Here is a 141,887-nt window from a genome sequence, read left to right on the forward strand (position 1 = left end):
GCTCCCAGGTGCCCAGGCCCTGGCTTTTCACTTGCTAGCTATGTGGGCTTGGCCATGTCACTTAAGCTCTCTGAGCCTTAGTCTGTACAATGGAGACAACCTCCCTAAGGATGCTCTGATTAAATTATGAGACCATACACTGTAACACATCAGGCAAATAAAATTTTATTTTGAAGTCATCAATTCCATCTTATCTCCCTTGGGTTCACTCATGTGCAGTGTTCCCAGAGCCAGTCCTCTTAGTTCCTGACCCTGCCTCTTGATTCAGGGTAAAAGAGCACACCGCTCTCACCCAGGCCTTCCCGAGTGAGTGTCAAGCACTCCGAGTATATGACCTCACTGAATCTTCAGAACAATCCTGTGAGATAGGTACTGTGTGGATTTGAATCCAGGCAGTCTGACAAAGTCTGCATACTTGAATCATACTGATTTGAGGTAGCTTTCGGGCAGCCATCAATACATGTCATTCTTGCTGCCATGAAGGAAAGCATTTCTGACAGAGGTTTTCTTTCAGGATGATGGGAACTCAGCCAAAAGGCCCTGGCAAATCCAGGGGGAGTCCTGTAAACCTCAGGAATGGTGGCCTTCTGCATCATGGGAAGTATTCCCAGGAAGGTGTTGGCTTGCCACAGCGTGGTAGCTCAGTGTAGTACCTCTCAGGGCCACTTGGGAGATTTTAGGCTAGGAGGGCTCACAGACAGCGCCATCGCAACACCACAAAGCTCTGAAACCAGTAAGGGCTCCACAGGCTGCACTCTACAGTCCGTCCAGGCATCACACTGAGTATCTCCAGATGGGCCTGTATCTAAGCTTCCTTTCCTAGCTGGGCAAGGGGAAGGCTTGGGGAGATCTAAGAGAACAAGAGGCCCCACAGTAAAGAAAGCTGGACAGGAAGTCTCCTAGCACAGAGGAGGCCAGCAGCAGCAAGAGGATAGCACCACCCCCACCAGCACTCAACGTTCTACGAAGTGCAAAGATTGTGTCAGCATTTCCATTTTAAACCCTTAATTTCATAGGCTTACAGCTCAAGTCATAAAAATTCACTCTGGGTTGAAGTTTGGCATCTACTCTCTTAGCTGTTCTTAAGCTGTGTGCCCAAAAATAGAGACGTTTCTAGTTTTAGACATTTGGGGGATGTCTATAAACACCCCCCCAAAACTTCATTAGGTAAAAAATATGCTTCTAAGCTGTTGGTCCACAATGCCTCAAAAGCTTGCCTCTGTAAATATGCAGGAAAACATGTTTTGAAAAAGCAGTGTTTTTCCACCAGAAATACGGATTCTCTATACACAGAACTAGGGCAGTGGAGTGATGGAATCTAATGTTATTGCATATTCAGAGTAACAGGCCATGTGACCTTCACTGTCCCTCACCACACTGGCTGGAGCTGTCCTTGCCTTAAGAGGTTTGGAGTCAGTGACTGATTCAGATTTTTACAGGTTATTGGATTTTGACAAATATGTATTTAAATCTCGGTTATACTTTCCTTATAAGTTTGGTACCAACAGAAAAGATAATACATGCCAATACGGCCTGACATATAATAGACTGACCTTTATTGGTAGCAAATAATTGGTCTTTTAGATCTGTGAAGTTTACCTACAGTAGTCATCAGTGAAAAGTCCTTTAACTTCTTCATTTTATTTTTTTATTTTTTATTTTGAGAGAGATAGAGAGCAAGCGAGGGAGGGGCAGAGAGAGAGGGAGACAGAAACCCAAGCAGGCTCTGCACCGTCAGTGCAGAGCGGGATGTGGGGCTCGAATTCACGAACCATGAAATAATGACCTGAGCAGAAATCAAGAGTCTGATGCGTAACTGCCTAAGCTGCACAGGTGCACCTAACCTCTTCATTGAAAAAAATTTCACCCATTCTGTTCTTCTTCTAATACCTTTCACTGGCCACTGAAGCTATTAGACACTCAAAGTATCAGACAAAGTGAAAAATAGATTCCCAAAAGAAAGCTCCCAAAGTTTTAGGAGTCAGACAAGTGACAAGGAGCTAATAATGCTACCTGTATGGCAGGGGTGCCTAAGAGCTGTGAGAAATCAGTCAGATGACTTAGCTCTGGTAAGTAATACTCTGACAACTCAGCTCATTAGAACAGCCCGATGTGAGGGAAGTTTGAAGAGTCTGGTCTCCTGAAGTGTTAGAACTTTGGCAGCTAACAAAGAGGAGCTGAAGGAAAAGCAGAGCGGGAGCAGGGAAGCCACCATATGGGACCTCCCATCCCTGAGCAGGAGGTTGCCCTCTGGTCTCCAGTCTGAGAGACTTGGAGAGTCAAGGCTTATCTCAGGGGAGAAAGGGAATGTCTGGCTGTGGCGCCTGGTTTGGGAGCCAGGAGGGGAATCAGTGGCTCTGAGCCCTAATCCCAAACTACCCATATGATATCTATCTCTTGAAACAAAGTGTCTATCAACAGAGGGATTTTCAAAAACATCTTCTTCATTAATGGAGGAACTACTGAAATGTCCATGGAGCATTTAGGGGTCATTCACACCTGAAGTTTACCTTGTACTTTTTAAATGTCAAAAGCAAACTGCAGATCTACCAACAGTTAGCAATTTTACCTACCGCTGTCTAATCCTTTTATCCACTGCAAATTCCATTCCAAAGAGAATCATTAAGGCAAAGTAAAAGTGATGAATACTAACTGATTAGGGAGGGGAAATTAGTGAGGTCCTATTAAAACTAATGCATTTCTAAGCCCTTAATGCTATTTCTTTCTTCATTTTTTTTAAGTTATGCATTCAAAGGAATGCATATAAAATATATATCAGGCAGAAGAATAATAAGATAAGCACTCTTGTACCCAAAACACAGGCTAAGAAAAAGGACACCATTCATACCACTGAAGACATCTGTGTGCTTCTGCCCCATCTCAAATCCTGCTCCCTCTTCCCTGGAGGTTACCCTATCCTGAATGTCATGTTTATGACTCCTTGACTCTTCTTTATTATGTAGCTCACTTATGGAAGTAAATATTCCTAAACTGTGATGCTCAGTTTTTTTGTTTTGAGCTTCATAAAAATGTTGTCATACTGTGTGTATTCTTCTGCAACTTACTTCTTTCATTCAACATGCTTGCAATATTCACTCATGTTGATATACATGGCAAAGCTTTGTGTTCACTGCAGTATAATACTCCACTGTTTGACTATACTGAAATTTATTTAACCTTTGTCCTCTTGAGAGATATTTGGGCTGATTACAATGTTTAGCTATTGCAAACAATTCTGCTTTGAACATTACTGTACCTGCCCTCTGGGGAACATGGCAAAAATTTCTCTAGGGATTTATTTCTGTTGAGTCATAGAGTTTTCACATCTTTAACATCCCAAATAATGCCAAACTGTTTTCCAAATTGTTGTACACAACCACCAGCAGTGTATATTTGCTCCAGTTGCTTTATATCCTATTTCTTGGTTTTATTTGACATTTCAAGCTTTGGCTGTCTAATGAATGTGAAATGTTTTCCCTTTCTGATGCTACTTTGCATTTTCTTGATTTCCAGTGAGGCTATGCATCTGTTCATATGTTTATCAGTCGATCATATTTATTCTTGATGAAGTGTGTGTTCAAGTCTTTCTGTCAGTTTTCTATGGAATTGTTTGCCTTTTTCTTATTAATTTGTAGAAATTCTTTATATACACTAAATCTTTGTCACTTGATATGTTAAAAATACATTTCTGACTTGTTCTTTTCACTTATTTATGCTGACCTTTGATAAGCAGAATTTTAAATACAGTCTGTTATTGCTATCTTTGTTCTTCTTTTTACCTAATTGTTTCTCACAAGAGGAAAAATAAGCTGGAATTTGGTTCATCCTTAGTGAATGGCTTCCCTAGTCCCACTTGGATAGTATTGGTTGGGATGAATCTGGAGTTGATTCAGTTTATTTTACACATATTTTTTTTTCCCCCAAAAGCAGGAGTCTGTCCCAAGAGGCCCTCAAAACGTATGGGCTTTTGTTGATAACTTTCACCTGTTTCTGGGGGATTTCTGCTTAGTGTCAAACAGCCATCAGAGTCTCACAGAGATTTTTTGTTCCTGAGAGTCAGTAAGAAGTTGTAAAAAAGAATCTTCATCCTTACTTAGGGTTCATGGTGGTGTGGCCATATGGAGCCGACAAACCTGGTATCTCAACCAAGTTCCAATCTTTACCCACTGTGTAAGCTCTCAGACCCTTCTTGTTTGTTAAAGGAAGATCATTGCACTTACTTTACTCCCTTGTGAGAATCAATAAGAGGATACGTCCACGTGCCCACATGACACATAGCTCTCAACAAATGTCTGTGCCCTTCGCCTTAGGAAGGGGGACCCCTTAGCAGTTAGTCTGTTCAGTCCATCTCTAATCTTTGGTCAAAAACCTTTCTTCCACCACTCTCCCCAAATTTGCGTCTGCACCTTTGGCATGTATGGAGACCACAGTGGACAAATAATTGTTGGCCAGGGCTTCTGATTGTTTCTTTTCTTCAAATACTCAGAAATATCAGAACCGTGTGCTTAACCATTCCAAGCAACTCAGTTACCATGTTCCTTGTATTTGTCAAATGAAAATCCAGTATTATTTTTACAATCACAAAATCTAGGGAGGAATACTCACGGCAAATACAATTGGACAATCTGATTCTCATTTTGTCAATCACAATGTTTCACTCACAGATTACACATAGACTATGAAAGTCTATATGAATGAATATGAATGAATCATATTCTCTCTCTCTCTCACACACACACACGCACACACGCATGCACGTGCACATGCACGGACACACAAACACGCTCTTTCCTGCTTCTTATACTAGTATTTCTTAGTTGCCATAAGGTACTCAGAGTAGCCAGTTATGATCAGAATGAATCAGGAGCAGTTGCAGCAAGGTTTTGCCTCCAATTCCATCTTTACTGCTCCTTATAACAGAATTTAAGAAGCTTTCTAAACCCTTTGTCCTTGATCAGTCTTCATCAATTGACCTCACCCTGGCTAGCACCAGGGTTTGTGATCTTGGCAAAGTAAGGAGATATCCTAGCATCTATGCTGTTCATTCTCAAATTTATTTTTTAGCCAATGTATCAACTCAAGATCTCAGACACTCTTTGTAAGCCATCCATTCCTTTATTTTACAATTTTTCCTGCTTGATTAGTTGCACTGATTCATTTATCACTCTCCCATTCTGAATTACTTTACCAAATTTTTCACTCATCATTTATTTAATCAACAAATATATTGTTTCACTTTTAAAAATGTGCTCTTAAATTTACTATTGCAGAAATCACTGTTAGAGTTTTTAGTGACTCAGCACATTTATCTGTGTGTTGTTGGTATGCACATTGCTTTTATTATATATGCATTCAGATACTTTTATCTCATTCTACTTTCATTAATATCAAAGCCTCACCTTGATGTGGTGATTTTCAACGTTTCTGTTTTCCTATTCTGTACTCCAATAGTTTTTTGTATATACCACTCTATGGCATGTATTTTACATTGCTTTGTATTATGATTTTACTTGTGTTAATCTCCTTTCTAGATTGTAGGTGTCACATAAGTGCCTACCTGCCCCCTTTCAAAGATAACTTTCTCCTGGGACACCTGGTTGGCTCAGTTGGTTAAGCATCCAACTCTTGATTTTGGCTCAGGTCACGACCTCACAGTTTGTGAGTTCAAGCCTCACATCAGGCTCTCTGCTGTCAGTGCAGAGCCGGCTTGGGAATCTCTGCCCCCCAACCCCCACTCTCTATCCACCCCCATCCTCTCTCTTTCTGTCTCTGTCTCTCTCAAAAATAACTAAACATTTAAAAAAAATCAATAAAAAAAGATCACTTTCTTCTAATATCCTTGATGAAAGGGGTTTTGTTTCAAGGGAATAGCCTTGAACTGTCCTTCTGCCACACACTGCTGCTACCAGCCACATTAGCCTCGAGGAGAGGTGATATAGTGAAAGCTTCACTTCTTTTTACTGCACCTCATTCTAGTTTCCTTCAGCACCATTTATGCAAGGCTGTTATGGATAGTATCTTTTTATGGGAGTCATAGAAGGGCTAACAACATAGCACAGCAAACAACTTGGAAGTGAACATCACGGTCCTATAGTCCCCAGGCCACCCTCATTACAGAGAATCTCTCAGAAAGAAAGGAACTTTCCTTTGGTTCTAGCTTACTGGCCCTCTTGTCTCCTAGTCCCTCTTCACATCTCTGGACATCTCCATCTGGTGGTCCCACCCACTCTCTTTCACAATGATTCTTTGTAGAAACTCAAGTCTTCTCCCTTTTTTCCACATAAACGTTCAGCTCTCTCTTTGTCTAGTACATCTAAGCTGTGCCCTTCTCAGCTAAAAAGTTCCATCAAAGTGTCTTCTCAAACAATCGTGTTATGTACCCTGAAAATCAATGTTGCAACTTCCCTATTAGTTGGGGCTGTGACGTGTGTGTGTTTTTTTTAATAGAATTTTTTCCTACCACCACAAATGTGAGGATCTTATTTCACACCATTCATAATACCTTACACATGAGATTATTTCATTTTGCCGTTCCCATTCTTTTTTTTTTTAAGTTTATTTATTTATTTTGAGAGAGAGAAAGCAAGAGCAGGGGAGGGGCAGAAAGAGTGAGAATCCCAAGCAGGCTCAGCACTGTCAGCGTGGAGTCCAACATGGGGCTGGATGCCATGAACTGTGAGGTCATGACCTGAGCTGAAGTCAGATGCTTAACTGACTGAGCCACCCAGGTGCCCCTAATCCAACTCTTTTGGCCTTATTTAATAAAAACATTTGTATTTCAATTGTATGTGAGAAGGAGAGGGCAGGAAGAGGAAGGGGACAAAACTAAGTTTTCTTCCTTCGATGAATGACCAGGTGATTGGTAAATCATCAGCTTCTGCTTAGGACACACGGGAGAAGGAACTTTTTTTTATGGGGAAAGGATTTCAATTTTGAGTATGTCAAGCTTGCAGTATCCATAGGACATCAGATAACAATACCCAAAACTAGGAATACAGATGTTGGTATTCAAGACAGAAGTGATTTGTTTCTTGATTTGGAAATCATTAGCATATAAGGTACTGGTTAAGCTATAAAAGAAATCACTCAGAATACCAAGGAAAAGAGAAAAGGAACAATGAGACAGCATGATAGATACAGAAGTCAGTGGATAAATGATGCTCTTAGAAAGAATAGAACAAATAGAACAAATGCAATAATCAAATATATAATATAAGAAAACATAAGGATAAAGTACTAGAAGGATTTCAAGAGAAGTCAGAGTCAAGACAAGAAGGTCCATTGTGTCTTTTTTAATTTTTTAAAAATTGTTAACATTTATTCATTTTTGAGAGTGAGAGAGACAGAACGTGAGCAGGGTAGGGGTAGACAGAGAGGGAGACACAGAATCCAAAGCAGGCTCCAGACTCTGAGCTGTCAGCACAGAGCCCAACACAGGGCTCAAACTCACAAACTGTGAGATATGACCTGAGCTGAAGTCAGATGCTCAACCAACTGAGACACCCAGGCACCCCCAAGAAGATCCATTATCGTTACATTTATTTTACATTGTTGTTAAAGTAAATTCTGCCCAGTAAAAAGATAGAAGGGAAGAGAGGGAGGGAGGGGTTTTATTATTTGCAATATTATCAATGTTTGCAAAAGATAAGATTGTGTAACTAGAAAATCCAAGAGAATCAAAGCTACTAGAACCAAGAGAGAGTAATAGTACCCATTTACAAAATAAAAACTGTTTTCCCACCATATCTCAGAAACCTCCATTTAGAAAATGTAATGGAAAGATATTGAAATAAATATCATGCACCACAAAAACAAAATAAGGGGATCACCTGGGTGGCTCAGTCAGTTGAGTGTCTGACTGGGCTCAGGTCATGAGATCTTGCGGTTCGTGAGTTGGCGCCCCACATTGGGGTCTCTGCTGTCAGCACAGAACTTGCTTCAGATCCTCTGTTCCCCTCTCTCTCTGCTCCTGCCCTGCGTGTACTCTCTCAAAAATAAATTAAGCATTATAATAAAAATGTAAAAAACAAAAACAAAATGAGGAAACAGCTATGTTTGGAAATGCAGAGGAAAGAAATGAAAGGTACTTCTTTCTTATGTCCCACGTTATAGGTGGTAACTATACTCCACATTTTTGCTGTGGCCGCACGTGTGCTAGTTCTGAGTCTCCAGTCAAATAACAAGCTCCTAGACTGTAGGACCATGTCTTCCCTTCTGTTTCTTCCCTGAAACCGACTGGAAAGCTAAGCACAGGAGAAGAGAGCTACAACCATCTGATTCATCTTGTTTTTGTGCATTTTTTTCCCCAATTTAAATTAAACTTTAAGTAGAGACTTAAGAGGAGAAAATAACCAGTTTGTGAACTAATGGAAACATATCACTATATCAAAATTATTCTTCTAACTTCCTCCCCTGACTCTGAGAACTAATGGTTCCACAACACAAGATTTAGTGTGCACATTCCTGTTAAATTTTTCTCGCTTCAACTAAGCACATTTTATAAAAAGGTCTTTTAAAAATGAATCTGCTGGAATACCCATAAGAACCAGCATTCTCAAACAGACTAGGGTCAAGGGAAAGAGAAAGCACACTCTTTCAAACCAGAGTTTCCGCTCTCCTGTCACTTCTGTCTCCTCACCTTCTTGCTGGCTAGGGGATTACTTGGTGCAACAAGGAAAGTAATTAGTACATCTAACGCCTGAGAATGTAAGGCACAACAGGGAAGATAATTAGTATGTCTAAGTCAGGCAGAGAAAGACAAATATTGTATGATCACGCTTACATATGGAATCTAAAACAAACAAACAAGCAAACAAAATTTACAGAAAAAGGGACTTGTAACAAGAGACTTGTTACCAGAGGTGGAGGGTAGGGGGGAGAAGGAATTAGAGGAAAGTGGTCAAAAGGTACAAACTTCCAGTCATGATGTACAACATGATGAATGGTTAGTACTATTGTGGAAAGTTAAGAGAGTAAATAAATCCTAAGAATTCTCATCACAAGGAGAACTTTTTTCCTTTTTTCTTTTTTTTTTATTGTATCGTTTTGAGAAGTTGGATGTTAGCTAAACCTATTGTGGCAAGGTAATCATTTCACAATATATTTATATGTAAATCAAGCCATGTTGTATGCCTTACACTTATACAGTACTGGATGTCAATTATTTCTCAATAAATCTGGAAAAACAATCCAGGTGAGTCCAGAGTGATACATGAAGAACTGTTTGTTAAGACTAAATCACTGGGGTCTTTTGCCTCATGGTTGACTGAGTTTAGATCCCTGCCATAATTAGAAGAGAGTCACTTGAGAAGTAAAAATGCTTAAGGAAATTTCAAACAAGAGGGGGTGTAATAGTATTATGGTTATAATTCGCATTTTCCGGATGACTATCGAAGTCAAGCACCTTTTCATAAAAGACTTCTGGTTTTGGCAATATTATAACCTATAATATTTGGCAATATTATAATCTGAAAAATGCTCCAGCTCAAAAACCTTTTCAAAGATGGATAATATAATATAGTAACTTTCTGCTAAGAGAGTAGATCTTAAAAGTTCTTATCACAGGGCACCTGGATGGTTCAGTCGGTTAAGTGGCTGACTTTGGCTTAGGTCGTGATCTCACAGTTTTTGAGTTTGAGCCCCATGTTGGACTCTGTGCTGACAGCTCAGAGCCTGGGAGCCTCTTTCAGATTCTGTGTCTCCCTCTCTCTGCCTCTTCCCCTACTCACTCTGTCTCTCTCTCTCTTTCAAAAATAAATAAACTAAAAAAAAATTTTTTTAAAGTTCTTAACACAAGGAAAACATTTTAACTATGTGTGGTGATGAATGTTAATTAAACTTATTGTGGAAATCATTTGGCAAGACAGTTGACCCTTGAACAACGTGGGTTTGGACCGTGTGGTCACTTATATGAAGATATTTTTATAGTACAGTAATGTATTTTCTCTTCCTTATGATTTTCTCAATAACATTTTCTTTTCTCTAGCTTACTTTATTTTTTTTATTTTAAGTTCAGTATAGTTAACATATAGTGTTATATTAGTTTCAGGTATACAATATAGTGATTCAACAATTCTGTACTTTACTCTCATGTACAATGAGAGTACATTGTACTCTCTGTACAATGCTCATCATAAGTGTACTCTTAATTCCCTTCACCTATTTCACTCATCCCCCTACCCACCTTTCCTCTGGTAGCCATCCATTTGTTCTTTATAGTTATAGCTGTTTACTTTAAGAATACGGTATATAATGCATGTAATATACAAAATATGTATCAATCAACTGTTTATGTTATTGGTAAGGCTTCTGTCAACAGTAGGCTATAAGTAGTTAAGTTTTGGGGGAACCAAAAGTCATATGTGGATTTTCGACTGTGTGGAGGTCAGCATCCCTAACCACCACATTGTTCAAGGGTCAACTGTGCATACATATATCAAATCACTATGTTGTACAACTAAAACTAGTATAATGTTTTATGACCTGTATATCTCAATTTAAAAAAACAGAGCAACTTTCTCTTAAATATATGGCTAAATTTTAAGAAAGTAAGAAAAATCCTCAAAGGTGAAAAATGTAGGAAGAACTAAAAACAAAGTTGTAAATTTAAGTTGATGCTAGGACTACCTGGGTGTAAAGAATCTATCTTATTAAGCCAGGGGCTTGAATTTTGTTTTTCTCTTTTTGATTGGTTATGGAGTGTCTTTTTTAAATAACCTTTTTTTTAAGTAGACTTTTTTGAAGTATGACATGCACAAATTATAATTGTATGCTTTAATTAATTTTAACAGCGTGAACACATTCAAGCAGTACTCACACCAAGAAACAGACTTTTTTGCCAGCAGTCCAGTAGCCTCAGTTGAGTCCCATTTAGTCACTACTCACCTCTCCAAGGGAAATCCTAACTTCTAACAGCATCAAATTAGTTTTGCCTGGTTGGTCTTTGTATAATGAAAACACACAGTAGGTACTCATCTAAGTCTGGTTTTTTTCCCTTAACATTATGTTCATAAGGTTTGTTTATGCTTTTGCATTAAGTTGTAGTTCACTCATTCTCATTGGTGTGTAATAGTCCAGTGTATGAATATACTCTAATTTGTTATCCTTTCTACTGCAGATGGACATTTGGGTTGTTTTCACTTTTGAGTTATAATGAATAGTGCTACTGTTAACATACCATACCTGCCTTTTTGTTAGCATATGCACATATTTTTCTGTATATACCTAAGAGGGGAATTGTTTGTCCATACAGTACATTCCTACATTCCTAGTAAACATAATTGTAGGATGCTGACAGTTCAGTAGATACCGCCAAATCATTTTCCAAAGTGGATGTACCAATCTATATTTCAACCAGCTGTGTATGGAAGTTCCACCAACGCTCAGTATTGTTTGTCTTTTTCATTTTGGCCATTCTGATTGGAGTACAGTAGTATTGCATTATGGTCATAATTTGCATTTTCCTGATCACTATTGAAATTGAATGCTTTTTCATGTTTCTTGGAAATTAGGATATCCTCTTTTGCAAAGAGCCTGTACAAGTTCTTTGCCCATTTATCTTTTGAGTTATTTGTCTTTTTCTTGTTGATTCATAGGAGTTCTTAAAATGTTCTGAACTTAAGTCCACATATATACAAAAAATGTCTTTTTTTTTTTCTATTTTGTACTTGGCTTTTCATTGTCTTAGCGATGTCTTTTGATAAACATAAGTTTTTAATTCAATACAGACCAGTCTATCAGTTTCTTTCATTATGGTTAGTGTTTTTTGTGTCTTTAAGAAATCTTTGCTTAGCCCAAGGTCATAGAGACATTCTTCTATGTTTTCTTTTAAATATTTTATTGTATTTCACATTTAGATCACAATACATCTGGAATTTATTGTTTCTGTATGGTGAGTCAGGGGTCAAACTTCATTTTGTTTCAAATTGGTATCCAATTGACACAGAACCATCCTTTTCTACTATAGTATAATGTTTTTCATAATTCAGGTACCATATATGTGTGGGTGTGTTTCTGGACTCTATGTGCTGTTCCACTGGTCTGTTGTCTATCTTTGCACCAGGACCATGCTGGTACAACTGGTAAGATAAAGAATGGTGTAGAATGAATTCTTACAAAATTACAAAACGATAGAAAAAAATCCTGTTGTGAAACATCAGTAGACCCAGTAAATGGCATATCAGATGCTTCCAAGAACCTCAGAGAACAGAATTACCATCTAGAGATTATTTTAAAACATGGCTAAGATAGATAAAAAAAACAGATCACACAGAGTAAAAAGCAATATTTTTTTAAAAGACTAAATTGACTGAAAAAGGAATCAAATAGAATTTCAAGGAATGTAACGTACTTCTTAAAATTGAGAGTATTCATTGATTCCATGCAAGTGTGTCAAACCTTGACAAATAAGTGATAGGTTTTAACTGTAGTAGCATAAACATGACTCCTGACTGGGGTGCCTGGGTGGCTCAGTTGGTTGAGCATCCAACTTTGGCTCAGGTCATAATCTCACGGTTCATGGATTCAAGCCCTGCGTCAGGCTCTGTGCTAACAGCTTGGAACCTGGAGCCTGCCTCGGGTTCTGTGACTCTCTTCTTCTCTCTCTCTCTCTCCCTCTTCCCCACTCACTCTCTCTCTTTCTCTCAAAAATAAACATTAAAAAAAATTTTTTTTAAGCCATGACCCCCTGATTATTGTCCTTTACAACTGCAGACATCAAGCAACCTTCTCTCTTAAAAAAAAAAAAAAAAGTTTATTTTTGAGAAAGCACAAGCAGGGGAAGGGCAGAGAGAGGGGGACAGAGGATCTGAAGCTGCCTTTCCACCGACAGCAGTGAGCCCAATGTGGGGCTCGAACTCACGAACTTCGAGATCATGAGTGGCGCCAAAGTCGCATGTTCAACTGGCTGAGCCACCCAGATACCTTCCATTTTTTGTTGTGACATGCTTAATGCAACAGCAGACATGAAATAAGCGGGAAATATTCTGAACGGACTGGGCATCCCTACCAATTCATCTCCAGGGTATTTGTCTGTCTTAAACGTTAAATGTCTTAAATGTTAGTGAAACACCACCAAGAAGGTAATGCTATAAAAAAAAAAAAAAAAAAAAAAAAAAAAAAAGACCCAGCAAAATAGAAATTCAAAGGGAGTTTTCCAGGTGGTTAAGCAGTGAGCATTGGAGGGGTTTTTAGTGCCACCTAAGCAAAATAAGCCCCATCTGGCTGATTCAGCCTTACGTTGTGCTACAGGAGAATTATGGAGATATAATTCTCCATATTTACTTTACCTAACCTGGACAGTGGAACCAGCTTTTGGAGTCAGATCTGGATTTAAATTCTGGTTACACCAGTTATTGCTATATCTGGCTCAGAGTGGACATTCAGTCCCTGAGGCCTCCCTTCTCCCACTCCAGAAGCCTTAACAAAGCCCGAGTACACACAATGAGTGTGCTTTTGCCCATCTGAGTCCTAAGGATCCTCATGAAATAGTAATGGTAGCTATTTACAATCACCGGGTCAGTCACTGCACTAGATGTTTTACACACATTACTTCTTTCCAAGCCTCCTAATAACCCTGAGATAGATACAGATACAGATAAAGATAATTTTTCCCATTTTATTTGCCCCAGATCACATGCTAACTTGCACCAGAAATGAGATTTGAACCTATGTCTGTTCTAGGTTCTTTCCATAACACTACGTTGCCTGACTTGTGGCTTATTTCGATGTTTTTTACATTCAGCTTCCTTCTGAAAAACATATTTTCATAAAATTTTACACACTGACAAGTAAAGGACTCTGCTGATTTTCTTCTAGGCGACTTTGTGGAGCTTCACGACAGTCATGTTTCTGTTGCAGGCCTGGCTGCTCCCCTCAGCTGTACATGCTGCACACTCTTATGCAAACCCCTCATCCAGGATCAGGCTTTATTGATCTTTATTGATGCTGCCTTCAAAGCCAGGGCAGCCATCTGAGAAGATGGAAGAAACCAGTAAAAGATTGGATTCTGGGGAGCCATCCCAGGTAGAGTTGTGCTTTTACGCACCAGCACATTTGTGGAGCAAATTTGGTGTGTACTCAGAACAGCAGCTAATGAGCACAAGTGAAGTTCAGTTCTTTGTGTAAACAAGGGAGAAAGCATGTGTCTGAATGTAATTCCGACTGCATCAAGGTCATTTTAGAGCTGGTGGAGCTCTATTTGTCTTAGGAAATCTCGAAAACTTTTATAGGGAATTCGGAAAATATTTTCAGCCAGCAGGAAAGATAAAATCCCTGCACACAAAGTACAGGCATGGGCCCAGAGACTGAACAGACAGACTGCTGTAAAACCCCCGTTTAATAAGGCATTAAAATGCCATCGACCTGGACACATTAAAAAAAAAAAAAAAGAGCAATGAAAACAAATACCATTCAAATAATTAGGATCTTATGCCTGGGGCCAGCCTTGATGCCAAGCAGGGACTCCCCTGCAGGAATCAGCATTGAGCCCGATCCCCGGAAGGAGGGGAAGGAGGGATCCGCTAAGACAAAGGCAGCTCTGGCCCGGAATTTTTGCCAGCACCCCCCCGCCCCTCCCGCCGCTACCGCCGGCCCCTTGATGCTGAAGGCAGCGCGTTTGAAGTAGTCTTCCTCGCCGACATCTTGGGCGACTTTACAGCCCAGTAGCTCGTGTGGGGCTTCGGTGCTCGGAGGATTACCGAGCTGCCCCAGGGAAGGGTCGAGAGCGCGCTCCCTACCGTGGCGGCGAAGCCAGCGGCGCCGCGCTCTTCAGTTCCATGAAGGACAAGGAGGCATTTGAAGGCCTACTTTATTGGGTAAATATGCTCCAAATTGGGGTGAGGGTTGGAGAGTGAACATTTGTTTACGAACGTAGCTGTGAGGGGAAAAAAGATGTCTTTTCACTAGCTCCTGCAAATACGGAAGCTGCCCCCGAGGTATTTCCTGCCGCCCAAGCTCCTGAATAGCTGAAGGCCAGGTGCACAGCGGCACATTTCATTCCCACCCTCCCCCAAGGTAGTTCCCGAGGGCTCAGACCCAGAAATTTAAAAAATAAAGGACTTGTCTTCTCCTTATTGCTGGAGTGATCATTTGTTTGCTTGTGGCACCAGTATTTTGCAAAGTTGCTGTTACAAAAGGATGCCTCCCAGGTCTAACTGGAGGAGCTTTGATACAGTTGAATTTTAAATCCCATTATATCTCTGGTACAAATGGAGAGGGTCTGGTATTTTTCTCCTCTTCATTCACTTTTAAAAGTTTCTCATGTGAATCTGTGTCTCTGATCAGGAACTCTTGTTAAAGACTCCTGTAGACAAACTTGTGACTACCTGAATATGTTTCTAAGATTTTCATTTCTTCCTCCTCTTGTACATTTCCTTTTCTTCCAACAGATTGTAATCTCCAGCAAAATTTGTAGATGAGAGACTGGAGAAAAGGAGAGAAGAAGAAAGAGAGAATGGAAAAAGAATGAAAGAAATTATAATTAAAGTCTAAGCATTTTCTGGGGTTAATTTGAATTGGACCAGTTGGTTTTGTTTTGCAATACAAAAGAAAAATTCAGGCCTTGGGGCCTAAAACTTTCATTAAATTCAGCTTTGGTGAGTTCTAATAATACAGCGGTTTATTACAAGCGTGAAAAATGTCATTGTGGAGGCCTTCCTAAGCAGCAGCCTCACCTCTTTGGTATGACTCATACTTCCTCCATGGCCGCCTGAGCTGTAAAGTTGTGGGCAGGATATTTAAGGTCCAGTGAACCAGCTCCTTGAATCCTTCTTGCCATTTTACTGGGATCATGTCCCAATTAGCAATCTTGCCATCCAGAGCAGTAGCTGGACAGCAAAAGTGAGAGAGGGGCAGGGTGCTCAGGGCTGTTGCAAATGATTAGTCCAAAAGAGTAGCGTAAAACTTAGAACTCAGTCCCCGGCAGGAGTCTGCTGGAGGAAATGAAGGGATCAACAACATGAGAGGAGTACTGTGGCCGATTGTTCCGACCACAGCCACAGGCTTTTCTGTGTGTGCCGGAAATTGACCTCGTCAAAAGCTGAGGATGCAGGCTGGGCAAGGATAATGATAAGGTAGGTGATGATACTAAATCATCCACCTCTCAGAGCTGATGAGATTGTTCAATACCTTGCCAACCGTTCCCCCTCCTTAGTCTATGAAAAGCAGTGATTTTTTTTTTCATGAATAGGCAGAAATTAGTGTGGGCTGGTGCTAATTGGACCAACGGGAAGCTTAATAATTGCAATCCCTTTCATTTCTTACTGAGTATTTTCATGCAGAGCGTCTCATTTGGCCCATGAGCCATGCCAAGCCTAGGCCGTTGGCAGCACAGATAGTGCTCATCCTTCTTTGCAAAGAGGAAATTGAAGCCAAAAAAGACTGAGGGATTGTCTAAGGCCTCCAACAAAATAGTGGCAGAGTTGGGACTTTCTTTTAAGAATAGATTCATTTCCAGTGTCACTGAATATGGCAATGAGCTTTGAATGAAGGAGCAAAAAACTCAAGCTGTCTCTTCCTAGGTGAAGGGATACCCTTTCCTAAATGTCCTTGAATGGTGTCCTGAATCCTGGATGAGCCCCAAACCCCTAGGAGTGTGAGGTGCTCAGAGCGCTGGAAAGACCAAGCAGGATTCTTCCCAGCATGGCCCTCCAGCTCCCCTTGGCACTCCATACCTAACTGCGCATAGGCTTTGGCGGCTGTTAAAGAAGGCTTAACTGTGAGACAGGAGAAGCAATAAAGTACCGAAAAGCAATAAAAGGAATTTCCCAGAAAAGAAAATGTCTACATTTTTTCAGCATCTAAAATGAAACCTATGCAGACGGGCATCCCATGGTAGGGAAGGGGGACAACATTAATTGGGCACAGTTTTATCTGTGTTATCTCATTTAATCTGTTATTTAAGCTTGGAAGGTAGGTAGCGCTTTATTACCCCTAATTAAATGTAGGGAGATATTGAGGCTCACAGAGATGAGGCATACAGCTAATAAGTGGTAGGGCTCCAGGCCCATTCTCTCTTCACTACCTCACTGTGCCTCTCCATCCAAAGCTCTGGTAAACCATCTCTGGGAGGTCGTGCAGAGCGCAGAGCCTCACAGTGACTGCTCTAGCACCCTTTAGTCTCCATCCATCCATCCTTTTTTTTTTTTTTTTTAATGTTCATTTTTGAGGGGGGGGGCGTGACGCATGCGGGTGTGCACAAGGGGGAGGAGCGAAGAGAGAGGGAGACAGGATCTGATCTGGGCTCTGCGCTGACAGCTGACAGCCCACAAAGCCACAAACCCAAGATCATGGCCAGAGCTGAAGTTGATGTTAAACTGACTGAGCCACCCAGGTGCCCTTCATCCTTTTTTAAAAATCTCACCTTGGGGTGCCTGGGTGGCTCAGTCGGTTGAGCGTCCAACTCCGGTTCAGGTCAAGATTTCTCAGTTCGTGAGTTTGAGCCCCGCATCGGGCTCTGTGCTGACAGCTCAGAGCCTGGAGCCTGCTTTGGATTCTGTGTCTCCCTCTCTCTCTGGCCTTTCCCTGCTCATGCTCTGTCTCTCTCTGTCTCTCAAAAATGAATAAACGTTAAAAAAAAAAAAATCTTACCTCCCTTCAGCAAAAAGCTTTAAAGCACATATCCCAAAATATTATTTATTATTTATAAAGTTATTTATCAATTATACATATTTACTACTATGCTACACTAGATATCTGAAAAGGATGAGATAAATATAATTAGAAAAAGAAGTTTCTGTATTTCCTTCCATTACTCTTTTTTGGAGCAAGTCCTGCTATAGATTCAAACAGAGTCCTGGTTATAACTAAGAAATTCATGAGTGCAGACGTTATTATTCACGGACTTACAGACCTTCAGTGCTGCAAGGGAAATGAGGAGCTACGCAGAAGAAGGAAAAGGAGGCTCAAAAAGAGGGCAAGCCACACAGCCAGCATTTGACGGAACTGGGACTGGAACCCACATCTCTCACACCCCATCCCAAGCTCTTTTCACTGCTATAAGAAAAAACCAAAAGCTCATTTTCTTGGGCTAGAAAATGCAGGTTTGCAGTGTGACAGGCCAGAGCTTAATGCCTGAACCTTCGGTGCCTTGTGTGGAGTAAATTCAGGTCCATCGACTGCCCTGAAGAGACAGCCGTTGGCTTTCAGTCTGGGCCAGAGAACATGTGGGCCGGGCCATCAGCACATGGGGTTTAAGGGAAGGAGGACTGTGCTGTGCTGTGCTGTATTTGGTGTTATTAAAAGCAGCTCACATAGTTTCCATCATTCCTAATGGAACTACGTCATTTTACAGACCCAACCCTTGCTTCGGGCACCCTAGCTAGGAATTCTTGGTGTAAAGAATCGTGACTCCAGAACAAGTCTCTTCCAGGTCATCCCAAGGAAGAACTCTGTGGCCAGGAGTTGCAAAGGCAAGGGAAAGATACCCTGGCTCTGCCACCCAACCCGAGGGGGTCTTGAGGCCATTCCCCAGACACTTTAAACAGTCGTTTTAGAGGTACTTGGATTATTTACTAACTCTGCTAGTTTGGACCAACCTGACCCAGCCTCATGGAGAGGATGGGACCTAATGCAGTGACAACCTACCTCCCTGTGAGGCGGAGGGCAGCAAGTTCATGGCCAGCATGTGGTGAGTGGAGGCAATTATAAATTGAGGTGCCACCAATTGTTCACTAAATTATATTTGGAGGAATCTCCCAATTCCTTAGACCTAAGGAACACCATCATTTCCTAAGCATGCACCCTGTTCTAGGTGCTTTATGTAGGGAGTCATGTTTGGGGACTTACTGTCTTTGTTTTTCTCTTCTTTTTTTTTTTTTAATTTTTATTTATTTATTCTGAGAGAGAGAGAAAATGTGCACAAGCGAAGGGCGGAGAGAGAGGGAGAAAGAGAATCCCAGGCTCCTCACTGTCAGTGCAGAGCCGGAAATGGGGCTCGCTCTCACAAACCTTGAGATCGTGACCTGAGCTGAAATCAAGGGTCAGACACTCAACTGACCAAGCCACCCAAGCGCCCCTGGTTTTTCTCTTCTTAAGGGAGAGACAAAGCCAGTCCTAAATTGGCATAGGTCTCCCAAGTACTTGGGAGAGGGGACAATTTGGAATCCCTGAAAGAGAAAGAGATATAGGTACGTGGAGGGCAGATGCTGGAAACAGCACCGATCTAGTACTCCTGGGGCTCATTTACCCCCTAGCAAGCAATTGGATACGTTCACAGAGAGTTGTCATTGGCAGCATACACTCTCAATGCCGGCCTACAGGGCAGGAGGGTGCTCAGATAGCTTGTGAGTCTGGGGGCTAGCCTGTGACCCTACAAAATGAGCTGCAGGAGGGCCCTGCTTTCTCACTACCTCCACAGTGGCAGCCAGAGCAGAAGAAGCAGACCACACCAAGCCTAAAGCAGAGTCACCAATGAAAGCAGCACTCCTACCTTTGAACAGCCTCTTGTCTTCTGCCTGGGCTATTCCCTGGTTCAACATGTCTGAACAGCCATCACCCCACGAGCAGTGTTTTAGTGCCTTGGAGTGCTGCTCCTGCCAGCCCAAAGCCCTGCAGCCTCACCACAGCTAACACTAGAGGGTAGGCAGCCCAGGCCCAAGGATTTGCCACTCTGGGGGACACAGACTTAATGAAGGAGAGAAAAAGGTATACAGATGTAAGCAGTCTTTAGAACATAGAACCTGCATAAATTAGCAAGTGTTTGGGGGTTGGGCGGGTAGGGAACTGAAGCCCAGGTTTCTGATTTGAGCAATGAGACTTTGGCTGGCAGGGCCATTTACCAAAACATATAAGGCAAGGAGATGTTTGGAGGGCTCAGGTTTGAACAGGGGGAGTTGGAGATTCTGAATCTCTTAAACAGAAACATCCAGAAGACAATCTCAGGAGACGGAAAGATTAGACTGGAGATTTGTCAGTGTATGTTGGTGAAAGAGCCGTGGGAACAAATGGCCTCACCCAGGGAGAGTACCTTGTGAGAAGACAAGGCTAAAGCCCCAGTCCTTGAGCAACAGCAGCACTGAAGGACTGGGCAGACGAAAAGGTGTCTAAGAAGGACAGCCCAAGGATCAGGAGGAAAACAAGGGATGTGAGGGGGCCCAGAGGTCAATCTCTGTCCACCTGACAGGGAGCATCGGCCACTTCCCAGGGTTACTGCCATAGCATTGGACACAGTTTCTTCTCTTTTATTCCAGGCACTTCTATAATCACAAGTTATTTTTCTTTGTTCTTTAATAATTGAATCTTTTGGTTACAGAAGAAATACATGCTCATTGTTACAAGGAAAATAAAACAGAGATGTATGGGGGAACTATCAGAAAAAATTCCTCCTAAGTCTTCTCTTAACCCCTACCACACACACCCACACCCACCCAACCACCTACCCTCCCACACACACACCATGCACACACATATATGCACACTCACAGGTTTGTTTTTTGCTTTGTATTTCACACAAATGGGAAACCATATCTATTAGAAAATTGTTTTCAGGGGCGCCTGGGTGGCGCAGTCGGTTAAGCGTCCGACTTCAGCCAGGTCACGATCTCGCGGTCCGTGAGTTCGAGCCCCGCGTCAGGCTCTGGGCTGATGGCTCGGAGCCTGGAGCCTGTTTCCGATTCTGTGTCTCCCTCTCTCTCTGCCCCTCCCCCGTTCATGCTCTGTCTCTCTCTGTCCCAAAAATAAATTAAAAAAAAAAAAAAAATGTTGAAAAGAAAATTGTTTTCACATAATATATCATGGACCTATATATTTATATATTTCATTCTCTTGTCGATTGCTATTTAATGATCTGTAGTTTGGCTGCACTGATGTATTTTTTTCATTCCCAAATATTCTTGAGATCATACTCGGTGTTATGATCCTCTTTTTTCACTTAGTATTAAATCAATTCTCCGTGTCACTAAACACACTTTGTAAATATATTTTCAATGACTACATCATAGTACAGAGTATGAGTATATCATAATTTATTTAACCATTATTTACTTTCTTCCAATTTGGGCTATTAAAAATAATACCATAATGAACATTATAGAGCATTAAGCTATGTCCACATTTCTGGTTATTTTCTTTAGGATATGAACACTTTTAGAGTCTTTGTCCAAGTTACCAAGTTGCTTTTTCCAGAGAGACTATAACAATCTGCGTTCCCACCAGCAATGATTGAGAGCTACTCCCCACATCTTTTCTTAAATGTTTATTAATTTGTTAGATAGAAGTGATGTTTTCTCACTTTAATTTGCATTTCAGATTATTAGTGAGGTTAGCTTTGCTCAAGTTAATTATCATTTTGTGATTCTCTTACGGAGGGGTTGATCAGGGCCACCCGTGGCTCTTCATTTCTAAATCTGCCCTTCCTCTTTCATTGCCAGCCCTGCCTCAGATGCTTATTTCCCACCCGGGGCTCCAAGAGAGCCCTCTCCTTCCTGGTTCTGCATCTTCCTGGCCATCTGCTCACAAACCTCTCTCATTCCCACCTCAGTCCCATAGCTGGTCTCTCTCATGGCTTCTGTGCCTGTGGGGTGCTCTTTTTCTGCCTCCTCTGCACTGGAGAACCGAACACGAGCCTAGAATTTTCATGCAGGCTGACAGGATCCACCATCAGACTGGGGTCAGTGCTGAACTTGGGCAGACACAGCCAGGGCCCTTCCTGCCCTGCACTGGGCCCAGGTAAATGGGGGGGCCACAGTGGGGGCCTAACCAGCTGGGACTCTGTACAACTCTGTCTCATCTTTTCCTTTCCCATTTGCCTCCTCTCCCCATTATTCCAACTCGGGCTTTCATTTTCGCAAATGATACAATTTGGTGGTTTGGGGTTTCTGCAGGAGAATTTCTGTGATCCTCAGAGCGCTGGGACCTGTTTGCACTCGTTAGGGAAGAGAGACTCTGGACGCTCTGCAGACCCCGTCAGGCTGTGGTAATAAGCAGGGGCTGTTTGAGCTGCAAAGTGTAAACCTGGTCCTTCTTAGTGAGACTCTGCAGAAATCCCACTGGAGATTTTTCTGCCCCTGCCCTGTCTACTTTCCTTCATAATGATAAATGGCTGAAAAGAAAACTATCTAATCTCCAAACTGCTTGCTTTTTTTCTACTCTTTCTTCAAGGAGAGAAGGAAGAACACAGTCACATAAAACAGAGTCCTTCATCGCCTGCTTCTCAGGAGACAGTTCTTTCCCTTTTCATCCCAGGCCTGTTTCTGATCTCTGATGGGCTCGCACTGAAAGCTCCAGCAGGCCCCTCTAATCAGCTGCGACAGACGCTGCAGTTGCTTGGGTCGCCCATCGAAATTGAATTGATTACCCGGCCCCTTGCCATTTTGTTCTGCACACAATTGCTTAATAGCTGTCACCTTGGCTTTCAGTCCCAACCGGCTGCAGGCTGACTGGTTCCCATTACTCAGGATGGCCAGTGCAAGTTCATCACCTTTACAGGATGTCCCTGATTGATTCCGTATGCCTGGGAGACCTGTAATATATTTGCATAGGAGCAGGGCGTCGCTGGGGGACGTAATAGAAATCTCTGGGCTGCAGGGACTGCCAGATTTAGCTGCGGGCTCGCCATATTTGAATCATTACAGGGCTTCTTGTCGGGAGTCTGGCCTCTGCTGACATAGCTGCTAATGAATTTGTAAAATTTTCTAAAAATACAAAACAACCCAGCCTGTCCTAACCTTTGCTGTCGCCACCTGCTGCCTGGGTGGGGAAGGCAAACAGAACCAGGCTTTTCCTGCCTGAGCTTGTGCTGGTCTTTTGAAATGACAGTCTCCCCCTCCCCACTCCCGTGCCCTGCCTGCCAACTGGGGCTTGGAGGGGGACATCTTTCAAGTGAAATCCTTTGCACTGGGAACTACTTCAATTAGACAGCAGGGGGAATGTTAACATGCCCTCCGGCCTTTTAAGTGGGTTTTAATTTTATGTTGTAAGATAAGACCCTGCAAGGCTGGGGCTGCTACTTCTCCAGCAGGCTCCATTAGTGGGGCAAGCTGAGGCCTCTTGACCCCCTGAGGCCCAGCCAAGACTGGAAGTTGGTTTGGTTTTTTAACAATTTGTCAGTCTGCTCCAGCTTCTCTTTCATTCTCCATTTTGTTATTCCAGGCTCTTCTGTTGTTGGAGGGCAGTTGGGTAGCTGAGCTGCAGCTAAGAGCCTAGCCCAGCTTCACCAAGTGGCTGGCTCTGGGCTGGTGATCAGAGGCTTGGGGGCTGCCTGCCTATGGCCTCACAGCTGAATATTCATCTTCCCCCCCCCCCCCCCCTTCCAACGCAGGGCGCTGTAGAAGCAGACACTTTTCATGTGGCAGGTTTCTGGCCCGATGATGTATGACCTGTTGGCGCTACTGAATGGTGCCCTTTGTTCCAGGGTATCCCATGTGCCCCCTTTTTATTGACTTGTTGATTCAGAAGGGCAGGAAAGTTCCACAAATCCCACTTCAGGCCTTGCTCTCTAGCCATGCCCAGGTGGGAAAGCCCCAGGACTTCATGCTTCCCAGAAAGCTGGTAGGAAGATATGGGCTGCTTAGACTCAGAATATCCCATAAGAGACAGACAGCTTTCTTTACCTTGGATTCAGGCAACTGTGTATCTGAAGAGAGGCTGGGAACCCACGTCTAGCTCCCAGCCCTCTGCCTGGGGTTCTAGAAGGTGTGGAGTGTTCCAGAATGCAATCCACCCAGAAAGAAAAGAACAGAGCAGGTGTGAGTTAGGATGAACCCACCACTTCTCTGTGTCCTAAGCCCAGGTTCAGTTAAGTTTTTCTCTGTGACCAAAAAGCCCAAGGTGGGAGCCAACAGCCAAGGAAAGAAGGAGCTTGGCTTCCTTCTGCAGGAGGAAGTCCACCCAGAGAGCAGCCCTAAAGCCACAGGAAAGGACTCTGGGGAAATAGGAGACAAGGTGGACTTTTTATCCAGCAGGAAATCTCATCTTCATCCTGATGAAGGTATGGATTTAAAGAACACCCTTACCCTTGTCTTCTTTTCTCCTGGCTTCCTAGACCAATCTGCAGTGGAGATGGTGGGTGACAATGAGGGGAGGGGGCAAGAGGCAAGGCGTTGTAAGGAGGGAGCCCCAACACACCTCCTGACACCAGCCTCTCTTCTAATCTAATAGGGTGGACTGGATTCATCTCCTTTCTTGCCACTCCATCTTGTGACCAAGCTTTAGGGATCTGGTTGAGGAGGAGGATGCAGAGGTCTCTTCCAGGCCTTGAATCCTTTCTCTAGGGTACAGGTGGCTGATGAGCTCATACATCTGACTGCTCTGGAAAGCCTCAGGTTCTCACTCCAACCTGCTCTTCAGTTCCTCATCTGAAGAAGCTGCACAGATCCCACCAAAAATTCCCTACGTGTAAGACCACCTCCTCCAAACCACCAGGTTGTGTGCTGACTACTGAAATGTGACAGATTCTTGTGTACTGCCTGCCTTGCCCTTCTGGGGTCTTTGTGGACCCTGAAATCCAGACCCATCATCTGCAGAGTAGCACGAGATCAAAGATACAGCTGTTCCGTTGGTCCTAAATTCCTTCACTCTAGGCTCAGAGGCCTATAGTGTATAGTGTATTAATAGTGTATAGTGTATTACTCTGAGCATAGTGTAAATGCTCAGAGGCACAGAAGAAATACCAGCAAAAGGGAGGATGAGACCATTGCTGAGCCAAGAAATGACAAGTCAGTAGTAAAGAGCATCCACACACTTCACAGTTGTAAAATGGCTTTATGTTCTGATATGTAAAATAAAATGTCCATGCTATATAACAAAACACTTGAAGTTCCATACCCCCTGTTGGCTAATGTGTCTTTCTAATAAAGTTTAATCTGTGGTGTGTATGTTTATATATATATATATATATATATATATTTATTTATTTATTTATTTATATATTTATATATTTATTATTTATTTATTTATATGTTTTATCTAAACCATTCTTAGTTTTTAACATCAAATGTGTAATAAAATTTTAAATAGATGTCTTTCCAAATACCCCCTCCAGCGTTCATTTTATTAGGTTTATTCATTTGTAAAAAGCAAAGCTGAATTTGACATGTGGCCTGCATTTGTGAGATATATATATATATATATTTATTTATTTATATATATATAATATATAAATAGCTATTCAGCATGCAAAGAGTTTAGTGATTTCCCAAATTTGATTACAGAGTTCATACCAGCCCCATGGATGGTCTGGTGACGTTCGATGCTAAAGAGCTGGGCTGGGGACTACACGATTCACCTCACTGGAGAATCATCCTTGCTCTCTGAGCTCACTGGCTGAATTTACTGGAAGAAATGAATGCTTTCTCAATTCTTGTTTTTATTTCTGTTGGGCTGTCTTGCTCCAGAGGCGAGGATTTTCTGGGAGAACAGGCTCTGCCTGGCGGCAGCTCCGATGTGACCTCCTGGGGACGTTGCCAGGTGAAGTGTGTTTCACAATTGCCAGTCACAGGATGCAGATGGTCCCTGAGAGGCCGAGTCTTATGCACCGGAGAGTGAGAAGCTATATGTCAGGGACGGAGGGGAAGGGCTTGGTACTGTATAAGAAAACCTGAATGATGACAGAGATGCTATTGGCTGCATTTTCCCTCCTCTTGAAGGAAAAAAAACCTTTTTTAATACTCATCAGGTAGCACTTAGCACATGACCTTCTCTGAAAATCATCCCTCCGACCTCAGAACTCCAGGGATCAGTTTCCAGGCCAGTAACTGAGCAGTCAGCTCTACTCTCAGAGCAGGCTTTTGAGGCTTAGCTGAGTGCACGTCTCAGGTAGTCTCACAGAATCTCCAGAAGCCAAAAGAGTGGGCCTCCTGTCCCCCAAACAAGATTTTCAGCTTCTTTGCTAACAGAAGGCCAGGAGCTCTAAGATGTGCACAGAGCCCTCCCACCCCAGCAGTGAGAATCTTCCCCCAACTTTCCCTATGAGAGAGACTGCACCACCTGGCCCCTGAGTAAATCAAAGATTATATTATCCAAATCTCTAAATAACTCGCATGAATTCTCTACTCCCATCCCACCCATGCACATGTCAAGACACGTGAGATAACAGTGGACCCAGGTCCCGCAGCCAAAATCGCTTCTTAGATAATTGTAGTTTTTTTTTCTTGTCATGGCCTCAATTGTATATCAGAAGATAGATGCTCTCCAAATGTACAAATACACACACACACACACACACTCATACATCACACCCTCTGAAATACCTTCCTGTGTTTCTTGGTAGTGCAGGCCACCCACAGAGGTTAACACTGGATCAACATGGTCCTGGGGCTGTCGAGAGACATGGGAGTCATCCGTCAGTCCAATTCTCTACAGTTCCCATTCCTGAATGGTATTGTAAGGAAGCCTCCCGGGACAAGGAGAAGCTTTGAGAGTAGAGAAACTCATTGGCAGCATTCAAGTGTGGAGAGGGTGGCTTCCTCTCGCACACTGCAGGGAGGCCTCGCTCCCTGGGGAAGGAGGCGGCGGGCCCCCGCTCCCGGACCTGAGACTGTGAGAGCTGATTGTAGACGCTGAAGTGGGTGTTTCCTGGTGGCTGGGAGCTCTGACCAGAGATAGTAGGCAGCCGAGGCATCATAGTGGTGGCGGTGAAGTGTGTGGGGAAGGATTGGTAAGGCACAGTCTCCATCGTCTGAACGCTGTAGCTTGTGTACGGTGAGACCGATGTCCACATGTTACAGCTCAGTGGGGGTGGGGGCAAGTCGTCCACACCAGACACCCCAGCAATCTCGGGCCCTGAACCTGAGTACATACAGGCTTCTCTTGGGGTCACCTCACTGCAGTAGGAGGGGCTCAGCATCTGTTGGTCATAGGGAGGGGGAGAGCGGAAGTAATGATCCTCCCCCACCGCAGGGGGAGCCTCCAGATAGGATCGCTTGCAGGGCAGGTCCAGGTGTCGGGCACTGTCTGCTGGAAGACAAAGAAACCTTCAGGAAGGGCCATTTCTACCAACCCAGGGGCCCAGAACACCCCTTGTGGATGCCAGGACAGCCTACCCTTGCCATTCAGGGCTTGCCCTGCCCCATGTTGCCATGGTACTCCCAGAACCATTTTAATCAGCAACAGCTTTTATGAGGTGGTGGCAGCCAAGAAATGGTCAGATTATGGACACTGCTCAAAGGCCACAGGGGATACCACATCAGTGGACATTGAGTGATGTGGTTAGCCAGGCGGCATATAGCTTTCATCCTTTGCCACCCTGACTCTCGGGGATGGTAAGAGGCCTTAATGTGCATTAGCATTCTTAGGCTAGGCCCACCCTGGCCAAGGAAAGTGGAGGCAATTGCCAGGCCAAACCAGGCCCAGAGGCCACATCTGTCTGAATTAGCCAGAAAATTAAAGCCACAATGTTTCTGCCTTAATCCTCAGCTCCCAGGAAGGCCTTAGCAAGCCAAAGCTACTCGCAGGCACGTTCCTATTACTTTTAGAAGAAGAAGTAAACACTACATATGTTCAAAGAAATCCCGGCAGATTGTTATTATACAGATTCCAACACAACAGTATTTACAAAATTAAGAAATGGAGTTGATAATAAGTAAAAGGTGACTTCTACTTTTAAGGCTAAACATACTCTCTTTGGGGAAAGATGACATCAGCTGCCCCAAACCATGTATGCATGTCTTTCAACCTCCTCAACCATGACAGCTTGACTCTCTGGAGTGTCACATCCTCCCGTGGGACCCAGGGATGACCCAGGCCTGAAGACTTGGGCAAAAGACCACTAAACAAATTTAAGAACACTCGTCCAGAGGCTTAACTTGGCCTCCCTCCTTCTGTTTTCTCTAGGGATTCATTCTGGGAGCTGTGTGTATGCACAGGGCAGGGTGGCCTGGGGGATGAGTGGACTGAGTTTGAAGGCCTGCACTCATCTCTCCACTCTTCCCCTCTGGAAGCATCTTCCCTGAAAAGGAGAAACTTGCCTCTCTTTCACCCAGCTCTCTCACCCTTACTCATCCCTCCTTTCTCTCTTCTCTCCAAATTCTTCCTTCCTCTCAAGAGCACTAAGCTCTTGGACCTGCGAAGTGGCCCAGTGACTCTAGGTCAGGAGTGAGCAAACTTTCTCTGTAAAGGGCCAGATAGTAGACATTTTAGGCTCTGTGGGCCGTAACAAAATCTTTTGCAGCTATTTGACCCTGCTGTTATCACACGAAGGTGGCCATGGACAGTAGTTGAGCAAATGCATATGTCTGTGTTCCCATAAAACTTTATTTATGGATATTAAAGTTTGAATTTCATATAATGTTCACATATCATGAAATAGTCATCCTTTGACTTCTTTCAACTACTAAAAAAATGTAAAACCATTTTTTATGGCTCACAGGTTGAACAAAAACAGACAATAGTCCGGATTTGGATCAAGGGCCACAGTTTGCTAACCCCTGCTCTAGGCCATTCATTCTAACAGGACTAGAGCAGCAGATACTCAGAACTCTACCAGCTGCTCCCTAGGAGCTAGAGAGAACATTCTGGATTGTAAGCAAAAGTCCCTAAAACCCATTCCCAAGAGAATCTCAGGGTCCCTGAGGGTTCTTCTGGTGTAAACACCAATCATCTGTATTTTATATATGGAGAAACTGAGAACTGCTACCAGAGCTCAGATGTGCCAGTTCCCAGCTCAGGGCTCTTCTTCTCCAAAAGAAGAAGAAAACATTTCTTTTGCTTGTCTTCCTGGCTCCCAATCTACATCCACAGTAGTTTATTTCCATTCTCAAGAAGCCTTTCCATTCTCATGACTCTGGGTCATCCGTGTTTTAGGATTGAAGTTGCTTTGATAAATGACAGCCTCAATCTCAAAATCTCTGGACTAGGATGCTTCAGCCTCCTCCCATGCTTAGAGATGGAGTCCAGCTGACTTTGTGTGATCTGCCCATCCCGTGGAGGCTCTGAAAGCAGTGGCTATAAAGCAACATCTGAAATGGGGGAGGGGTACCAGTGTCTGGGGACACCAAGACCACAAGCTGTCTCTGAGGATTCTGAAGTGTACATTAAAATCAAGAATTGGGGCACGTGGGTGGCTCAGTCGGTTAAACGCCTGACTTCGGCTCAGGTCATGATTTCGCGGCTTGTTTGCTTTGGGCTCTGTGCTGACAGCTCGGGACAGCTCGGAGCTTGGAGCCTGCTTCAGATTCTGTGTCTCCCTCTCTCTCTCTGCCCCACCCCAGCTCATGCTCTGTTTCTCTCTGTCTCAAAAATAAACATAAAAAAGATTTTAAATCAAGAATCAATATTCCTGCATGGGGCCTGACCATGGTCCCTAACCTTTCAGGCTTATTCTCCCAGGCCACACAATAACCAGGTGCGTGTGTGTGTACCCATGCATTCGTGGAAAGTGTTTGTAGGAAGAGCTTTATCCCTCCTCTGACCCTCTAGGGCTTCCAGACTTGGAGAGAACTACCTCGTCTTTTCAGGCAGTGATAGAAGAGACTGGAGTCCCTCTGGGCTGGGAAGGTGTTGAGGGGAAGGTCCTGTGGCTCGGCCGCAGCAAACTGCACGTGAGCACCATTCTCGTACTGGTAGTGCTGGAGCGCCTGGTGGGTACCATGCAGGGGGCTGACGTCAGGCTTGGCTGAGAGCTGGGTGGAGACAAGCCTCTGTCTCATGATGCTTTTTGAGATCACAGGATATTCTTTGCTGGAGGTGTGGGAGGACAGTCAGAGGGAGACAGGAAGAGAGTAAAGATACTTTGAGGGTTACCAGGTCTGTGTGCCTGAACCCAGCCAGCCTCCCCTCCCTACCCCCCCGGCCTGGCAGCCCCACCTCTGTAGTCGGGCCACACGCAGGTCGCTGTCGTCACTGCCCCGGAATCCCTTGGCAAAAGGGTTGTTCTCAATTTTCAGCTGTGTGATCTGTCAGGAGAGGACACACAGAGTCGCTGGCGTAGAGGGCTGGGCTGGCTTTGGGCCCTCCCCCACTGCCCCAGGCACATTCAGAGCCTGGGTAAGTTGCACACCCAAGCCCAAGACCAGCTGCAGTCTTGCTGGGTCCTCCTTGGCCTCACTGTTCACATATGGCTCCTTGCTAGCTTTCATCCATTCTACTAACTTCAGACCTTCTGATTCTGTCTCCTGTCTTCCTGTCCCACTGTGCCTGGAACAGCTTCCCATCTGTGTCACCCTTGTCCAGTGCAACTGCCACCTCAGCTTCCAAGTGACCGTACAAATCTGACTGTCAATGTTCTGCCTAAAATTTGCCACAGCCTATGGCCCTTCCCCATATGGGACCTCGCCAGTCCCAATATGCATGATGTGAAAAGAGCCCCAAGAAGGGTAGCATGGGCAAAGGCAGAGAGACAGGGGACAGCAGCCTGTGCAGGGGTCTGGAGGCAGTTTGGGACGGTCAGGCTATGGAAGGGGGTGTAGGGTGGGAGGCGGACCTCTCTGACTGCAGCCTGGGAATGGCCTCCAGAAGGCTCAGTCCTGGCTCTTCTACAGCTGACAGTACCCTGGGCTCCTTTCCCCATTCTCTCCCCTTCCTTGACAGGCCAGAATCAACTTTTAAATCCCACCAGGGAGAAGAAGTTTGTAGAACAAAATGGCTAACTAACACTCAAGCCACAGGGCAAGATCCATGTTCTTGGCTTCTACAGTTGCCAACTTGGTCCATTCTCCATAATTACTTTGCACTGAAGATTTAGGGGTCTGGTCTACTTTCCTGTTCATCATCCAATTTCTCACTGCTCTGAGGGACAATATAGGTGTCTGGGACATCTCAGCTGCACTGCATGGGGACGTCACTTCCTGCCTTTCTGTAGTAGCACAGAAATGCCAGGCAGCATCAGCAGTGGGGGCTATGGGGGTGGCCGTACCTTGTGATTCTGGTAGGAGGTCACAGAGATGAAGGAAGTCTCTGGGAACACATGGGTGCAGAAGGCTGTGTTTTTGGAGCCAAAAGCATTGTTCTCATCGGCCTTCACGATGTGTAGCCGTGGCTGGTACTTGTGCATGGAATTGAGGATGATCTGGAAGAGAAGTGTCTCTTTCTGAGCTCCAGGTCTCCACCCTGGTCTCAGTCAGCTGGCCTTGGGCTGGCTTTCATTCTCCTAAAAGCCCAGGCTCCAGGGCCTGACTACGGCCAGAAAGGTGCTAATGCTCCCAAGTGAAGAACAAGGTCCCCGAGCACCAGTTCAGCCCCCATGGTCCCCACTGAGCCTCTCTGCTCTGGAACCAAAACCTGGCCTTCCTAATGGCACAGATTGTTTTACTGCAGTAATGGAGAACCAAACATTTAAAAGCTCAAGTGACCTCAGTATATTGTAGCAGGTGGAATTCCAAGCCGTAGGCAAAGTCCCAGGGTGCCACTGACTTGCTGTGTGACCTCAGGCAAATCACTGGACTTCTCTGAGCCCCAGCTTTCATATTTGTAAAATGGAATCCTAATATATAACTTACCCCTCAGGTTTCCTGCTTCAATTGACTCTTTACCCAGATCCTCTCATTCTTCTCCCACCTCTCCTGCTCCTCCCCACTCCCCATCATGTGACTGGCCTTTCTTATGGATACCTGACTGGGTGTGCAGAATGGCCGAGGAGCGGAGGAAAGAGTCCCACTCTGACTCTTTTCCATCTGTCTCAACATTTGCAGAGGCCTGTGGAAGGGATGCCGGGGAAACCCAGCTACATCCTGCCCTCAGACCTGCCCAAGACACCTCACAGCCTGGGGAGAAGCTCCATCGTGGGCTAGAATTCCAGGTGCCGAGGTAGGAGACAGCAAAGTTCCAGAAATAATGCCAGAGAAAGCCGGAGGCCCCAGGAACCTACTGGCCCTTGGGGATGCCTGGGACTGGGGAGGAGGGCCACCCCACCAGACACGAAGAGCCCAGGAGGCTTGGCCCCAGAGCCCCGGGAGTAACACACAGTAGTTGCTGCTCCAAACCTGCTTCATTCAGCTGTGCCCCACGGTAGCGGCTGAATCATATGCCATTAAAATGTATTTTTTATCGTTGACATTTGCCAGACGCCCTCCCCATTGGAGGCAGGACCAGGAATTTGGGGCATTTTATCAGCACCGCTGCTTTTGTTAACCCTTTGGCTCCTATCCTGGCTGGGCAAGGCCAGCTCTCTGGCCCCATTACTCTCTCACTTCCTTTCTTTCCTTCCTTTCCTTCCAAGAGTGCCCTTTCTTGGGTTAGCCCTGCTGGCTCCCACCTTTCCCCATTCCCAGTGACAGGCCTGATGCTGAAGCTTGTTGCAAGATTAAACCCTTGAGTGACCAGACTGCCAAAAGAAAGGCCAGAGCCAGGCTCTTCCATGGAAAACCAAGGCAGAAGTCTTAGTCTGGGAAGCACACGCTGGGGACAGAGACAGCCCAGAGGGCAGGCTCAGCTGAGGAAGTAGGTGGGTCAGGAGCTGGGCTGTGGCCTCTGGATTTCCCTGGGCTCCTCAGTTTGGCCTGGTAGCTTCATCCAGTAGGAGCTTGCTTTTTTGCCTTCTGCACTGGTTGTACCCCACTAAACCCCAGTGACAAACTTCTGGACTTTCTCAGGGCAGGTACAGAGCACTCCAAACCTCAAGCCAGGTCCTGCAGCTGGGGACCCACTGCTCAACTGGGAGCCAGCCAGATTAAAAAAAAAAAAAACAACAACAACTCAGGGTGGACACAAGTTCTCCCTTGGGAAACCTCAATGGACATCCATTTCTAGGAGGCTGGGGAGAGGGGCTGGAACTTGGGAAACACCTCCCAGTCCTTTTGGGTTACTCTGTCAACCTGCACTGCTCCCAGCTGCAGGAGTCCACAAAGGACCTACGTTCCCAGAACTAAATACCTGGGAGGTGGCCTGGATGCATCCAGAAGTCCCCAGATTCCCACCTCTGGGCCTTTTCACATGAAGTTCCTTCTGCTCAATTTTCCTTTCCCATTCTCTCTCACCTTCTAGGGCAATCATCTCAAGGCCTAACTCTTCTGGGAAGCCTTCCCAGATTACTAGGTCCTGTTCTGAACTCCTGATGCTGACTGAAACTTCCTCCCTGTGCACTGTCTGCCTGGCTGTTGTGTTGCTTCCTAGTGGCCTCCTATTTCTTCTTGTCCCTTCAATTAAACTATAAACCCCTCAAGAGAAAGGGCCATATCTTTTACTCCTTTTGTACCTCTAGGCTCCTTTACCCCAAAACAGGAACTAGTAAGTACAAGGCAGGGTTACAGGACTGGGGAGACTTGGGCCATGATCACAAGCTCCCTGTCCCTTCCTCTCCTGTCTTTCTTTGCTCACTAGAGACAAGGTAACCTCTGAGGCATTTTTCAGGTGAAACACAGTGATTAAACATGTGTGCAGACAACCTCCCCATGAGCACTTGCACACTGCAGTTCCCTGGCCACGCTGGCTCTCCTAGGGCAGGGAGAGCACAGACACTGGACTAACAGACCCAAGGCAGATGCAGGCATCTGCATGGTGAGGCTGGGCTATCCCTTCAGGACACCTTCAGACCAATGACAGCATCCACCCTGCTCCTCTGCCAACTGGGCAGTCACAGGCTGTGTTAGTCCAGCCAGAGTCCTAGGTATTATCGACTCCCCTGCTCCTCACTGTCGCTCACCTCCAGGTCCAGTCAATGACCAAGTCCTGTGACTCCATCTGCAGGATAAAAACCTCTCCATTACCCCACACACCCTTGATCCAGGCCCACCATCTCTCTCCAGGTTTGGGACCACCTCTTCCCTGTCTATATCTATTTCCTCTCCATCTTCACATGCCATGCATCAGATCAGGTCACTCCCCTGATTAGAACCTTCCAGTTCACCCAGGAACACTGCACACTGCTTGAGAGAGGCACCTTTTGTAGTTTCTCCTCTTGCCTCCCATGTTCCCCTCCCCCACTTCCTGCCAGCATTTAGAGCTCAATAAATGTCATATCTATAATGGGGTTCCCTCTTGCCCCTTGGGGTTCCCTCTTTGATGGTTCCTTTTGATGGTTCCCTCTTGCCCCTTGGGTTAAAAGCCAAACTCCTTAGCCTATCAGACAAGGTCCTCTATTGACTGAGGTGGAGAGATTGCCAAACACACCTTTTAGGGGAGGGAACCAGACTAGCTGGCAGGGAAAACTGGGAAGAGAGAAACTGCCTGCAGGGGCAGGAAGGAGCCACTAGGGGGGTGCAATCCCAGACACAGAGAAGTCAAGAAGGGTCCAGAAGCTTCTATGGATTTCTGTTCACCAGTGATAAGTCTTGAGCAAGCTCTTCCCCTCCAGTCCCTATCTATAAAGTGAGGCCTTCAACTAAGAAGTGGTCCCAAACACCCCTTCTAACTTGGACAGTCTGGAACCTGGACAGGTGTCTGGAAGAAAGTCCCCTCATTGAACCAGTGCAAATATAAAGTGGAGCCTCAGCCCCAACAGCCCAGGAGAATGTGAAACCAACTCCGTGACTCACACCTGGCTTTACTCGGAAGTTCCCCAGGCGCCACATTAATCTCTTTTGCCAGAGTCTCACATTTATATTTGTGGCAGAGGATGCTGGGCCAAATGGACCAGCCACATCAACAAACCCCACTACATGACTGGTCCCGTTATTGTTTTACAGAAATGGGATTCATTATGTTCTGGCTACAATTCAGAAGCCTGTTCTATTTTAACAACTGTGATAGTGCCAAACATCCATCTCCTCGAGAGATCTCCATAGCGTGCTTGGCCAATGAGGTCCAGATTTATCTGCATTAGAATCACAGAACATTAGGGCATGGAGAGGCAGACCTTAGAAATCATTCTAGTCCAACCTCCTAATTTACAGATGAGGAACAGGAGGCTTATAGTGGGAACGTGACTCGCCCAAGAGCACATAGCTGGTTGGAGACAGAATCCTGAGAAGATTCCAGACGACCTTCGAGAGAGCACACACTGCTCTCAACAACGTATTCAGTAACGAATAACAAAGTGTCAACCAAACACCGCATGAGATGAGGACTCACCAGGCCCTATTGTCCATCACAGAAAGCAGTGTATCTGAATGCTAGCCATACAAGTGTGGCTAATGTCCATTTTGTCATCTATTAAAACCAGATTTTCCCCTGTATCATAGTTTTACTTTCTAAGACTACCTTCTCCATCCTCCTTCTTAACCTCTCCAGTCCTGCAAACAGGGAAGGACAGAGACAGGATCTACAGCTTACATATAAAGAAGAGGAGCACCTGGGTGGCTCAGTAAGTTAAGCGTCCAACTTCGGCTCAGGTCGTGATCTCACAGTTTGTAGGTTTGAGCTCCACATCGGGCTCTGTGTTGACAGCTCAGAGCCTGGAGCCTGCTTCGGATTGTGTCTCCCTCTCTCTCTGAGAGAGTTCTGTCTCTCAAAACTGAATACATGTTAAAAAACATCTTTTTTAAAGAAGAAAAAAAGCGGAGACCCAGAAAGGTAAGTGATTGGCTGAAAGAATATCTAAACTAGAACTGAGTTAGCCAACTGATATGCCTTAGGTCTCACTCCCAGGGCAGCAACCCAGGGTTCCAGAAACCCTCTGCCTTCTCCCACAGTCTCTGCACTAGCAGCCAGTGTTTATGGAGCATAGCCTAGGTGCCAGGCCCTGTGCCGAGGAACCTACACACATCATGTAATTACTCTTTACAACATCTCTGTAAAGTAGACATTATTATTAGACCCACTGACTGTGGCTCAGGGAGGTGAAGGAATTTTCCCAACCTCAGACAGCCAGTGGGAGGCAGAGCTAGAATTGATACTAATTTCTGAGCCTGAGCTCATATGTGTACCTGGCCAGGGGCACCAGGCCTGATCTGGAGTGTATGGGGCATCTGTATCTCCCAACACATCCAGCAAGGGCTTGGCACATTGTCAGGGCTCAGCAAATGTGGGAGAAAAAGAGGAAAAGAGGGAGATCAGTAGCTCTGAGTCCCTACTGACAAGTTGACAGCATAAGCTTTGGAGGGATGTCAGCCCCTGGTGGAGGACATGCCTTCTCTCTCTAAACACCAAATACCACCCCCTTCAGCCGGTTCACTCATTCGCTTACTGCTTACCAGCATCCACTGTTCCAGACACAGTAACAAGCAGTAGGATACAATGGTGATTTAACCTTATGGTTTCTGGGGTGCCTAGGTGGCTCAGTCAGTTAAGCATCTGACTTCGGCTCCAATCATGATCTCATGGTTTGTGGGTTCCAGGCCCCTGTTGGGCTCTGTGCTGACAGCTCAGAGCCTGGAGCCTGCTTCGGATTCTGTCTCCCTCTCTCTCTGCCTCTCCCCCGCTCTGTCTCACTCTTTCAAAAATAAACAAACACTAAAAAAAAAATTTTTTTTAATAAATAAATAAATAAACCAAAAGCAAGCAAGCAAGCAAGCAAACAAAAACCTTATGGTTTCCTATCTGGTGGGGAAGTCACACAGTAATCCAAAAACCAAGCAAAAGTAAGTAGTGAGAAAATGTACTGGAAGGAAGACTGCATTTATAATAGTAATGAACAAGATGAAATACCTAACAGAAAACGTGTGGGACCTTATGAAGAAAACTTGAATATACTTTGGAAAGAGAAAAAAGAAGACTTCAACCAAGAGAAGGGTATTCCTATTAATCCTCCCTAAGTAAAATTAGAATTTCAAGCAATTCTAATAAAAATACAAATAAGTTTCTCAACAATATAAGCTGATTCTAAAGTTCATATGAAAAAAATAGATAAGACTAGCCAAGAAAACGCTGAAAAAAAAAAAAAAAAACCAAAACAGCAACGGGGGACCAGCTCTGCCAGACACTAAAACCTATCATGAAGTCTCAACAGTTAAGGCACTGGCACATGAACAGACACAAATTCATATGGGGATTTAGTGCACAGAAATAAGGCATGCTAAGCCAAGTAGGAAAGAGAAACAGTCAATTGCTGGTGTCGGGACAACTGGATGGCTCTTTAGAAAAAAAGAAAAGTTGGATTCACACCTCATATCGAATGCCAGAAAAAATTCCAAAAGGATCAATGGTTTAAATGTAAAAATAAATCCATAAAATACTAGAAGAAAACACAAGAAATTTTCCTTACAAGTACGGAGTGGATAAGGGCTTTAAACTAGTCAAAATGCAGAATCCATAAGGATAGAGCAATACATTCAGTCAAAAACTTCTGTGTGGGAACACCACAATAGGTAAAATCGAAAGGCAAATGACAAACTGGGGAAACATCCGAGCAACTCCTAACACGTATAAAAGCTAAATTCTCCTAATTTATAAAACCTTCTAGAATTAATAAATGTTCAAAAATCTGAGAGAAAAAATGAGCAAAGGATAGAGACAGACGTTCACAGAAAGGGAAAAAAGATGCCTGACCTTAGTCATAATAAAGGAAATACAAATTGAAACTACAACCAGTATCTATATTTTACCCATCAGACTGGCAAAAGTCTAAAACTTTGTTCTCCCACCCTGTTGGTGAGGCTACAGCAATGGTGGGAATTATACATCAGTTAAAACCCTGATGGAGGGTGAAACTATGAATTACAAATCCAAATACCTTCTGACCAAGCAGCTTATCACACAGATATACTTGACACACGTGTAAAATGATATATGTAGAAATTTAATTAAAAGTGCAAAAATAGGGGCGCCTGGGTGGTTCAGTTAGTTGAGCATCTCACTTCGGCTCAGGTCATGATCTTGACATTTGAGGGTTCGAGCCCTGTGTAGGGCTCTATGCTGACAGCTCAGAGCCTGGAATCTGCTTCAGATTCTTTGTCTCCCTCTCTCTCTCTCTGCCACTTCCCCGTTTGCACTCTGTCTCTCTACCTCTCTAAAATAAATAATAAACATAAGAAAATTTAAAGATACGTAGATAAAAGAGCAAAAATAGGCATCTTAATTTCTTCAGTAAGGACTGGCTACATAATTTATGAAAGAAATGTGCACTGAAAAAGAAATGCAGCTGTAAAAAAAGGAAAAAGGAAGCTCTATACGAACAGAATGATCTCCATTTTATACTGTTTACAACGCAAGGTGCAAAAAGTGTTTATAGTATGCTACCTTTTGTGTATAAAAGAAAGGATTTGAGATTCTGTATTTTGCTTGTATATGCAAAAAGAAATGCCAAAAAGAAATTAGGAACAACGGTTATGGGTGGCAGGGATTGAAAGAAACTGGGCGGATAGGGAACCAAGAGGAGAAAAATGGTTCATTACAGACATTTTTATTCATTCATTGATTGATTTTTAAGCCATGTGACTGTATTTCCTATGCAGAAATAAACTTGATAAATAAGTATAAAACTCTTAGTGTGGTAAGTACTAGGACAGAAAGGTGCGTGGCACTCTGAGAGCCAGAGTGGGGACCCTGAACCATCTCTCTGAAGAGGTGGCATTTGAGGTTGGATCCCAAGGCTCAGGAGTAACTAACTAGGTGAAGAGCCATGTGGCCAGAGGAGAAAGTAGCATACAGAGGGGACAAGTGCGTGCGCCACTTTGTGACCAAGAAGCTGCAGCCCACACCCCAGCCTGGAGCTAACTCGGCCTCTGGAACCATTAGACTTTCTGCGTCAGAAATCATTTGCTGGTCTTCCTCCTCAGCAATCTGGGAGTCCTGGGACATAAGAGGTGGTGAAGGCCATTCCTTCTCTCTCTCTCTCTCTCTCTCTCTCTCTCTCTCTCTGTCTCTCTCTCTGTCACACACACACACACACACACACACACACACACACACACCACTGCAGCCATCGGCTCCCGGCTTCCAGATCAGGAGAAAAGTAAGTCCCAGCCATCTCCATGTGCTGCTGCAGGATGCAGGCCCTGTCTCAGTGAAGCCCGCCTCAACTTTCTGAAGCAGCTCCTCTTTCCATTTCATGGTTACCTGGCCCAGGACCCTGCTGTGGATGGAAGGGGATGGCAGGTAGGCAGCAAGGGACAGGCAGTCTCTACAGCCAGCAGAACAGAAGTGGAACTGAATCGAGCCTTAAGGCAGCAGCTCAGTCCTAGACCCCAGCCCCCAGGATCCTTTCTGTCCCTGCTTGCACTTACTCCCAGAAACCGGTCATCATCCCTGAACCTGCCCCAGGAAGGAACAGAGGCCTTCCTCAACTACAGCAAAAGCCCACAAAGAGTTTTCTAGTCAGAACTTTGTGCCAAAACATGTGGCCATGTGGTCTGAGGGGTCCCTGTTCCCTGTATGTAGGACAGGCTGCCAAGCCCAAGCTCTCCCCGGGACCCTAGGCTGCAAAATCTCAGTTAAAATCCCTGAGATACTATGAGACCTGAGGGAAAAGTCCAAAGCTCATTTGGCTGAGAAAGGTCCTCAACGCCTAGGAGATTTTAGGGAAAACTGAAACTGGAAGAGAGCAGCACAGAATGAAGGGCTTGTTTGGGGCAAATTCATAGTATATGAGATGCCTCCTTCCCAGGCGCCTGCACTGAGAAACCAAACAGGGTGATGAAGGGCTCAGCACTCCCACTGGTGCAGGCCAATGAGCAGAAAGCCATGGTCCACATGGCTTATCTAGGAATATTTAGCTCATCTCCACAGCCCTCGCCTGCACGATCAGAAGCTGTTCCCTCTCCAGTGATAGCTGGAGATATGCTCCAAATAGCTGAAGATATGCCAGCTCAAGCCTTGGGTGCAGAAAGACAGGTGGACAAGCCAAAAGAATGTTGGACTGGGAAGAGAAGGTGTGGGTTCAAGCACGGCTCCTTTACTCCCAGCCCCTGAAACAATCACATCATCCCTGTGTCCTGCCACTGTACGCAGGGTGCTGTGACCAATAAGCTGCCTGTGCTGCGTAGGTGCGGGAATGGGGAGAAGGAAGATGCTCTGCATCCCAACCCTCTGGAGAAAGCTGCATTTGTGTCAAGAGTATCTCTATTGCCAAGGAGACATGAGTTCTTGGCAGGCATGGCAAGTGTAGCCAGGGGCAACCCCCATGTCACTAGCCCATCAAGCAGCCCAACTTGCTCAGACTCAGGACCATATGCAGGATTATTGCAAACCCTTCATGGACTCCAGTAGAGCCACCAAGGAGGCAAGCCAGGCTGGGAAAATCTACTGCTGGGCTATGAAAGCCTCTCTCCCACTTTAAAAAGCCCAGATTTTCAACCACTTGAGTCCCACCCCTACCACTTTCTGCTGGGGTGGCAGGGGTGGGGTAAAGGTAGAAGAGTCATCTGAGGCACCCCTGCAGTTGGGAACCATGATAGCAAGCTGTGCATCTGAAATTCTCACCAGAACTTTGATGCCTGGGGTACTTTTGGCCACTCGCCGAAACATCTAGCTCTTGCCAAGCTCTGTGCTCCCCCCAGTGGTCTGTCCCATGGGGTCCACATGCACATTTGGGGGCAGAGACCTGCCCACCAGCTAAGCTTCCCAACTCCAGGCACAGAGGCTTTCACTAACCTTTCCAGGTTAGTGTCATGGCCTGGGCAAGCAGAGGAGGCCAGGTAGGGGTCAACTGGGAGCAAAGTCTTGGCCAGGATAGTGCCCAGTAAGACCCAGAAGGCCCTTCTGCCCCTCGATTAAAAGGTCTTGTGCTCTAGGCAGTGGGTGCTTGGCCAACCCTTCCCATTAGATCAGTGGCTTATCTCTGCCCCCATGAGAGGTTGGGGCTGCACATTTCTGCCACCCCTCGCCCACAGCATCAGCCTGCCTTGCATGGGAAAGCCTGTGCTGCTCGCAAGATGGAAAACTCAGGGGCTAATTACATTAATTAAGTATTCTCCTACTTGCTTGTTTATAGATCACCAACTGAGAAAAAAACTAAACAGACTCTGAGAAAATTAGAAGTAAGAGCTGCCTGTCAGTTATATACCAATCAATCAGAAATGACCCATTGCTGGCATTTTCCATGAGGAACTATGATTCACAGAATTCTGATTTGCATACAACTCCCCAGAAATAGAATTTAGATATAAAAAAAGGCACATACCTGCATACCCCTCACCCCTGCTTCCCCTACCACCATCCACACTCTGAATGTTACATGTATGGCCTGGGCAACTGCATCTAGCAGCCTCTACTGCACCCATGCTCCACCCCACCCCATCCTGTACTTCCAGGGTACCGATGGGAAATGGAGAAGGGCAGGGCCTGTGCCCTGGCAGATAATACCAGGTCCCCAGGCTTCAGTTTACCACACACTTGAGCTAAAAATTTCCACATAAAACACTTTTTGTGGGCCTGCCAGAATCAGATGGGGAAAGAATGAGCCTCAGCAGCCTGGATGGGGCGTCAGCAGCAGCATCCCTGGGGCTTCAGAGTCTCTTTGGCAAGAACCAGGTCCGAGGCAAGGCCAGGAAGGAGCTGTCATCCGAGCCAGAGTGAGGCCTTCCCTTCCAGAGGGCAGGGGCTGCCAGGCCAGGCAGACGGCATACTCCAGAGAGAGGCTTTGGAACTCATAGTGACTCTTTCCCAAGAAAGTTAACTTGCCTTATGCTCCAGCAAGGCCAAATTTGGGGAACCTGACGCTGAAAGATTTGATCCAGCATCACTGTCCTTGTCATAGCTGCCATATTTAGAGCCTCCCATGTGCAAGGTGCCTCATGCATATTCTCTCAGTTGATTCTTGCAACCACGAAAGGTTTCTAGATAAGGAAACTAAGGCTCAAAAACTTGCCCAAAGTTACCCAGTTAGCAAGTGGGAGGAGAAGGATGTACATCAGAGGGACTCAGACTCTGGGCTCCTTCCTCCAACTGGCCCGGCAAGTGCCAAAGCCTGGAGCTGGATCCCCAGAGTGGATTCTCTAGAACTCCATCCCTACCTAGCCCACCCCCAGCACTGCTCAAGGACTGGCTCTCAAGGCCAGGCAGTCTCTTTCTTACATGACCGAAGGGGTCCAGGTGGTTGTTTGTGAGTTTCAGCTTCTGGAAAGAGACTAGCTGCCGCATCCAGTGGGCCCCAGTGGCAGGAGAATCGGGGTGGACATAGAGCCTTCCTGGCATGGCGGGCTCAGCCTTCCCGGCCACCATCCTGCCAACAGAACAGATGATTACAGCAGTTGATTACTCTGGGGTCTGGAAAAGCCCAGATTCCCTGTCCCCTGTTAGAGCAAATCCCCATAGACTTGAGGGGGAAAGAAAACACTGCTGGTCCTATACTCTCAATTTTGGACTTTGTGAGTAGGAGTGAGGGTCAAAAGAGAGAGCGCTGAGGAGAAGGAGCAATTATGAACCTCTTTTATTTTACTGCAGTAGAAAGAGAAAGGGAGGGTACAGACAAATGTGATTATTTACTTCAAAGAATGGGGCTAATCACAAATATATTGTGGGGCGATTTAGGCACCTCTGTGTATGTATTACAGTTACAACTTTAAAACGTTATAAATTATATTATTTGGAGGGAGCTTCTCAGAAGACCTAGACAACTTTCAAACTGCTTGTCCCCAAAAGAGTGCTCACCCCCAAGGAAATTAATTGGTAAACCTCCCCTCAGCCAGAGCCTGCTCTGAATGATAATCCAACCCAAAGAGAGAAGAAATAGAAACATGGCCCTTGGCAAGACCTGGTCACCGAATCCAGCCTCCTCAGCCAGGTCTCTGCTGGCCCCACTACCAGCCTACTGTGAAGCCCACATCCTGGCTAGCTACTGATTCAGTCAATCCCTCTTTCTCCTTGAGCACTGTCCTGGCCTCTGGGGGCAGACAGGGTACTAAGAAGGTGACCTTAGGAAAAGTAGCCTAGTGTTTACTTACCCAGCCCCTGTTTTGCCTTACAGCCCACTTGTTCCCCCCAGCCTCTTGCCAGAGGGTCCCATCATCCAACCATCAGGCAGCTGCCACTCACTCTGGATCGACAGCTTAAAGGGAGGGCTCATAGCCAGACAATGAGGAACTAAGTGGAAGAGCAGCAGAGAGATGTCATTGGATGTCTAACCATCCAATATCAAAGTCCCTCAAGCAAACACCTCCCATCCTCCTCCCCAGTGCAGCACTACCAGAGCCTAAATTCATCCAGTGTTCGTGTTCATCTGTCATCCCACAGTGTAGTCACCAATCTTGTTTGCCCATGGCTGTAGGGAGAGAACAGACTCGAAATCCACTGAACACTCAAACCCTGCAGCTCACTTTAGCGGGTGTGCAGACATTGGCCGACCCTGCGGCCTCTGTAGGCTCAGCTCCCAAGACTGCGGATCTGGGCAATCATATGAACTAACTGGTGAGTCCCTGGACCAAACATCAGGTGCAGATGGGTGTGGTGAGTGGACAGAGCAGTTCAGAGAAGGCAGGTGATGTGAGGGTCCCAGGTTCTTACCATTTGTTGTCACAGAACTTGTAGCGGTGGTCATCTGCAGGGACGATGTCAATCAGCAGGATGTACTTGGTCTTAGGGTTCATGCCTGTGACTTTTACCTTGTAGCTGGGAAACATCCTCCTAAGGGAAGCCAAGGTGTGAGGCAGAGGCATAGACAGAGCATCAAGAGAGATGACACCCAGGGGTGAGGGAACAGAAGGCCTTAAGAGACACCGGCCCTGATCAGAACTGTGTGACCTTGCCTCAGCCTCCCCCTACACAAGGGAAAGGTTGCACTAGCCGTTCTCTCTGGGTCCAGGTAGCTTCATCTGGTCTGCATGCCTAGAAAGAGGGTTTACATGGCTTCCCCAATGCAATTCCCTCTCCCCAACAATCCCCTAATATTTAGGGCAACTGGTTGTAAGCAGCTAAAGCATAGAAAGTTTCAGGATCATGAGAGAGGATGTCAACACCAACCTGGCTGCTTAATTTCCCTCCTGCCCTTTGCCAGTCCCTACACAGCTGAAGTTCTGGGCTGCCATTACAGGGGGTCAGACCAAAAGACTTCAAAGCCCTGTCAGTTGCTTCTGTAATCAATGGGGTATCTCCTCCGGGCCTTGTCTCTGTGGAAACCCTCAGGCCTGGAACCAACTCACAGAAAAACAAGAGAGTGTTGCTAGGTCTTTGGATTCTTTTGGTGTGTTTAGCAGAGGTGTTTAGCCATGTGAAGACCTTGCCTGGGCTTGTGTATACTAACTGGGTACCAGGTGAAGTCAGTTCAGGAGCCTCATGGAGAAAAGCATGGATTCTAGAACTACTCTGCCATGGTCCACCAGCCTGGCCCACCCCTGACAAGTTTTGAGGCATTGGGCAACTTGCTTGGATCTCATTCTCTGTGCCTTGGTTTCCTTATCTCTAAAATGGGGATATTACTACCTATCTCATAGGTTGGTCTGTGGATTAACTGAGTCCATTTGTGACTATTACCACTGACTCCCACTGCATTCCTCCCTCCTCAAACCAGTGGATGACTTACCTCTGTGAAAAAGGACTCACCAAAAAAACAGGAAGTTTTCCAGTTTCTACAGCTCATGCTAAGACTATCCAGGACCCTGAGGCTCAGTGAATATTCTAGAGACGGGCTTCCCCAGACCCCTCAACACACACACAGGTACAATAGCATATACACATACCTGCAGGGGCAGAGTTCTGCCCCTTAGTCATCGAGTCCCTGACACTGGACTTCTCCAGAGGGAGCAGACAGAACTTTACCACAATCCTCCTCAGACACCCCCACCCCCTCCTAGCTGATCTCCCACAAAGGTGTTTCCCCAAGAGAGAAGCAGGATCCAAACCTAACTGAAGACACTAAGGACATCAGGAACCAAATCCCCTGAGTTGGGAAAGTGCCCAACCAGTCCACTGAAGGAAAGCCTCACTAAGAGACCATAAGGGGAACCTCAAGAGAAGCTGTCCTAGACACCTCAGACCCCCGTTTTGTCAACATGGGTACCAGTTTACCAGGGTTTCCAGAAGGGATCAAGGCCTTTACAAGCAGGCAGACCCTACAGCAAGCCCAGGCCAGGACCCTGAGGTGGAAGGTTCAGTTCTACCCCTGGCCCAGCCCCAGCCTGTTCACCCTCTCTCTTGCAGGAGGCAAGGCCCGGGAGAGCACTGCAATGGGCCAGGGATGTGGGAGGTATGTGGCCATGTGTACGCTCAAGGGCACGTACTTGAGTACACGGTGGAGTGCGCATGTGTGCATGTGTGCGTGCCTGGAGGGAGGAGGGAAGTTCTAGCTGTAAGTCTAGGGACTTATAAACCGTGTGGAAGAATTTGTCTCAGATGTCAATTGAAAGCATTTTCAAATGTCCACCCCACCCCCTCTCCAGGAATGGGGGAAGTGAGAGGGCTCAGGAACCCAATCCTGCCTGCTGCTTACCAGCCCCTGCCCAGCCTGGGGGCCCAGCTGGAGCCTGCACCACCTTCTTTCCTGGCCCAGCCTCTCCCCTGATAGGCCTAAAGCTGAAGCAGGGAAGGCATCAGCTGCCTCACTTCCCCTGCTCCCCGGGGAAAGGCCAAGAATCCTGTCCCCTCCAGGTCACCATTTTGTAACTGCTACAGGAACTGCCACAAAATGGGGCAGCCCTGGTTGCCCTTGGGGCTGACCTGGCACCAGTGCCCTGCGCTTAGTCTGTTTCTCCTGTAATCACTCCAGGTGGCAACAGCAGAAGGCAGACATGTCTTCCCCCCCAGGCCAGTATCCACAAAGGGGTCCAGGAAAAAATGTCCTGCTGCCACTTTGACAGTCTTCATAACCTAGGCTGAGAGGGGGATGAAGACCCTGTCCTTCCCCTTCTCCTACTCCTTACTACACTTCATCTCAGCAGCTCAGGAAGCCAGGCTAAGATCCACTAAATGGTTTTTAGAAGGCCTGTAAGTAGCCTGTGCTCAGCTTCCCAAGGCACGGAGCTGGTGTCCTAGGATTTGGCTTCACCCAGAAGCTGACTAAAGACTGGATTCCTGACCGAAAACACCCTCAGGGAGGTTTTGCCAAGAGTTGGGGCAGGGAAGGAAGGTATCTCCTAGCTTCTGCCTCCCCTGCCTACCAATCCCCCCCTTCCTAGGGCAGCTGCCCTTAGAAGCAGGGGCGGGGGATGGGATATCTGGTCTGAAAGGGGACGCTGCTCCAGGCTGAACTACTCAGGCTCAGTGAACTCCACTGCTTTCATGAGAACCTGTATTGGCTTTTCTGTCAGGGTCCAGTTTGGTGACTGCTTCTGAGAACACGGGCCCTGGGGACCCTAGGCACTATCACTGCCCCACCTAGGGGGCTCCAGTGGGATGAAGGGCACACCCTGTGGGGAAAAGGCTGAGTGCCAAGGGGAAGTGTATGTTCCACCCACCCCGGGAGCCTCCTGACACAGCTGAAGGCATCTGCCTTTGCCCTAAAGTTGAAGCCCCAGGCTCAGCATGGGACCATTCACCAGGTGGGCAGGACTCCTGCCACAGAGGCCAGGCTGGGTCTGGGAGCTGTGCCATCCTCTCTGGTGACTCCACACTATAAAGACCCTCTCTACTGAAACAGATGAAAAGGATGGGGTGAGATCAAGTTGTTTCTGTGGCTTAGGACGTAAAATGTACCTGAAAACCAACATCAATGCGGGAAATGAACACCTGGGGGAGCGGGCAGGAAAGGAGGGAAGGACTCTGAGCCGCCAGTGTCCCACTCTGCCCCGCCGCCAGCGCTGGCCTGGCCGGAATCCCTGGCTCGCCCGCCCCGGACACCTCGCGGCCCCCAAGCCCCGCGCGGTCGAGCCTTCGCCCCACCCTCTCCCTGCGCCCCGCGAGCCTCCGGTCCGCGCGCCTGACGCCCCCTCGGGGCTCCTGGACCCCCAGACAGAGGGGCGCTCCCGGCACACGCGGAAACGGCTCCGCCGGGGAATAAACAAGCCGCCCGCCCCGCCGGCCCCGGAGGAGATGAAAGCCGGGGGTTTCTCCTCTGATCACGAAACAGGCTCTGAAAGGATGCGGGCTGGAGCCTTTATCTACTTCATACTCGGAAATGGTTTTAGAATGAACTGCTAAGATAAGCTTCCTTGGACGTTTCTTCGTGTGGGAGGCCTGCGGGGCACAGGGCAAGGATTCGGGACCTTGTGATTTTGGCAACAACCCCTCAAATGCTCGCTGGTTGCTGAGTGGAGACTCGCAAGTTCAGCTGGTCTCAGAGAGCGGCGGGGGCTCCCGGCTCTCCGGCCAAAGCGATCGCCAAATTCCTGGCCCGACCTACTAGTCTCCCACGAATCCAGAATGGGGGTGCAGGGAGTCAGCAGGACGTAGGAAACCAGCCAGATTCTCTCCACTTGGCCGGACCCCCAAGTCCCCAACCCGGTTGCAGCCTGACTTTCTGTGAGGGCCTGGAAACCCCAGGAGCAGCTAGATGTGCCTTCCCTTAAACTAGACAAAAAACCAAATAGAAGGGGTGAGAAGTCTGGAGAGGGGCTTCGAGGGGGGAGAGGAGTGGTGGGGAGTGGGAGGGCACACAAGAGGATTCTGCTGTGTTTCTTTATCTGGGTGGTGATTTGTACCAGTGTATTATTCATTTTGTGGAAGTGTATAGAGCTGTACAATTAAGATTTGATCACTTATGCAGGCAAGTTCCACTTCAATAAAACTGACATTGAAAATTATACACGTATATATCATATGTGTGTGTCTATACACACATGTAAATACATACATCAGCCGTGGATCCCAGAGTCGGAAAGAAACTGGCTGCAGGCAAAGGACAGGGGTCCCCAGAAAACCCCACCATTCTTTCTATCTCTAGTGTCTGGGACTTTTGAGAGGGATTTCTGGGTATGTTGGGAAGAGGCTAAGGCCCGTCCACCAAGGCTGAGTTTGCTGGAGGAGGTGGGGGCTGCATTGCTGGTGCTGCCTGTACGGAGACTAAACCTTCTAGAGCCAAATGATTTCTGAGAGCAATGGCAAAGCTTTGTAATTTAGTCCCAATTTTCTCTCTCTCTCTAACACGCACACAATTTTCTAATTCACTCAAAGCATTTTTAAGAAATATTTTCCCTGAGGTCGGGGGAGGGGGGGTGGCAAGAGTGAGGGTATATGGAATGGATGCTGTTTTGGAAGATCAGTTGCTTCTCAGATTTTTTTAAAGACACTTCCTTCTGATAGACTTTTGCTTTCAGAAAATACTTTAGAAAGAGATCAAAGGACTCTCTCCCCAACCCACTTTCCCAGTGTCTTCAACCCTTACTTGTCTTATCACCCACGCCACTGGGCTCTGACGCTCTGTATACAGAGCAAGGGCAATTGGCTTTGAAGCCCCGGATTAAGCCGGGCCAAATCCTTGCCTCAGAATAACAAACAATACAGGTTCAACAGGAGTTCTCATCGGTAGCTCATTTTTCAAACGCAAATTCACTGTCACTAACACAAGCAACATTGAACTCAACAGGCTATGAAGGCTGATAGTGGAGATTTATCTGGTGGCAAAACCATGACCTAGGAGTAGAGCAGTCAAACGGTTAGGAAATTTTCATTTTTGGGAGGTTTATATTTAAATTTTTGTGGAGCTCACTTTTATCTATGTTTGGGAGAAAATGCAGTTTCTCACATCTTTCAAGCTTGGCAGGGATGTGAAGGAGGTAGACAGAGGAGGGGTCTGGTCTCTGCAGTAAACAGCCTTCTGGGTGCAGAGGCCCCTGAAAGGGACAGAAACTGGCTGGGAGGATTCTGGCCTCGTTTTACACCTGACATCAGGGGTTACTGAGCATTCAGAAATTGATGTCTCCCAATGTGATTGGCATTTTAATCCCCAGATCAAATGGTTTGAGAATCTGAAGTCACTATCCAATGAAGGGGACTATCCTCTACTTTGGCCTTCAGACCTTCATAACTTCAAGAGCTTATAGGCAAGAGGCTTGTGACTCAAAGACTCAAACTAGCTTGAGAAACATTGTTCCCCTTGTTTGGGACCTGCCTCTCCCTCAGCCACATCGCAAGTATCATGCCTCTAACCAGCCAGGGGGGTCTCTAGGGCAGAGCAACAACCCCATATTGGAGGGCCCTGTATCTAAGGGGAATTTCTCAAAGTTGGGTTTTTTTTCTGGGGGTAGAGTATCATCTGCTTGGCTTGTGTGGACCTGGCAGCTGCTTAATTTTGCTTCTATCTATAAGAGCCAAGTGCCTTCCCTTCTCTGGGGTCAGGCTTATGTTCCCTCAGTTTACCAGCAGTCTAGGAATCTGCGATTCCAGGTTCAGGACAAGGTTTCAGGCCGTCTGCTGAGAAATGGAGGTGTTCCAGGAAGGGTGCCGGTAGAGACACAAAGAAGAGAACTGGGGCTCCACAGGATGTTGAAGAACCACAAACCCAAGCAAAGCAAGCTGCCTCCTGTGGAAGGGAGGGGGCCACAGGGATCAGAACTGAGAATGTGGTCTCCAAAGTCAGTGAGCAGCAACGCAGGAGGAAAGAGGGTCTGTGAGAACCATGGGGAAGGGCGACGAGGCTAGTGACTTTCTCAAGGACTAGGCCTGGTGCAAGAATAACTTTCTGCCAGAGAAATGAAAGGCCAAGACCGTGATGAAACCATAAGTGGTCAACCTCATCACAGCCATTTAAAAATTATTGTCATCATTCCCTGAGGTGCATCTCTAAGTCTCCACTAGGATCAGGCACAGACATCCGCCTGAAGCTGGTCACCTCTGGAGGTGTGTGTGTGTGTGTGTGTGTGTGTGTGTGTGTGTGTGTTGGGGGAGGGAGGGAGGGAGGAGGACCCATACTGATGCAGGAAACCCCACTGAGGAGAATCACAAATGTCTTTTGTTTAAAACGGCAGAGGCCAGACAAACCCAAAGAACATGCAGACCATTTATTTTTGAAAGACAAGAATATTTCTGCTGCCTAAAAAGGGAAATTCTGGATCTTTCTCTTTCTTTTTTCCATCCCTCCATCCCAGCAGCTCCAATAAATAAATTCCCTCTCTTCATACCTATAATCCAGTCAACAATTTACCATACGCAGCTCACGTGACCCCCATTTGAGTCTCACAGTAACTAAGAAAAGAAGAAGGTCAGGTAAGTCTACAGTCACCAGGTCTGTCTACCCCAGCATCGTTGAGCCACGGGAAGTGTAGAAACCTGCCCAAGGGCACTCAGCTAGGAAGAGACAAGGCTTGAGAGTCACTGTCTTCAGGACTATTCCAAGTGGCACCCTCTAACAGGTTTCCCTAATGCATCCTCCTTCCCCAGCCCCCAAATGCAGCAAATTCAGGCCCTGACATCCCCATGCTCCTTCCCCTGATAGAGGCTCCAGGTGGCCTTGCCACCTACCAGGGAGCCTGACCAAGTGCCCAGAACTTACCCCCAGCAAAACAAAGGAAACCTCGCAAGGTCTGCCAGTGAGCAGACAAGAAGGACCACAGCACCCTTTCACTACACACTGCAAAAACTACTAGCTTTTTGCTTCTTTTCAACAGCTCACCGTTCTCTAAGCAGTTCAGCAGAGTTCTCTAAGAAGAAGAAAACTGCTGACTGGGTGTCAGACATTTCTCTAATTACAATTAATTTTGGCTCACATGTATGGCATGCTCATATGTGCCAGGAGCTAGGCTAAGTGTTTTACATACTGTATTATTTTGCAGAGGGGGATGTGGAGAGGGCAGATACCCTGAAGCACCCTGCCTGAGGGTTGCACAGATGGAAGCAGCTGAGTGGAACTGGAAGCCACTGTGGTCTGACTCCCCATCCCTGGCTCTTGAGGCTTCGCCACCTTATTTCTTCGAAAACCCAATTATGGGCCCACAGACATTTTTACACCTACCCTGTCCCCTAGGGACTAGAATCAAATGTGAGTAAGTGGGGAGAGGGCAGTTCCTACACATGAACTTTCCAGCTTCTCTGTCTGCAGCAATCCCCCTACACTGATAACCGCTGGCCTTGCCATTGGCGCCCCACCTGAGACTCCTGGCCCCGATGGCCCCAACGAATCTCTCATCTTGCCTGGTCTGCATCTCCCTCCTCTCCCCTTCTCCCCGAGACTCTCTCCCACAGACACCAGCACATTTTAAAGATGTTTCCACTTTATAAATCATCATCTCTGGCAACCACCCGAGAGTTGCTCCCCAAACAACACACACGCAGGGCCCAACGGTGCCTTCCCCTTGGCTGAGGTGGGGGGGCCGGCAATAGACGAGCAGCACCCCGAGGGATGAGAGGTTTCCTGGTTGCCACTGCCAGGAAAAGTTATGGAAGTAGGAAAACATGGTCCAGTCCCCTTCCTCCATCTGTTGAGGGTCATCTCCGGGTCCCCAATCAATGCAATCCTGAGAAACCAGGCAGGTCCCCAAAAGGAAGAGGACAAAGCAGCCCCCCTGGGGGCCAATAGTGCAGGACTGGGACCTCCGGAGTCCCGATCCTTATTTGCATTTTATTTGCATAGCGCTACCCCTCCCATCCGTCCAAGCCTGGAAGCTCCCTGGAGGAGATGGATCCTCCGGTGAAGTTCTGCGGCCCAGTCAAAAGCCGTGGTGGGACAAGGGGCTAAGACCCGAGTGGCGAAAGGAACTCCTGGCGCTCCTTTGGCAGGAGCCCGAGAGGACTGTCAAGGGAGCTCCTGGGGGATTCTCATCCCTCCCACCAGTCATCCCCATCCCCCAGATAAATGTCCCAGCGCTGACCTGCCCGCCTTGGTGATGATCATTTCGGTGCCCGCCTCGTGGAACTTCTTCCAGAGCTCCTTCTCATGCAGGCCCACCTTGATGTTCTCGATGGTCTAGGGATGAGACGGAAGGGGTCGGCCTGAGCCACGGCTCCATGCGGAGCCCGCAGAACGGAGAACACAGGCCCAAGGAACTGTGCAGAGTCCTGCCAGCCCCTGAAGCCCATGCCTCAAGATTTCGTTTCATAAAATTATCCTGTACCACTGGTGAATTTTTCAAAATTTAATCAGTAGCTGAAACCCACTCCTTCGGAGCCGTGCCTATAGATGGTCCGCAAAGGACACATGCTGACCATGCCAGGGTAGATGACACACTACACAAACATAAACACTCCACGTGGCGGGACACAGCCACAGGCTTGCGGACACACACAGACACAGGAGGGACAAACGCCCCTGCGGCCAGACTCGCGCACCCTCAGACTCTACGCAGACCCACGCAGGCCGAGGGTGCACACAGACGGATTCCTTTCATTGTGATCATCAGATTGTCAGTGTGACCCTCTCAGCGACGTCCCCGCGGCGGCTCCCGCTCGCACACGACCGGGATCTGTTCCTCCCTCCCGATGCCAGGCTTTCTTTCGCCCACGCCCTCTCAGCGTCGTCGGAGCCGGACACTTGGCCCGGGCTCGCCCCGCTGCCACAAGGGTCCCTCCCCAGCCTGTCCCCTAGTAGCCCCAAGGGAGCGAAGCAGAAGAGGGACGAAAGGCAAAGAGCGGGAGCCCTGCCCAGCGGAGCAGAACGCGCAGTCCAGGACGCAGCCAGGTCCCCCGGGAAGCGAGTCTTGTCCTCAATGGGGCGGATTGGCAGACGCAGGCTGCCCTGCAGACAGACCGACGCCCGACCTCTGCCCGACGGCCAGCGCGGCCCTACCTGCTCGGCGGCGGCAGCGGCGGCGGCGGCGTCGGAGCCTGGGCCCGGGGGGCTGCCGAGCGCGGCTCCGCTGAGGCCCGGCGCGGCCAGCGCGGGCTCGGGGTTGTTGGCGGCGTTGGAAGCGCTGGCCTCGCCGAGCGCCGAGCCCGGGGCCCGGAAGGCCTCCTCGCTCTCCGACAGGCCCTTATCCTGCAGCATCTCCTGCGGGCACAGCACACACCGAGTCACATGCCCAGGTCCACACTCGCCAGAGGCCCAGCAGCTCGCTCCAGCCCAGCCGGGGGACTTTGGGGCTGGGCGGGAAGGTCGCCCTGGCGCACGTGGACACCGCCCCCTTCTGAGCTGGGGGAGGGAGAAAATGCGGAGGGCAGGACCGTCGCCTCCACCGTCTGGGGTCTGGACTTGGGAGGGTCTGTGTGCGGTTCAAGGTCTGCCTGCCTCTGGGTGTGGGGCTGTGTGATGAGCAGGTCTGGGGGAAGGACCGCCCTCTCGGCATTGCCCCAGCTGCACCCCCAGTCCCTCCCTCCTGCTGGGCGCCAGGGGAGCCTGAGGCCTGGGTCTCTCTTCGAAGTTTCCTAATAATTGGGGTCCAGGCTCACTCTTGGCCCAGGGCAGCCAGGACAGTGAAACCAGGAGGCAGGGCCCAGGCTCCTGGGGCTCCACACCTGCAGAAAGGGCCTAGGGTTGGGCAGTTCCTCAGGCCCCTGCTCACCCATCTGCCCTCACCCACTCCCTTAGACAGCAGTCAGGTAGAGCCTCTCTGAGCCAAAGGCTTTCACTCCTGCACATTCCCACTCCCACAGACACCCTGTGTGTCATTCACACAGGTACACACTTCACACCCAGACACAAGCACCCACACAGAGTCTTCTAGTCACTCAAGCAGCCACACTGTCCCAGGGCAGCTCTGATTTAGGCCCTGAATTCAGCCAGGGGCCCCCCAGCCTTGCCCATATATTCACATTCCCTGGCTCCCTCAGTCCAAAGGGCTCTGCTTTGGGGCAAAGGATCCAGACCCTTCCCAGCTAAGGACCAGGCCAGTTGGGTGGGTCCAGTTCACAGACACAACCTAGTCCTGCCCACCCTCCCCCCCCCCCCCCCCCAGCACAGCTATCCTTCCCCAAGAGTCTAGAACTATCCACCAGGCTGTCCAAGGCTGCAGAACCTGCTTTTCCTGCCTCCATCATGGATGCAACCCTGCATTATATCTGCTTCTTTCCATCTCCCTGCTCTTCTCCCTTCTTTTGGATCTGGTGCGGCTTTCTATGTGCCTGGCTGCCTCTCTTGTGTAAGAGTGTTCCCCCTTCCTCCTGTCTTCTTTCTGTTCTCTCCTGGATCTCCCTGAGCATCCCAAGGCCCAGGCCTCTGGCCATCCTGCCTACCCGTTTCCCCATCCCAGGTCGTAGACATCGGCTCCCAGGGCCTCACAAAGTAAACAAGCCAAGTGCAACAGAGGGAGATAAAAAAGGGGCCTGGGCCAGTAGGGCTGGGAAAAGCCCATAAAGATAAAGCTGACAGCCCTCCCAGTCCTTGGTCCACAGGCAGCAGGAAACAAGTCTTGCCGGGCATGGCCAGCCCCAGTACCGGCCTTGGGCCACATGCTGGTTCCCAGCGGAGCCTAGGAAACCCAGAGCCCCCAGGCAAGGGGACATTGCGTGAGGAGGGTAGTTGCACGCCCTGGCCCAAGACGCTGGTCCGGACTGTATCTGGGGTCAGAGGGATGGGCGCGGGCCATCGGCTGGTCACAAGCGCGGCAGACCACGGGGGCAGGAAGACGCGCCGCCTGGCGCGATGCTGTTTTGGCCACCGGGTCCTCTACGGAGCACTTGTCGCACCCGGAGCCGTGCAGGGCCGCCTTCTGGCTCATGCCGGCACTCTCAGTCCTGGGCACTAAGCACGTCCGCGGCCGGCATCCACTGACGCAGGTCCCACCGCTCCCACCTGGGACGAGGGCAGCGTGGTGCTCTCCTTCCACTCCGCGGGCTTCACCTCTTCCTTTTCTCTCAGCCGCGGAGACACATCTCGACATCGCGACAGCTGGCCCTCGCCCTCGATGGGGCTCCCCGCTAATTTCCTTTCTTTCCCTCTGGGCTGGCCCAGACTGGCTGTCCCCTTGGTTCCCCTCGGACCCCGAGCCCCGGCGCACTGTACAGCCGCGTTCCACATCAGCCGAGCCCGAGGGCCGCAGCCCATCGCGCTCGCCCCTCTCGCGGACCCCTTCGCGGACGCGCCTGCAGGCTCGGCGCGCTTTCGCTCCGTCCGTCGCTTTCAACCAACTCGCTTTCTAAGGAGAACAGCATTTTTCTCTTTACTCTAAATTACTGGTGATATTTTTCTTGCACTGGGGAAATTAACATTTTGTATTATTTTAAATATTTTAATTATCTCTATTATGAGAGCAGTATTCGGGTCAGCTCGATAGCATTAAAAATATCACATAAATTATTAGAACCTTTTATTTTTAACACTGTATATTTAAAGTACTGGTTTGATTTATTAATTCATCATTATTAAATATGTTGTTGCTCTCTGGTCCCTGCTCCATCATTCTAGGGCTTCCTGGTGACACTGTTACTAATATCTAGGTAATTACTAAATATACTATTCCAGCAGGTCATGTTAATCTATTGTTATTTTAATTTTTATTCCGTACCCCTAAAATGCTTCTGTTGCTGGCTCCTCAGTCTCTGTACTTTGTCACAGTTTCAATAACTTATTATTTACCATAACTTGTAATATCATTGTTCTCAATATAGACGTTAGTTTTCTTCACATCCTTCTAATACTTCTTGTTATTTTATCATTATTTGTTTTGTTAGAATTGTTCACAATACTCCAGGTATTCTTCATCACATCGTTACAATATCTTGTTACTTTGTCACTATTTGTAACGTTACAATCTTAATTCACTGGTTATTTTTCATCACATCATTACTCCTTGTTACTTTGTCATAATTTGTGATATTGCTGTAGTTCTTAATACTCTGATTATTTTTCATCACATTGGTACGATGCTTCTTATTACTCTACCATTATTTATAATGTTGCTGGGACTATTAATATGTTGGTCATAAATTGTCATATTATTTCAGCAATTCTTGTTGCTGTCTTTGTTTATATTAGTATTGCTCTAAAGATTTTGGTTAATATTTATTATAATAATTCATAATAGTATAAATAATAAATTATATATAATACTCCATCAATACTAATATTAGTATTTCCCTTAATAGTGTTTTTAATTGTTTACCCTTTTCCTACAGTTTTATCATTTGTTACTATTTCCTATAGTATCACTATTGATTTTATTTTATTTTATTTTTACTATTGATTTTAATACAATGGTTCTTATCACATTGTTCCTATATTTGGAGTTACTTTGTCTATGATCCTTTTAAAGTTTGTGATTACAATTTTCGCTTGGTTCTGAAAGTGACTATTATTTTACTGTTGTTTTAAAGTGTGAGTGCTGTATTAGTTTTCCACTTAGCCCTGTTTCTTTGGCAATTGCTCACATTCTGATACTTCCTGATCATTGATAATTATTTATATACAATGCTCCTTGCTTTAATTTTGACGAGCCCGTTGCATCAAAGGCTCTGAAGTCCAGGGTTCCGATCGCACATTTCTTCATCGATATCGCCTCAAGCACCCGGGCCCTCTTCCTTGGCCTTTCTTATTCTGCAAACACCAGTTTCAAGACCAATGTTCCGCTAGTCGCAGCTTAACCATGTTCTTTTGGCTCTGGCGCTGTTGTTTCTTTGCCCTTGGGTCCCTAGACCCAATTCATCCTGTTACTCAGTGGAGATGAGGGCTCGCGCCCCAAACCGCTGGAAGTAGGGCCGAGGCGGCAGCCTGATCTGAAGCACATCGCGGCACCATCCTGCAGTCTTGCCTTTCCCTGAGGTTCTTACCCCCGTCCCGTTACTCGCCTCTTTTCCAGTTCACCCTCCTCAACCCTGCAGCCTAACGCTGGGCTCGGGGTGGCCCCTGTCCCGCACGCCCGGCTCACCCCCATCCCCGCCGGAACCCACACTCACCCTAACTGCGCTGCAGCATGCGGAGGCGCCTGCGGCCCGAGGTTCACTGCAGGCTCGGGTCCGAGTGGCACAGGACGGCCTGGGCACCGACTCGGGGCCGCTGGGTCAGTGTCCCGTTGCCCGCCGCGCCCTCGGGGCCCGACACATCCTGACTCTGGAGCGGGCCCTTGATCTCCGAGGCTGCACTTTGGGGCCTCAGCTCCCTCCTCCTTCCTCCCTCCCTCCGGGGCCGCCACCCCCCTGCGCTGACGTCGCCGCTGTCAATCAGTCTGCGCCCGCCGCCCCCCGGGGAGGGGGGCTCTGGGGTCCCTTGGCTCCGCGGCCCCAGGACCCCGAGCCCCGAGCTGGCCGCGCGCTCCCCCACCGCGTGGCTCGGTGCCCTCCCTGCGGCCCTCGGCCCGGCAGGCCTGGCTGGGACAGGGAGCCCCGCATGGTTTAGATTAGAGGGGCGGGAAGAGGCAGAGCGGCCTGGCGGTGCCGCACGGCTCGCACGGAGACTCGACAACCAGGACCGAACGCCCGGAGCCGCAGCGCGGCCCGCACACTGGGGCGCGGCCCGGCCCGGCCTGGTCGGGCCGGGGGCCCACTTGCAGACAGCCGCCCTCCGCCGAGCCCCAGGCCGCGGGCTCCGCGCCCGCACACCCCGCGGTCCGAGACCCGCTCCCAGCGGTGCACGCAGCGGCTTGGTAAGCCCACGTCCCGGGAGGCAGGCGCACAGCGCCCCACAGCCCCGCACTCGTCCACAGACCATGCCCCTCACACATTCTCACACCTACGCGCTCCGGCCCGCGCGCTCCTGCTCCCGGGCTCTGGGCGCGGGCGCGACGGCCAGGGCGCGGCCCCTCTGCTCACCAGCCCCTGCTCGTCCCGGCCTGGCGGACAGCGGCCGCAGGACCCGGCCTGGCGCGCCTCGGAGTCGGCCCGCGGAGGTCACGGGTGAGGGCAGGTCCTTCGCTCAGGCGGGGAGGAGGCCGGGCCGCCAGGCCTGAGCGGCGGCAGCGGGGAAGTGCCGGGCCGGCTTCTGAATCCGAGCCGAGGCCCAGGCTTCAAGGTGCCAGGGCTTGGCAGAGTCTCTGGGCGAAACTGCAGCGGCGAGGGCCAAGACTCCGCCAGCAGCCTCAAGATCCCAGAAAGCTGACGAGGAAGCCCAATCCCTGCCCCAGTCTAGGAAGCTGAGACCACAGCACTGGGAGCTACCCGGCCTCTGTGCCTCAGAAAGTCAGAAAGTGAGGCTCCCTCACTGCCTAGACCTCCCTGACCAACCTCTGACTCTCCACTCCCTCTGTCTCCACTTACCTCTATTTCTTTATGTCTGTCTGTACCTCTCCACAGGACCCTTGAGCTCCACAGGCAGACAGAGCCATGTGGACCCCAGTCCATGCCCAAGCCTCACAGCCTGTTACATGCCCAGAATACTGAGGCAAGGCTAGGTCTGCCCACCTATCCCAAAGGCCCCGGAGTCCCCTGTCAACAGAATTCCCAAATTAGCTCCTTGCTCCTCAGCATGGGCTGCATCGTTTCCTCCACTGGTGCCCCCAACAGTTCCAATCAGCTTCTGTTCCTATCCAGATTTTTACCTCAAAATCAGATGGAAGGAAACAGGACAGGAAAATTCCTTCCTTGGATGGATCTGTCCCTTTTCTAATGCTAGGAAATGGAAAGCCAACATCAATGCCTCTCCCACTACCCTGCATTCAAAGGAGGAGGCAAAATGCCAACTCAGAAAAGCCAGCTGCTGCTGTCAGGAGCCTGGGAACCCGTCTCCACAATGGGCTCACTGCTCAAGAATCCCTATCACCCTTAGCAATACCAGATTCCACTACCCCATCTTCCCTGCACAATTTGTCTGATGGAATCCCAAACCAGGAAGGGGAAGTAAGGTCTAAGGGATGGAGAAGCTTAATCTTCCTCCAATCCTGCCTTCTTCTGGAGTGGAGAAAGGAAAGGCCCTGGTGTTTCAGAGATGCCTGGGGAGTCATGTTTCCTGTGTTAGGGAGTACTGGATGACATGTCTCAGCTTCTGCTCCCAAGCCCCCTCCCATGCCCTCTCCAACAACCTGTAGGGAAATCCCTTGCAAATAAATAGTGTACAGACTAACCAACCAACTACTGTATGGAATGGTGAACAGGGAGGGCAGTGAATCACCAGATACTATGGGAAGACTACATTTAGGCCAGACTCTGGAAAGAATTTGTTGACAATCATTGGAGGAAGTTCATAATGAGACCATCTAGTGTTGCTCTTTAAAGAAACTAGAATGGAGACTTTCTGTAAGTGCAAGTCTTTCTGGAGACTCACAGGAGATACTCCAAATCAGTATCAACTAGTTCATGATGACATGGAAAAATGAGATATGCAAGGGACAGGCAAGGTTTTGGCAATGAAAAGGAAGGGGCAAACCAGCCAGCAAGTAAGAGAGAAAGGGAGGTTTTGTATACACATTCCCCGTTAGTAGAATGGAATTCTTTCTTTCACTGATTAACACATACATTTCTTTTTAACGTTTTGACATCTTTGAAATTTTGACATCTTAGAATCAAAGGTAATTTAATTCCTTGTAGTGTTGTAGTTTAATTGGTATTTTTTTTCCTTCTTAGTAGTACATAAAATAATAGGAAATGGGCTGATAAATGGCCCGTGGGAGGAAAGAAAAAGACCAGTGTTTTTGTTTTTGTTCTTCCAAAATGGATTTGAGGAGTTCAAAGTATAAAAATTCTCCTCAACTAGCTAAGCAAATAGTTGACCATAACCAAGCATCTATCACACAGGCTTGGGTTGGCTGAGGGGAAAGCCGTCAGGTTTGGTGTCAGGCTCACCGTGGTTTTGAAACCTGGCTCATCATTTAGCAACTGCGTGAACTTGGGCATGTCCCTTAACACTTAAATAAAATGGAGATAATCACATGGACCCACTAGCTTATTGTGAACTTTGGCTAAGTTAATGCATATAAATTCCTGACATGTGGTAGGATAGCTAATATGTTAGTTCCCAAGTATTTCTAAAATTTCTTTTATCCCACTTCTTTTCCAAAAAGGCTTGAGGTGGTTTATAACCAAAATAAGCTAATAAAAATACAAGTATAAAGGTGAACTAGGATCAAGGAGAAAGAATACATGCTATCACTAAGCGTTGACAAAGTTGCTATAATTGAGAACAAAATCTGACTTATCAGCAGCAGGGTAAAAGGTAGTTCTCCATTTCAGAAATGTGGAAACAGTATGTTTTTGGTGAAGGGTGGGGAATAAACTTTCTCTTGGCCCTAAATTTTAAAGTAGTTTCTTTTGTCAACTTTTATTCTTATGTCTGTATAGTGTCTTGCTATTTACGAAGTGGTTTCACAACTACTATCTCATCAGATGCTGTATTAATTCCATTTTATCTCCATTTTATGGATTCATTCATCCAAAGTCCTTACTATGCTTACCATGTAAGTAAGTGCTCACTATGTGTCAGACAAATAAAAAGGAAAGGCCAACTAATTGGTAAGTTTATTAGTTCTATTAGTTAGCCAACTGATTGGCTAACCAATTACTAACTGCAAATTCACTAATGGATAACCTGCAAACTTACTAATTAATCAATCCCAAAGGGAGCAGGGGCTGCAGGATAAACCTGAGAATCCCAGTCAGTGCAGTAACGTGGCTTATCCAGAGGAGAGGGGAGGCTTGTTGAGGATGACTGCTTCAGCTGGCTCCACAGTGTGGTGAAAAGCAAATTACAATTAAAAAATTAAAAAAAAAAAAAAAAAAAGGAAAAGAAAAGCTTTTGGAGTATTTAGTAAATACCAATGTCAAGACCCACCCCAGACCCACTGAGTCAGAATCTTTGAGGATAGGATCAAAGCTGAAAATCACTGCTGTATGTCAATCATGGAAATCCTGTTCCCTGCTTTCCTAGTCTCTCTTGTAGCTAGCAGTGGGCACATGATCCAATGTTGGCCAATGAGGCCTGGGCAGAAGACTGGCAATAGGAAGGTTGGGAAGGAATTTTTTGCTTTCTGGATGAAGGGGAAAACATAATCTTTTCTCCTGTAGATGAGATCCTTGGAATTCTCACTCTCTAGAGACCCTGATGCAAGGATGAAGGCCAATACGCTAAGGACAACAGAACAAAAAGAAAGAGCCTGGGTTCCTGATGGCATCACTGAGCCAGTAGACCAGTGTCAAACTGCTTCTTATAACGTGAGAAAAATAAACCCTATTTCTTTGCATCGTTGTTAGTCTGGGTCTCTGTTACTTACAGTCAAATACACTCCAGAGACATGTGTAAAGGCCCCAGCTCAGTGTTGAGTGAGTCCTTAGGCACTCCATAATGACAGATACATATCTGAACGTGTGTCCTTGTGCATTTGCACATACCTTCCCATTCAACTCCAGGACACAAAATTCCTCCACATCCCCTTCCCAGCCATGTTATTTAGTGTGTGCTATGATCTAAGTCCTGGGGGTCCTTAGTAAGTCCCCAAAAGGGAAAAGATGGGTGAGGAAGCAGGGAATTCACTTGTCCCCTATGACTTTATTGTTACCAAGTAGCCCCAAATCTTGGTTCTAGATTTTCCAGCCCACATCCCATTGGGTTTATCAAGCTAAGGCAACTGGGGTAGTGGAAGCAGGAGCTTGAGCTCCTTCTGGAAATTGGAGGATGGAGCAAGGGGAATGGGTAGTAGGTGGCAGCTGCTTCAGGGGCTTTCCCTCCTACCACAGGTGCAGTTCTGCTCACCTGATCTCTCACCCTGGCCTCCCGGGCCTTCTCCCACAAAGAGAATTAGGAAGCTTCCAGTGAGAAGAAACTGAGAACTGTGCTGCTCTGATCCCTGCTGGTCTGAGCCCCCTCAGGACTGAGGACAGAGGTAGTGATTTACCAATAGCACAGGTGAGTCCCTCTTATAACTCTCAGTTGAGGCACTGCAGAGATAAGGAATGAATGATCAAATTTGCATTTTGTATAGTCAGGGCTAGCAATCTAGGCCTTCTGTTCCAGAGTCCTTATCCGTAGGTGGATTCTCTGCAGATCAGACTTTCTCCCCCATTACACTACATGCTCTGGCACTGCTACTTCTTTCCATTTCCTCCAGTAAGACTTCTCTGAAATACACACTTATTTTACTACCTGTCCGAGGAAGTTATATCTGCTAGGGTCATATTGGGTAAAAAATATTCCTAAGTCAGAGAATCTATGTCATTATCCAACCTCCCTTCTCTTTCCTCCTCTTTCTGCCCTCTATTCTTCCCAAGCACACACTATCCAAAACTGGGTCCTCAAGGGTTTTTTTTTGTTTTTTTTTTTTAATTTTTTTTTTTTCAATGTTTTTTATTTATTTTTGGGACAGAGAGACACAGAGCATGAACGGGGGAGGGGCAGAGAGAGAGTGAGACACAGAATTGGAAACAGGCTCCAGGCTCCGAGCTGTCAGCACAGAGCCCGACGCGGGGCTCGAACTCACGGACCGCGAGATCGTGACCTGGCTGAAGTCGGCCGCTCAACCGACTGCGCCACCCAGGCGCCCCCTCAAGGTTTTTTTAATTTGGGTCCTCAAGTGTGTTTTTTTTTTTATTTTCCAAATGTTTATTTATTTTTGAGAGAGAGAGAGAGAGAGAGAGAGGAGAGAGAGCACAAGCAAGCACACAAAAGGTGAGAAGGGGCAGAGAGAGGAGGACAGAGGAGCTGAAGCAGGCTCCATGCTAACAGCAGAAGGCCCTATGCGGGGCTCAAACTCACAAACCGTGAGTGAGATCATGACCAGAGCTGAAGTCAGACACTTAACTGATGGAGCCACCCAGCCACACTGAGTTTTTTTGTTTGTTTGTTTGTTTGTTTTTAATTAATTTATTGACTTAGAGACAGAGAGTGAGGTGGGGAGGAGCAGAGAGAGGGGGAGAGAGAGAATCCCAAGCAGGTTCAGTGCTGTCAGCTTGGAGCCTGATTTGGGGCTCAGTCCCAAAAACCATGAGACCATGACCTGAGCCAAAATCATGAGTCAGATACTAAACCGACTGAGCCCTTTGAATGAGGGGCTGAAACAAATTAGGATTCAAGAATGAAAGAGCACACGAGCTACCACAGTGTCCTTGGAATTTGAGTTAAAAAACCTAAATTCAGGTCATCAGCAGGCTGTTAACAGAAGGACCTACAATATGATCTGCTTTAAGCCTGTTTCCTCACCTGTAAAATGAATTTAATAATAACAGCCACCTGAAAGGACAGTAGAAAGTATCTATTTATCATATAGATAATCGTGCTTGAAGGGCTCACAAAAATAGCTAATGTTTATTGAGCACCTACAATGTGTCTGACAGGAATCTAAGAGCTTTATGTGCTTAACCGCATTTCAACCTTACCACCTCACCAGGTGAGTACTATCATAGTCCTCATTTCAACAGATGAAGAAATTGGGTAATATACCCAAGGTCATACAACCAGGAAATAAAGTCAGGATTTGAATCCAATTAGTCTGGATCTTCAGTGACCATGTTTTTAAATATGCTGCTCTATGGTCATTGAACCTAAGTTCATTTCACTTGTTAAGCAAGGATAATAATACCTCCCCCACTGGGTTGTTGTAAGAGTGTAAAATACTGCCTGACACATAATAACACTATTCTCATGTTTGTAAACAGGACTCTCCCAAGGTCTCACAGTAAGAAAAGAGGTCATTGGACACCCAAGGCTCAAGAGCCCAAGAGCTTAGCTATCATTATTGTTTGTTCTCTAAAAAATAAAATACCTACCTAGTTTCTCTTAGTTTCTCTTTAAAAAACTAAAGACTTAGTTTCTCTTTAGACTCCCCAAAGAAAGACAATACATCCTTCATGGTCCCAGAAACGCCATGCTCTGCCTCCCACTGACCCCACCAACCTGGCCACTGGAAGAGTCAGCAGGACTCATGCAAAAGGCTGCTCATTCACCTGGACACTTGGTAGTGGAATGGAGAGCACTGTATACACAGACTGTACCACAAACTTTTCTTATGCAAAGACCATACTGATGGCCCTTTCTAGCTGGTAACACCATATTGGCCAAAAAAAGGCAGTGTTCACTAACCCAGGCACAAATGGGGATAAAGATAAGTGTGCTTTCATCTGAAATAAAATCCTCTATAACAGGCCTTCTTCCTTGCTTCCAAGATTCATAAACTCCCTCCACCTAGCTAATGTTTGGGAAGTGCCTCCTAACATCTAGCTTCAACCCCTATTGCTGCAGTTGGTCCTTTCTCTGTCTCTAAGGAATCAGAGGCATACTGGGGCTCTGTTAACTGGTCGGACCTCCACAGTCAGTTTCCATTCCCTCATTCAGCCACGGAAGCTGGGCGGATGGAGCTATTCAAAGAGCCCTGAGTTTAAGAGCTACGCCAGCACTGGCACTGAACAGGGCACAGACCCCATGTGCATTTCTGGGAGGCAAGGCTGTGGCTCGCCTAGAATTCAACAGACCCTAGAAGGGGAGGGCAGGGAGGAGTCCCCATGCTAGACCCCCATGTCCCTGTATTTTCTGAAGTTCCTCCTTTGAACACGTCCCTTTATTTATTGGGTCTCATTTAACCTCAGCCTTGTCCTCCTGAGGTCATTATTTGGTAACTGTCACTCAGCCTACGGTGGCATTAATTTCATAATCCTATTGATTTCCTTCAAGTTATTTGGGGTTTTTCTCGACATCTTCCTGGGCCTGTAGGAGCTCATTCCCAGTTCTGGTCATTCCCGAGGAAGAGGCCCCAGGCCGTTAAGGATTTGCCCAGAGGCCCCTCCCGGGCGGGGTTCCTTGTTCCAACCCTGGCCCTTCCCAAGATGCGAGATTTGGACTTGCGAGGCCGCCTTGGTTGCTTAAGTGTGAAGTAAAGCGGCTGGGTGCCCACTACCACCTCCAGGAGCTTCCTGAGTGGCTACTGAGGCCGTCCTTCAGCTCAAAGGGCCTGGGCTTCACCAATCACAGCTTTGCTTGGCCTGGAACCCCGCCCCGTACTCCATCTTGGATCCGGAGGGGTAAGGGGCCCAATCACCACCGGATGGGGGGGGGGGGGGGGAAGCGGGTGAGGGTGGGGAGAGGTCGCCGCTAGTGCCCACGTGGCCGCCGACCTGTGCCTTCCCGCCACCTGCGGCTGGGCCTGGCCCCTGTCGAGCTGCAGCTGCAGCTCCCAGACACCACCCCAGCCCGTCGCCAGGGGATTAGTGTCTGTCTGTGGGTTGGGACAGCCTCAGTGGGGGTTGTCCTGGCCCAGACGAAGGCTCCCTTCACCCTTCTCCAGGAGTGCCTTCCCAGAGTCCAGTTTGGGCAGAGAAAGATTGTGTTGGGGGTCTGACAGCCTGGGGTGCTGATCTCTCCCAGAACTGAGGTGTGGGGTGACAGGAGTCCCCCTCCCCGCCAAGCCTGAGCCACATGTGCTGGGAAGTTCATTTCCCCTTGTTTTGCAGAACGGGCTCAGGGATTGACCCCAGGAATGACCCCAGTGTCAGGAGGCATTAATGATCTCCATACGGGCAATAAACAGGCAGACCGGCTGGCTTGGTGTGGAGGTGCCCTGGAATGGGGCTGCCTTATTAGCCTCACATTCGCTCATGGGTAGAGGCTTAATTAGCAAGGGCTCCCTCATCTGTCTCCCCTCCCCCAAACATCCTTGAGCTCAATGGGAACAAGGTTGGAGACACTGGAGTTCTCTGGCTGGTTCCTCTGCTCCATATGGGCCTCCTCAAGAGGCCGACTCTTCAGACTCGGACATTTGTCTACTTCTAACAAGACTTGGAAATTAGTCCTCCTGATAAAGTCTCTCTTGTTTTTAAAAGCCCCCAGAGGTCAAGTCCATGCATTCTGAGTCAGCTCACTTTTTTTGTCTAGGAACAAGAAGGCCTTGCTCTTCTTTAACTTAAATCTCTCCTGACTATTTGAGTTTGAGCCCAATTTTCCCAAAGGGAAATTTCCCAAGGGAATAAATAGGCGACTACCAGCCTGTATATGGGTGGGAGGTGGGGGGCAAACAGTCCTTAGCAACTGCCTAGACTATAAAAAGCACCATCTGATGTATCACATCTCTCTCTCCAAATCCCTCCATCAGGTTGGTTACTTCTTCTAGGTGTGTGACTTAACCTCTTTGGGCTTCAGTTTTCTGTATAGTTCACTTAAGATTCACCGAACCCTACATTCTAGGCACAGTGCTAAGCACTAGAAGAATGAAGCAGAGGAAAACCGAGGCTCTTCTTGAAGGGAGCTCCCAATCTAGTGGGGGAGACAGACTTGTAAACAAATGCAGTAATAAAACGTGCTCAGGGCTGTAATCTAAACCCATACCGGGTATGATGTGAGTACAAAAGAGGGAGTTACCAACTCATCCTGCCTTGTTAAGGAAGGTTCCATGAGCAGATAACATCTGAGCCCATCTTTGAAAGATGAATACGTATGGGATCCTGAGAGACAGAGAATGTGAAAAGGGTATTTCAGGAAGAGGGAATAACCTGTACAAAGGCACAGAGAACGTGTTTGAGGAACAGCAGAGCTGCAGCGACAGAAAATGAAGTTTCGTGGGAAGGTAAAAGTTTAGAAGGGCCTTGTAAGTCATGTTAATAACTTTACCTAGACAGCCAGTGTAGTACATTGAGCTCCACAGAAATAGCCAGGGCACTTGAGAGTTAGACAGGCACTGGGTGACCTGAGCCTCACTGAGGAAAAATAGGGAAACAGGAGCAAAGGAGATCCTAAGAGGGATTCTGAGAGGCAGAACATCATCATATGCATTCTTTCTGCAAACTTGCCAGGAGGAGCACAAGACAAAGTGCAAAGATGTTTCAGTCAACTTTTCAAAGTTTTCTAAATAGTGCTCAGAAAGGTGGAAGACTTGTCTTCTACAGAGAAAGGAAAATTTGAAGACAAGGTAAAGACCAACAAGGCTCAGTATGAGACATGAAAACCTGTATCCATCCCCCCTACAGGGGAAATAACAGGGAAGTTCAAGGATCCCAGTGTATCCAAGATTGGCCTTTGGCCTTTGGCCTTCATCTTGTTTTGTTCTGAGTATCATCCAAAAATCAAAGGAGAACATCTGGGCTTGTCCATTGGTGATGTTGCAAAGGACCTGGGAGGGACGTGGAATAGCACTGCTGCAGATAACAGGCAGCCTCATGAGAAGAAGGCTGCTAAGCTAAAGGAAAAGATAGGAAAAAAGGATATTGCTGCATACTGAGCTACAGGAAAGCTGATGCGGCAAAAACGGGAGTGATCCTGGCCAAAAACAAGAAAAAGAAGTTAGGTAAGGAAGATGGTGATGATGAAAAAGTTGGTTCTAGGGCAGTTTTTTCCCATGTCCATAAAGCATTTAACCCCCCAGAACTCACTACTTTTAAAGAAAAAAATTTACAGCTGTTTGTTTTGTGTGTTTTTTTTTTTTTTAAATAGAGTTTACACACTACTGAACGCGTCTTTAGCTAGCCTTATCCCCATGGTATTTTCAGTAGCTACTAAGCTTGGTAGGTGCAGTATGGAGGCTGTAAATTGGCATGGGAATTTAAAGCAGGCTCCTGTTGGTGCACACCCCAAATTAGATATCCATGGGGATGGTAGTTTCTTCATCTTTAGTTGTTTTTGATGCAGCTTCTGTGAAATGTTTTTCTGTTCATTCTGCAGTTGGGGAAAAAAAAAAGTTGCAGCTGTTTTGTTGACATTCTGAATGCTTGTAAGTAAATACAATTTTTTAAAACTAGCATTGTCCTTTTCATAGATCTGAATTTTTTCTTCTTAAGGGGAAAACTCTAGTCCTCTGCTTTTGCCCTTATTGGATCACATGAATTACGTACAATATATATCTTTTCATGTAGTTAGCTGATAAAAAGCTTTTGTCTACACACCTGTGTATAATGAGGGTAATAAAAGTTGAATTGAGACAAAAAAAAAAAACCCACACCTTTATCTAAGGTCAATGGGGAAGCCATAACAGGTTTTTAGGAGGAAACAGAGCTGGGCTAATCAGATTTGTATTTTAGAAGATGACTAGTGGTGGGGTGGGAAGATTTTGGGGTGAAGAGTGGCAGCAAGGAGATCACTTATGCAAGCAGGGAATTTATTAGAATAGTATTTAGGAGAAGTGGAGCAGGAAAGAGGCAGGAGTTAAGGACGTTTCTGGGCAGGAATATGTTAGACATTTGTCATTTTGCATCCCCTGAGTCCACTCCCCCTTTTCATGTGCAGAACCCCAGTATAGGGGTGCCTGGGTGGCTCCATAGGTTAAGCGTCTGACTTCGGCTCAAGTCATGATCTCACAGTTCATGGGTTCGAGCCCCACATTGGTCTCTGTGCTGACAGCTCAGAGTCTGGAGCCTGCTTCAGATTCTGTGTGTGTCTCTCTCTCTGCCCCTCCCCTGCTCACACTCTGTCTCTCAAAAATGAATAAACCATGGGGCGCCTGGGTGGCGCAGTCGGTTAAGCGTCCGACTTCAGCCAGGTCATGATCTCGCGGTCCGTGAGTTCGAGCCCCGCGTCGGGCTCTGGGCTGATGGCTCGGAGCCTGGAGCCTGTTTCCGATTCTGTGTCTCCCTCTCTCTCTGCCCCTCCCCCGTTCATGCTCTGTCTCTCTCTGTCCCAAAAATAAATAAAAAATGTTGAAAAAAAAAAATTTAAAAAAAAAAAAAAAAATGAATAAACCTTAAAAAAATAAATAAATAAAAAGAACCCTAGTATAGTTTTAGGGGAAAGAATCATTTCCACTGAGGATTTTGGTGGGTTTGTCAGTGAAGGGGATCTGTCTGCCCCAGCCAAGATCATATTAGATGGTGTCTTCCCAGAATTCTCATCTTGAGCATAATGGCAGGAGGAATGAAAGGAATGGGAATTTAATCATGTTAGGGGGCCTCAACTTGCTTATCTGTACCGATCACTTAAGATTCAACAAACGCTACGTGGTAGGTAACATTCTTATCCTACATTCTTCAGTCTTCATACCCTGAAGGAGTTATTCACCTGCACCAACTGCTTGGCTCCCAGAACTGCTCCAGCCTCCATCATTTCTAAGCCTGGATCTTCAGCCTTTCCTTCAAGATGGTGAGTGGATCCATCCTTCTAATAAATCCCCTCTCTGCTTAAGCCAGCCAGAGGTTCCTTTCAGTCATGACAAGACTGAAGTTGGAAATACAGGGTATCTGGGCACCTGGGTGGCTCAGTCGATTAAACATCCAACTTTGGCTCAGGTCATGATCTCACTGTTTGTGAGTTTGAGCCCCGCATTGGGCTATCTGGTGTCAGCACAGAGCCCGCTTTGGATCTTCTGTCTCCTTCTCTCTCTCTGCCCCTCCTCACCTCTCAAAAATAAAATAAAAAACATTTTTAAAAAAGTCGAAATACAGGGGCTAAAGATTTCGAACACATCAGTGCATGGTGGGGGGCTTATATTGGTAGTCGATAAGGCCACTAAGGGCGAATTCCTAGAAAGAGAAAAGAAGGAAGCCCAGAGAAGAGTCTGGAAGGTGTGGGAAAGGAGAAAGGAAAGCAGCGATGCAGCCCAAGAAGAGCCAGTTAGAGTTGTCTAAGACACAGTGCAGTCCTGGCAAAAAAAGAGCAAGGGAGAGGTCAGCAATGTAAAATACTGGCAAAGGTGTCAAGGAGGAGAGTGTAAATGATTAGGGGAGGGGGGCAATTAGAGGTCACCGGGGACCTCGGGAAGAGCAGATCGAGTGCAGGGGAGAGGAGTCTACCTGCTTCCCAGACTGTGGGAGGATCAAATGACCTGGCTCTAGTAAATGGGAAGGGGCCACCAAATAAGAGAGCAGGCACTCTGGTTTCTCTAGGTTTCTGGAAAGAGCAGTAGTGCTGCCTTCTATTTCATCCTTCCCTCTTATGGACAGTGCCTAAAATTTGCCAGCATGTCCCTACACACCACTGGAGGCCTCACCCACCCAGAGGGCCTGTACTGAGGGGCTCTGTCTCAAACCCACTTAGCCGCCCAGGAGCCCAGCTGAGAGGCTGAAGACAGCCTTGCCATCATCCTGGATTCTACTCCTGCTGCTTTAGAGTAAAATATTCTCCTTGTAGAGAATCTGGCAGTCAAGAGCCAGATGCAAAGGAAACAAAACAGATAACTAGTGTCAACATTTTGCTAGATTATCTTCTTTACTTCTTTATCTTTCTTTACTTTTAGAAAATACTTTTTTAAAATTATGAAACAAAATAGATGTAGAAAAGTCAGTCATTGGCTTTTCAGATGAGGGTTGTTTTGATGAACCATTGAATACCCTTTGTGCATATTTAAGCATTAGTGCCCAGTTTTTATAATTTTTCAGGGTTTTCTTTTTTTCTCCCTAACTAATATTTAGCCCATTACTTATGTTCTTGAGTACTTGTAAGAGCAAAGAGTTGTAACAAAGCAACAAAAATTACTTAACTGAATTATGGCCACCATATATACCAAATATATACCAATGTATACCAAATTGTATATATGGTGTGATCGAAATTTTACAGTTAATCATATCTGAAGGGACCCACAGCAAGGTGTGATTGGTAGTTGTCTCAGACAGGGTAAGATTGTGGATATTCTTCCTTGTTTTCTTTGGCTTATGTTTTTCTTTGTATGTAAAATTTTCTATTATGAGTATGTTTTGCTATTACATATATATATGTGTTTATTTATTTGTTTTGAGAGAGAGAGAGAGAGAGCACAAGTGGGGAAGGGGTGGGGAATGAGAGAGGGAGAGAGAGAGAGAGAGAGAGAGAGAGAGAGAGAGAGAAATCCCAAGCAGGCTCTGCTCTGTCAGTGCAGAGCCCAATGCAGGGCTCGAACTCACAAACTATGAGATCATGACCTGAGCTGAAATTAAGAGTCGGATGCTTAATTGACTGAGCCACCCAGGCATCACTGTATTGCTATTTTTAATAAGAAAAATAGAAATAGGAACAATAATGATAAGTAATAACTAACTTTAAACACTTATCATATGCCAGTATGCTAAATGCTTGATATAAATTCCCTTACTGAAAGCAACAACATAACATAAACACTATTATCCACTTTTAATTTTTTTTTAAGTTTTATTTATTTAAGTAATCTCTACACCCAACATGGGGCTTGAACTCACGACCCCAAGCTCAAGAGTCACATGCTCTTCTGACTGAGCCAGCCAGGTGCCCCTATTATCCACTTTTTAAAATAAACTTTTTATTTTAGAATAGATTTATGGAAAAGTTGCAAAGATAGTACGTAGAATTCCCATATCGCTCACACTAGTTTCCCTTATTGTTAGCATCTTACATTAATATGATATAATTGTCACAACGAATAGATAGATATTTTACATTATTATTAATTAAGGTCCACACATACTTCATTCAGATTTCCCCTAGTTTTAACTTAATATCCTTTTTCTGCTCCAGGATCCCGTCCAGGATATCACATTACACTTAGTCATGTCTCCTTAGGCCACTCTCTGCTGAGACAGTTTCTCCAACTTTCCTTGTTTTTGATGACCTTGACAGTTTTAAGGAGTGTCAGTCAGGTATTTTGTAGGACCCCCCTTGATTGGGGTTTGTCTGATGTTTCCCTCATGACTAGACCAGGCTTATGGATTTGGGGGAGGAAGGCCTCAGAGGTGAAGTGCCCTTCTCATCACATCCTATCAAAGGTTTGTATTATCAAGATGACTTATCACTAATGATGTTGACCTTGACCACCTGGCTGAGTGTTTGCTAGGTTTCTCCTATTAAGTTCCTCTGTTCTCCCCTCCCCTCCAGTAGTTGGGAGGAAGTCACCGTGCATAGCTGGAATGTCAGGAGTGGGGTTACACTGGCCTCCTTGAGGGAAGAGCATCTACAAACAGTATTTGGAATTCTTCACAGTAGATTTATCTCTTCTTTTCCATTTCTTTATGTATCTAGTCATTTATTTATATCAGTACAACCTCATGAATACTTATTTTATACTTTGGGTTAAAATCCAATTTTACGTTATTTATTGTGTCATTCAGATCGTTCCAGTTTTAGCCATTGGGAGCTCTTTCTCTGGCTGGCTTCAGTGTCCCTCTCACATACCATCGTTATTATCCATCTCTTACAGACGAAAAAACCAAAGTCAAGAGAAATTGAGTAACAGCCCCAGGGTTATACTGCTGGTAAATAGGGGTCTCTTTGTAATTTCTGGGCAGAAAGTACAACCACTATACTCCACTGCCGCCTCTAAAAAAATTTATACACACACATGCTCATTTCTACTTACATCCTTAACAAGGATTTGAACTGTGCAGGTCCACTTATATATGGACTTTTTTCTTTAATAAATGCAGCATAGTACTGTAAATGTATTTTCTTGTCCTTACAATTTTCTTAGTAACATTTTCTTTTTTCTAGCTTACTATATTGTAAGATTACAGTAAATAGTATATGTAACAAACAAAATGTATATTAACCGACTGTTTATGTTACCATAAGCCTTCTGGTCAACAGTAGGTTATTAACAGTAGGTAGTTTTGGGGGAGCCGAAAGTTATTGGCAGATTTTCGACTGTGCAGGGGTAGGCGCCTCTAACCCCTGGGTAGTTCAAGGGTTCAGGTCACATGTGCTATAGGTCAGCCTCGGGAAGGAGATGCTGGAGTGAGTGAATGCTGTGTCGTTGGCCCAATGCAGGTTGATTAGCAGCATGGTTGTGAAGTGATGAACACTTACACCCACAACTGATGTTCTGAACATATTCATGTTTTTAGTTCCTTGTGAAGTGGTTTTGCAACCTTTAGATATCTTTAAGCATTTCTGTCCACCTTTTTAAAGTGTTTTAAATCTAGTTTTAAATTTCTAATTCTTTTGTAGGTATTTCTTCTCTATGTTGTATATATTGGCACAAATTTGGAATAACTGAAATGTCTATAATAAACATTAGTTGGAACAAAATTAAATATCTAACAACAGAAATTTATGGGAACAGACTAGATGTTCTCTCCCACACATGTGCATGAAAAGAAAACCATAGCCAAAGATTATGGGTTAAGAGAAATTAGGGGGCACCTGGGTGTCTCAGTCAGTTAAGCATCCGACTTCGGCTCAGGTCATGATCTCACAGTTCGTGGGTTCAAACCCTGCGTCAGGCTCTGTGCTGACAGCTCAGAGCCTGGAGCCTGTTTCAGATTCTGTGTCTCCCTCTTTCTCTGCCCCTCCCCTGTTCACACTTTCTGTCTCAAAAATAAATAAACAGTAAAAAAAATTTTTTTTAAAAGGGAGAAATTAGGAAAGTTTTGTAAGTAAGAAAATTTTTTCCAAATTCCTAAATTCCTAAAAACTTTGGGACTCCTGGACAGCTATACAGCACCTGCCCCCTCTGTGTCAGAGCTACAAAAGAAAACAGAATCCTCAAACGAAGGCTCCATCTGCTGCCCAGCACTGTGCTGCCAGCCACCCCCATCCCCTCCTTCCCCATCCCCTCCTTCTCCTTCCATTAGTACCTGGTTGTTCGTAACCCCACAGGCTACTCATTCTGATCTCTCAGCCCAGAGTTATCCTCCCACCTCTTGCTGGCCACCTGGGAAACTCCTGTATCCACACACACAGGCTACTCGGTGGGTTGGTACTGCCTGACCTTTGAGTTTTCCAAAACCCAGTCACACCCTTCATCTCCCCTGACCCTCACAACAATCCTGTGAGGAAGGCAAGAACAGGCACCTGTGCCCAGAGGAGGAACTGAAGAAACTGAAGCACAGAGATTAAGTGACCAAGTCAGAAGCAGAGTCGAGCAGAACTAGAACCGTTCAAATCCAGTGCTCCTTCCTGCCCCTTGCTGCAGCTGGTCTCTGCTCTGGACGCTCTTCCAGGGGAGATACTCATGCAACACCTTGCCTGACTCTCATCATGCTGGGGTTGGTTCCTGGGCACCTCTTCAAAGGCAGTTGTCTCCTTGTATTTGCTGACAAGAGAGGAAGCATCAGAGAGCCAAGGGGTCCCAAGCCTCTCCCTTCTGACAACAACGTCAAGGCCAGGACCAAAGTAAGTAGGACAGAAACCAATGCCAGGGCCAACACCCTGGGGTCCACAGGTACAGCACCAGAGAGCCTAGACCAGGGTTTTTCGACCTGGCACAGGCTGACATTTAGACTGGCTCATCCTTTGTTGTGGAGCTGTCCTGTTGTGGAATGTTTGGCAGCATTCCTGGTCTCATCCCTACCCTAGGTTGTAAAAACCAAAAATGTCTCCAAGCATTGCCAAATGTCCCTTGGGAGTCAAAATTGCCCCCATTTAGAATCACTGGCCTAGATTTTCAAGACAGTGTCTTGTCTTGATTGCATTCTTTCCCAGAAATATAATTTATTCTGTATGTAACTACAACATAATTTATATATGTTTAACTTTGATTGACTTTTTGCATCAATCTACAAATTTTTTTTATCAAGCATGATGTCGTGATTTGGGATTTTATTTTATTTTATTTTATTTTATTTTATTTATTTTTATAGGTTTTTAAAAAAAGTTTATTTATTTTGACAGAGAGAGAGTATGTGTGCCAGCACATGAACAGGGGAGGGTCAGAGAGAGAGAATCCTAAGCAGGTTCTGCACTGTCAGTGAGGATCCCAACCCAGGCCTGAATTCACAAACTGTGAGATCATGACCTGAGCCGAAACCAAGGGTTGGACACTTAACTGACTGAGCCCCCCAGGCACACCTATTTTTTAATGTTTATTTATTTTTGAGAGAAAGAGAGAGAGAGCAGGGGAATGGCAGAGAGAGAGGGCGGGACCAGGATCTGAAGTAAGCTCCAGACTCTGAGCTGACAGGAGCAAATCCAGTTCAGGGATCGAACTCACAAACTGAGAGTATCATGACCTGACTGAGCCACCCAGGTGCCCCCTGATTTGGGATTTTAAAATATGGTCATCATGGCATGTTTTCAAAGAGGGGACAGTTTTCCTCTTCTGGGAGAAGGATAGCAGCTAAGGCCTGAATGCTTGCCTTTTGCCCAAAGTCCTGGCATCCTAGGGAGGAACCTGGCCAACTTTGGGAAGGGTGTCTAGCTGCTGACCCTGAGGTACTGGGTGATCTCTAGCTGTGACATAGAACTTTTCTGAATGTTGTGTCCCCACTGCTACCACACATCGTCCTGATGTGTTGGGGTTTTGCTCATGAAAACACAATGTCTGCTTGCAGAGTAGAGAGTGCTCATTGACATGGTGACCACCTCTCCCTGTGGCCTGAATGCACAGAGGAAGGAATCCCCCCCACCCTCTCCAACAGCTTCACACCCACCACTCTGACCATGGGGAATGTGTTCACTAGGTTAGGTTAGCATTGAATTCTCAGGCCAGAGGAGCAGAAACTGCCTAGTCAAAGGACCGACATGTTTGACCCAAGTTGCAGAACTGCTTAATAAAACATTTACCCTTCTGAAAGATAGTGGGATTTGGGGAGAGGGAACTTTTTTCTATTTTTCCCAAGATGGACCAAAAATTCAGGAGCTTCTGAAGGGGGAGAGAGTTAACTAAACAGGGGAATTTCTGGTAGACAGGCTGAGACTCCAGGAGCAGAGAGGAAGAAGGAGTTGGCAGATTCCCATTGGCCAGAGGTAGGTAGGTAGGTGGGTGGGAAAGGTTACCCTTCACAGGCCCTTCTAGTTCAAAGTCCTCTAATTGGGGGGAGACAGTGATTCCCACCTCTGCCCGAAATAGAGACCCAGTTAAGCATTTTCTCTAAATTTATCCGATGTGAAGATTTCCCTGGGACACTTATTAAAAACAAAGATTCCTAGGCCTTTCCAGCATTTCTAAGTCAGGGATGGAGCCCAGGCATTTTTAATACTTGTAATAAGCATCTCAGTCAAGGTAGCACTGATGACACATTCTTTTCCCTTGGCACATTCTTTTCATCCTAGCTCATCTGTCTTTGAGAAATTGGCAAACTCTGTTTCAGCCCTGGACTCCTGAGGGCACAGCCTACATTATGGACCTCCCAGCGCCAACCAGATGCCCACACACTGGGCTGGTGTTCAATACATATCTGTTGTCTAAATAAATTCTCGAGGCACCTGGGTGACTCAGTTGGTTGAGCGTCCAACTTTGGCCTAGGTCATGAGCTCGCTGTTCCTGAGTTTGAGCCCCGTATCCATCACTGCTGACAGCTCAGAGCCTGGAGCCTGTTTTGGATTCTGTGTCTCCCTCTCTCTTTCTACCCTTCCTCTACTCATGCTCTGTCTCTCTCTCTCTCAAAAATAAACATTAAAATTTTTTTTTAAAAAGTAGACTTCTCCACATGCAAGATGCATATTCTATTTTTATTGAAGTAGAAGATGTAGTATTTAGAGCCCACAGCTTACAGAGTTTTCTTTTTAATCAACTTTATTGAGATATAATTTACATACAATAAACTGAACCCATTTAAAGTATTGATTTGATGAGTTCTGATAAATGTATACATCAGTGTAACCATAACCGTGATCAAGATGCAGAATATTTCCATCACCCTCAAGAGTCCCCTCATGCCCCTTTGCAGCCAGTCTTCCCTCTACCCCAGCCCCAGGCAGCTTCTAGTCTTCCTGTCATGATAGATTAATTTTCTGTTCTCTAGAATTACATGTAAATGGAATAGTATAGTATGTACTCTTTTGTGTCTGGCTTCTTCCATTCAGCATAATGACTTTGAGATTCACCTATACTGGTGGATAGATTAGTCCTTTTTATTGCTGAGTAGTATACCACTATAGGGATATACCACCATTTGTTTATTTAGTCACCCGTTGATGGCATTTGTATCGTTTCCAGATTTGGCTATTGTAAATGAAGCCTCTCTAAACATTTGTGTACAACTCTGGGTATGGACATGTTTTCACTTCTCATAGAATTTTCTAAGACTAGGGTAAAGGTGGGGACATCAGCAAAACCCATCCCTTATCTCTTAAGTCAATAAACATTTATTTAGACAATGATGTACCAAGCCTGCCCTACAGACCAAGCAGCACAAAGAGGTCTCTCATGACCTTTTGGTCTGGTCAGTGTTTGGGCAGAAGTGCCCTCTGCAGAGTGAGCCAGCCCAGCCAGGGAGACCAAGCAGGCCTTGAAAATCTTCAGACCCACATTCCACCAAGAAAGCTTCATTTGGAATGCAGGCGTGTGAGGGAAAGTTTTTAATGCTCAGAGGGAAAGACTTTTTTTAGCTAAATTATATTTTTTCCCACTTCACATCAAGGTAGATTTCCCCAAGAGGTGGGTGTTTTTGCTAGGAGGTGAGAGAAATGTGAACAGACCCTTGCAAGAGAGAGTGAGCCTGGGCAGGGCCTCTGGACAATCGGAAAGAAAGGTGTATTCATTTCCCAGGGCTGCCATGACAACTCACCACAGACCTGGTGCTTTAAATGATAGTCATTTTTTCTCTCACAGTTATGCAGACCAGAGTTGGGAATCAAGTTGCCTGTAGAGCCACACTCCCTCTGAAAATTCTAAAGAAGAATCTTTCCTTCCTCATTCCAGCTTCCGATGACTCCACTTCTTTGGCTTGTGGCAGGCATAAATCTGTTCTTCACATGGCCTTTTTGACTCTGTGCCTCTCTTTGTGTCCTCTCTCTTGTAAGGACACCACTCATTAGATTTAAGGCCCACTCTAAATCCAAGGTGATATCACCTTGAGATCCTTAACAGCCTACCCAAATAAGGTCATGTTCACAGGTACCAGGGGATGGGACTTAGAAATACCTTTGGGAGAGGGAGACACGGTTGAACCCACTACAGATGGGGAAATACCATTAGTTTTAAAAACTCTGGCCCAGAAACTAATAGTAATGAAATCAGTATTACTAAGAGTTTCCCATGTGTCAGGATCTGTCCTAAGCACTAGCCATAAAAAATCATTTAATCTTCTCGGCAATTCTGAGGCAGGTAAGATCATTAGCTTCAATTTGACAAAAGAGGAAACTGCGTTGTATCAGGAGCTTTGTTAACATATCCAGGGTTGCAGAGCCAACAAAGAAGCAGTCTAGCTTCTTTGTTCTACCTGCAGCAGGTACTGAGAAGCATGTTCTGGGGCAGGCTCTGCTCCTACAGTTCTTGGAGGTTTTGGACATTTTTCTCCTTTCAGAGCTTGGGAGATTTGTGGGGGTGGGGGTGGGGGGGGGGAGGTGGGAGGGGCCTCTCAGGCCTAGGCCTGTGGACTTGGGAGAGGGGAGTAGAGGTGGTGGATGAATCTGCTGCCTGGCTGGCTCTGTCCATCAGTCCTACTCAACCTCTGAGCCTGGGGACTGCCACTGAGACAGAAGCACCAGGCAGGAACAAACACAGAATATTGTGACATCTCAGTTTTGAAACATGCATCTCAAGAGTAAGGCAGGAAGCCCAGCATCTGAGGTGTGGCAGGAATGAGGATGCTCAGGGTGAGGCAGAGGTCTGCTTTGGGAGTCCCATCCAACTAGGGCAGAGGTTTGCCCTGCCTGGGAGCCAGGCTTGGCTGGGCACCCATCTTCTTGACTTGCTATCTATGAATGGGCTTTGGAAAGTAAGATTCTGACAGTATTATAAGTAACCAGCTAAGAGACAAAAGAGAAACAGAGGGTAGAGGAATCCTCCCCCAGTTCAGCCAGGACTCCTTCCTCCCACTTGAAGGGTTATTCTCTTCTCTTCTTTCTTAGTTAATCAATCTACTTTCTTCAGGTAACCAATTTTGAAACCTACCCACTATCCAGATTAACCCAAGAAAAACTGAGGCCAGTAACTGACCAACCCCTGCTCCAGTGTGCAGATGGATGATCTAGCAATGGTGTGTGAGCAGCTCAGAAAAGCAGCCAGCCCAGATTCATTACCAGATATAGTAATATGTCAATGTTTATTGATCACTTATGTGCTAGGCACCAAGCTAAGTGTTTCTATGCATTCTCTTTTTAATCCACAGCTACCATATTAGGTGGGATTACTATCTTGATTTCAAAGAAACTGACATGCAAACAAGTTAAGGTCTACCTGACTCCAAAGCATTTCCTTTACCCCCATACATCAGTGGTTCTCAAAATGTGGTCTCTGAACCAGTAGCTTTACCATCACTGAGAACTTACCAGAAATACAAGTGCTGGGGCCCCACTCAGACCTTCTTAATCTGAATCTCTTTGGGCAGAGCCTAACAGTCACCCTCCAGGTTATTTTTAGCCATGCTCAAATTGGGAAACCATTTCCCTGCTTTATCCCATCCCATTAAAGATGCATGCAGGCCAAAAAAAAATCTCATTTTCTTTTGTAATAGGATGTCCAGACTGGCAGATGAAGGAGATACCCTGTGTCTGGAGTTTGGTGAAGACTTTGATCTAGTTCTCAAGAAATCTTCGAGGACAATGTGGGAAAATGTGGAGAATACTAGCGAGGAAGGAGGCAGGACACAGCATGATGATATATGTATTATTCCAGAGGCACAAGTAGGATGAGTGGCAGTTAGACAGTCATACCCTAAGGGTGTTAGTCCAAGTCAGTAGAAGTCTAGCAGGAGGGCTCTACTGAGGAGCTACAGGGTTCTGCCCAGTTTGACTTTTCAATCAATGGTGTGGAAGATGGCATAGTATCAGCTCTGTAGGTATCACCAAACTGGGGGAGATGGCAAGTATATTGGATAACAGAATGAAGTCCCAACATGATTTTCACCAACCAGAAACAGACAGAAATAGAAAATGTAGCACATGTTCACCATGTATGGTTGCATAGGCTGTTCACTCCCCAAATGCATCTTACAGGTTGAGAGACTAAATGGGAGCTAAAATGAAGGCACTCCACTCAATTTCACCCAGAGGAAGAGGACCCTTTTTCAAGTTCACAATGAAGGTGTTTTATGACCTTGCAGCAGTGCTGACCCATTACCTTTTTTTTTTTAACTGAGGTAAAATATATACAACATAAAAATTGCCATTTTAATCATGTAAAAACATTTTTCTAAGTTTATTTCTTTATTGAGAGAGAGAGAGAGAGAGAGAGAGAGAGAGAGAGAAATTGGGGGAAGAGCAGAGAGAGAAAGAATCCCAAGTGGCTCAAACCCACAAACCCTGAGATCATGACCTGAACCAAAATCAAGAATCAGATGCTTAACTGACTGAGCCACTCAGGTGCCCCAATCATGTAAAAAAGTTTTAATTGTGGTAAAACATACATAATGTAAAATTTACCATTTTAATAATTTTTCATTGTACAGTTCAGTGGCATTAAGTACATTCAAATTTTGTGCATCAGCAATATCTATTTCCAAAACATTTTCATCATCCTAAACAGAAACTGCACATATTAAGCAATAATTCCTCATTTCCCCCTTCCCTCAGCCCCTGGTAACCTCTAGCCTACTTTCTGGATCTAAAAATTTTCCTATTCTAGACATTCTATGTGAGTGGAATCATACAATATTTGTCCCTTTGTATCTAGCTTATTTCACTTAGAACAATGCCTTCAGGTTTTACCCATGTTGTAATATATATCAGAACTTTGTTTCTTTTTGTGGCTGAATAATATTCTCTTGTACATATGAACCAAAGTTTGTTTATTCATTCATCTGTTGATGGACACTCAGGTTGTATCTACCATTTAACTATTGTGAATAATGCTGTAATCAACATAGGTTACAACTGTCTGTTTAAATCCTGTTTTCAGTTCTTAGGGGTATATACCCAGGAGTAGAATTCCTGGATCATAAGGTAATTCTTTGTTTAGCCTTTTGAAGGACAGCACCATTTTAGATTCCCAACAGGATATGCAAGTGCTCCAATTTCCCCACATCCTTGTCAACACTTGGTTTTGTTTTGTTTTAATTCTAGCCATCCTAGTGGGTATAAAGTAGTCTCTAGTTATGATTTTGATTTGCATTTCCCTAATGGTTAATAATGTTGAGCATTTTTTCATGTGCTTTTTGGTTATTTGTATATCTTCTTTGGAGAACTATCTATTCATGATTCTTTGCCCATTTAAAAAAAAATTTTTTTTAACGTTTATTTATTTTTGAGACAGAGACAGAGCATGAACGGGGGAGGTCACATCACAGAGAGAGGGAGACACAGAATCTGAAACAGGCTCCAGGCTCTGAGCTGTCAGCACAGAGCCCGATGCGGGGCTCAAACCCACGGACCGTGAGATCATGACCTAAGCCGAAGTCGGACGCTTAACCGACCAAGCCACCCAGGTGCCCCACTTTGCCCATTTTTAAATTGGACATTTGTCTCTCTGTTGTTGAGTTGTAGTTCTTTATATGTTCTGGATGTTACGACCTTATCAGATATGTGATTTGCAAGATTTTTTCCATTCTTTTGGTTGCTTTTTCACTCTCTTGATAATATCTTTTGATGCACAAAAGTGTTTAATTTTGTGAAGTCTAATTTATTTATTTTTTTCTTTTGTCACTTGTGCTTTGGTATCATATTTAAGAAACCATTGCCAAAGCTAGGGGCCATGAAGATTTTCTCCCATGATTTCGTCTAAGAGTTTTACAGTTTGAGCTCTTACATTTTAGGTCTTTGATCTATTTTGAGTAATTTTTATATACAGTATGAGGTAAAAATCTAACTTCATTATTTAAATGTGGATATCCAGTTTTCCCTGCACCATTTGTTGAAAAGACTCTCCTTTTCCTATTGAATGGTTTCCACACCTTTGTGGAAAATCAATTGACCATAGATGTGAAGGTTTATTTTGGAGTTTTCGGTTCTATTCCATTGGTCTATACATCTGTCCTAATGCTGATAGCACACTGTTTTAATCACTGTAATTTTGTAATATGTTTTGACATTGGGAAACGTGAGTTTTCTTCTTTTTTAAGATTGTTTTTGGCTATTTAGGGTTCCTTGAAATTCTATATGAATTTTAAAATAGGTTTTATCATTTTTGCAAAAAAGAAAAAACCACCATTGATCTATCATTTCTTTTCTTTTTTCTTTTAAATATTTACTTATGTTTAAGAGACAGGGAGAGTGAGAGAATACAAGCAGAGAAGGGGCAGAGAGAGAGGGAGACAGAGAATCCCAAGCAGCCTCTGCACAGAGCCAGACATGGGGTTCAAACTCACAAATTGTGAATCATGACCTGAGCTGAAATCAAGAGTTAGGTGCTTAACCAACTGAGCCACCCCGGTGCCCCAACCCATCATTTCTGATTAAAATAAAAATCAGTGTCACTTGTCCATAATGGAGAGATGATGTGGCCAAACAGCTGACCCCATAGAACCAATTTAAGCCAACAGTGCTTCATGGTTGCCAAAAAGCAAGTGATATTGAGTTGTATTTAAACCAGTGCAGGAAGAGAGACGCTGTGTTCTGTGCTCTACCCGCTGAGGCACACATTTTTCAAAGGGTCTCTTGAGACCATAGATTCTTATTAGTGGAAAGCAGTTGAGGAAATTAGGGAGATGACTGGGTGGGTTAGAGGAAAAGGGGTGCATGACAACTTTCAAGTATTTAGATGGTTCCCCCTCTAGAGAATTCTGTCTGTTCCTCCACTTATAATCCAAAAGCTTTCCTACAGATGAATGAAGACAAACAATCAGGAGCCAGCCCAAACTACACTGTTTCTAATCATTGGGGATGTTTCTAACCATTAGACTAGTTCAAATCTGGAATAAGTTGCCTACCTTGAGAGGTGGTGAGTTCCTTGTAAGGGCAATGTCCAAACAGAGGCCAGGTGATGGATTACTGACTCAGTGATTCAGTATGGCAACAGGAGTTAATGATCTTAGAGACTCTTTCAATCATGGAGCAGGGCTTGTAAAAAATTTAATCTGAGGGTGTGGCCACCCCCTCCTCCCAGGGCATCCTCTCTGTGACAGCTGCCACAAGAGGTGCTGGGAACAATATAGCTGTCAACAAGATTCTACTTCATCAGGTGATGTTTCAATATCACTTTAAAAAGGGGTAGGGTGATGTTCTGGGAAGAGCAGACAGACAAAGGTTTGAATCCCAGCTGTGTCTCTAGCCCTGGTGAGTTTCCTAATCTCCCCATGCCTCAGTTTCCTAATTTGTACAATAGGAAAATTATACCAACAGTAGCTGGTCATATGCAATCTGTTTGCTCCTTCCCAATTCTTGTGGCACCACTGCCCATAGGTCTATCTTATCTTCTGGCTGCAAGGGTGGCATGTGATCTGGCCTGGCCAATTAGAGTTGCCCTTCCCATGTCCACTGAATAGATATGTGACCTTCTAGAAGCCCAAGTATCCTCAAGTAGTTTCCTCTACACACAGAGAGCAGGCCTCTCTCTTGCCCCTGGGATTGAGGGCTGTTAAGGCCATCCAGGCTTTGGATGCCTTGGGCATCTTTCCAGCTATGTGGGCAGAATGTTCCTGAGCCAATACAGAGGGGCATCAGGTTAAGAGCTGGAGTTAATGAGGGGCACCTGGCTGGCTCAGTTGGAAGAACATGTGACTCTTGATCTTAGGGCTGTGAGTTTGAGTGCCACCGGGCATGGAGATTACTGGGGGGGGGGGGGGCGGGGACCTTAAAAAAAAAGAATTGGAGCAGGGGTATCTGGGTGGCTCAGTTGGTCTGACTCTTTAACATTTTTTTATTTTTTATTTTTTATTTTTATTTTTATTTTTTTTATTTATTTTGGGACAGAGAGAGACAGAGCATGAACGGGGGAGGGGCAGAGAGAGAGGGAGACACAGAATTGGAAACAGGCTCCAGGCTCCGAGCCATCGGCCCAGAGCCCGACGCGGGGCTCGAACTCACGGACCGCGAGATCGTGACCTGGCTGAAGTCGGACACTTAACCGACTGCGCCACCCAGGCGCCCCTTTAACATTTTTTTAAATGTTTATTTAATTTTGAGAGAGAGAGAAAGACAGAGTATGAGCAGGGGAGGGGCAGAGATAGAGGGAGACACAGGATCCAAAGCCGGCTCCAGGCTCTGAGCCAGCAGCACAGAGCCTGACGCGGGGCTTAAACTGTGAAATCATGAGCTGAGCCCAAGTCGGTGGCTTAACCAACTGAGCCATCCAGGCACCCCAGTCTGGCTCTCAATTTCAGCTCATGTCATGATGCCAAGGTTGTGGGATCGAGTCCACCTTCAGGCTCCACGCTGACTACTTGGGATTTTCTCTCTCTCCCTCTGCCCTTCTCCCCGTCTTGCATTCTCTCTCTGTCTCTAAAATAAAATAAAATAATAATAATAAAAGAACTGGAGCTAATGAGAGACAGCCCAACTAATCTGTCTCCCTGGATCTAGCTATGCCTAAAGTCCACTCCTGTTTTTATCAGTTGTGTGAGCAATAAATTCCCTTTTTGGCTTAAGCTAATTTGAGCTGGGCTTCTTGTCAGTGGGAGGTGAAAAAGCCCTGACCAATATATCTTTCTGCAGGGCAGTTGTGTGGATTAAAAGAAATTATATTGCCAAGTACCTGGCACCTAGAGGGCATTCTGCGAGAGACCAACAAGCCCGCCTGATTTTCTGGTGTAACCGTACAGACCACAGTGGCAGATGGGAATGGATTACTTGTGTGTATGTATGAGGGCAGTGAGTGTGTCATCGGCAGGGGAGCAGCAGGGCCACTAAGCTGAATTCTGTAGCCAAGCTCCCTGTGCCATGAAGAAGCTCAACCATGGTAGGAGAGAGTGAAACCGACATGCAAAGAAAAGAAATAGGAGAGAAGACAGAGTGAGAGAGCTGGGGACATTCATGTCGCTCGTCCCCAGCATCCTAACCCTGCACTTCTAGGTACCACATGCTCCAGTGAACTATTTCTCTTCAGCTTGCTTTCTGTCCCTTGCAACTGAGGGATCCTGACTAATGTGCCCAGAGGCCAGCTGAGATGAGGCTGTAAAAGACCCACCGGGTCAGCTCTGCAGCTGTGATGGTTTGTCCCTCACTCCTGGCTTGGGAAAGGCCAGCATCCTTTCCTGTCAAGCAGCTCTCACATCCAGTGTCTGAGGCAGACTGGGCTGATACGGGGCACTGATGTCACAGTCTATTGCCCTCTTCAATGGCCACCTTTCAAGTCCTTGACTAAACTGTTGCCTGACAGTGTCCTGACAGGTGGATCCATTTAATGACTGTGTGGTGAACAAACATGCTTCCCCCACCTTTTCCCTCTTCCTTAGGGAAGAGGTTTGATCCTCTGTCACCCTGGCTGATGAGGGTGAAAGCATGAGTGGTCTGGACTGAGCCCCCGTGACAGATTTGACAGGTGGAGGTAAGGGGCCCTTGGTGATGCTCAGGGCACCTCTCTGAGGCTTCACCATACTGTACGCTGTGTCCCCAGCAGAGTGCCATCCACGTCTTCATTCATGTGTTACTCCACAAACATTGTTTGAACAGATGTTATGTGCTGGGCACTGTGCTGGGAACAATACAATGAACAAAACAAAGCTCATGTTCTAATGAGGGGAGAAAATAAATAAAATAAAAAATGCATAGTGTGAGATGTCAATAATGACAACAGTCACAGGAGGGGAGGAGGACAATGGAGAGAGTGAAGGTGGGTGACAATTTTGTAAAGGACGACCTCTTCAAGCAAGCAGTTGGGGAGCAAGGAGGTGCATGGCTGGCATATTCAAAAAATGGCAAGGAATTCCTGGTGGAATATACAATGGTACAGCCACTTTGGAAAACAGTTTGGTGGTTTCTCTCAAAAAGTTAAACAGTTATCAGAGCACCTGGGTGGCTCAGTCAGTCTGACTTCAGCTCAGATCATGATCTCAATGTTCATGAGTTTGAGCCCTGCATTGGGCTCACTGCTGTCAGTGTGGAGCCTGCTTCAGATCCTCTCTCTCCCTCTTCTACCCCTCCCCCACTCACACGCTCTCTCTCAAAAATACATAAGCATTAAAAAAAAGAGTTAAACAGTTATCATTTAACCCAGCAGTTCCACTCTTAAGCGTAGACTCAAGAGAAATGAGAACGTATGTCCGCCTAAAGACTTGCACATGAATGTCCACAGCAGTATTACTAATAGCCAGGAAGTGGAAACAAACCAAATGCCCCTCGACAGACAAATGGATAACAAAATGTGGTATATCCATATGGTGGAATATTTTTCAACCTTAAAAAGGAATAAAAGCACTGATTCATGTTACAACGTGGATGAGCCTTGAACATACTATGTAAAGTAAAAGAATCCAGCCACAAAAACCCACAAATTGTATGATTCCATTTATATAAAATGTCCTGAATAGGCAAACCTCCAAAGACAGAAAGTAGATTAGCGGATGCCAAGGGCTGGAGGCAGGGGCCATGACTGCTAATGGGTCAGGGTTTCACTTTGGGATGATGAAAATATTCTGGAATTAGATAGTAGTGATTGTTGTACAACCTTATGAATACACTAAAACCCACTGAATTGTACACTTTAAAAGAGTGGCTGTTATAGTATGCAAATTATATTTCAAATTTTTTTTAATTTTTATTTTTTAGAGAGAGAGTGAGAGCGAGCAGGGGAGAAAGGAGGAGAGAAAGAGAGAGAAAATCTTAAGCAGGCTCCATGCTCAGCAAGCCCGGTGCAGGGCTAAATCCCATGACCCCAGGATCATCACCTGAGCCAAAATTAAGAGTCGAACACTTGGACCACCGAGGTGCCCCAAATTATATCTCAGTTTTTGAAAAGAATGAAAACAACCCAAGGAGACCAGTGCCTCTGAAAGAGAGGATGAAGCCCAGTGAGTTGAATGGGCCCTCACCCACCATTGCTGCAAGGGAGGGAGCCCTGGGAAGGGTGAGACTCCACCAATGCCTGGAAAACAGGCATTGTCCAGAAAAACATTCAGGAGGTCAGCATGCAGGGCCACGGGAGGGGTCCTGAGGACAAGTTGTACAGCCAGCCTGAGGCTCAGGCTCAGCCAAGGACCAAGGAGGAAGGGGAGTGATGGATGAGGCAAATGAGGACTGTCTTACATTCATTCAGTTTCTCCTGCTGGGTCAGCTTGTTTTACGTGCTCACCAGCAAGACCATTCCACACCCTCTCTGTGTGGCAACCAGGGCGGCCACATTTTCTCTTGCTCTTTGCAGAATAATTAGACTCAAGTCTTTTTTAGAGATGAGGACACTTGAGGCTCAAAGGGTCAAAGCCACAGAGCTAGAGGTGCAGCTAGGATTTGAACTCAGGTGTCCGGCTGCACAAGTCCGTCATTCTCTTCCCTCAGTGTCATTGCCTAGCAGCAGGACCTAGCCAGAAATTAGAATGGAGGCACAGGAAGTAGGCTTGGATCCCCCAGAGGCAACAACCAGGCAGGTTGAGAACCCTTGATCTGAAACAGGCCTAAGGCAGGAGGGGCAGGGACTTTGGGTAGAAGCCCAAGCCCCAGACTCCAGGCCTGGATGACTCCAGATCCCCATCTAGTGGTAAAAGGTAGCCACTGCAACATGGCCCAGGCAGCTCACTGGCCACACTGATGCAGTCAGGTCACCAGCAAACAACCCGCCAACAAGAAACGTCCCTTCCCCGGGCCTGAGTTCCATAGAGAGAGAAGAGGACCCATCAAGGGGCATGCACACTGGGGTTCATTGCCCTTGAGATTTCTCTGCAGCAGCACAGTTGCCTGTGGGAGCTCTGTCCTCAGCCAGAAACCTCAACACACAGGTCCCCATGTGGAGGTCAGATTCTTCAGGCTCAGGGACTTGACAACTTGTCACCCCAGAAGGCAGGTCTCATTGGCCTGTGCTGGCCTCCAGGGCGGGAGGGGTCACCTAGCTCTGATAGGCTGAATACTGGATGCTGCCCAGGATGGGGGAGGAATTTGCTCTGCCTCTAGATGGCTCCTAGGACCCCATCCTTGGAAGCTCCGAGGCTCCTCCAAAGGGGCAAGGCCTCCTCAAGAGGGGCAGGGATGCAGCATTTACTGTTGTTGGTTTTTTTTTTTTTAATGTTTTTTTTTTTTTTTAATTTCTTTTTGAGAAAGAGAGAGACAGAGCATGAGCAGGGGAGGGGCAGAGATAGAGGGAGACCCAGATCCTGAAACAGGCTCCAGGCTCTGAGCTGTCAGCACAGAGCCCTACATGGGGCTCGAGTCCACGAACTGTGAGATCATGACCTGAGCTGAAGTCAGACCCTTAACCAACTGAGCCATCCAGGCGCCCCAGCATTTACTGTTCTAAACAGTGTTTCAATCAAAACACCCCAAGAGCTAGGTACTATTATCTCCATGTGGAAGAAGTGATGGGGGAGGAGTAATTAGCTTTAGTCACTCATTAGAGTGAGTCACTCATTCATTGAATACTAACTTAAAACATTGTGTGTGGTCACCTTACCCAGAAGGGAGAAGGTCAAGGGGAAGCTTCCTGGAGAAGGGACTAGTGGGCCAAGTTTTGAAGGAAGAAAGGAAAAAGATTCCAGGCAGAGGGAAGAGCATGTGAGTGTGAGAAGGACATGAGGCAAGGTCAGCAAGGTTAACCTAGATAGACCTGGGCAGGTGGACAGTGTGGGTAGAGCCCTGGGGTAGGAGTGGGGTGAGGTTAGCAGGCAGAACTCATACAGGCGCCACTACCAAGTTAAAGATTCTGGGCTCCAAGGTCATGGGAAACCTTTAAATAGGGCAACGACCCCATCTCATCTGTGTTTCAGGAAGGTCCTGGCTGGCAGGAAATGTGGTCTGCCTGTGAGGCTCTCAAGTGTCCCAGGTGCAGAGGCTTGCCCTGGAACTGGGGGTGGCAGGGTAAGGTCCTTAGGCAGGGGCTCAGCAGCAGCAAAGGCCCAGAGGCCAGAGGGCCCCAGAGCCTCTCAAAAACAGAGAATCACTCAGCATAGCTGGAGAGAAGCGTTTGAGGGCTGGGAGGGCTTGGGCTGCTGTAACATAATGCCACAGACTGGGTACCTTATAAAGCACAGATATTTATTTCTCACAGTTTTGGAGGTTGGACATTGGAGATCTGGGTGCCAGCAGGGGCAAGTGAGGGACCTCTTCCAGGGCACTGACGTCTCATTGTATGCTCACATGGTGGAAGGGGGAAGGGTCTCTTGTAACAGCACCGATCCCAGTTATGAGGGCTCTGTCCTTGTGACCTAATTACCTCCCAGAGGTTCTGCCTCCTAATACTATCACCTTGGGTGTTCGTTTTCAACATGAATTTTGGGGTGATGCACACATTCAGACTACAGCAGTCTGGACTGTTTTCCTGCAGAGGCAAGTCCTCAGGCAAGATATACAGCTTCTCTGGATATCTCCTCAAGAGAGAAAGGAGGCTCTATTGGCTGCGACTGAGGTTCCCAGCCCTCAGAGGCTCTCTGCGGCCAATGTCAAGTGGACTTGCAGCAAGGGCTTGTGGCCCGGGGCCTGGGCAAGCATATCCTGGAAGGACCAGGTGTGGGCCCTGCTTCTGCAGTCTTTCTTTCTTTCTTTCTTTCTTTCTTTCTTTCTTTCTTTCTTTCTTTCTTTCTTTCCAGCACTTTCTGCACCCCTGCCATGTGTTAAGCAATTTTAGGTCTGGGGACCTAGCAATAAGCACAACAGACACCAGCCCTGCCTTGAGGGAGACAATGATCTCATAGAAGACAGAAACCTTAAACAAATATAGCCCCTCCTGGAGGAGATGTGGCAATGCTGAGGGGTGGGGTGAATGGGCTCCGCTCCAGCAAACTGAGGGAAGAGGGGAGCCTCAGAGAGTCTGGAGAGGTGATTTCTCCAAGGAAAAACACCAAACATCTTTGTGAGAGCATATCTATGTGTGTTTGCATCCATGAATGTCTATGTGTGTGTGCATGACTGTGTGTGTTTGTATGTACATCTGTGTGTTCGTATGTGCTGTTAAATGAGTGTGTCTGTGTGGTGTGTGTGAGGTGTCCGTATATGTATACATTTGTGTGTCTGTGTGGGGGTGGTGGTAGTGTGCTATGTGTGTCTCCGTGGGTACGTATGCATGGTTGTCTATAGGGGGACTCTGTGTGGGTGTCTGTGTGCAAGAGGTAGGGTGCCTGCTGGGTGACTTCTAAGGGGAAAGCGCAAGATATCAGTAATAAAACTAGAACTGCCATGAACACACTAGGACAGCTGTGGGAGGCCAAAGCTGGAAGGGTGGACAGCCCCTCCAAGAAGGGAATAAGACCCAAAGTTGGGGCAGGGTGAAGAAACAGACCAGCCAGACCAGGGGTGAATAAGTACCAGCCACATAACAGCCTGCCACAGGGGGCTGGGCCAAATGCCTGGTGGGACTCAGAATCCCCCAGAGCTGTAGGGAAGGAACTCTGAGACCTCCAGGAAAGAGTATAGGTTTGGGGGCAGCCATACCTTCTTAGCAGCTGCATGACCTCGGGCATGCCCAAGCCTTGGTTTTCTCTTCTGTAAAATGGGAATAATCATATCCACTGCCCGGTGCCTAGAACTAAGGAAATGTATGCCCGGTGTTAAGCACACTGGTGGGTGTCACATAGCTCCTCCCATCAGCTCTTCCCCATAGGACCAGAGGATATCTTATTTTCTTTGGGATGGAAATCAATAATAAGCAAAGCAAACATGAGCCACGCTTGAGCTAAGCACTTGCCAGTGTGACATCTCAGATAACCCATCAACATCCCTGCTATTGTTTTACGCAGAAGCCCCCGCTCCCACCAGGGGTCCCCAGCAGGCCCTACTGTGTTGATATGAAGCTGGGAGGCCATTCTTTCCCCTAGGTCTCCTGTACTTAGACTCTGAGTCTGGCTGCTGTTTTCATGGACACACCTCTGGGCGGGCAGGCCAGAGGGCATTCTCCCAGCCTCTCTCTCTGCCTTTTCCCAGCTGAGGCTGACTCATTATCACTTATCAGCTAATGTTTTCAAGGATCAGACCCAAGGGATTGGGAAAGACCTCTTCCTTTATTTACTGGATAGCCAGGGGGCATTTTCCTTTATTTCTCTGAACCTCAGTATCTTCATCCTTGAAGTGGGGATTCATAATCAACACTCTGCCAGTGAGGGCTCAGTGAGAGCTCATATGTGCAACTGCTTTGAACAAAGCTTTCCACACAGGTAAAGAATTAGCCCATTGGGTGTCCCAGGTGTGGGGGGGGCATCCTTCAACACGGGCACCTGAATATCCTCCATTTGTGTCCTCTCGTGGCTCTGGGAAGAAGTCACATTCAACAAACTGGTGCTAGGTGGCAAAGCCACCCTCCACCCGTCTGTGCCTCTCCTACAGTTTGCTCCAAGGTGGAAAGCAAGGCAGGAAATAACCACATCCCACAAGGAGTGGAGAGGCAGCTGGAGCCAGCTGGTTCTTGAGGGTTTCAGGACCTGGAATGCAGTTTCCTAATTGTGAATTCATCCTGGCCGCCAGCCCCACCCCCACACCAAGAATGTCATCAACAGTATCCCTCAGGCTTCCGTTCCTTAAACATTAAGTAGAAGTATAACCCCTACCTCTTGTATGAGGAAGTTGAGGCTGGGGATCACTGAGAATTGGACCAATGTCGACTGGCCACTCACAGATCTATTTGATTTTGGCCCAAACCACTTATTCTCAGGAAGAGGATTCTGGGGTCCAGAGAAGAAAGTCACATTGTCCAAGGTTGCACAGCTGAAGCCAGAACTTAACCTTGTACCTATCTCCCATGCCAGCAGTAGATGAATATGTAGATAACTATTGAATTACCAAACGTTTGACTCTATCCTGCATTATAAATTGAAGAGGGAATAACTGGAAGTCTACTTCAGGGAAGACACCTGGCTGGGATCACAACAAGCTGGTGACTGTGTCGTGGTGGAAATTACCCTAGCTGGTGTGGACTGGGCTGCTTTCTAGCTATGTGCCCTTAGTTAATAATAAAGGAGATAATCTCCCAGAGTGCAGAGCTCATCCAAGGACGTTAAGGGTCAGCTGGAATCAAAGCCTTCCCTGAGTCAAACTGGCAATCTGGCCTCACATCTTTCCCCCCCCTCCCATTCATACCTGACAGAGAGCTTGGGTGGCTTTTAACCCAAGGGAGAGATTCTCAGGCTGACCCCTGTGCTTTCCCCATTTCTCACTACCTTCCACAGGAATAATGCAGACCCAAAGCTTCCCCAGGGCTTCTGGCACACGCGGCCTAAGGCAGGTCAACCAGATGAGCAGCTCTTCAGGGCTCGAGGGAGCATCCTGCACGCCCCGCCCCTGCGCCCCTCCCCGCCGCCTCCCCCCGCCCCGCCACCCGCGCTCGACCTTGAAGACCTCAATGGAAAAGGTGAGGAGCTGGAGGGAGGAACTTAGGCTAACCTCTGCGACGGAGGAGCATTGAATCCGGCCAGTCAGCCCCAAGTGGGCCCGCAGGCCAAAGCAGTTTTTCCCTCATGCGGAGGATCCAAGCCCATAGCCCTGCTTCCTCGGGCAAGGAAGGCCTGAGTTAGGACCCCAAGAAGGTCCCAGCCTAGTCGGGCACACAGAAGGCCGAGGGGAGGTATTTGCAGCCAGGGTCTCAAAGGTCCGGGAGTTGGCACCGCAGGACGGTCCCAAGGGAGGGAAAGAAGCCTCGTTCCCGTCCGTCTGTAGGCCCACCACAGCCCCATTCGGGCTCCGCTGAGCCTCTTGGTCCCTCAGATGCTTGTACCCGTCTCTAGGCCAGGATTTACGTCAGTTTGTGGTTTTGTCTCCGTGCGCCTCTGCCGATCTCTCTGTTCACCTCTGGCTCTAGCTCGCGGCCGGTTGTCCGGCCGCGGCCTGGCCCCTGGCCTGGAGCGCCATCTCGTGGGCTCTTGGGGAGTTGTCGCAGCTCGTCGACGGGGCAAGCTGCAGGTTTGCTTTGGGCGGGGAGTTTCCAAAGCTACCTAGGGGAGGGGCTGGGAAAAGAGCAGCGGCCGTCGGCTTCGCGAGTGGGTGTGGGGTGGGGCAAGCAGATCTGCGCCTCTGAGAACCCAAAAAGAGTTCCAAGGGCAAATAAGAATTCCAGAATCTGGCATTGGCATCAACGCATTCACTGAGGAAGGACCAGACTGCACTCCCAAGGGCGCTCCCCGAGGAACCCAGAGAGACGCCCGGAGCTCAGGTTCCTTTCCCTTTGCCTCTTCCCCGGGCGTACATTCCCTCTGTTGTCCGGTCCCTATTACATGGTCGCTCGGCCCCTCGCCGGACTTTGAGATCGAGGATCGCGGAGAGAGGAAAAAGTGGGATTAGATTTGGGGTGCTTTCCAAAGCTGGGAAGAAGGCAAGGCTCAGCGTTTAAACTTCGGTCTCATGGAGACTCTGTCCCTCGAACCATCCAATATCCGGGAAAGGGAGGTAAGGGGGCTCGAGCTGAGGTGTTCACCTGTGTCCTGGAGCGCCAAGCTGAACGTTCCGCTCCAGCTACAAGCAGTGCCCTGTGTGGACGCGGGAGGCGGACCCCAGTTCAGTGCCTTTGGGGGGGGGGCGGGGCCAGGTCGTAGATTTCCGCCGCCGCAGCGTGAGTTGGGGTGGGGGGAAAAGAATGGCTTGAGGGGATTCGGTAGACTCCTATTTATCCCAAGAGGAAATGAGTTCTCCTGGGCCTGGAGATCCGCACTGCTTGGCCGCTAGGGGTCTCACGGAGACCCCACACCCACATCCCCCGTCTCCAAGTTCCCCAGTGAAGTCACACTCAACCATCCCACACAGCCAAGCACAGTTCCCTCTCTAACCCCACTGTTCCAACGCACACGGCCCCGCAGTGACCCCTCAGTCCCCATCAACCCAAACACGGCCTCCACATACAGCCGTGCGCAGGGGATTCTGCCGTCTAGGGCCCCTGGTGCCAGGCCCAGAAGGGTTAAGAAGGCCTTGGGGCACCAGAGCGGTGGGACGCGGAAGGCCGGGGCTAATTGGCGACCCCGGGAACAATGAGGGATGCGAGGCGGGGAAGGGGGGTGACGGGTGGCTTAATTGGGCCAGGGAGCGGCCTGGCCTTTGCCTGGGACAAGGCCTTGCTGCCCGCCGCGCGGTTCCCGTAGCCGAACTCAGGTTCTCAGCTGAGACCCAGCGGAGCGCCTGGAGGGCGACTCCGGGACAGGATTTGCCGGCGGGAGGCGGGGGAATTCAGGACGACTCCCCAAGCTGCACTCAGGGCCTGGGGCCTCTCGAGGCCCTTAAGTATCACTCCACCTCATCCGGGGTGCTGCAGCAACGATGCGGCGAGGCTACGGCCGCAACCAGGCCGCCCTGCCTGGCATTCGCGGCCACCCTCTTGGAGTTCCCCACTCTGCGCGCCGCTCTCACCGCAGCTTTAGGTTGGTACTGCCCCCTGGTGTCAGCAACCCGCTCCTGAGACTGCCGTGCACTTGCAGCCTCTGCCCAACTTTCCTTCTTAAGACGTGCGGGGAGAAACCGGAAGAAGTGAACGCGTCCCGCTCTTCGAAAATTTCAGAGGTGTTTTGAGCCGAAAGCGACCTCAAATAAGCACACTGTCCACGAGGGATTCTATTTGAGCTGAGAAAGTGGCCTCTCTGGCCCGCCCGGTTCCTGGACTGCCACATTCGCTGTCCTGCCTGCGGAAGGTCAGAGAGCGAAGAAGCAGCCCACACTCTGGGAGCTGGGACAGTCTTTTGCGCCCTTTTGCTCGCTCACTGGCCAAGCCCCTTGCCGAATTCAGCGTAGGCTGGGTCCAGCTCCCTCCGTGGAACAGGCGGACACAGCTCTCTTTCCTTGCAAGTGTGTCGGCCCACGGAGGCGTCCTGGGCACTTGGAGGCCCGGATACTGGCAGTTCCGCCTCCACCTTCACCCTTCCTTCATCTTACCATTCCTCGTGTTCCTGGTGAGTTGGGGGACCTGTGCTTGCCGCCCCCTAAAGTACCCAAGGTGGGCAGGCAGTGTGTTCGTCCAGGGCGGCACGGACTCCCAAGGCTTAAAGAGCAGAGAACTGGGAAGGAGGTGGGAGCTCGGTGATGGACAGACCTGAGGGTGGGTTAAAGGAGTGACTTCCCATCTCTCACCCCTTCCCACTACTAGGATTTGGGGGTCGGAGACACCTGTTGGCTGTGTGAAGCAGAAAGAAGCTCAAAGGATGGGGGTGGGAGGCCCACTTGCAGGAGGGGGCCACTGGGAAGAACGTGCCACTGGGAAGACATGGGACTCCCAGAGATACCCCAGCGGAGCCCTTTATTATACCAGAGGAAACTGAGGCAGTAAAGGAAGTAGCCTATTGACCCACACTTCCCACACCCCCAAAAGAGATTTAGATGAGTTACACGGGAGAACTTTCAGGTTAGACTGTCACTCTAGTCAACAGCCCTGACAAGGAGAAATGCTTCTTTCTTCTTTTTAAAGAAAGTAATATCTAAGTCAAACGTGGGGCCCAACTTACCACCCCAAAATCAAGGGTCTTGTGCTTAGACGCCCCAAGAACGGTTTCTTTTTGAGGTCCAGGAGGCAGAGAGATGAAAAGGATTCTAGGGTCCGTGGTACTGGGTGCACCACGGCCAAACTCCTCCTCAGAAGGGAGAGAGGGAGTAGGGTGCACCCCTCTTACCAGCTCCGCCTACCCAGAGGCGCTAAAACGGGATTCGTTTCTACTCTGGAGCCCCAGAAAGGGAGTCAGGAGTCCCGGTGCAGAGTGGCTGGGGCGGCGGCCGGAGGCAAGTGGCCAGCAGAGGGAGCCCGGCCCCTGACTTGGGAGGCGGCCCGCGCCGGGAGCGCGGGGGACTCGAAGGGGCTCGGCGCCTCCCGGCCCAGCCGGTGGCCCGCGCCGGCGCCGCTCGGCCTCGCAGCTCCGCCCGCTGCCCCAGCCAGCCTGCTGCCGCCCCCGGGGTGCAGCTGCCGCCGAGCTGGGGGCGCCCGACGTTTTATCCCCGCCTCCAGGCCCTCCTAACGCGCTTGCTGCGCCCCTACCCCACGCGGCCCACAGAGCGCACAGCGCCGTTCACTTCGCATTGCAGCGTTTTATTGTTTTCTCGAGTTTTTGTCTTTTCGTCTCGCTCGGTAGCGAAAAGTGAAAACCTGAGGTGGAGCCCGCGGGCCGGGCGAGCAAAGCCCGGGCGGAGGGGCCGAGGGGCTGGCGGGGTGGGAGCCCCTCCAGGGATGGGGCTTCTCCCGCAGCCGAGGACCCCCCAGCCCTGTACAATATAGATGCTTATGTAAAATGAAAAGAAATTTTAAATGCTATGAATTAATCTCTAAATATTATGTACACAGCAATGTACACCTTTGAATAAATTAATACCAATTTGTATATTCTGGGAACCTTAAAGCTTATTTACACAAATTACCATTTATTTTATAAATATCTTTTTTTTTCCTCCCCCTGGGGACTCAAGGCAGAAGTGCCACTCCCTCCCCTGACCGAGGGGTGGGAGGAGCGCCTGTCTTTCGGGGGAAGAAGTGGGAGGACTAAAAGAACAGGTCCCTCCCAGCTCAAGTCTACACTGATTTCAGTCTTCACTGTGCCCGCAACCCTTACTGCAGATTCTGAAGCGGTCCAGGCCCAAGGCTAGGGGCTCTGGGGTTCCCTCCGAAGTTCCCATCCCTGACTCCTGCACCTTCTGTCTCCCGATGAGACCACTGGGCGGGGCAATGAGGCCTCCCCACAGCGCTGGAGGACCTGGAGGGACACCTGGCCAATGCCACTTTGACATCGGAGCAGATCTGGACAGTGACCAGTGGCTCCTAAGCGACTGTGTTCCCGGCAGCCGGGTTCTTCTTGGGGCCTAGGGAATTGTCCCAGGCTCCGGCTGGCTGGCCAGGGCTCTATTCCGGCTGCAGCAGCCCGCTTTTGCTCCTTTATTTAAATAAATACCCATTCTGTGCTGTACACGTCCCAAGCAGCAGGGGCAGGCAGCCGGGGAGGTCTGCGTGGCAGCGGAGCAGCTGGGCAGTCCCCTCACTTGGGCGACTCCCTGCCGGGGGAGAGGGCTCGCTGGCTCTCCAGCCCACTCACCAGTCTCTGGATGCTCTGCAGTTCACTGGCCGCCTCTTTGGCTGAGCCGCTGGGTGACAGGGCACCGCGGGATGGGGCCCCAACCTTGCGGAGAGCCAGCTCCGGTAGCGGGCTGGGCTCCCGGCTGTTGCTGCCCGCAGCCTTGGAGCCCTCCGCCGCCAGCCCCGTGGTGAGAAGACTAGCGCTAGGCGGGATAGTGACCGGGATCTGGTAGGGGCTGAACCGCAGGCGGGGCCGGGCATTGCCCAGAAAGTGGCTCCGGGATAGGGAGCCCGCAGCGGCAGCAGCTGCAGCCGCAGCACTGGTGGCTGGCAAAGCAGAGGCCGCTGCCGCAGCGGCCGCCATGTAGGTGTAGGGGTAGGGGAAGAGGCCTCCGAAAGTGGGCATTGGGATTCCCTGAAAGAAAAGAACAAGACAAGGGTTAGGCATCCTGCCTGAGGTGTTCTAAGGGTGGGCTGGGTGCTGGGGGTGGTGCTACCACCAGGAATCCTTGCCCTACTGTTTTAGGAATATAAGACCAGAGCTCACATAACTGTAACCCCAAGCAGCACAGGTAGAGGAGAGCCAGTATGCCTATGGCCAAACCCAGTTAGACAGGAGCTCACTTCAGGTTATGATGCAAAGGTCTGGTGCCATCAAGCTCTGTGCCAGGTATTACAGTACGAGTGAGGGGAAGACATGCCAGGTGGCTGAAGTAGCATGAGCAAAAGCCTAGAGGGAGGAAACTGGGCAGGCATAGAGCCAGGTGGCAAGTAGGCAGCTTTGGCTGTCTTGGGAGGTTCTGCTCATTTAAAAGAGTGTCCTCCCCAACCCTTCTATCTGCAGGTGCCCCAAAGGACTGAGAAAGCCTGGGCAGGAGAGGTGAGGAACTCCGTACATTTTCCTTCTACCTGCCTGCCTGCTCAGGGATCTCCTGCCTGGGTCAGAAGGGCATAGATGCCAATCCGTTTATAAACTGGCCTGGATATTCTACAAAGAGCTCCTGGCAGCACCTCAGTGGCAGCTGAGGAAGGAATGCAAAGTCTGCCCGTGGAGAGCACAGTAGCCAGGAAACCCTGACAAACATCTGCTGAGTCTATGAGGCCCGACTTTTGGATTATCTGACCTTTGAGATAATGGCTCACTCTCCAGAGTAAGAGGGTATGGGGAGGAGGGCAGGGAGCTGGCTGTGCTGGGCTTCCAGGGAGTCTCAGGCCTGGCTCAGGCAGGGAGAAGGAAAGAAGTAGCCCAGTCGGGAATGAGAAAATATCCTTCCTGAGAAGGTCAAGTCCTACTGGGCATTCAGTCCTGGTATCTCAGGGGGAGAGGAAGGAGGGAGGCTTCAAATCTCCCCCAATTTGGCTCTACCTGATGGCCAAGGGCGGGCTACTCAGTTATAGGAACTTAACCAGTAGCAGTATACCAAGTGATACCTCCTGAGTGCTGGGTACTCTCAGCCTGGCCTTGCACCTGTTGACCAGGCTGTCTGTATCTAGAAGCCCTGACTTCCCGACAACCTTTATGATGCCCATGCTGGGGAGGAGGCATTCACATACATATGGAATCAAGGATGCAGATTAAACCTCCAGGACCTGAGCTACATTTTCCAGAAGCTTCCTTGCCATCTCAGAACCACAGATATGTGATGTTAGTGTTTCAAATGCTCACTCCACATATCCCTGACACTGAGCTCTATTTAAAACCCATTTCAGGATCCCTTCCCCCATTTTAAAAATATTTGCTTCTGAACCAAAGGAGCCTTCTCAGACCTGAACTCCTATTTTCCTTCCCTTAAGATAAGATCTCAAAGGTTCAATTTGCCAGAAACCTCAGAGGGAAGAAAATGAATGTAGAGATTCCAAATCTTTCCACAGGGAATATTCCACCCAAGCAACCAAAGAGGCCGCTCTCCCCATTGGGTCTCCTTATTTTGCTCCTAGCCAGTTTCATAAAGTCTCCCCTGGGAGCTCAGAATTTCAGCCTGGGCTTGGGGAACTGAGCCCTTCTTTCCTGAGATGTGTGGTTGGGAGACCTAAGGTGGGGGAAGGAACAGGAGGACTTCTGGAGGGCCTGAAAGGGGCCAGAGGCATCTGAGAGGTGGGTCATTTTGGCAGTCAATTGTCCAGAAAATATTGCAAATCTTCCTACTCCCTTTTTCCAGGCATCTTAGCCTTTCAGGGACTGACAGTGAGCCAAGGGTTTTTGTTTCCAAGAGAAGTGTCCTGAGGCCAGGAAAGTGGACTTCACAAAGCCAGAGGCAGACTCAGTCTGTCAGAGGAAGAGTCTACTGGGTGCCACTCTGTGCTGGAGTTATAGGGAAGGAAACAGGCCCAAAGAGGGTCAGGCACTTGTCCACAGTCACACACAGTCAAAATAGCACCCTGGTGAGACCCTAGACCTACACTCTTAGTCTCCCTGAACCTAGGTGTGGTGGAGTGTCAGGTCTCCCCAGGACAGAGTGGTTGTCCGCTAGAAACTCAGAGCACCTATGGCACCCCCAGGCCCTATGCCCACCTTGCTCTTTCTCCCTTCAGATCACAGGTCTTACCTGAGATGCCAGCATGTGCTGGGAGAGGTGGAACGGGAAAGGCGCAGCGGTGCTTGCGGCGCTGGCCGCGGGACCCAGCCCGCCTGCGTCCAGCCCGGTGGCGGTCCCTGGGCCGCCAGCCCCCCCACTGCTGCTGCTGCCCGCCACCGATGCCAGCAGGTGACCCATGCCCATGGCAGAGAAGGCTCCAGGGCCCATGGCGAACTGTCCCGGGTGCAAGAAGAGCGGCTGGCCGGCCCCCAGCGGCCCGAAGAACTGCTGCCCGTGCAGATGGCCGGAGAAAGCCAGGCCCGGCAGGTGTCCGGCGCCCAGAGGGGACGCACTGTCCGTCTGCACCACCAGCGGCGCCAGGCCGGGCTCCTTGCCCTCGCCTGCCTCCTTGCGCCCCTCGTCCTTTCGCCTTGCTTCCGTGCGCTCCTTCTCTAGGCTCCGCAGGCCAAACGGACCGTCCCCGCCGCTCTCCGCCGGCTCCTTGCCCCTCTCGGGGCTGCGCCGCTCCCGAGAGCGCTCAGGTTCGGTCAAGCGAGGGGGGCTGGCGCTGTCCAGGGCCGGGCTGCGGCCGAGAGCCGGCCCTGCGCGCTCCTCGCTCAGCCTTTCCGGCTCTGGGTCGCTGTCCGCGGCGCACGACTTCTCCTCGGCTGCAGGGAGAAAGGACGCGGGAGGTCACAGGGGTCCCGGAAGAGACAGACGCGAGGCCTCCCCTCCTCCACCCGTGTCTGGACCGGGTCGGAGAGACTGGGAGAGGCCTGCTCCCGAGGAAGCCACGTTCGAGGAACTTCCAGATCCTCGTCGGGCAAAGGGGCAGCTGCAGGTCACCTAACCTAAGGCTCCGTATTTACAGCGGGAGAAATTGAGCCATGTAAAGGAAACTCACTGATAGAGTCACACAATGCCAAGGACCTAGCTGGGCAGCCAGATCTTCTGGATACCCGGACCGCCCTCAATGGAAAGGCCTCGGTCGTTTGCCCCATCCCAGACACATTGCTGACGCTTCCCGCAGGTTTTGTGGTTACCCGGAAGCTGAGCAAAGAGCCAGCCTGGGGTCGGAAGGAGAACCTCCCCTTCCTCTACCCCGGGTCCGACTACCCAACTCTCACCTCTGGTCCGATGCAGGCGCAGGGGACTAGGCACTGACCCCGGGGAGGGTGGCGGTTCCCGCGCGGGGGCAGGGTCGCAAGAAGAGGCGTCGGACTCGGCGCCGTCGCGTTCCGGTTTGCAGTGCTCCTCGTACAGCCGCAGAGACGGCAGCGTCAGCTGCTTCCTGGGGATGAGCGGAGGGAGCCGGTCAGAGACGAGCTCACACCCCCCAGCGTTCTGCTGGCTCAGTCTCACACCGCGCAGCCGTCCAGCGCACCCCTCACCTTTTCTCCCGCCGGCCATTCCCGGTGTCCCGGAAGCCCTTGGCAAACGGGTTGTTGTCGATCTTCAGTTGAGTGATCTGCAGGGACCGAGGGGGCGGCGCCAGGTCAGGACGAGTCGCCTCCAGCCTGGGCTGAGGCACCCCGAGGTCGGAGGCTGCCGCCCCAGAGAAGAACCCCGCGAAAGTCCACTTGGTACCCGCCCGCCTAGGATACGACTCTCCGAGCTGGAAGACGAGTTGAGGCCGGCGGGCGGTCCTCGCGGGAAGCCACAGGGTCTCTCCTCTTCCACCTTATTCGAAGCATATTCGCTTATCTTGCACACACAAGCCCAAAGGTGTGTGCAAAGAGTCGAAATCTGCCCAAGCATGCACACAGATCCACTCGGTCACTCAAGTTTAACAAACCGGGCATCGGAGCAGGAGCGCACGGAGACAGCAAAACACACGCGAGTCCACACCACAGACACAAATCACACTCACGGGCCCGCGCACACGCAAGTACACACAGACAAAATAACCAAGTGCCCACAGAACAGAACGAATTCACACTCCTCCACACGTATCTGATTCCCTCGAAATGTTGCCCACATACCCGCATACATGCCATTTCACAAAGACAAAAAGAACGACCGGCAGGACGCTTGGACACTGTCCCGAGAGTGGTATATGGGCACAGGCCCAGAGCGAGTGAGCTCTGCACCTCTAGAAAAGGGGGATAGAAAGGCAGCAAGCAGAAAAATTCTCTAAGCACCTCCCAAGGGGTTCACAGCCTGGACCGACCCAGAGTGGGGATACTTTGGGAAGCTGTGTCACCTGTCCCGCCCTCTGGCTCCCCCGAGAGAGTGAAAACTGGGCCCCAGGTTCCTATTGCTGGTTTCCAGAGAGTCAGGAGAGCCAGGGCAGGGTGCCTCGGGCTCCCTCTCTTCATTTAAATTCCCATTCCAATGCCAAGAAATAAACGAATAAAATGTAAAAATGTCAGCACCGGCCGGGAGTCTCGGCTAATTGCTAAGTAAATATCCCCACCCCTTGGAGTGCCCAGCTGTTAGCGCCCCAGGGGGAGCCTGTGTATACGTGTCGTGTCGCGGACTTGGTGGGGGGGAGCCTGGAGGATTTCAGTGGGTGCTTCGGTTACAGATGAGACTTGCTGCTCTGGAGTGAGCTGTGAGAGCGAGAGATGGGTGCTGGGGTCTACAGGCAGATATGAGTGAAGGGGTGGAGTCTGCAGGTGTAAGGGGGCATCGGTGCAGGGGCTGGGCCCATCGCCCCCCCCCCCCCAGCGCACCTTATCGTTCTGGTAGGCAGTGACCGCGATGAAGTCGGTCTCAGGGAACACGTAGGTGCGGAAGGTGCTGTAGGGCAGCTTCAGGATGTCGTTGGCTCTCACAATGTGGAAGCGCGGTTGGTACTTGTGCATGGAGTTCAGAATGGTCTGTGGGGAGGGTGCGGGTCAGCCGATAGCTCCCAGCTTTTGGCCGGAGCATTTCTACTCTCTGGGGACCCGACCTCTTTCCAATGCTCTCTCTCTTCGTCTGCCTTCTACACCCCCTCCTTCGCTATTTTCTCCTGTCTTCTCTGCCTTTTTTCTTGCCTATATTTCTTTTTATTTTTCTCTCAGCTTTCTTTATCACAGTTTCTCTCTCTTTCTCTCTCTACTTGAAAAAATTACCCCAGTTGAAAATAGAAATAAAACAAAAGAAAACCCCCATAAAACTCCACTCTTAACCTCTCTTCCTGGGCTCATTGCTAAGCCCCTAGTAACTCTACAGAGAAAAGCTTTGGATCTTTGGGGGCTCAACGAGCGCCCTACTTCTGAATGGACAATCCCTTTTGCCCCATCAACCCCCCCTTCCCATTCACTGGGGCCCTGCCTCAGGCAGAAATGGAGAGAACCCCCCAAACTCCCTCCTCCTGGTAGGGTGTTTGCCTATGGGAGGAGGGAATGGAGACTTAGGTTGTTAAAGGGGCTGGTTTAACTTTTAAATCTCCTAGTCTGGGGAGGGGCTGGGAAGGGAAATGGGGACACAGGTCATGGGGAAGAGTGAGGACAAGCTGAGGTTGGGGGTAGGACTTCCAAGCTCAGCACTTAAACACCAGAGGCCGCACAACTGAGTCGCACCTGCCTCCGGCTGGGCTCTAGGAAGAGCTTTGGAAGGCTTGACCCCAGCCAAGATTGTGAGCAGCCTGGGGCTTTCCACCCCACAACCCAGGCTTGCAAAGTGGAGCCCTCTGGGCCCAGACTCAGCCAGCATAGGCCACAGGGCGGTGACCCAAGCAGGGGCACTTTGAGAGTTCGGCCAGCGCTCCTCTCTGGGGAATCCCGCCGCCTGCTCTCCCGCCCCCACCCCCTGCAGCACAGGACGCTCAGTTTCCGACCCCCATCCCCGCGCCCGCCCAGCACTCACGAAGCCATGCTTGTCGGAGATGTTGTTGGTTAGTTTCAGCTTGTGGAAAGCCACAGGCTTGGCCATCCACTGCTCTCCCGTGGCCGGGCTGTCCGGGTGGATGTACATGCGTTTGGGCATCTCTGGGTCGGCCTTGCCTGCCACCATCCAGCGCGAGTTATGGAATTTATACCGGCAATCATCAGCGGCCACAATGTCCATCAGCAGGATATATTTCGCCTTTTTGTCCAGGCCGCTGACTCGCACCTTGAAGGGAGGAAACATCCGCCTGCGAGGAAGGGAAAGGGCAAGACTCCATGGGACCCGGTTTTATGTCGGAGGACCTCACTCCCCAAGCACACACCACTGCCAGGAGCTTCCCTATCTGTGTTTCCCGGTTGTCTGGGCTCTGCCCCCATATTACTGCCTGAGAGACCCCACCTGTGGTTATTATTCCTGGGGGATCCCATTTCCGCTTGTCAAACTCTCTCTTATTATATGGTTTCCCATCGGCTTTATCCTCAGATCTGGTGACTCTCTTTCTCCCTCATCTGAGATGAAAGCGGATGTCCAAGAAAGAAATCCAGGCCCCCTAGAAATACACCTGCTTCTTTTGAATCTTCCCAAAATTCATTCAGGAGATATGCCCACTGGGACTGAAACTCCCAAAAATAAAACCAGAAGATGTTTGCTTGGATAACTGGGTTGCAGCCCAACAAGAACCTTAAGTTTCGGGGGAAGAGGGTGAACCTGAGGCCTGGATTCCTGGCGGCTGAGTCAAAGGGTGGAGGGGCTGGGGGCTGTGATTTTCTTCAGGCGTTAAGGCCTGGAGTGGTGTGTGAGTAGGGAGCTTTTTGCTCCTTGGGCCAGGACAAGGCTCCCAGCCTGGGTCAGGCTTCCACAGGGCCGCTTGGGGCTTACTACCGGAAAGGGACGGCCGGCTGGAATCGGCTGGCCAGCCAGGGCCTAGCATGGTACAGGTTTCATTATGGGCTTCAGGGTCAGAGGACAGTCCGGGAGATGCTACATCTCCCTGGAGCTCCGAGTCAGGCAGGGAGGCAGGAGAGCGAGGCGGCGAGGCTGAGTTGCTGCGGAGATGTCTGAGACCCGCCTGGGGCCGAGCCGCAGGACCTCCTCAGCTTTGGGACTCAGAATGGTTAGGACTGTTCTTTAACAGCATGTTTTCGTTTTACTTTATTCGGGAGATTTTCATGTTTTAGTTTTTAAAATTTCTCTCGGTGCCAAATGAGAAAAGTCAACTTGGTTGCCTGTGGGAGCTAAGCGTGGCGCCGGGGCCAGAGCCCGGAGCCTCGAGCGGCAGGCTCGGCGCTGGTCTGTGCTGTCGGGTCCCCCAGCCCGCCCGCCCGCCTGCGTGCCCGCCGGCCAGCCGGCCGCCCTACCTCCCAGACTTGGTGATGACCATCTCGGTGCCCAGCTTGTGGAACTGGTCCCACAGCTCCTTGGCCTCCAGCGTCACCTTGGGGTCGTCCTCCACCTCGTCCTCGGGCTCCAGGCTCTTAAGCGAGCGCAGATGCGCGGCGGGCGGGTGCGGGCCGAGTGCCGAGACGTGCAGCCCCGCCTCGGCCGCCGCCGCCGCCGCCGCCGCCGCGGCCGCCGCCCCCGCCAGGCCCGGGTCGGGCAGCGGCTTGGCCAGCGCGCCGGGCGGCAGTGCGAGCGCCGGGAAGAAGGAGGGCTGCGCCGCCGCCAGGAAGGCGGACATGGGGAAGTCGGCCGGCCGTGGCGCGTGGAACGGGTGGTAAGCCATGGCGCTGGCCGCCAGCGCCGGCTCTCTCATCGGGACATCCGGCCCAGGCGCCCAGGGGCCGGGGCCGGGGGCGCGCGGCTCGGACCCCCGGCCCGGGCGGCGGCGCGCGCGGAGGAAGGGCGACCCGGGTGGCAAGCGCAGCGGCGGCTCCTCCCGGCTCTCCGTCCGAGGCACGGCGAGGGGCGCGGGGCTCTGGGCGCGGGGGTGGCGGGGGCTCTGCGCTGGGCTGGGCTGGCCCGCTCCGGCGCCGGGGACCACGCGCGACTGGTTAGATCTTGTCGTGATCTCTGGAAAACTGTGACTATCTCACATGTCCTGCCCTGCTCGGATCCCCTGCGCTAACGAGCCAGGCCCCCCTTGATTGCTGATTTTACGCTTTTTGGACCAATTGTGGGTCTCCGGGGGCGGGGTTTTGACAGCTCTAGCCAAGCTCCGGCCGGGAGGGGGGGCCGGGGAGAAGGTGTCGGAAGCCTCAGCAGTAAGAAAACATGTCAACAGAATAAAATATTAACCAATGACGGGCAAGCGGGCCCCGAGACCCCTCCCCCTGCCCCGGCCCCCACCCCACCGCCCGCGCCCGCGGCTGCCTGCGCCCGGACGGAAAGAGCGGCGGGCCGACCCGACCCGCCGAAAGGGCCTGAGGCGGGGGGCGCCCGGGTCCCAAGGCCCTGGGGAAGGACCCCCCAGCCGCACGCCGGCTCCAAGTGCAAAGCATTGACATGGCCCCGTGAGGAGAGGGGGCGCCCTCCTTCTCCCTCGCCCGGCGGCTCAGCCGCTCTGGCCCGCGCCCCAGCTTGGCCTCCGACCCCGCTCTCGGCGGAGGCGCCGCCCGGGGCCCCTGCACTCCGGAGGGAACTGGAAAGAGAGGCCGGTGGGCGGGCGAGTCGGGAGGCGAGGGCGGCCGAGGTCCTGGAGAGGAACCCAGGTGGCGGGAGCCGGTGAGTGGAGCGGTGGTAGAGCCCTTCGGTGGGGCCGGCATGGGAGGGAGTGGGATGCGGCCTTGTACTCGGGAAACGCGGGGACCCCCCAGTCCGCGCCTCCCCCTCACAGGAAGACTCAGGAGGAACTTGGAATTCTGGGCAAGCCCTGAACTCAGCCCAGTATCCTGCCTCCTGCATCCAGCCCTGAGACATCCGACGGCCGGGAGAGCCGGGTCCTCGGGGCTAGGAAGGTGAGCGCATCGTTCGCCGAGCTGGACGGCTGATCCCGGTCTCCAGATTCTTGACCCGCGTAACGAATTTTCGTCGTATCCGGTACCGGAGACACAAGTCTCCCTCATCCTAAACAGCGGCATCCTTTCTCCGCTCTCGGCCACATTCCTAGAGTTTGTTTCCGGCTCTCCGAAGCGCTAGTCTCCCAAGTTCAGTAGTGCAGAGAAACGAGTACGGGGGTCGGAATGTTTGCACTCACCTGTGGTTGAATCCATCCCCACCCCGACTATCGGCAGTCTTCGTTCTTCACTAGCCCCAGTATTCCCCCCCTCTGCCACATGGGTGTGTGTGTGTGTGTGTGTGTGTGTGTGTGTGTTGTGCGCTCTGTATGGTGGTGCCCACTGTGCGCGGCGCGAGTGGCAACTTAAGGAGTGTGCCCAGAGAGTGAAGCCGTCACACACCTGCCGTGAATCGGGCTGGGGCGCTGACACTCAGACTGATTCCTGGTGGTCGCGTTCCGAAGGATAAGAAGGACCACGTACTGCACATAGGTGACACTCCTGCCCGCACAACCAATACAAGTGAGGGTGAGTTCAGCCGGCGCGGGCCCTGTGCCCGCTTGGTAGGTGTGTACAGCCCACATCCAACAGTGATCCAGGCAACACTGGCCGTCCACTACGCACACCAAGTCGCAGGGCACCTTGTCGCTGCACACGTGGACCTGGCATGTAAAGCCTGCTAAGTCGAAGGAGTGCGGGTTCAGGACCGGCCGGAGTGGTTTGGCCTCCGCGACCTTTTTTCTACTTTTCCAGGCCAGTCCCGGAGCCCTCAAAGCTCCTTTACCCAGCTCGCAAATGACCGCCGCCCCCACAGGGTTTTCCTTCAAAACCCTGCTCTTCTTGTAGTGCCTCCTCTCTGTCCGGAACGAATCTTTGACTCCGCTTTGCGCAGTCTGCGAAGATGTGGCAGGATCCGTTGCAGCTTTGCATAGGCAAAGTCCTGCCGGCTCCATTTAGGCGGGATATGGCCCCTCAGGGAGGGACATGTGTGGGCAGGTTTGCACAGTCAGTGAGGTGACCAGATAAAAGGGCAGCGTTCCGTAGCCGGGAATCCGGGTGCGGGCCTGGGAATACGTGAATACATTTGCAAACTCGTGCGTGTACGCATACTTTCCTACTCGTAAGAATGTGTGTACACCTAATTGTATGCAATTCGGACATTTTCCCGGGAAAGATCCGTAGCTGGTCCAGAGTTCCAAGGCCCGGAGAGTTCGAGAAACACGCTGGCCTGGGTTGTTTGCCGAAGAAACCCAGCGACGGTGCAGCGGCTGCATTTGGGGATCACGATCCCAGCTGGCCACAGCCACTGGGTCACGGACCTGCCCTCCCGCGGTCACAGGCTCTTTCCAGTCAGGCCCCAGTCGTCTGCCCGGCCTTGCTGTCCCGCAACCACCCCGAGGTCCTGCTACAGCTGCCCTCAAGATTCTGAATCTACACCCCCCCCTCCCCCCAGCCATACTCTCCAGCGAGGGATATCCTTGCCTCCTCGAAAACCCACGCAGGGGAGGCCCAAGAGGCCTCGGAGCGGCGCCTAGAGGTTCCCAGCTCCTGCTCGGCCCCTCCCCCACCTGGGTCTACCCCACTTCCCCTTCCCGGGAACAGGCGCCTCTTGGGGGGGTGGTCCCCGGGGCTGAGAGTTCGTGTCTCTTTAAGAGGCCCCGGGGGGCGCCTCGCAAGCCGCCCGGGGCTGGAGAGGGGAGGGCACGGGCGGGGGCGGCTGGCGCCAGGCGGCCGAGGCTCCACAACAAAGCTCCGGCCCCTGTCACTTCGCATCGGTCGGGCCCCGCAGACGGGCGGGGGACGCGCGCTCAGCCGCCCCTCCCTCTCCCAGGCAGTCCTGGGCTCGGGCGTCGGACGGGCGCGGGCCTCCCCGCCTCTGGTGGGTGGTTGCGCGCCCTCAGTACGCTCCACGCTTCCTGCAACCAGGAAATCGGGCTGGGAAGGCCTGGGAGGTGTGGTTCCTTGGTCCTGAGCCTCGCTGGGCTGCCCGTCTGTCCTTGGCCCCGTAACATTTCGCGTGGTTAAGGGCCACTGATGGGACCTGCCCCGGGTTGGGCCTCGCTGGTTGGTGTCTTTGGTCTGTGTGACCGGGCGTGGATTCGCGTGCACCCGCGTGGATGGCTTAGTGGTCGAGTGGGGACCTGCGTCGTGCGACGTAGCTGGGGGCTGTCATGAGAAGAGTACTAAGGAAATGAGTGTGCCCGGGCTAAGCTCAGGTGATGTGTGTGGCCTATGCGTGTGACCAGCAGTGGAGGTGCCACTGGGCGCCTGTCCCCGTCTTGGCGTGTAGCGTGTGTATGTGTGTGTGGTGGTGGGGCGCGGGGAGACACAGAGTTGCTTCCCATTCCCGCTTCCCGGACCGACCCGCGCCTCCCGGAGTCTTGGCGCCAGCCAGCCCGGTTTAGCGGCCGGGCCCGGCTCCCCCGCGGTCCCGGGTCTGGCTGGGGTGGGGGCCGCGGCCTCGATGACCCTGGCCCACAGCGGCCGGGCCTGTCCCGTCCACTTAGACAAATTGCTGCTGACAGGCGCACAGTCTCTCTGGAGTCGCCGCCCGCCCGACGCCTCCCTCCCGACCCAATTACCCCGCGCAGGGTCGGGCCAAGTGGCTGGGATGGTTTGGGGGGCGTGGGGAGAGCGGGAGGCGCGACCTTTTCCAGGCCCGCGTTATGGCCCCGGCCTTGCGCCAGGAAAGGCGCGGGGCCACTTTTTTTCCTGGTAGGTTCCGGGAAGTGCCTGAGCAGCCACGGCCTGTGTGGCCCAGTCCCCAGTCTTTCAGGCTAATGCGAAGCCGAGGTCCCGCCTGGCCGCTCTGGTCCAGGACAGACCTGTCTTTGAAGGGTGTCGTTCTACACCCGAGGGCGAGGGCGAGGGGGAGGTCAGTGGGCCGGCAACCCAGGGCGCGTCCCCTCTGAACTTTGGACGACTTCCCCAGAGTTTTCGGCACCCCGTAACCCTAGGGGCTCCAGACTATTAGCTGCTCTGGAGTCTTGGTCGCCGCTGTCCGCTTCGGAGCGGCGGGTCGGCAAAAGTGAGGTGCACCTCTGTGAACCTGAGTGTGCGTGGACGCACACAGTTGTGAAATGGTGGGTGTGGGTGCTTGGGATCACGGCAGCGCGAACAGGCCACGCTCCGGTGGCGCTTGAGAGAGGGGGCAAATCGCAGGAAGGACCCCTAGGACCGGCCCACCTGCGAGAGAAGGGCGGGGCTGGTCTGCCAGCGCTCACCAGGATCTGGATTTGCTTTCAAGAAACTTTCCCAGGGAGCCGGGCGGCGAAGCGTCCGGGGGGCTGCGCACTACAATCTGGGCTCCAGCTGTGCCGCACCGGCCCTCCCTCTCCCGAGGTAGAGCTACCTGGCCTGTCTGGGCAGTCTCTGGGCCTCAAACCAACCTTTTGCCTTTTTTGACCTGCAACTTCCCTTTTGCTTGCTTCAGCCCAGTTCTTCCTCTTGGCAGGGCTTGCACCTCTGCCCCCATTTTACAAATGAGGACCCTGAAGCCCAGAGGTGCAGTAATTTACCCAAAGCCATATGGCTACCAGTGGCAGAGCTGGGATGGGACCTTGGGACCTTAAAAGAGAGCAAGGCTCCATCCACTCCTTAGAAGCTGGTGATGTCATTGCTGTCCTGATAGCTACCCCTACTTCTACAGCAAGACAATACTGAGACTTCGGAGACCCACCCTCAGGCTGGGCTCTTGCTTTGAATACAAGATATACCAGATGCTTTCTCCCGTTGCCGCTAGAGTTTCCAGCTCTAGGTCTGTAGGAAGGGGCTGCCTTTCCAAGTTACACAGGGACAGGGAGCAGCTTCAAAGTCAGGGGCTGGGTCTGAAAGCTCTCAGGAGTATGGGATGGGGGTGAGTGGGATCAGAGTCTTGGATTGTGCGGGGGTGCAGGCCAGTGCAGAATCTGACCCTGTAAGGGAACCAGCCAGGGCATGTGAGGCAGTAAGGAGCAGACAGAGGTCAGACTAGCTGTGTGACTTTGTAACCGTGGGCAAGGCCAGGGCCTTCTCTGGGGCTCAGGCTTCTCATCTGCAAAATGAGGACCAAACAGTGCTCTCTTAAGTACTTTCTAGTTTAGAAATTCTCTGATCTGTGAACAGCAGAAAAATGAGCACCTGAGAAACCATTTCCAATCCCAGACTGGCAGCTGCCTGCTCTGGCCTCTGCTTGCTTCCAGAGCTGATACTGTTTGGCAGAGTGCTTGTGTGCCTGAATTTGCCTTGGGACCACTGGGCCTTTTCTCAGATCAATCCCAGACAGTGCCCTCCCTCCTTGAGCTGCCACCCCAACTCCCATCAGCCTCCTCACAGACCATGAAGATATTTTTTCCCCGCATCAAACTGAGAGAAAGTCCATGGTAATTTGCCCGTTGAGCAGGTAGCACTGTGAGAATCAGGGAGATCACATGACTTCCTCAAGGTCACTCGGTCAGGCCACAATTAGATGCCTGTTCTAATGGCCTCCTAGGTAAGTAATGCCATCATGGAGGTCTGCTGGGCTTCTGGGGGGTGAGGTGGGAGATTGCCCTTGGTGTTATCTCTAGAGGATAGGAGGCTGGCTGCTCCAGGGCCAGTGGGCAGTGAGGTCCCCCACCCGGGGGCCCAGATCTCACTTCCAGCTGATTACAGGCTGTGGCAGGGTCCATAACCTCCCCAATTAGCCAGGGGCCAGGCCCAAGGCCTCTCTGATAACCTGAGCTCTGTGGCAGCCGCCATGGGGCCAGCTTATCTGGCCTCTCTTATCCTTCCCCTTCCCCCACATACTCAAAGAGTTGCCCTGGCTGTGAGCAGATGAATAACCAGATTGTCCTGCAAGCTCAGCCGGCAAGTCCAGCCCTACACCCACCACTTTCCCTGACTAGAGGAGGCCACAGATGTTTTGCACCCCCTGGAGGGAAAGGGCTGAGCCAGGGAGGACTCCTGACTCTAAGCTGCCAGCCGGTTCCCTGAATGGTTGGAGAGAGCTCCCCATATTTGCCCCATCCATAAACCCACGTGGATTCAGAGGGGCTCACCTTTCCTAGAGCTCTGGACCCATCCCCAGGGAGCCAAGCAATAAATAGTATGCACTGGCAGCCTGGTGGCACCTCTTTCGCCGTCCCTTTTTGACTGAAACACTGCTCTGGCTGGGGGTTGGGGATGTGCCAGACACATCAGTGTCTCTGATTCAGCTGAAATGGTGAAAAGCTGCTGCTAGTCTGACAGCCCCCACTGGCTGTGCCCAGACCTCCTTATGTTCCCAGCCATGCCTCTCTAGGGCATGTGATTCCTCATCTTGCAGTCCCCAGACAGGAGGGCCTGGCTTAAGCCACCCTATGGAAGGCCATCTACTCAGCCTACAGAGCCTAGTTTGATTCAGGTCCCGCTTCTCCCAAGATGCCCAGCTGACCCGGTGGAGGGAACTGAGGATGAAGTCTCTTTTCAGTTGTGAGGACTGGATGGGATGCATGTGAAAGGAGCAGAGGCTCTAGATGCTGCTCCAGTTCTGGCTGGATGGTTGCATGGGGATCCCTGCTTGTTTGTGAATTCAACTCATCTGCAACTATTACATTAAACTTTACCCCAAACCACACCTGGCTCAGTGGGTTTCCTTCAAACCTCCCAGGCTTTTCTGGGTTCTCAGGGAAGAGGGAAACAAGGGCTAGCATTAGTCTCCTTCATGCTCAACACCCCTTTTTGCTCCTGCTGTTCCTGTCTCCTTTCTGCCATTCACTTTAGGTCCAGAATTGGGAAGAGATAGGGGAACAAAATCAGGAACCTGTCATCCAAGGTTCCAGCCAGGTTTCAAGAGACCTACCTACACCTAACTTTTCACCTTCTGAGTTTGAAAAAAGAAGCGATTACAAAGTGCCCGCCTTAAAGATAAGGTTAGGGTCTTTCCTCCAGCAGTCCTCCCTTAGCCCATGTCAAGGACCTGACTGGCCCTGACTGCCACAGCCAGGGAGGCTCCAGGCCTGTGGTGCCTCCAGAACTACCTGCTCTGGTAACAGGCAAGAAATTTGGAGAATAAATTTAAATCAGGCCCTACCCAAATTGCAGAGCAAATATTCTCCTCCTTCTTACCCCCGCACTGACTCTCCAATCAATTGCTCGTATCATCAAGGCAGGGGGTGCTGGAAGCAGGGACACATGGTCAGGCCCACAGGACTCTGCTCGGTGCTTGGAGAGGACCCTGACCCCAGCAACTCAGGGATAGACACCAATTGCAGCGTGATTTATTGGACAAGACGTGCACTTTTTGACAGGGTCTTGGTAACCACGGTTTCCTTCACTCAACAGTACAGGACCAGGGTAAAAGGGCTTACAGACAAAAAAGACAAATCCTTCCCATGAGCCAAAGGGGAAAGAAAAGAGGAAGGGGGGTGCTTCTCCTTCCTTCCTCCTTCCCTGATACTCTGGGCCTCAGTTTACCCTGTGCCAAAGGGAGGTTGGCCAAGGGAAACTGGGCAGTGCATATCATAGCCAGGAGTGGGCTAGAGCTGTCTGCTCAGGGTCAAAATGCCCAGGTGGGCCATCCACTCTCTCTCCTCCCAAGCCCCCTGTGGGTATGGTTAGAAAATACAAAAGCAGATCCAATGCAGGACATCATGTGCAGAGGAGGGGACGGAACTTCTGCAGAGTCTTTTTCAGCCACAGCCCCACTGATGGGGGACAGAGGTCAGAGTGTGCCAAGGTGCTTTGGAGAAGGGTCTCTTCTCCATCCAGGGAGGGTGGGTGGCTGTTGTCACTAAGCTTGGGGAAGGTGGTTGGTGAAAGAGGAGCAGAGACTGAAGGGTAGGACCAAGAGGGGGGCTTCTCCCCCTCCCCCCAGCAGGTGAGTGGGCCGGCCAGTCAGAAGCAGGTTGCTGGTACTACGGGAAGCCAGTAGGGAAGAGGCTGAGCGGCTGACTCTCGTTGGTGGGCAGTGGAGATCGGTAGCCATCAAAGTTTCTTGGGATGCTGCCGCTGGTGGAGCCTGAGCTGTTACTCAGAGTCTCGATGCTTCCCTCTCGCTGTAGTTCTGCAAGACAGAGGAGAGGACCAGGCCTGGTCAGAGTGGGTCTGGGGGGAGGGGCACACCCTGGGCCGGGCTGTCTGCCTGGAGGGGGATCTCCACCTGCTCCCCAGATGCACCAGGCAGCAGCTCAGGTCACAGGGAGCTCAGCCGAAGGAGGGAGAAGCTCCCTTGGCTAGCAGACTCGTTTTAGGCCACAGTCTTTCCCTCACTGTGGGAACCCCTTTGGGCCAGAAGTATGGCCACCCTGCTGATTTGTCTGGACCACACTGCCATACACGGGACGTGTGCCCACACCTGCACACATACTCATGCTCAGCCAGCATGCTCCCCAATTCCGTAAGTGGCTCCGGTCCTGGATCTACTGGTTAGGCAGGAGAAAAGATAGACCACAGCAAGGACTGCAGCTTTCCTGCCTGATCTGTCCCTACCTCTCCTCCCTGGCCCTGCCTGTTACCCAGAGCTTCCACCCTGGCTTAGCAACTCACTTGCTCACATATTCTGACCCATCCAATCTGCCTGCTGGCCAGGCCTTGGCTCATCTTTGGCACCTCCTGGAAAGTGTCCTGTTTCCCTGCAGGAGGGAATGCCTGGTTTGAGAGGGGCCTATTCCAATGGAGGGAAGGTCCCTACTTGCCTGCAGTATCTCCTTCCTTCCTTCCTTCCTTCCTTCCTTCCTTCCTTCCTTCCTTCCTTCCTTCCTCTCTCTTATCCCTCAAGTGTCCTGGAGGCCCCTCAGAATGTACTTGCTCAGGGTTGCCCTGGGAAGTAGGCAGGGAGGCTCCAACCCCTTCTACTGCCCTTTCCCTGGCCCCAGCACAGCCATGCTGCCATCTTAGATAGGGCAACTGGCCCTATCTCATTGAGTGGTGGGCACCTTAACTGTCCCCACCGCCATCTCTTGACTTAAGATAGGGACTGGAGCAGGTGGGGTGGAAATAGATTTCTTTGCGTGCTGAATGAAAGGAAGAAGGAATTACACCTTGGTTTTTTTGCAAGCGGCTAGTTCCTATCCCCTTTCAGTCCCTCATAGTGGGCTCTGAGGTGCGGGCACACACATACCTGGGAAGACCCTGGGAGTCTACCCCAAGCCAAGATGTGGTGACCTGCAATTTCTCTTCTTCCAAGGTACACTTGCCTGGGACTGAGAGGATCTTAACCGTCCACCCCGGGAGCTCAGGACCCCAAAGCTGCCACTTGGAACAGCAAGGTGTGCTTGAATGTTATACTTGTCTGGTCTGGCTTGAGACCTTTATCTCCAGCTTGTACCTGCTCCCAGGCCCCCTGCCATCATACACACGCAGCACAGCTAGTTTTGGTTAGGGAATGAGTCATGGACTTTACTCTTGGGCTGGCCACCAGCAGCCATCCAGGCACTAACCACTGACTCCCACTCTTTATAGGTCACCCCAAAGCACAGAGGCTACCCCGCAGCCACCACAGAATGGGGTGGGAGAGTGTGCCTTCAGAGCAGGCACCTGTACCTGGGTGAGAGGGGCCCTCAGGCTGCACAGACATGTCTGGGGCCCGGGTCCAGGCTGGAAGGGTGCACTGGACACTGGAACCTCTCAGCAGATAGGGGGCAGTGGAAGGAGGGGGCTGTGGGCCCGATGATGGTCCCAGTCTCCAAGACGCACTGGCTTCCCGGTTGGGCCAGGGGCCCTGGGATACATCAAGAGTTATCTACATATGGACAGAAAACAAGGCAGGTGACTACTGCATGAGCTCTGTCTTCCCTACTCGTTCTCTGGTCTCACCCTAACTTGGGAGTACAGACCATGTGCCAAGAGAGGGACAGGATGGGAGAGCAAAGAATAGACCCTGGAATTTCTGCATGGAAGTATCAGACTCCAAGAAAGCTTCCTTTGTTCCCTTCTTTGCCCACAAGCAAGCCAAGGAGCGTGTGGGGGATCTCTGAGGCCCCATTGGATTTCAGAGACCCTTGCCCTCATGCACGGCCATCGTGGCACTAGGGGGCGCTAACGGCAGGGCCAGGAGGGCAGGAGAGAGGAGCACCCGCAGTAGCAAGGAAAGCAGGGGCTTCCTTAGGATCTGGACACCAAGCCTAAGCAAGAAAGCCCCAGATGAAGGAGCAGGAATGGCCACTAGTATAGGGAAGGCTGGCCCCCTTCCAGAGCTGGGGGACAGGCCCAGAGCTCTTGATGCAAAGTTCTGACACATCCACGCTGCCAAGAAAACTGAGGAGACTGGAGCCCAGGAACAAGCACAGCACCCCCACTGCCTCTTGGCACTGGCCAAGGGCAACCCCCTCGGCAGCTCCAGGGGTCCCAGTCACACCTCATCCCATCATGTGACAGTGCAGGGACCGTTGCCAAAAGGACTTATGAGTTTGCCATTCTGAGGGGGCCAGATGTAGCCTGACCTGCCTGGCTCCCATTTTCTCTTCACCAGTTAGGCCTGGGGTAAGATGGTAGTGGGCAGGCTTCTCCCCTGCCCCCAGATCCCGGGTGGTCAAGCTCTGCCCAGTCGATCTCCTCCAGCCTCATCCCTCCTCTCCACTCACACTGCCACTGCCTGGTTAGGCCTGCACTTCCCACCTAGATAATTTCAAGAACTCCCTACTGGCCTCCTAACCTCCAGCACCCGCTGTCCATCCCACTTACCAAAGCCAGAATGGCTTGTCTACAGCACAAACCTCATCTCGCTTTTTCTCTGCTTAAAAACCTTTATTACTCCCAATAGTCCTCAGGATAAGGCCTAAACTCAGCACTACAAAAATGACCTTTCATGACCTGCCCCTGAGACCCCACCTCACCAATGCCACTCATTATTGGATTTGAAGAACCAAAGTAATGAACTTGTGCAGTTTTGGGATCTCTCCAAGTTGCCTCAGGCCCCTGGGTCTGTGCTGTTGCAATTTCCTTTGACTGAAAAACCCTTCCCAGGCTCCCCAGGCCCCCAGAACACCTACTCATCTTCCAAAGGTTAGCACATGTGTCTACTCCTCCGTGAGCCTGTCCTGCTGTCCTGCAGAGCTGGCCAGGCCCCACTGTGCTCTGTACTTCCTTCTGCCCCAGGCCCTCTAGCACTCTGTGCACCATCTGTTCACACTGTGTGTCCCCATCCATGGGGAAAGCCTCTCAGGAGGTGGGTCTGTGCCTTATCTCTGTATCCCTGATGCCAACCATTGGGCCTGGAAAAGAGTCGGTGCTCAGAAAACATTTCTTGAATGAATGATGTGGGAAGGGGAGTCGGGAGCTTCTTCTCAAGTACGGACTATCAGTGAAAGAACCAGAGCCAGGCTGGACCTGGGCACTTTTCCATATGCCTTCCGTCAACCCCCTTTTCTCTTCTCACTGAGACAGGGCAATGAGTGTGTGCGGAAGAGCAAGTGGAGGAGGGCTGCACACAGGTTCCCCCACCTTCGAGTTACCCCGGCCGCCCAGCCCTAGGAGCAAGCGGCAAATGGAAATGTGTGGCCTTACCTTCCTCCATCCCGAACACCTGCTTTGTTACTGTTGGGTTGCTCACGGACGCTGGGCTGTTGGCATTGTTTTTTTTTTCCTTTTTTTTTCCCTTTTGAAAAGAAAAGCATTGAGGAATCTTTTTGGAAAAGATATGGACAACGATTGAGAAGTACACTGATCTCTGCAAGCAGGTGGAGGAGGAGTAAGGAGGTGTGGGGTGTCACGCTGGGAGGAGGGCAGGCTTGCAGCAAAGTCCTGCAGTCAAGGAGGGTAGTGACATGCACGTGTAGGGGGGTGAGGACCGGTCAGTCTTCAGGGTCCCAGATTTGGAACTGGTGTGACAGAGTGGAGACCCCCTTCAGCATGGGGGTGGGGTGGGGAGAGAGGAGCTGCACACAGAGCATGAGGGCAGCTGTGGGAAGGGGAGAGAAGGGTGCCAGGAGATACCCCATGTGGGCAGGTTGCTAGAGGGAGAGGAGACAAAGGCAGGCTGCAGAGTTCTGGGGGACACCTCCAGACCTTTTGACTCAGGGGCCCAGCCTCTGGGCTGCTGCCCTCCTTCCCCATTCCCGTCCCCAGTTCTGGGCAGCTCTGCCGAAGTTGAGGTGAGCTTGTGGGGAGAGTCCACCAGCTACCTGCCAGGGCTGCAGAGGGGAGCTGCGGGCTCTGTCGAGCGGGGGGTGGTGGTGGCTAAGAAATCACTCCCAGCAGCCTCTCTGCTTAGAAGAATGCAGATTCTGGCCAGTGGGAAAATGCCAGCTCTAAGAGAGGTTGCTCCCCTGGCCTCAAAGCACAGTAGGGGATGAGGAATAGTTCCCAGACCAGTTGCTGGACTGAGAGAGAAGATAACTTGTTGTGCCCTCACATCCTCCAGCGACCCTGTGTGCCTGGGGGTTGGGTGGTTGTCTCCCCATCTTACAGACGGCAACACCAAGGAAGAGTAGGAGGCCACCGGCTCTAGGTATACAGTCTCCCTGAGAGAGAACTGGTGCCGGTTTGGCCCCAGGATGGAGAGGTTGGCAACTCCAGGCACCACCGACTGGGTCCCAATGCCCACCGCTGGCTGTGCCCACCCATTCCCATACTGGCTCTTATTGGAGAATGGGCCTGCTATCCACAGATGCCCCTTGATTCCATGACCAGGATGGGCAAGTCATGGGGGATAGGGGCACAATGGGATGAGCAGCAACTACAAGGGAGGTGCCTGGGCTCTCGCAAAATACGTGAAGGAAAGGGAATGCTCAAGCCTCTTGTTGCTCCCATTCCACCTGGAGTCTGGCAAAATGCAAAGGTGTCAAAGGGGGCAGGGAGGTGGCTGCCCTTGTCAGAGAGAGCTACTCTGCTACCTGGGCATGTATGGAAAGGAGACCTAGGGAGGAGTCACGGTTAGTCTGTGTGAGGAGGCAGGAGCCTGGCTGGCTGCAAATGTCGGCCCATCCAGGGTTGGGCCGTGCAGAATGAGGGAGTCTCTGTGGTAGTTCACTCCCTCATCCCACAGGAGGATACTGCAGCCCCTTTGCAAAGGTCCCCGCTAAATGCCATGGTCTTTGTTCCCCCATTCCCTGGGAGGGGGCAAAACACTGAGGACAGGTACTAGGTGAGACTTGCGGGGAGCTGGGGAAGCCCAGGTGGGCAGGGGATCCCAGTAGAAGGTTGGGAGTGAAGTCTCCCGACTTCAGGTCGAGAAGACAGTTGGGCTTTACCCTCTTCAGGCCTCTTCTAGGCAGGAGGGCAGTGGGTCAGTTGGCCAATCAGAGACTCTGAGGGAAGCCCCTGAGGCTTCTGGTAGGTGGGGGGTAATTGTGGAGAGCTCAAGGCTCAGGACTCAGAGGGAGGCCTGTTTTTGGGATCCAGCAGGGTCAATGAGGGCAGTGCCGCGCGTGTGTGTGTGTGTGTGTGTGTGTGTGTGTGTGTGTGTGTGTGTTTGGGAAGAGGGTGCCTGGGACCCCTGGTTCAGCCTCCAGGCAGCCCTGGCACTTCCTCCACCACAAAAGCAGCAGCATCTACCAGTAGCCCCTCTGCTGTGCTCAGCAGCCAGCCCTATTCTGTACACCTAGAGCCTCACGATGCTGCTCATTAAAGGGATTAGCAGAGCACTTTTATTGGGCCCTGGCTGCAGCCACACAGCTCAGTCCTAAGCTAACCACCCAAGAGGCTGGTGGGAGTAGGATTAGACCTTAGGGCAGAGTCTTACCCTGCACCCACAGCCTATCCACTTCTGGCAGTGGGAGGGGACAAGGCTCCCCCCGCTGCCATCCCCCATCCCCCCCCCCCCCCCCCCCCCCGCAGCCTCAGGGGCCTGAGAAGAGGGGAGGGGCAGTGTCTGGCCAGAGTGGGGAGGCAGTTTAGGGAAATGGTTAAGAGCACAGGCTCCGGCCTGCTGCCACCTGGGAGACTTTGGACAAGTTATTCAGCATCTCCTGTACCTCAGTTTCCTGTGCATGAGAACAACGATGTTTGTTTCATAGTGTGGTTGTAAGAATTTAATTAAATAATGCAATGCAGGTAGAGTGCATCACAAAGTGCTTAAAGCTTCCATCCAGCAAATGTGAGTTACTATTATTGTTGCAATTGGATTAGTGATTGTGACTGTCCACAGGATCCTCTGGGTCCCTCTCGTCTTCCCTCTCCAGCAGGTGCCTCTGCCAAACAGGGCCCTAGCAGCTCGCCCTCCACTGGAGCTTGGGAAGGATTTTTTCTTTTTAATCAAGAAATGGCTCACTGAGGAAGATGGCAGATATGTGTTTACACATTTCATTTCCCTCCTTGCCTCTTTGTAAATACCCTTTTCCAAGCTGGAAAATAAATTTCCAACCCTGCTGACATGCATTGATTTTTCCCTCTTGCGTCCACCTTCCCATTCTTCCCTATCAGAAGGGCCTGTGGTTAAGCCCCTTGCCTGGGTTGGGCTCAGTGGCACCCCAGGGGCATGGGTGGCCCCAGAACCCAGAACAGCCAGCCAAACTGCCCTATCCTGCCCACCGCCTGGCTCAGAGGAGGTCTGCAAACAGAAATATTCCAATCCCCTTCTTGGCTGGGAAGTGAGGTTGGGGTGGGCAGGAGGGGGTGGTGCTCTGACTGGGAAGTTAGAGATTTTCAGAACTTCTCTGGATGGGATATATGGAGAGGAGACCAGGGGACTACTGGACTGCTGCCAAGTTCAGCAGATGGATCCGAATGGGGTCTGCCTCAAGCAATCGACTTGGTCAGCCACGGCCTACCAACAGGCTGGGGACCAAGCAAACTGGGACTCAGAGAGAGAAGAGTTAAGCAGGTAGGGGTCCTGAATGCATCCCGTGGGGCTGAGCAGGACTGGCAGCCTCCTGATGGTGGAATCCAGAGAGATGACCCGGATGCCAACCAGGCAGCGGTGTAAGACAGCTTTGGGCTGCTTGTCTTACAACAGTCCTGGGTCTGGAAACTACTGCTCTCTCCTCCAGAGTGCGGCTGAGGGAGGCAGAGACAGAGAGGGAGTTGGTTACAAGTGTTTCTAGAAACCCCAACAGCCCTGTCAGAGACCACTCTCTGGGTTGGAGGCAGCTTCAGCAGTGGCAATTTTGAGGAGGACGAAAGGGTAGCAGGTAAAGGAAGTGGCCTTGCTTTTCTCCACACTCAGAAACGCCCACCTTGGAGGCTGCTGCCTCCCCCATACCTTCCCTCTTCCCAGCCCTCTGCCAGGCCCACCCTGCCGTGTCGGGCTCCTCTCCTCCTCTGGCAACCCCACAGGCTGCAGGGCTGGCAGAGATGCCAAGAGACTGGCATGGACATCTTGGGAGGATGGGGCTGGGGGACACAGGTCACCCTCCCCTTTCCAGGTATGCTTGTAGAAGGAAGTAGGGCAGCTTCTTGAAGCTGAGGATGAAATGGCCCCTCCACATCCAGATAATAGGAGTCCTGGTTTGGGCTGATGGAATCTGGGAGTAGAGAAGAAACAGGGCTAATTCTGGCCTGGTTGCCTCCAGGCCTCACACCTATGCTGAGTGCAGAGCCCTGGCCCACTGATGTTACATACTTCTGGTGACCTGACTGCACACAGCCTGTGGGAAGGCAGGTGCGTCCTTCTTAGCTGGAGTCCTTTTCAACCTGCAGGACTCCCACAAATGTGCTTTCTCTCCCCCTTGCCCAGTTCTCGTCCCTGATCCCTGCAGGCACTGAGGCCCAGAAAGCCACAGAACAAGGCTAGGACCACATGGCCTGCTCTGCCCACCCCCCACCCCTCAGTTTCAAACAATGAGAGTAAATATCTGGTGCTTTTGGCTCAGGAGATTACAAACTATTTCCCTTAGCCACTGGGGCCATCATGCACGTGCCTAATAACCTTAGGGTTTTGGGTGCAGGAGACCTGAAGTCTAGGGAAGACCTCAGGTCCTTCCAGGCATCCACTGGCTCCTGGAAGATTGTGGTCAGTTGTGGAAAGTTGTGGAAAGGATGATGGTTGAGGAGACTAGGCAAGCAGACAGCTTCCGTCAAGGAAAAATGGGGAAAAGGCACATCACCTTTCTTCCTCATTGCCCCTTCCCTCCAGTAGCCAAAGAGGAAGGCTACTCATGACGGCAGGCCAGTGTGGCATTAATATCATGACGTGGAAGCATAGAGGTAGCTAGATTCACAAACTCCTGGTGGGGCCAGTAGGCAGAGGGGGGTGGCAGGAGCTGAGCATGCTGGAATGTTGGGGAAGGGAGAATAAAAGTAGAAAGAGCGGGGGAGGGAGGCCTGAGGAATGAGGAAGACTCAGGAGGGAGGATCCATGTTCAAAAGACCAGTCTCTTACCACATCCTGTGCCCCCTCTCTCCATTGGAACTGGCTGTGTGTGTGTGTGTGTGTGTGTGTGTGTGTGTGTATTGGGAGAGTGGAGAACAGAGCATCTGAGTTCCAACAGAGCAGCTCATGGCCTGACCCCAGGTTCCTTCACAGCCTTTGAACAGCTGATGAGCTATGGCAGTACGTGGGGTATGAGCCAGAAGGTGTGCTGGTCTGGATGGGGGCTAGAGCCTTTCCCCAGGTCCCCCTAAATAATAGCCATATGAGGCAACCAATCCCAGGTAGGGAAAGACTTGAACCAGAAATGCTGCCACACTCCAATCCCAGGAAACCCACATTACCTAAGCCTTCCTAAGTCTTGGCTTCAAAGCACAAGACAGCAGGATCCCCCACCCAGACCACCTGGACTAGTATCCCATGTTCAGGGACCCTCTCAGTACCACTATGTTACTATAACTTTAAATCCTGCCCTGTCACAACCTATTCTACATGGGGACAGCAAAGGCTGAGCGGACCTGGCTCATGTTTCCCTGTTTTTGAGGTATTTGGTAAATCTGGCTGAAGCCACACTCCGGGAACAGCTCTGCACTGAACCCCGCTATAGATGGCAGGAAGGAAGAGTAGGAGGCGGAGGGCTCACTCTTGCGCCAGTCCTGCCGCCCACGTGCTGAATGACCTGGGCGAGTCACTTCACTCCTTGTCTGCTTCAGCATCTGTCAGGGGGGTGGGGAGGGGCTGCTCTGGCAACCTCACTGGGTGTGTGAGGCTCTAAAGAGAAAGGAATGTGATGGGGCTCTCAGAAGCAGAACATTCACTGAACACGTGTAAGAGATCACTATTACTGCAGTGGTGTTTTGGCTGGAAAATCAGTGTTGCCATCTCTGGTGTTTCAGCAGGCTGAGACCCCTGGAGAAGGGCTCCCCATGCAAGAGGGCCTGGAAGAGCCTTTCTGGCTCCAGGTCACACACAATCTTGGGGGCCGAGCCTTGGTAGACGCCATCTAAGGTAGACTCAGGCCTGGGTAGCTCGGAGATGTGTCTTTGGTGGTAGAGAATGCCCCGCCAGGTGTTGGGACATGAGTTCTTTGTGTGTGTGTCTGCGTGTGGGGTAGGTGAGGGTGCTAATGAGGGCCCTGCAAACATGCCCACTCAGCATGGCTACCAGGACGACACAGCGCTTGGAAACTCTCTAGTGGAACCGGTGCTTGGTACCTAGCCTTGACCTGCCTATCACCTACAGTCCAGCCTTGAAGCTCAGGAGACCCCACCGAGCTCCCAGGCAGGGTGGTTCCCAAAGAGTAGCCCTCCAGGGCTAAGAGACAGCACAGGGGTCTGCAGACCACAGGAGAGACGCAGCTCCTTGAACCCTACTGGCCTGAAGGGCCAGAGCCACATCTGGTTCTCATTCAAATGTCCAAACATAATTAAATTCTCTATGATGCAGCGGAAGAGTTTGGTAAGATGTGGCTTTCCCCCTTTCCATCAAGGTTAAGAAATCAGTCTCTCATCCCACCAGCCGGCCGACTCATTCTCCTCCCTGCCACTGGTCTGTCCCATTCTGCAAACCAGAGGTCTGTGCTCTGCTCTGATTTCTAGAGCTGAAGGGGCTGGGCCGGCAGGGGCTACACGAAGCCTCTCTCCCCCACTGGTCCACTTACCCACCTGACACGATTAACAGCTGAGGCCAAAGCAGCAGGCTGGCAACTGAGAAAGTTAGTATGCTGTGGGCCGGGTAGGGGTGAGGAGGCAGCTGTCTACCCAGGCTATGCCAGGACACACCCCTGTCCTCTCACTGACTAGAGGCGAGGATCCCCCCTTTGTAGTTCCTCACAGTGGGAAGCTCTTGAGAGTCTCCAAAGTCTCTGGCTTGGCCCTCTAGTCCCTCTGTGGGAAATGGAGCTTCCCACCATCAGGCAGGGTGAGGCAATCCCCCTGTACCTCTTAACTCTCAACTTGCAGCCCAGGGACTGCGGCAAGGCGACACCCTGCCCCTGGCCCTCCTCCACACACAAAGGAGGGAGGCACGGGGAATGCTGGAGGAATGGAGAAGGCCACGAGCAGCGCTGAGCCCTCTCAAAGAATCCCTGGGATCTCCAGGTCTCCCAGGATTGCTGGTTGTTTCTGGCATGTTGAGGCTCTGAACAGGGTCCAAGGTGCAGTCCTCAGAGGTGGAAGGTGGCCTGCTCAACAGGAAGGAGGCCCACTAATCTGAGGCTTCGATGCCTCTCCTAAGTCGCCTGTTCAGGACTTCCCTGAATTCAAGCAGAATTCCCCTAAACAGGCTGCCTTTTCTAGCTCCCCTTCCCAACCTGGTATCTTCTGTTTATGGCTTTTTTAGTTTTAGACTTAGGGATTTAAGACTTTCATGGTAATGGGTTCCACTCTACTTCCTCTGTGCCTATTTTTCTAATCTTTGTGGTATAGGCTTTACAAGAGTTTCTTTATAAGTTGGGATATTTTCCCTTTTGAAACAAGCTGTCCTGCAAGCTAATGACTTATAGTGGGTGTGCCCCAAAGACAAACAGGGGCTGGGAAGGGGATAACCAGGGTGGTGTAGGGGAGAATCTTCTAGATTAAACAGAGCTGTATGGAGGGCCCTTTGAGACCCTGTGTCAGAGGGTCCTGTACTAGAGTCCTCACCATCATCTCTATCAGAGAACTAGGACCCTTTCAGGTTCATGTGGTGTTTCCATGCCAGAGAATGCTCATCCTGGGGACTGGTGTGCCTGTGCACACACGTACACACACACACACACACACACACACACACACACACACACACAATCCCAACATTGCTGACCTCTCTCTAAGTAGGAATAACTTTGTGTATCTTTTTCCAAATGGTAAACTTTCGTTTAGTAATGAATGTAATTAATTTGTTGGTGACTTTAGTGCCAAGGCCATGAGTCTAGTGCCTTCATATCAGTGGAGAAGGTTTTAAGGAAACTTAAGCCAGTTGTCCTAGGCCAAGCCTAGCAAAGAGAATGACAGTGGGGCCAAGATCCCTACTGTCCCAGCCTGCGCTCTGGCACCCACACTCCATGGCTGCGGGAGGAGCACGGGTCTCAGTTAATTGCTGTGGTGCCACCCGTCCAGATGAAAAAGCGGGGTGGATGCCGGGTCTGCCTTTGTGCTCTGTTCACAGACTGGCTGCTGGTGCCGGGGCTCTATTCATTATTCAATTCAGCTAGCTCAGACCAGCCTTTCCATTTGCTCCTCCAGGAGGAATAACAAATCTAGAAATGCAATTCCACTTTGGTGTATTAAGATATTGATTTGCCTGTCGAGTGGAAGTGCATTTGTTCTGTCAGCCCTCCTGTGGGCAGGGAAGGGTTAACCAAATGTTTATCACAAGGCTGGCTTCAGAGTTGAAAGTAATGTGATCAGTAATGAATTTTGTGTTACATTAGGTTGTATAAATGGACAGACAAGCGCAGACAACAAGTGGCCAGGAGTCGGGGCTAATCTAATGATGTAAAAATAGAGACAGCACCAATTATACTAGGGGCCAGCTCCAGGCTCCTGCAGGGACTGCAAATGAATAGGTACAAATCAAATTACTCACTAATAGACGCACTACAAGAGGGGCAGTCAATGGTAAATGCATTAGAGCCTAGTGACCTCTCTGCTCTGCACAGCAGAATCCGAAAATTTGACTTCCATCTTAAAAGTGGGGGGCTGGGAATGAGGGTCTCAAAGAAACTCTTGTTGGGTGAAGAACAGCAACTACTTCCCATCCCAAACCAGTCTGTTGCCAGAAGATACCTCCTGTCTGTGCTGACCTCCTGCCCTTGTTTCAATGCCTCCTGAAGCCTGAGCACCAGGGGGTAAAGGGGCAACTTCTTGAGGGACAAAGCCTTGCACGTAGGCAAATACGGGAGGTTACATACCAACATACTTCACAGCCACGTGTCTCTCGGGGGTGGTGTTTTTTACTGCTACGTCAAGGGCTGTGTCTGTATTGAAAATAGAATATTTCTTTAAAGAGGATCACGAAATGGACCTTTGAGAGAGCAGCAAGAGCTGAAACCAAAGAGAGTAGGTATCAGAATCTGGTTTGACCATTGAGAGCTCTGCAGGGGGTGTTTGTGGTCTGTTCCAAGGAAGAACACATGCAGGCTTTTACCTATATCTCTCACGAGCCTAAACCTCTGCCATCCTTCCTTCTATTCCTCCTGCCCAGTGCTGCCTACCGAGTGCCCACATTCCTGCCTGCTGCACGGCCCTGGGGGCAGGAAAAGATGTGGAGGTAAACCCAGCACTTTGGGTGGCCCCTCAAGGATTCTTCCTCCTCTCGGGGTCCACGGAGGTAGAACCAGGCCTGAAGTTCAAAGCTGCTTGGCAGTGTGGCTGGACTGCTGAGAGAAGGATCATGGAGAACACGCTCAAAGGCCCGAACTGTACACTCATATTCAGCTTTCCGTGGCTTAGGGATGAACAAAGTGTGAAATCAAAGAATCTCCAAGCCTTCCGAGGACCCAGCCAGGCCCAGATGTAAGCAGGACCCCGGCAGGCTTAGCCCGCACTCTCCCAACCCACCTCTGAGGCCAGCACCAACGTACACATCAAAGTGGAGACGGCATGCTGGTCCCGGCCAACTGGACCCCAGAGAGGATGGGAACATGCCAGTAGAATGAGCACAGGGAGGACACAGAATGGAAAAAGTGACCCTACACAAATGAAAAACCTGGGTGTCGATTCTTCCCAAACCTAATTAAGCACACAGAGGAGTGGAATTGCAAGCTATCAAGCTATACTAAATAAGATGTTGGGGGAATTGGGGGAGGTCTGTGAAGCCTGGTGCTGGAGGATTCTGGCAGCAAACTAAAAAATTTATGCTTATGCAGTAGGCCGCGCAGGTGCCTGGGGGTAGGGTTGGGGTTCAAAGAGAAGTGGGCAAGGAGAAATCACCAAATGTCAGAGGTTAGACCACTCATTCTGGTACAGGTACTTGGAAATGTCTCATTCTGTTCAGTTCAATCAGATTGGCATGGCTTGGCCTTCTTGGTATAGTGAGGATCTGGATTCCGAAAGGGTCAGAGGGTCATTTCCAACTGTTATTTTTTGTGTGTTTGTGTGTATGTGTGTCTCTCCTCTGTTACCAGCCATCAAACATGGGGGGTGGTCTGTATACCTCAGACCATCTTCTGAGGAGGCAGAGGCAGGAGCAGAGGGAAAGATGGGTACTTAACGATCCATGACTGTGTTCAACTTTGTTTAGATCTCACACCTCACAGAGAGGTCAATGGTTAAAGGTGAATTCTCTGGCAGAGGAGGAAGAACAGAGAGAAATACTCCCTTTTGTTAACCATTTACCTATGTTAATGTCTCCAGAGGAGGGCCTTCATCTGGGGGCGCAGCCGCCCTTCCCCACCCGCTTGTCCAGGCCTGTACATTTTCCACAGGGACTCCCGCCTCCAAGTTGGGGGCAATCCTGGAAAGGGGACTCTAAAGGTTCACCAAAGAAGCCACACTGGCACTTCCTCCTTGTTGATAGGAATCAGTGTGCTTTGGTTAAAGAATTCATAGTAGACTTTGGGCAACTGAAAAATGCGCAGGGAAGCTTCTCAGCCCTAAGCTCCCATTATAGTTCTGCCTCTGCCTTGGACTTCTAGCAGTCTTGGGAGGAGAAGGAAGAGGGGACAGAGAGAAGGAGGAGAGAGGGAGAAAGGGAAGAATGGAGATGGGGGGGAGACAGAGAGAGACAGAGAGAGAGAAAGAAAGAAAGAAAAGAAGGAAGGAAGGAAGGAAGGAAGGAAGGAAGGAAGGAAGGAAGGAAGGAAGAAGCTGTCTACCTAGAATCAGATTTGATGACTGGCCAGAAACTAACAAGTATGTCTTAAACACAGTAATTTTTCCCACTGCTCTGGCTGGCTTTCATTTACCTCTTAGGAGCCATAAAAACCCATGCAGTCATTCAACAAACATTCACTGGGGCTCAGCTTGGCTCCTGTCCCAGTGCTGGATGCTGGGCAATGAGGAGGTTGGTGGTTACAGGTAACAAATATGAATCAGACTCAGTCCAAGGAACCAGAATTAGGTTAAGACAAGCAGTATGGGCAGTATGGCTGAGGGAGCTGAAGGGACCACCAGAGCTGAGCCTTCCCCCAGTGGCACATAGAAGGAAATCAGACACTGCTAGTTAAAGGGAAAGGCAACATACACTACTTGTCCAGGGCCAAGTGTCCAGTGAGTAGGTGGTCCAGAAGTTCAGAGGAGAAAGGGCATTTGGCTGCATAGTTAGGGAGGGCTTCACAGAGGGGTGAGATCGGAGTTTGGTCTAAAAAAGCGACTGGGCAGGGCGCCTGGGTGGCGCAGTCGGTTAAGCGTCCGACTTCAGCCAGGTCACGATCTCGCGGTCCGTGAGTTCGAGCCCCGCGTCAGGCTCTGGGCTGATGGCTCGGAGCCTGGAGCCTGTTTCCGATTCTGTGTCTCCCTCTCTCTCTGCCCCTCCCCCGTTCATGCTCTGTCTCTCTCTGTCCCAAAAATAAAATAAAAAAAAACGTTGGAAAAAAATTAAAAAGTGACTGGGCAGAGAGGGAGGGTGGAGGGTACTCTAACAGCTGAGTGAGCAGCACATGTGTGGCAGACGATGGGATGGTTTTGACAGGTGAGCTTGTTTGCACGAAGGTGGTGGTGGTGAAGAAATACGAATAAGGGGTTACTGTGAGCAAGCAAGGGGGAGATCAGGTTGGAAAGGAAGGTGAGGAAGTACGGTAAGACTTGAAATCTCACAGAAAGGAGCCGAGGCTGGAATGTGGGCCCTGGGCACTTTGCAAACAGGGAGAGAGGAAGAGCAGGCCCTGAAGGTGAGAGACCCCTTCCTCTTCTGGGGATCCCCTCTTATTCTGAGTAAAGGGTCGGGGGTCACTGAAATACCCTCTGACCAAGTGAGACTGATGGGATCTTAAATTCCTCCTAGTTATCTCTTTTTTTTTTTTTCTTTCCCTTCCCTGTTCTCCTCTCCTCTCCTCTCCTCTCCTTTCCTCTCCTCTCCTCTCCTCTCCTCTCCTCTCCTCTCCTCTCCTCTCCTCTCCTCTCTTCTCCCCTCCCTTTCCCTCCCCTCCCCTCTCCTCCCTCCCTCCCTCCCTCCCTCCCTCCCTCTCTCTGTCTCTTTGAATTCTTGGGCAGTGTGAGCACAGTCTCATTATTTAATGTTCCTGGGCCTTAATTCACTTCTTGTGAGGTTGCAGCTGATGCTTCTAAACCTCAGCCTTGCTTACTTTGTGGACGAGGTGAATGCATGGCATACAATGGAAACAATTTCAACAGACCTGTTTCTCTAGATCTCCTGAGTCAAGTTTATACAAAGTTACTTCTGTTTTGTGTAGATTCCAATTTCACAAATCTTTCTCATGAACAACTTTTATCATTTGCATACACATGTGCAACCTTATTTCCACTTCTCTAACCATGACTAAAATAACCAGTACCATAGGCCCTTGCCCAATATTGTTACCCATGGAGAACAGAAGCGCGCCCAGTCGGGCTGATGGGTCACTAAAGGGCCCCCATTATCTTTACCTGGGGTAGAAATAAACATTCACAGTTGCGGGTGGGGGTGGGTTTGGAACCACTACTTGTGTGTGAAATCCCAGACAGAGAGTCACAGGTAGGACCCACAGGTGTGGGAGATCCAACCCAACCTTCAACTGCAGGCAAGGGTGTAGGCACATCTGGCCAGGACTGCAGCACCACCACCCGGTCTCAGAGGCCCTCCCTCCACCCTCGGAAAATGTCCTCTGTCCAGGAAACCCCTGTAAGGAGGTTTGGTCTGAACACCAAGAACACCATAAACATGATTGCCCCTGAGAATGCTATTGTCCATGGGAAAGACCCTTAATGAAATAACTATTCTAACACCAGAGTGAAGAAAACTCAGCTCAGCTAACTGCACTACTTCATAGAGGCTGGGCTTCCAGCACTTCCTTGACGTCTCATTTTGAGCCTGTATCTTTTAGTTATGATCTGACTTCAAATCTTTAATCTTTCCTCTCTTGAGAGTTGGAGAGACGAACGTCCACCTGGTGGTGTTGGTGATTTATGTGGCTAGCATAGAGTCTGGAACACCGAGGCCATTGGGGAGGTGTGGCTGTTAACTGTTGAGAGGAGGAAGTGAGACGCCATACACAAAGTGCTCAGTACAGCAGTCCAGCGGCCAGGACCCGACACACATGGAGGGCAAACATTTACCGCATTTACTGGTTTCCCTCGCCCATGGGACTAGAGAAGAATGGGAAAGAAACTTGCCCAAGGTCACAGGCTTCCCCCATTCCTTGATGAGGGTTTCTAAACGCCACTGAAAAGAAAAAAAAATTATTCCCAATGGCAGTAGTTGGACTCTCAGATTTGGCCTTTCCTACCAGTGGAAAATAGCTAGGGACAGGCAATCTGCCACCGAACTGAGGCACAGATAGCAATACCAACAATGCCACCACTGCCGGAGCCACCCGCCACCCCCAGTCCCAATGGCTGCTTCCTGCCACCCTCAGCAAGAGTGCTCGTGGCCTGCCGATGGCACTAGGCTCTATGTCTGGGTGCTCCTGTGTCTCTGGGGACTTACTCTTTTCTCCCCACCCTCAACAGTCATGGCATCTGTTCATCCTGCTCTTCACATCCTAGAAAGACCACAGCCTGTGGGCAGGGGACCAGTCTAGACTTCTGTTTGGTCCAGCTCTGCAAGGTGGGCCCCAGTGGGCAGGTGTGGATAGGAGCCAGAGAGGAACACCCCCACAGTTCACTTTGCCTCCTCTGGAGCTTTCACCTCTCTGAGGGTAGGAACCATGCCTTACCTCTTCCCCACAGTGCCCAGCCTAGTGTGGAGAAACCAGCAGGTGTTATAGAGAGCCTGCCTGTCCACTGCAACCATGGAAGAAGGTGCAGGCCCACCGAGGAGGTCGTTGAGAGAGACACAAGAAGCATTTTGTAAATGTACTGTAACGGGAGAAAAATTCCAGGGCCCAATTAGGTAAAGCAAAGGAAAGGACCTAAGCAACTGGCTAAGTTACCTGGATGAAAGTACTTGCCTGAGAGTAGGAGCGTCTAAAAGATAACAGAAGTAATTCACTGCCCCATGCCCACAATTGTGGTCTGTCGATGGCACCCTGATCATGTGGCACCCTGAGATGGGACAGGGCTAATAGGGCCCCTACTGGAAATGCAGCCTTAGCATGAAAATGTTCTCAGCTGTCAGCAGTGGGGCGAGCAGGAGTTTCAAGACCCATTGGAAAAGCTAATCCTAGAGGAAGGATAGAAGGGCCAATGCTCTGGGTTATTTGTTGTGGGGTACATAACCGGTCAACTCCATTAACAATGGCTAACATTAATTATTTACATTAATTTCTATAGTCCTGAAATGAAAGATGGTTATTAGCATGAGGGTGCACATGTGCACACATGTGTACACACACAAACACACACACACACACACACACATACACAGTGCTCTTAGTTCCTCTTTTGTAAAACATAGGTGATCATCAGGTATTTGTTGATTAACTTACTGAAACTTTCTTCTGACCATTGAAAACCTGTGTACAGGGGCGCCTGGGTGGCTCAGTCGGTTAAGCGTCCGACTTCGGCTCAGGTCATGATCTCACGGTCCGTGAGTTCGAGCCCCGTGTCGGACTCTGTGCTGACAGCTCAGAGCCTGGAGCCCGTTTCAGATTCTGTGTCTCCCTCTCTCTCTGCCCCTCCCCTGTTCATGCTCTGTCTCTCTCTGTCTCAAAAATAAATAAAAGTTAAAAACAACAACAACAACTGTGTACAATGTTCAAAATGTGCTTTTCATGTAAGAAGGAAAAAAAGGCAAAGCCCTTTAAATAAGTAAAAGTAATTTCTAACAAATCTTTGGAAGAGCGTTTGCTGAAAATAATCCTAGAGCCTTTTCTGCTGAGTAATTAATATACATATAGGAGAACTCAGAGGATTTGGCAGAATATACTAGTGCATTGGTTTCCAAGCTATAGATGGAAATTCATTGATGTATTGTGAAGTCCGTTTAGTAGGTCATGACCACATTCTTAAAAAAAACAAAAGAAAATAGAAAGTACTAGAATGCATTGCTTATAATATTGTTTTGTGAAAGCTTTGCATGTTTGGTAAGGAAGTAAATGTATGTACAGAAGGTAAGCGGCAAAGACTGAGCCCACAGTGTGATCCTCTAGAGTAACTGTTTCTGGACTAGAACAGAATTCACTGAAGACACGGTAGACAGAAAGAGATGGAGCCTCTTCCTACCTTTAGTGCTGTGATAGTATAGGAGAGTGAAACAGTGTTCCCAGGACTGCAGGAAGCCACAGTCAGGGGGAAGGGACAGTCCCTCTTGACCTTGAGAGCTGACTTAGTGAGCTCTTGAGGGTCAACAGCAGCAAAAGGAGGCTGCCTGCAAACAGAGACGTGTCAAGCTGATCAGGACTTGTGAATGAGGCCTGGGGCTTTTGCTATTGGACGTGGGAGAGAGCAAAGAAGAAAGACAAGGTTTAGCTAAAGATGGAAAGAGTTAAAGTCTAAAGAGAAAATTCACTTAATATGTATCCAGGTGTTTATTAAGATTTTTTTGGTATTAAGTTATATCTACCTAGACTCAAAACAATTGGAGTACGTACATGTTTTGCTTATTTTAAAAATTCTATTTTTCTAGAAGAGGCAATATTGAAAGGAATGTCTGCTAAGCAGGAATTAGGTTATTTTGAGGGGGGGTGATAGAGAGAGAAGGGGATGCGGGAGACAGCATTCCGGGCAGGAGGAGAAGTATGTGCAAGGGCCTGGCAGGCAGAGAGAGCATGTGTGCTTGGGGACCCTCCAGGGAGTCCAGCTTGGCTGGAGCTTGCGCAGAGCAACAGGAGAGGGGTCTGGAGAGAGGGCAGTGGCTGGTCATGAAGGGCTTTGTATGCAGTGATATGGGGTGGTCCTGGAGAAGGACAGGGTTGGGGGAGAGGAGTTCAGGAATTGGACATGTGGAAATGTCAGTAGGTGGCTGGATAAATGGTTCTGGAGTTCAAGAGAGAAAGCCAACTTGGAGATTATTTGGAGACAGTCAGTTTGTGGATAGCATCTGAGGCCCCAGAAGCAGAGGAGACTGCCTTGTACTGAGTGAGGGAGAGGGAAGAGGGCCAAGATAGTGCCTTGAGAAATACACTTAAGGCCAACAGAGAAGGAAAACCCAGAAAGGGGACTGAGAAGTAGTCAGAGGCAGAAGTAAAACTGGGAGAGTGTGGTAGAACAGGAGCCACAGGAAAGCCTCTCAAGATCGCAGGGCCAGGCTCACAGGCCAGTGTTGAGGTAAAGTGGTGACCAGTGGTGACTGTGGGGAGAATAGCTGTTGTGGTTGGGCAATTCTGCAGGCAGGGGGAGCATGAGGTGGTCACAGTATGGTTAGGGTCTGGGTGCATGAAAGCAAGAGATTCTTCCCTCCCTCCCTTCCTTTCCTTTTTTTCTTTTTTTTTTTTTTAAGTCAAGAGATTTCTTGAACAATGACCACCATTTTCTCACTGAGAGTGAGAGACAAGATGGTGGGGCTAAGAGAGTTGAGGAGAATGGGGGAGTTTGAAATACTATCCATGCAGAAGGAAAGAGACTGATTTCAAAATGATGGACTGAGGCGGGCACCTGGGTGGCTCAGTTGATTGAGCATCCGACTTCAGCTCAGGTCATGATCTCATGGCTCATGGGTTTGAGTCCTGCGTTGGGCTCTGTTCTGATAGCTCAGAGCCTGGAGCCTGCTTCAGATTCTGTGTCTCCCTCTCTCTCTCTCTGCCCCTCCCCAGCTCATGCTCTGTCTCTCTCTCAAAAATAAATAAACATTAAAAAAAAAAAAAAAGACGGACTGAGGAGCACCAGGGTGGCTCAGTTGGTTGAACATCCAACTTCAGCTCAGGTCATGATCTTGCACTTTGTGAGTTCAAGCCCCGCATCGGGCTCTATGCTGACAGCTCAGAGCCTGGCTCCTGCTTCAGATTCTATGTCTCCCTCTCTCTCTGCCCCTCCCCTACTCATGTTCGCTCTCTCTCTCTCTCTCAAAAATAATAAACATAAAAAAATGATGGACTGATCATATGCACTGTATGAAATAAACAGTAAAAATGGAGGGAAAATATAAAAAATAGAACAAACTCTTAGAGGAACCAGAAATCTGTGGAGCTGTCAGGAGAATGAAACCGGAACAGAAGCCACAGCAGCAGAACTGCTCACATCTAGGTTGAATGTAGAATTCATTCATTCGGTAAATAGTTACTGCATGTCTACTGTGTGCCAGACACTGTTCTAGGTGCTGGTTTCTGCTGAGCACCAACTGAGAATAAGAGGAGGAGCACCAAAAGATGAGCACCAACTGAGAATAAGAGGAGGAGCACTAGAAAAACAGAGAAGGCCTCCCATGGCTCACTGGAGAGTAGGAGCCAGAAATTTGTAGAGGTGCTAATCTGAACAATCTGTGATTCTTCTTCAGCAACGTAAGGGTAAAAGCGGAGTTGGACTGACCTTGATTTGGAGTTTTGCTGAATGGGGACAATGGAAGGGTTATAGGGACAAGGGGTGTGATGATATTGCAAGACAGCAACTCAGCCAGTTATTTTAGGGCGGATTTGCAGATCACACGTCTGACCTAATTAGACTAATTGGTCAGCAGACCTCATGGAGGACAGAACTAACACCTGCCTCATAGGTTATCCATGTTTTAAAACAGACCTTCTCAAACATGCATAGAGCTCTTGTTTAAAATGCAGGTGTTGACTCAGCAGGGCTGGGTGGGGCCTGAGTCTACGCATTTCTAACCAGCTCCCCAGGTATAGATGGTTCGAAGACCACTCTTTGAACAGGAAGGCTTTAAAAGGTTTTGCTTTACTTTTGGGGACAATTAATTTGCCCACGGTACAGCTTGCCAGTGGGGTGCTGGAGCCAGCTGACTGTTACACGTTTAGGAATTCAGCTAGCCTACTGACACCATGTTGATAGTGTGAAATTGGCCATAATGTGAGTTTTTATACTACAGAAATGTTCAAATGCTACAAAGCGGGGCTTTCCTGCTTCCCTTTGGAGGACTGGTTGTGAAACAATTCCCAGCAGGTCACTAGCTAAGCCTGTATAATAGGCATGCTATAGGATGGGTTTCGGTGCTGGGGGTCACAGGGCATGTTCCATTCATACCTTGATAAAGAGGCCATCGGTCGTGGTTGCTATACTATACAAAGTGCCTGCTGGAAGGCTTTACAGGACTGATCATCTCGGGTGCCTCAGAGTACCAAACACAGGCAAATACTTAATGTCACCTTATCTGTATATCCGATGAGCCACTGAGAGAAGCAAGATTGTGGGAAAAGAGAGAGGGAAAGGCTGCTATGGCAAAGGGTGGCTTGTTGGAAATTCTCCCCGGTCACACCGTATTTCCTAGGCTCTTTCTGGGTGTGCTGGGCTGCCCTTCCAAGGCCCTGGGCTCAACCACCAAGCTGATACTTCATCTGGAGTTGCAAAATGTGAAAAGTGATTCTCGGCAAAGGCAGGGGGAAACAAACTAATTTCCATAATATCTGCTTTGCTTATTGACCATTAAAATAGAGGCAGATTAAAAAAAAACTGATACATTTAATATGATCAAAGAAAACCAAATGAATCCCTTTTGGTGATGGTTTGGGGAGGAAAATGAAATCCCTCTGCCCAAAAAGGGCATCTCCTATTTTCTGACTGGTGGGTCATGCAGTTTTAATTTCCTCTCTCGTTTCTTTTCTTCCTTTTTTTTTTTTTTTTTTTTTTTTTATTTCACAAACCTGCTTAAGGCTACAAAGACTCTCCTGAATGCCTCAGCTGTCTAGCAGATGAATTGCTGCCAGTTTTGTTCAGGTTACTGTTTGTGCCAGGCTGAAGTTCCCCAGCTCTGGCCGAACGCACCTTTAGAACTGCTGGCTGGCTGGTGCTGAGGGGCCCCAAGCAGTGTCTGAGGAGGGCTGTCCTGGAGCTTCTCCCTGCAAGGGTGGCTCCCAGGGAGTGAGTCTGGTGACGCCAGGCCCTGGTTTACATAGCAGGGGCTGGCAGGAGGGAAGGTGGTGCTACAAGGAGGTTCAGAAAGGGAAAAGCGCTCCTCCCTTTCACCGGCTTCCAAGGAAAAAGGGGTCGGAGCCCCCGCAGATGGCACAGCCGTGCCTCACCTCCAGATGCAGGTAGAACAATGGCACAACGGGCTGCTATCCACAAACCGGAGGGCTGGATGTCGGGGTGGAGTGCTGGTGTGCACACGTGTGTGCATGCATGTGCGCAACGGAATGGGACATGGCTTGTTGCCACTTCCGAGATCCACACCTCCTCTCTTTCCAGGGAAAAAGTGGATGTGGAAGGGGGCTGGCCCTCAGAGACAGCTGTCTCCTACAGCTTGGTAAGGTACTTCTCTATCTCCAGACAAAGACCTTCTTTCCCCTTCGTGCCTCCACTCTGTGCATTTGCCAGTCAGTGCACAAGCACTGTGGGCAGGCCCAGAGCTGGTGCTGTGCAGGTGGAGATGGGAGTGCTTTGGTCTCTCTCCTCTCCATGCAGGAGCAGGAGAACTGAATGGGAGGGAAGAAGAGAGGGAAAGGCTCAACTGCCAACTATCTGAGGGAGAGGGAGGAGCCGCATGGAAATGAGAAGAAGTGTGATGACGTCAGGCATTTCAACACCTGCCAAAAATGCTTTGACTCTGATTCCTGTCCCACGGTTGTAAGTTTCTCCTGGCTGGGATCCTCTTTCCAGGTAGGCATGTGGAGCAGGGGCGGAAACGTTGGCGGTCAAGAGTAACAGTCTTGAGAGGCCTCGGGCAAGCAAGAGCAGGAGGGCCCACAGCCAGGATCTGTGTGACCCAGTAGGAAGTTCCTGTTGACCTCAGGGAGTGGGGAAGAGGCCTGTTGTGCAGTCTTTCTCTTGGGCCTAAACGTGGGCCGGAGCAGGCATTAGCAGCACTGATATCTAGAATGAGGAGGCGCTTTAGAAAAAAGGAGAGGCAGGCTGTATTGTAATTGTGTGGAGATGCAAGAATTGTGGTCTTTCCTAACTGCATGTTGTATACGTGTGTGCGTGCACACATGTGTGGGTGTGTGCACGTGTATGCCTGCTGCTGGGACAGGGCTCACCCATCTTCGAAAGATGCTCTTCTGACTGTTTTTGGTGTGAGAAGCTGCCCTGGGCCCCAGCTCCTGGGCCCTCTCACAGGCAAGAGTGCGAGGGCAAAGGCAGCATAAGAAGAAGCAGTCTGGGAGCTTAAACCAGCCTTGCCTACTTCATGTTTGCTCTCTCCAGGTCAGCAGGCCCCCCTGATACTTGCTAATCTATGAAGCCTCAGGCATGACAGAAGGTGTCCTGCCTTCACACTCAGTGTCTTAGGGCTGCTGAAAACTTGGGGACTCCATGGTTGTCCCTTCCCCTGGAGAAGATGTCCTTCGGGGAGCCACACATACAATACAGTTGTGTTCATGACAGCATGTTTTAGGTACTCTTCCATGTAGGAGGGGTCAGTTCCACTGGGAACTCCTTTACACAAGGCTTTCCTGATACCAGAAACTTCAAAAACAATGGCAATCAGAGTGCTAACTAAAGAAACACATGGTTAAAACAAACACATACCCTCTCTTGCCAGAGAAGGTCTACACCAACATGTGCCAGTCACGCCCAAGTCAGGCTGGAAGTGTGAGGCCACCTTTACCTGTTCCAGATCCCACAACGTCCCGGCTTGGCGACTCTGCCATGGCATCGGCGAGCCGCTCCCGCAGGCCTTCCTCTGTATGCTCCATGGAGGACATGTGCCGTAGCCCGAAGCCCTCGGGCCAGCTCCCACACACCTCTAGCAGGGTCACGCTCCGGTCAAAGGTACCTGTGGCACACATGGGACATCTGACATTGAGTTCGTGCTTTCAGAGAGCGGACTGTTCTTCTGGCTGCCCACCACCAGCTCCCCTCCCCACCCAGGGCCCATTTCAGCTCCTCTACAAGCTGGATGGAGGAGAGAACACCATGAAACATGTGTAGGGCAGAATGAGGCAGCTCATGCCAGTGGATCAGAGAGTGGAGACATTCAGAAAAAGACCTTCACATCACTGGGCTAGTGGTTTTTGAAATGTTCCCTTAGGGGGACCCCTGGGTGGCTCAGTTAGTTAAGAGTCGACTTTGGCTCAAGTCATGATCTTGTGGTTCTTGAGTTTGAGCTCTGCGTCCAGCTCTGTGCTGACAGCTCAGAGCCTGGAGCCTGTTTTCAGATTCTGTGTTTCCCTCTCTCTCTGCCTCCCCCACTCGTGTTCTGTCTCTCTCTCTCTTTCTCAAAAATAAATAAAAACATTAAAAGTTTTTGAAAAAATGTTTCCTTAGGGGCTACAGGGGTCCTCTGAAGTCTTCAGGGACTGCTTCAGAGACAGGTCAAGGGCAGAGAACCTCCTTGCCAAGTTCAACCACAACACCTCTACTTTTCTTTCACATAATAGGGCTTCCCTTAACAGTTCATTTTTTTTTAATGTTTATTTTTGAGAGAGAGAGAGTCCATGAGTGGGGGAGGAGGAGGGGAGAGGGGGACAGAGGATCTGAAGCAGGCTCTGTGTTGACAGGCTGACAGCAAAGAGCATGACGTGGGGCTCAAACCCATGAACTGCGAGATTATGACCTGAGCCAAAGTCAGATGCTCAACTGACTGAGCCCCCCATGCACCCCCCACCATAGTTCATTTTAAAGAGGGGTTACATAGCTTAAAAATTTTGTTAAAGCTTTCTAAACCACTATATTCTATAACTTATGCACAATCTCCTCATTTGACATTTGAGAATCAGAGAAGTAATGGCCCAAGATCCAACAGCAAGTTTGTGACACACTTGGTTCAAGGACTTAGATCACCTGATGCCTCAATCCAGAATTCATTCTACTCTACTGCATATAGTCTCCTGGCTGCCCAAGGACATATGTACAACTGGGGTACCACTTGGGGGATGCCAGTTGGGTGACAGAATCTTCAGCAAAAATCTTTCCTTAATCTGAAGCTGCTCTCCAATTCCAAAAAGTACAGGGTGCTCTGTTCAGTGCTGAGATTAGACTTTACATGCACGATCACTTCAAAGTCGAAATTTAAGTTATTCTACTCTATTATACAGCAAGTCTTCTGTGAAAGCTTATTTCATCTACTCTCTCTTGGAAGGAGATTATCATCATGCTCTGTTGCTTTAAGCACATACCATTTTCCCAGTGATTAGGTAACTGAATCCACTGCATTTATTGGGCTTGGTTCCTGCCAGCACCAGGAAGATGGGGAAAAAATGCAAATGCCAATGTTTCCTAAAGTTAAAAGTACGCACAACACACACTTTTTATCAGGCCTTGCTTCTCCTCTTTGATCAGCCGTCAGAAACTATCTTTCCTAGGCGGTCAGGACTGGGCAGCGTCAGCACACACTCTCTACCAATGACAGGTGGTAATAGAGAGGGTGCGAGCCCCGGCCCCGGCAGGCGGCCCTGCCTCTGATAATGGCCAAAGCATTGAGGTGATAACCGTTAGTAAACACTCCGACAGCCGGTGACTCCATACATCAGCAAAGAGGGCCAGATAATCCCGAGCTCTTCTGACCAGACAAAGGCCCTTGGCCAGCCGGCTGGGATTTATATGTGTGGCAAGGGTCACTACTGGCTCCTGAATGTCATCAGCCAAGTTTGGCTTTGATTTATCTCTTGCCTAATTGTTGGGTAGATTTCTGGTGCTGGGAGAATGGGAGACATCTATAAATGTATCTCCCCAAGAAGAGGCCTACCTTGGGACGGGGTTGCTGGGAATCGGCTTGTCAGGTAGGACCCAGGAATGGGGAGCTGCCCTGTACCACCCTCTCTCCCCATCAAGTAGGGTCAGGATGGATCTGGAGAGCCAGGCACTGGTAGTGGGGGTAGGGTGCTCCGAGTGTCAGCCCTCCAAGGGCCTGAACTGTGCAGTCATGCCTTGGCAGTGCCAAGCCCAGAGCCAACACCAGACCAGCATTAGCAACAACTTAAAGGTGCCCAGTCCCTAAAGACACACGGGGACTGATGACAGAAGCTAAGATTTTGATTCCCCTCCCCACTCACAAAGTCATGTTAGGCCAGTCCCTCTATCTCCTTTTCCCATCTCTGAAGGAGAACTAACAACCCTGCCTTGAAGGAATGAAAGGTGAAGCAAGGTTCCTGCCAGGAACCTGTGTTCCCCTCTAGTGCTGCCCCGCTCTTAACTGACAACAGCAAGGGCTACAGCATCATTGTTTCTCCAAAGACTCTGCCTGGGACACGTACGCCTAGTGATTTCCAGCTGAGGGAATTAATAATAAAACACAGACACTCCTGCTCCTTGTACTCTCAGGGCTGGGGCGGGGGCAGCTTTCTTATGGGCAGACATGTCTCAGAGCCTGTCTCAGGAATGGGGAATGCCCTTTCCTTTTGTCACTTCCCAAGAGCAGCGTGCCTGCCTTTAGAAAGGCACTCAGTCAGCGTTCGTACACGCTGCTCTTAGAGGTCAGGGCGGCCAAGCATATAGCAGGGCCAAGAGGAGAAGAAAACAAAATAAGTCAGCAAGATGTTACAGCAAGAAAGTTTCAGGTAAGAGGGTGGGCCTGGACTGTGACAGATGGCAAAGGCCAGAGGAGCAGTAGCGTTTGAGGGACAAAACAACAGCACACAGGAGGAAAGAAGCATGCACTGGTGGAGAATGGAAACAGATCTGGACCTAAATGTAGGCTCTAACACATTTCTTCTGATCCTCTGAAACCTCATCTGTACAAACTGAAAAGCAATACAATTCTACAGGGTTGTTGTGAGAATTCCATTAGATAAATGCACAATCACCTGGCACATAGTAAGTGCTCTGCACAGGAAGGGTGTGCTCATGTATATGTTAATAATAACAAATAGGTACAACTTTATACCACTGGAAGCATCATCATAAATTTTGACTATCACAATGATCCTGAGAGGCAGTTCAGGTACTACTCCAATTATGAGAGAGGAGCTGGACGCTCAGAGAGATTAAATGGCATGCTGGAAGTCTCTAAGTGACAGATCCGGAACACAGGCCCCTGATTCTTCCCTTGGAGTTCATTCTATCAGTTTACACATTGCTTCCCTGAGCTGCTTCTGCATATGGAGAAATCACCTCGTCTTTTCTAACTTGTTCTGAGAACTCTTGTCACCTTCAACCAATACCTTTAAAAAAATCTTTCCCACTGCTGGGTGCTCAGTCGTTTAAGCATCCAACTCTTGATTTTGGCTCAGGTCATGATCTTATGGTTCGTGAGCTTGAGCCCCGAGTCAGGCTCTGCGCTGACAATGTGGAGCTTGCTTGAGATTATCTCTCCCCCTTCTCTGCCCCTCCGCTGTGCTCGCTCTCTCTCTCTCTCTCTCTCTCTCTCAAAATAAATAAATAAACTTAAAACAAAAATCTTTCCCACTCCCAACCAACCCAGCTTCCTTGGAGTATCATGGTAATGATGATGATCCTCATGGTAATTATCCTGTCTGTTGGATGGTACACAGGAGGGAAAAAACAGTAAAAGAAGATAGAATATGTTCTCTCTTTTTTAAAAAAAATTTTTTTTAATGTTTATTTATTTTTAAGAGACAGAGAAACAGAGCATGAGCAGGGGAGGGACAGAGAGAGAAGGAGGCACAGAATCCGAAGCAGGATCCAGGCTCCGAGCCGTCGGCACAGAGCCCGATGCGGGGCTCGAACTCACGAAGCGCAAGATCATGACCTGAGCCGAAGTTGGACGCCCAACCAACCGAGCCACCCAGGCGCCCCGAATATGTTCTCTCTTAACATGGGCATTACTAGGATGCTGTTGGTAGGAGGCTGGGGATACAAAAAGCATCCAGCAAAGGAGCATTGGACCATTTCTACTGTCCTGAGAACTCACAGAGAGGATACAATCAGTGGTCCTGCTTATTGTGCTGGAAGGAATCCCAGTAGAGCCCCCTCCCTTGTCCTTCCTTCCACCCCGGCCAGTGCAGATGAGGACAGCAAAGGAGCTCCTGCATTCTCCCATCCCAGTCTTGGGGAGAGAGAGTTGCAGGTGTGTGTGTGTCAGCAGGGGCTGGGGTTAAGAGGCCAAGCCCTTAGAGAGTGAGGTCACCTCCTCGCTCTCAGGCAACCGCACATCTTGTTGGTGTTGTCGGCACCGCTATCATTCATCGGGTTGGCCCAGAGACACTCCATCAGATGAGCAGGCCCTCTGCGTCCCATTATGGGAGAAAGGGTCAGTTTCAAGGGGAAAGGACACTTAGTGCAGGCCGTTTTCAAAGCACAAAATATACATTCTTAGCAACAAAGATCTTTTGCGGAAGCAATGTTCTGCTATTTGCAAAGCCCCCTTACTTTTACGATTTCAGTTAACTCACACGTTCATCAAATACTGATTAGTGTCCACTACGATTATGAGTCAAGCATTGTACTGAGGTATGAGGATACACAGTGAGCCAAAAAATAAAAATAAAAAATAAGTTCATGGTCCTTCACAAAACTCTGGGAAGCAGCAGCTGTCACCACTTTACAGATTTATCTTTCACTGAGTCTGAGGGAGAGAGGTGAGGTAGCTTAAGGGCACGGGCTTTTGATGGAATAGTCTTCCTGGGACTCCCTCCCCTCAGGGCTGCCACCCAGCCTGCTATTCTCTGCACAGCATTTTCTAAGATTTAGTTCAAGTCTCACCTGCTCCGTGAAACCTTGAGTGACTACCCAAGTTATAATGGGTGCTGTTTCATAAAGCCTGACTGTATGACAGGCCCTTTACCTCTCTGGTGAAGCTGATGAAAGCGATAAACTTAACCTGAAAAATGTGTTTGCACACATGAAATTATGGAAGCAATGTCATAAAACACTGTAAAGGGATTATGTTTCTGTATGCTTCTGAAGCCCCACTTTGGATCCCAGGTGGTATCATTCCCATCCTGCCTTGTATTATTCTCATGATCTGCTCTCCAGCCTAGTTTAGAAGCTCCTCGAGGGCATGGATTCCTCCATAATCCACAAGTCTGTAGTAAGTACAGGACTTTGGGCATCATGCTTACTCAAAATATGTTTGCTTATCAACTGATTATGACAACCTGAGAAACACCCTTTGGAGTCGATCCCCTTTGAGTAGGATCCCAGAACCTAAACATCTAGGGCCAGGATTGGGAGGAATGGGATGGAGGTAGGTAGAAAAGGGGGCTAAAACTAAATAAGTTAGGAAGGAGGTTATAAGTGAGCAGAAAACAACGTCACAATATCCCTCTGCTGACTTCTGTGCATTTATTTTAGATTTGAGACCCTGGGAATTGGAAGAACCAAACAATGTGCCTCGGATGGCACAGAGAGCCAGGCTCATACAGGTGAGCTTCCCGAATTCTGCTTCCCAGCTTGGCATCCTGTGTTACACTCTTTCCCCAGAGGAGAAATGGGTCAGGTTCTTGGGTTTCACAAACCCATTAAAGACATGCTGTGACAGCTGGTAAGCCTGCAGATCCTGGGGAGCCTAGGGGAACACGTGCTCTGTCTTTTGTATACCATTGTCGAGGGGCAACGAAGCTTGAGGGAAAGAGGAGGTATGGGGGAGGTGGGGTGTTCCTCTGAGCTGATAGTGTCTAATC

General features: G+C 49.3%; 3 protein-coding genes, 1 long non-coding RNA gene and 1 pseudogene across 6 annotated transcripts in view; 2 read left to right on the plus strand and 3 right to left on the minus strand.

Moving 5' to 3' along the window:
* Positions 1–23,039: 23,039 nt before the first annotated feature.
* On the plus strand, positions 23,040–24,809 carry LOC131497211 (uncharacterized). Its single transcript, XR_009254810.1, has 3 exons — positions 23,040–23,923; positions 24,094–24,532; positions 24,576–24,809. It is a non-coding gene; the product is annotated as an uncharacterized LOC131497211 (long non-coding RNA).
* On the minus strand, positions 24,677–57,139 carry TBX4 (T-box transcription factor 4). 3 transcript variants are annotated; one of them, XM_058703283.1, is made up of 9 exons: positions 57,024–57,139; positions 52,208–52,408; positions 51,294–51,388; positions 43,123–43,242; positions 41,695–41,842; positions 30,785–30,937; positions 29,737–29,825; positions 29,375–29,610; positions 24,677–26,889 (listed from the first exon to the last, which is right to left on the minus strand). In XM_058703283.1, exons 2-9 carry the CDS (start codon positions 52,403–52,405, stop codon positions 26,270–26,272), a joined length of 1,659 nt encoding a protein of 552 aa, XP_058559266.1. In that variant the 5' UTR covers positions 52,406–52,408; positions 57,024–57,139; the 3' UTR covers positions 24,677–26,269. The 3 variants fall into 3 exon arrangements, with proteins under 3 accessions (XP_058559266.1, XP_058559268.1, XP_058559265.1); XM_058703285.1 differs by lacking the exon at positions 57,024–57,139 and adding an exon at positions 56,248–56,393 and having other exon boundaries at positions 24,677–26,886; XM_058703282.1 differs by lacking the exon at positions 57,024–57,139 and adding an exon at positions 56,248–56,392.
* LOC131496978 (high mobility group protein B1-like) lies at positions 56,997–66,658 on the plus strand (annotated as a pseudogene).
* Positions 66,659–94,867: 28,209 nt separating this feature from the next.
* Positions 94,868–104,317, minus strand: TBX2 (T-box transcription factor 2). The gene is made up of 7 exons (XM_058704270.1): positions 103,549–104,317; positions 102,170–102,437; positions 101,050–101,196; positions 99,766–99,842; positions 99,502–99,665; positions 98,405–99,042; positions 94,868–96,273 (listed from the first exon to the last, which is right to left on the minus strand). The coding sequence occupies exons 1-7, from the start codon at positions 103,941–103,943 to the stop codon at positions 95,821–95,823; spliced, it is 2,142 nt and encodes a 713-aa protein (XP_058560253.1). The 5' UTR covers positions 103,944–104,317; the 3' UTR covers positions 94,868–95,820.
* Positions 104,318–111,319: 7,002 nt separating this feature from the next.
* BCAS3 (BCAS3 microtubule associated cell migration factor) overlaps positions 111,320–141,887 on the minus strand; it is a 619,018-nt gene continuing 588,450 nt past the window's right edge. Inside the window, exons 26-28 of the mRNA XM_058702849.1 lie at positions 135,974–136,141; positions 124,200–124,265; positions 111,320–112,126 (exon numbers count right to left, since the gene is read on the minus strand). Of these exons, the coding sequence (XP_058558832.1) occupies positions 111,978–112,126; positions 124,200–124,265; positions 135,974–136,141 (383 nt within the window). The 3' untranslated portion in view covers positions 111,320–111,977. The remainder of the gene's footprint in view (positions 112,127–124,199; positions 124,266–135,973; positions 136,142–141,887) is intronic.

The sequence above is a fragment of the Neofelis nebulosa genome, chromosome 16, assembly GCF_028018385.1.
Source record: "Neofelis nebulosa isolate mNeoNeb1 chromosome 16, mNeoNeb1.pri, whole genome shotgun sequence".
NCBI classification, from domain to species: domain Eukaryota; kingdom Metazoa; phylum Chordata; class Mammalia; order Carnivora; family Felidae; genus Neofelis; species Neofelis nebulosa.

Coding starts and splice junctions, on each gene's coding strand:
- TBX4 (XM_058703283.1), bottom strand. CDS start 52,405: ATGCTGCAGGATAAGGGCCTGTCGGAGAGCGAGGAGGCCTTCCGGGCC. Junction 30,938..41,694: donor ACCTGGACCCCTTCGGTCAT/GTAAGAAAGAGA, acceptor CTTCTCTTCCAG/ATCATCCTCAATTCCATGCA. Junction 29,826..30,784: donor CCTCCTACCAGAATCACAAG/GTACGGCCACCC, acceptor CTCTCCTGACAG/ATCACACAGCTGAAAATTGA.
- TBX2 (XM_058704270.1), bottom strand. CDS start 103,943: ATGAGAGAGCCGGCGCTGGCGGCCAGCGCCATGGCTTACCACCCGTTC. Junction 101,197..102,169: donor TCTCCGACAAGCATGGCTTC/GTGAGTGCTGGG, acceptor CCCTCCCCACAG/ACCATTCTGAACTCCATGCA. Junction 99,666..99,765: donor AATGGCCGGCGGGAGAAAAG/GTGAGGGGTGCG, acceptor GCTCATCCCCAG/GAAGCAGCTGACGCTGCCGT.